The sequence below is a fragment of the Acanthopagrus latus genome, chromosome 23 (genome assembly GCF_904848185.1).
Source record: "Acanthopagrus latus isolate v.2019 chromosome 23, fAcaLat1.1, whole genome shotgun sequence".
Lineage (NCBI taxonomy): Eukaryota > Metazoa > Chordata > Actinopteri > Spariformes > Sparidae > Acanthopagrus > Acanthopagrus latus.
Window position 1 is genome coordinate 5,042,907 of NC_051061.1, and position 140,586 is coordinate 5,183,492.

Sequence of the window (140,586 nt, forward strand, 5' to 3'; positions counted from 1 at the left end):
TAAATACATTTTTTTTCTATTAACACTAATTTTCTTGTGACTATGACTGTTGTCCAAAATTCCTCTGATGTTTTCCTCAGTCCAAAATGAAGCTAAAGGCATGTAATCAAAAAATATGTATTTGTTATAGGCCAATATTCGTCAATAAACTCAAACAACTGATGTTTGATATACATGTATATATAAATGTGATTTTTGTCTGGCGTTCCTCTGAGTCGGCCCTGAACGGGTTAACGGGTGCAGGCAAGCCCCCACTGGGTGTTGAACGGGCTTCTGGTGCTGAATTAGATTCTTTAGCCACACATCCTACGCTGCCATGGCAACCGCTGAAAAGCTGTGTGTCGCCCAGCTGAGGAGGAGTTTGTGGTAAGTTTCAGGAGTTTTTCAGGGCAGAACCAGACAGCGCCGGTATGAAGTTTCTATGAGGCGGCTGTGAGCTGGATCAGAGGAGGGAGAGAAAGGCAGGAGAACAAGCTGTTTACTCTGGTAGGTGAAAGTTAATCCTGGGCCGTAAAAATACGATCAGTTGTTCTGTTCTGATTGCCAAGAAGTAGACTTGAGAGATGTGGAAATGCTATTTTATTTAGCTTACTTTGAATGTGCAACTACTGATCAAAAGATTTTGATATGATGTGTTTAATTTAATGGCCTCCTTTCTATCAAAACACAAAGCTCTCCCTGTTACATGTCTAGTTGAAGGTCTTAAATAGAAAAAAAATATTATGTATGTTACATTGAAAAGTCAGCGCTTAAAGTTTGGACATTTTCATCCTTAAGTATTATTTATTAAGAGTTTAACACTCAAAAACTTGGCTAATCTTTTCCCTCATGCTGTTTGATGTGATTACATTTGACTGACGACAAAAGCAAACCCCAGCCCCATCACATTTTGATTCAAATGTCACCGAGTCACACATGCGGAAAACTCTCAGGTAGTTTTCATGTATCCGGACAGGAGGTTGTGTGACTCAGTCTGTCATCTCTACACACTTCCACACACTTTACAGATATCATTTGTATCAGACATTCTGTCAGTGTTACTTGTAAACTGTTATTTGTTGTTCTTTTTTGTACACACGCTCTATTGCATGTCTGTCCAACCTGGGATAGGGATCCCTCCTCTGTAGCTCTTCCTGAGGTTTCTTCCATCTTTTCTTTACCCAATTAAAAGGGTCTTTTTTTCTCCATCATTTCCTCACTCAAATTACAAGTAAAATAAAGCCCATCAAGGCAATGTGATTGAGATATGGAGCTGTATAAATACAATTGATTTAATTTGATGTAGGACCAAAACGTTCGTACTAAGAAATTGATTTGAAAGTGATATGTTTTAGGGGACTTTAAGACAGGATCTCTGCTGGATACTTCTTATTTTATGATCTGATCAGGGTGTGACTGATCTGCTACTTAATATTAAGATCTGGTCATTGTAATATTTATGATGGCAGAAACTGGTGGCCCTAATACTATAGATGCTCATATTTATGTTGGTGTGTTGATTTTTCAGTCGAGTCACAGATAAAAGACATTTTAACACATTAAACTCAACTTTGCAAATCGCTACATCAGACAATGTGCATCGCCCAATAATTCAAAATTATTTTTACACTCATCCTTGTAAGGCCCAGAGGTCGCCATGTTTTCCCTGTCGGAGCTGGCACCTCTGAACCAGCATCAGAGCCGCTTTAAGCTGCTGAAGCCCTGGTGGGAGGTGTTCATGGACTACCTGGTGGTCCTCATGCTGATGACATCTGTCCTGGCTTGTACTGAGCAGCTGTCCAGGGACAGAGTGGTGTGCATTCCCTTGAATCCACTTGTCGCTGCAAATAGTAGTGAGCGGAATCCGTCATCTGGTGAGGACGCGGCACTGTCGCCGTCTTCAAAGCCCCCAACCCACGTGCCACCCAACATCCAGAACCTACATCCTACAGCCCGGGGCCGACGCACACATCTGGTCTACCAGCAGTATGTTTACATCAGCCAGGTAATCTATACCAGCCTGAGTTGTCTTTGCCACTGAAACGATACAAAAGAAAGGGTGAAACCAACTAAAACACTGAGTGTTAAGTCTCTTAAAGCAGCTATGATCTTTTTTTATATTAACAGTAGATCACATGACTGTTTGTAGAATAGTATCACCTGACTCTGCACTTCCCCTCAGCTTTATGGAGCATTAGAGCAACTTTTCATTTGGGTTTGCTTGCCTTCAACTTAACTGTTTTGGTTCACTCTTGCGGTACTCATTATGTTTTGTAGGCCACAAAAGGCAACTGCTTTCAGCAAAACAAAGGCTCTAAAAATCCACTGCATGCTTTCAACACTGAATGGCAGACAGCTAAAGTTAGCAGCATCTGTGTCTATGTGACAATCCGTCTGTCTAGGTGTGCTACCATGAGGCTTTGCCCTTGTGCTCCCGCTTCTTCCCCTATATGGCCTTGCTGCAGACTCTAGTGCTCGTAGCCAGTGGCTCCTTCTGGCTCCACTTCCCCCACACCTCCGCCCGCATAGAGCACTTCCTGGCCATCTTGGCTAAGTGTTGCGAGTCACCCTGGACATCTCAGGCTCTGTCACACGCTGCCCGGCAGGAGAGCATCCAAGACAAGGAGGTGATGGAGGAGAGACGACCGCCCCAACCTCAACCCTCTGTGAGGTCATATTCACCCCCAGAGACCCGTACGAGACAATCAAGCGTAGACTCGGGCGCAGACATCCCACTTTTGAAGTGGTCAGATAGTGGGTCCACCACTGCCCCTCCATCCCCGTGTCCCTCCACACTCTCCTGCAACTCCACTGTGTCGTCGATATCCCACGGCTCCCAGGATCACTTTCTGCATTCCAAGCCTGTAATGGTTGATAGTCCCAGGCAGGTCATCCGTCTGGATAAAAGTGACGGAGAACAGGCCAGGGCGCTGTTCGAAAGGGTCAGGAAATTTCGGTCCCACTGTGAAAGCTCAGATGTCATCTACAAGGTGAGAGACCCTCCTGTGAAGACGATGCGCATGTATCAATTACATTCCTTGTTGTCTTAATTGATTAAAACTTTAATTTTTATTCTTTCCTTGTTCAAACAAGTAAATGTGCGTAAACAGAGCACAGCAGGTTGTTTCATATCACAAGCTCTTGTCTGACTGAGCTTGATCAAACTATGTCTTTTTGCCCATTATACCCTTTTTTCCCCATCTATCCAGGTCTACTTGGCTCAAACAATATTCAAACTGCTGATGGTGACTCTGATCATGAGTTACACCATCCCCATTCTCAGCTCCTTCTCCTTCACCCACACCTGTCACCCTAAGGAGTGGGCCTTGGTGGGCTACACTACCTTCGAGTGTATCCATGTGCTCTCCTCCCTTATACGCAAGCTCCTGGTGGCTTACCTGACGCTACTGGGCCTGTACGGCCTGCTGAATGTTTACACCCTCAGCTGGATTTTACACAGGTTAGTGCATTTGTGCACGGTACATTAAGTTACAATTGTTTGCTACATAGTGAATAGTGAAAAACACAATTACCAGAGCAAATGATTAGTCTGTTGAGACTTCCGTAGACCACACAGGCTGTGATTGTTCCAAGAGTCAGAAAAATGCCATTGAGTTGGACCGTGCTAGAGGCATGATGATCCGATTAGATTAACTTTGGATTTGGCTTTGGCTTACAGCATGTTCTGCGTAACACATTTCTCATTCTGTTTTTCCGTCTGTGCCCCGCTTGCTGTAGCTCTCTGCGCCAGTATTCCTTCCACTCTCTGAAGGAGTTGTGCTCCCTGGCAGACGTTCCTGACCTGAGAAACGACTTGGCCTTTCTCTTACACATGTTGGACCAGTACGACCCTCTGCTGGCCCAGCGTCTGTCTGTTTTCTTGTCCCCTGTCAGTGAGAGCAGGCTGCTGGAGGAAAACCTGGAGCGGCGCTGGGGGGAGGAGAAGCTGCGGGCCATAATGAGTGTGGATGCAGAGGGCTGCTCCAGACTCCAGCTGGTGGCCCTGCCCCGCCTCCCTCCGGCCCTCTTCACCCTCAGCCAGCTTCAGGTCCTCAAACTGGAACTCATCACAGAGGCCAGGTTTACTGCGCAGGTTGCCAACATGACCTCACTCAGGTATCACGTCTCATGAGTTACACATTTTGACCAATGCCAATCAAATAAAAAAAACATGTGACACCTACCGCTAAAAAACTGAGATGTACACCTGCTTCTTGTTTTTTTTACACATTTGATTAAGTCTCTTATTGTGAATTCCTTCGACAGGGAGCTCCACCTCTATCACTGCACAGCAGCTGTGGATCCCGGTGCTCTCGGGGTCCTCCAGGAGCGTCTGGAGGTCCTCCACCTCACCTTTACTCAGGCATCAGAGATCCCCAGCTGGGTCTTCTCCCTCCGCAGCCTGCATGAGCTGCACCTCTCTGGCCGCCTGAGTAGTGACGGTGGAGTGGGCCGCAGCTGGGCATTGGGGAGCCTCCGCCACTTGCGTCACCTCCGGGTGCTGGTGATTCGAGGCATGTTGCAGCGGATCCCTGGGGAGCTGTGTGAGGTGGCTGGCAGCCTGGTGAGGCTGGAGATCTACAACGAGGGGACCAGGCTACTCGTCCTGACAGGCTTGAAGCGGATGGTGGACCTGACAGAGCTGCTGCTGCAGGACTGCCAGCTAGAGCGTCTGCCCTCTGCCCTGCTGGCCCTCACCAACCTGCGCACGCTCGACCTGCAGCACAACAATTTGAGAACCCTGGAAGAGCTGCTCAGCCTGGCTCATCTGCGACGCCTCTCTTGCCTCAGACTTGCCTTCAACCGTGTTCTGGCACTGCCGGCAAGTGTTGGTGTGCTGCGAGGCCTAGAGCTCCTAGATCTATCCAACAACCAGCTGCAGAGCCTTCCCCCAGCACTCTTCACTCTACGCCGCCTTCGTAGGCTCCTGCTGGCTGGTAACCTGCTGGAGGTGCTGCCTGCAGAGGTGAAGTCACTGCAGCTGCTAACAGAGCTGGACCTCAGTGGAAACAGGATAGAGCTCCTTCCCCCTGCGCTATGTAACAGCTGTCTGGAGCTGCGCATCCTTAATGTGGCCCACAACTCTCTCAGTTCACTACCGAGAGGCATTGCAGCTTTAAGTCAGTTGTGCAGGTTGGACTTGCGCAGCAACAGCCTGGAGGAACTGCCTGCTGAATTGGGGTGCTGCTCAGGGCTGTATGGAGGTGGCCTCCTGGTGGAGGACTGGCTGTTTCTTTCTTTGCCTCCCCACATCAGGGACTTCCTGAGCCGATCTTGCCCCACCTCTGGTACGTACTCAGAGGGTCATTCCAGGCCCGAGTCCGACAGTTTCCCTTACTTCTCTCCCACACAGTGGAGCTTCTCTTCTGCTCTGGAATCCCAGATATAAGACTGACCATCTTACTGCTAGCATTATCTAAACACTAATAGTATTCCCTCCTTTTTGTAAACTGTTTGTTATACTCTGTAAATGTGATTCTTATTTCGCAATGCTTTATCTACTACTTATAAAATGTAGATCCTGTTACCCCTTTTAAAGTGAAGCTTAAACAACTATTAAAATTGCATTTACGTTTTAGCCAACATAGTACACATTTACCGCACAGATTTTGTACGACATTGAAATAAATGAGTGTTCACTAAGTTCACGAGGGAACATTTTTTTTCTCAGATGTAGTATTTGTTGCAGGACTGTTTATATGTATATTTTTTAATTATATATACTGAAACTGCAAAAACCCATGTTGATACCTCAAAAGAATATTTCTAGTCAGTATTAATGTCTGTGTCATTCCCACTAAGGAACATGCAGTTTCTAGTTTCTAACTGTGACCACTTGAGAGCAATAAACCTCATTATTTCTTATCCATTTCTGTCTCAAATGTTTGTCTGGTCATTCCTGTTTGGTCACTCTCACCCAGTGAGAAGTAGATAGAGTTGAAGTAGATAGCTCAGCCAACCCACCCATTTTCCCAAAGAATGTGAATATCCAATACATGCGTAGAAATTTTGTATTTTACATTAAGCATTCTTTATAATCATTTACGTTTCATCTTTCCATGTAATGTGTACCCAGTCTAACTTGACGCTAGTATGACCTTTTCTAGCAGGTTACACTGGTCTCTGCACCAGAAAAATTAAACCAGCACTTCATTAATACAAATATTATATACTGGTGTTCTTGCTGCTGTTTGCAATGATTAGTGTTTAATGTTGTGCCGCAGTTCCTCATTGTTACCACTGAACAGTGAAGAAGATGATCCTGAATTCATTGATGTCAACAATCATACAAAGGAATGTGGTTGAATTATTTGTACTTTTTCATTTTTTACTTACATTTGCATGTATGTAACATGTATATATGAATTAACTGGATTTTTATATATCTCTTTGACATATTATTAAGGGAGAAGATGGAAATGAATGAATGAATGAATGAATGAATGAATGAATGAATGAATGAATGAATGAAAGTTTCCCTCATAACATCTGAAACTGTGGTTTCTACAGATCCAATATTTTTTTCCAGGCCAGGTCCTGGAAATTTGTGTTTGCCCATTCAGTCTCAGTACAGGCCTCAGACTTGATAATAATTTATATAATAATGTTTCACATTAGTATAACAATACAAAGACAAGATACATGTTGAAATACAAAGCTACATACAAAAAAACTACAATAACGTTTTTATTTAAACGTGCGCATTTATTTGACGTGATATTTCTATGTGGGCTTCCATACACCGAGTCCGTCACTGCCGTATCCCGCTTTTTTAAGCTGCGGTGGACTGCGGCACACTTTTCGTCCAATCGCTGGCTGCTCGTACCCGAATCCACCAATCACGTCAACGCGCTTCGGCGGAGGCGGAACATCCGGTTAGTCGTATACCCATTGAGGCCTCCCCATGCGGTGTTGATCTGCAGTTGGACGCATAGCTAACACCGAAACGGTAAGTACATAATATTGCTTTCATTTCAGCATCTAGAGAGTTTTCAATACTTCATCCAAGAGGTTGCTAATACGATTAGGTTTCTATAAGTCACAGATCGACACAGTTACTCTGAAATTAAATAGCTTCCTTCATTGTTTGCTTTGCGGTGATCCTGAGGTAGCTAGCTAGCTAGCGCGTTGAAGTAGATAGCTCAGCCAACCCACCCATTTTCCCAATGAATGTGAATATCAAATACATGCGTAGCAATTTTATATTTTACATTAAGCGTTCTTTGTAATCACCTACGTTTCATCCTTCCATGTAATGTGTATAGTTTAGTTTGGCGGTTAGCACAATAGTCGGTGCCATTTAGCAAGTTAGCTTGCCACGTTAGCAATGGTTATGCAACACAATAGCTTTCCAGTATTGCAAACGGCTCAGAAGATGGCTAACCGGTTGGTTAATCCAACGCTTTCGGCTAAACCTAAGGGTACGTTTAACCAGGTGTGTTAATGCTATTGGGTGCGTTTTTAGAGTACAATTTCGACTGAGAAGCACCACAAGAACTACAGTTTAGACCTTGTTTGATATATCCGTACTCGCTAATGTAGCAAAGCTAGCTAGCATTTCTCTCTAACCGGCCTCCCATTGTATAATGGGGTTGTGGCCAATGTTAACTGTCCGTCTTGGACAGATTGATTCAGTTATCACAAAAACAGTTTCGCCTTGTTGTGAAAATATGTAGATGTTAAACATGTTAAATAAATGTACTTTAAAGGCTTGGGGGAACCTGGCACAAAGAGTGGCACCAACAGGTGGGTGTAATTAACAAGCCCCCCTGTAAACCCACCAAGGGGTTAAGGTTTTAAAAATTGTTCTGGTGTTTTCCCCCTTTTAGACAGACACAATGGCTGAGAACGATGTTGACAATGAGCTGCTCGATTATGAAGAGGATGAGGAGCCTCAAGGAGCCCCAGAGAGTGCGGCCCCCGCAGGCAAGAAGGAGGTGAAGGGCTCCTACGTTTCCATCCACAGCTCTGGCTTCAGAGATTTTCTGCTTAAACCAGAGTTGCTTCGTGCCATCATCGACTGTGGTTTTGAGCATCCATCTGAAGGTAAGGTGCATTTGAGTAACCCCATTGTCTGCCTGCAAACATCCGCTTGTCCATCTGAGGTTATGTTGTTTTTAACACCACACTCCCGACTGTGCTTAAATTTCTAACTAGATTGGACACTACATATTGCTGCATCAGTCTAAAGATCTAGATGTGATTACTCTTGGAAAGTTGTTTTTTTTTTTTTACTAGTTGCATTTGTGCATTAACTGTGAAATCATCCGAAAAGGACATGTACGTTTCAGGTGCACAGACAAACAAAGGTGAAATCTTTGTAATCAAAGCTTTCCATCCACTATCACTGTAATCTTTAGCCAAGACCGCTGAAGTTGCTATCAAAAATGCTACGCTGGCCTGCTGCATTTCAGTGGTTTTGCAAAACTTCGACCTGTTTTCAACATACTAGGATGCTACATGTCAGGGTGTTTTGTTCAATAGCTTGAAATAATTCCGATACCAACCATCATATGAATGTACAAGTCTAAAGCCTTTTGGTGTGTTTTTATTCTGCAGTCCAGCATGAGTGCATCCCACAAGCTATCCTGGGTATGGACATCCTCTGTCAAGCCAAGTCTGGTATGGGCAAGACGGCTGTGTTTGTGCTGGCCACCCTGCAGCAGATTGAACCTGTTGATGGACAGGTCAGTGCACATGTTGAACACCTGAGTTTTATGTGTTGAAGTAAAGAGAGCATTGTTGAAGCTGGTCCTCAACAGAAGCATATTTTTTACGTCCTCAAATCTTGAGTTTGGGGATTGGTTAATTTAGATTTAATGGTCTCCTTCCAGCCTCAGCTAGAAGTTAGTAATTGAAGGCACTAATCAAAAGTTGGGCTTATGACTGGCATCAACCATATTTAAATGGTCAACCAGTGTAAAGTTCTGCGTATTAACCCTTTCTCTGTGCTGTGGATGACAAACATGTGTACGCAGACAATAATCACATCAGTATAGCTGCTAAAAATAGTGACACGTTAATACATAATTTTTAGGAGCATTACAAGAACTCTCTCTAGTCTACATGTCTGTAATCTGAATTGTGTATTTGCACTTTGATTCTAATAATTTCTCCTACATTCATAGCTCTTACATTCTTACTATACTAGTTGTGAAACATGTATTAGGTAGATACTAGATGTCTTGTTCCACTGGGGAAAGGATGTTGTAAAAGATGTTCTTGCTGCTTAAAAATGTGTTAGGAGGCTTTAAATTGTGAAAATGCAAAGTGTCTGAGTCTCTGTGTGTCTGCTCCTCAGGTGTCTGTATTAGTCATGTGCCACACACGAGAGCTGGCCTTCCAGATCAGCAAAGAGTACGAGCGTTTCTCCAAGTACATGCCCACGGTCAAGGCAGCAGTGTTCTTTGGTGGCTTGGCCATCAAGAAGGACGAGGAAGTCTTGAAGAAGAACTGCCCTCACATAGTTGTCGGAACACCAGGCCGCATCACCGCTCTCACCCGTAACAAGACCCTCAGTCTGAAAAACGTCAAGCATTTTGTCCTGGATGAGTGTGACAAAATGTTGGAGCAGCTAGGTATGTTCTTTCATGGAATTATTGGCTGACATTTGGTCTCACTGGTTCCTGAATATATCTGATGAGGTCACTCACATGTCCAGACATAATGTTTAATCAGAGCCATTATTCGTTTCTCTGTCTTTTTGTGTAACAGACATGAGGCGCGACGTGCAGGAAATCTTCAGGATCACACCCCATGAGAAGCAGGTCATGATGTTCAGCGCAACACTGAGCAAAGACATCCGGCCAGTCTGCCGCAAATTCATGCAGGATGTAAGTGGTTGAAGAATGGTGTTACTACAGAATTCCCTTGAAGACTGTTTTATCAGCAAGGAAATTGTTTATGCGTTGAAAGTGCTGCACATTTTACTTTCACATGCTGTTATTATAACTAGAAACTCAAAAACTGGCCCTCTGTTGTTTCCTCTACAGCCCATGGAAGTATTTGTGGATGACGAGACCAAACTTACACTCCACGGCCTGCAACAGTACTACTCCAAACTGAAGGACAGCGAGAAGAACCGCAAGCTCTTTGACCTGCTTGATGTCTTGGAGTTCAACCAGGTAAAGAAAATGTGTTTGTTAAATTATTTTTGGATAGCATGCTAAAAGAACTACAGGAATTGTTTGAGTTAAGTGTAAAATAAATAGATCTAAAGGATTTTGAGACATTGAAAATTACCTCATTCACTTTTTTGCCATGTGAAGAAGTTGATGCACATTATGAAGGGAACTGTATATAACCAGCATCCATGCCGGAGACTATGTAGACACATGGATGTAGCCCATATGCATATTTTTTAGTCTTGCCAAAAGATAATAGGATATTGGAATAAAATATGTCAAGTAAAATAATAGGATACGAGATACCAAGTCATGTGAGATACTTTGTTTGGGAAATTTGACACAAGTTATAATACAAAAGGAGGATGAGTATCTTGTTAAAGTTCTGCTATCAGTGAGTAAAAAAGCAATTACAAGGTTATTGTATAAAGCACAGGTGAGCACTGCAGAAGAAATATTGAGACACAATTTCAGGAAAAATGGGAAAAAATGGACAGATTATAGATCACAGCAAGAGGACACCACCATCACCATTGGACAATAAGGACACTGATATGTGAATAATTGCTTTATGGAGTGAGGAAAACCTGACACCGTAATTGTTGAAAGTAAATTTTCAATAAAAGTTAAGTTAAAAAAAAAGAGAGAGAAATATAATAAAGCTTGGGTACTGTGTCAAGCAAAACAGCATCTGTTAATTTACTTCTGACCATAGTCAGAGTATTTTCTTATCAACTGAATCTCATCTGTAAATGTGGCTTGGATGTAATTGGCTAAAATTGCAGTTTGTGTGTTTTTACCATCCAGACCTCCTAATATTATTCTGGCTACTGTCTGGACATAAAAAAAAACTGAATTTGAACTGGTATCACGCACAAAGTTGGTAATCGTATCACCCAAAATGCTAAACTGTTCCTTTAATGCTGGACAGTCACTGAGAAGCTCCACCCAATTTGTTACCTCCAGTTGAGGATCTGAATACCATCAGAAATCCATATGTGTTTAGGCTGCAGGCCTTAGCAGCTGTGTTTCACTGCCTTTCCTTTGCCTCTAGGTGGTGATCTTTGTTAAGTCAGTCCAGCGCTGCATCGCTCTGTCTCAGCTTCTGGTGGAACAAAATTTCCCTGCAATTTCCATCCACAGGGGAATGGCTCAGGAAGAGAGGTGAGACGCGTGCACACACACACACACACACACACACCTTCCTCTTACATACCAGCTCTCATAAACATATGCTCTATTGAGCTCTGAATGCTAAGTATGTTTATGGAGCATGAGGCCTCATCAGTTAACTCAACACATCATTGCCTTCAAAGGGGGATACAGTCCAGTAATGCCTACAGCAGCTGTGTTGATAATTCTCCCTCCTCCCTACTCCACAGGCTGTCTCGCTATCAGCAATTCAAGGACTTCCAAAGGCGGATCCTGGTTGCCACTAATCTCTTTGGCCGAGGGATGGATATCGAGCGGGTCAATATCGTCTTCAACTACGACATGCCAGAAGATTCTGACACCTATTTACACAGGGTGAGAACTGGTGGGAGAGAGAAATGCGCATTCCCCCTTTATATTTCTAGTGTTAAATTTCTCTGCAACATTCTGGGAATATGAAAAGAGGCCTGCCATAATGGCCATATGGTTCTGTGAGGTGCTTATTGTGTAACGTATTACCAGAGTTTCCCATAGTTACTTGTAGTGAAACTTTTTTTCCCCCACAGTTAAGTTTATAACATAGAAATGTGATGTAGGCCTTGGGGTACTGGACATGTTTGGTTTGGGTTGCTTAGATTTGACTCTTAAACATTATAATAACCGGTATCGGAGTTTGGGGTTTGTTTATGGAATGTAACTCACTCTGGCCTTCACTGTGCCCGTCAGGTTGCCCGTGCTGGTAGGTTTGGGACCAAAGGCCTGGCTATAACCTTTGTGTCTGATGAGACCGACGCCAAGACTCTGAACGATGTGCAGGACCGTTTTGAGGTCAACGTGGCAGAACTGCCAGATGAGATTGACATCTCCTCTTACAGTAAGTGTTTCCATTTCCTGCAGAATTGCCTGCAGTGGTGACTCGTTGGAATGATTGTAATTTGTAGATTAATGGGTTGAAAGCACTTTGATTTAAACAACCTATCACTATAATGTGTTGATGTTTCTGTGATTTGCTGGGTTGTTCTTAATCTGGTAAGATTTTGCCTATTGAACATTGCCCCGCGGATAATCGACTGGTGTTACAAACCTTTAGACATCTTGGCAACTGCAGACAGCAGTTGGTGCTGCCATGTAACTGTTGGAGCTCTCATCAAATGGAAACTGCCCTTACATGTTTAACCTGTTGGTGAAAAGTTGGTATGCTCAGCTGTTGCTCATTGCTCTGGTCTTTCACATGCTCGACTCATGTCTCTCCTCTTCTGTCCCTCTCTAGTCGAGCAGTCCAGATGAGTCCTCCAGCCAAGCAGAAGTCTCCTCTTCATGGATCTTGTGTCTTGTATTTGGAAGTAGATGTACTTCACTGTTGTCTTGAAAGCTCTGCTCTGTTCCGTGTTCACCAAACATTTATTTTTATTGTCAGATTTGGGGAAGGGGCGGTATGGTTGATTTTAATTTGTCTTTTACTATTTTTGCTTTGTTTTTCTTTAATGAAATTAAAACTTTTTATAAAATGCCATTTTTACTGTTGTGGTCTCTTGTAGGGCAATTATTGTCTCTGCGCAATTTTCATTGATTTCCATCTCAAGCAGAGCTTCACAGAGACGTATAGGAACGTAGTTCTAAGGAACATGTAAAAGTGATTTTTAGCCCCTTTTTAAATGTTTGAACTAGTTTGTATAGGAAGTTTTGTGTTTTGTTTTTTTTTCCCACTGCAAGAGTTACTCAATACAAATAAAATCAAGTAGACATGTAGTGACCATCAAGTAAAACAATTTTTGCTTATATGGCAGCTCTTTCTTGAATATCCAACTGAATGCCTCCAATAAAAGAAGTCACAAAGTGGAGTCCTAGTGGTGAATTTGCCCATTGTCATTTTAAGTGCATAGGCACACTGTATTGTGAAATATGTCTGTTGGTATGTTGATTTAATTTTTAAGAAAACATTTAACACAAAACTACAGTCACCTGTCAAATTGTTTGTTGTTCAACAGGCTTAAACCTTCAATGAATACTGATCCACAAGCAATCAGATTAACAGACAACATGCCTGTTTATGAACTTTTTGTTTAGTGCTAATTAGCAAATGTTGGCATACAAACATGCCATTATTGTAACTAATCTTGGTATTTGGCTCAGAGTGATGGCCCCCAAAGCTTTCGTCGAGAATAATTTGATGATCAACATGGATCATCTTATGACAGCTAATTATCATTTTGTTGAATGCTGAACACAAAATGTAGGAGTGAAAATGTCTTTATTGAAAAATGCAAAAACTATGAACCCATTCCAATTCTAACATCAAACGTGTGTTAGGCAGCCACTTTCCAAGAGAAGTAGGTTAGGAGAATTTACTGTTCACCTCTTTGTGAAGTTCTTTTTTTAAAAAATGTGTAATTCTATAAAGCATGACTCTATCATTACAGATGGTGATAATGTACACTAGTAGGCAAGTAGTCATCATGCCTCCAAATTTGCACTCAATGCTCGTAAAGGATATGAACCCTGCCTCGTTCAGTGCTAAACTATACATGGACTACTTCAGTATAACTTGGTAAAAGGATGGCCCTTATACAGCAGATAGAACTACACAGAAGGTAACAATGCATCTGTACATAGCTGCTCTATAATGTCCTTTAACAAAACTAGACATACATTACCAAAACCACAGCATCTACATAGGCAAATAGTAATGGCAACCTGGAGAACAATTACTACACACAATTTGTTTTAACCACCAATTAAAAAAACCCATTAAGGCAGCAGTCTCTTCACTAAATTAGTCTACTGGTGTAGAAAATGCAAATATCTTCCGGTTTCACAGAAAGCTGAAATCATGTCTAAGCTGCCATTATCTTATGGCACATAAAGAAAAAACAAATCTTTGAAATGATAAAATGGTGCTTCAAATAATTTAGAATCACCTGTTTTAAATTTGTATTCAGCAAAGATATCAAAATCTGTTTCAAACTGACCTTTTAAATTGCCTTTGCATGAGATAAAAGCTTGTAAATCAAGGCTGTTGTAAGGTGCGTGAACTTTAACCCAGGTCCAAGTCGACTAAGATGCCTGGGTCCTTCAGTCAGTCAGAGGATTTTGGCCACGAATACGGTAGAAGAACACAGAATTTCTCTCCCTCAAAATGTCCCTTAAAAATAGTTTTTAAATTGTCCTTTGCGCGGTCGTTGAGCTCTTCTCTGCCCCTGACGGTGCTGTTGACTGACAGCAGCTCTCACAAACAGGCACCACTAAGACGCAAAGAAGTATGAGTTATTGTTTCGTTTCAGTGAGCTGGCACGCTGCTCGATTACAGGCCAGATCGGGCACCAGAGCGGTTCCACCCGCCACACACAAATTATATGTTTACCTCAGCACCCACAGTTTTCAAATTGTATTTTTATAGCAAACGAGAGTGGCTGATTTTCTCTCACTGCCTGTCAGAGTCAGGATTGTAATTTGCACGGAATTAGGCGGTCGACTCCTTGGCGCCAGAATCCCAGGCTTGTTCTTCTGGTGCTTGCTAAATGTCTCAGTTTCTTGTGGAGGCAAGGCAGGGGATGAGTCCAGCTGTGTAAACAACCTTTGACATATTCCCTGTTAATGCGCATAAAGCCCATCAGGTTCAACTCTTGTCTTTTTCCAGTACATAACTCCTCTTCTCCTGCAGCCTTCATCATCCATCATTAGATATGGCTTTCTGACCGCCGTGACCTCCGATGCGACCCGGGGGTCGAGCCCCAGGTCTGTGGGAGTCGTCCTCCCCCTGTCATGGCTGACAGCTCTCAGCTGTTTTGTCCCTCTCAGATCCCTGTTCAGCCACGGCAATGCTCCAAACATAGCAGAACCGCCTTCCCTGGTGGCAGGCCACCGTGTCATCATGTCTGTCTCAACAATAAATACCAGTGAATAAATACCATAAAAAGACACAAGCCACACTCTTGTAAGAGCATCCGAATTGCTCCTCCATCTTCTTCAGAGTCTTTGCTGTCAGGTCTTCATTTGGTTTATCAATACTATGTAATTGGAGTGTACAGACATATGATTCCAGCTGATTTTGCACTTTGCTCCAACGTTGGACCAGCTTTCTATTGCCTAGTCTGACCTGTTGATGTGAATCCACAACATCAACAAAAGCATCATCAGCGTCCCCGACAAAAAGTCTCAGAGTTCAGGGGACGTTCGGTGCATGGCAGCAACATGGTGGCTGGTTCCATCCATGTTAAATAATTCGTCACAGTCTGTCGAAGTCTGGCCAGGCCAGAAACAACTTTTAACTACACTAAAGCAGGGGCTGGTCACTTCGCTCTTTCAAAGTTGGAGATTTGCCCATCGTGATTAATTCTTTTTCTCCCCATTCCTCCCCAAATAATCTTCCAGAAAAGATGTTGTTGACGTGTGCACCTCGCTTGCGTCTACTTACAGATACACTAAGGACAGCTATTCTATAATGGGGATCACTATGGGGGAGTTAATGTCTTTTTTTTTGTGAGGGAATGTAGGTTGGGGGGGATGGCGCCACTAGTCGATGAACTTGTGTGTGTCTCCGTAGAGCCATCGCTGCGGAGGCATGGCAGCCTCGTTGAGGTGGTTGCACTCGTCGCTGCACTTGCAGGACTGGATGAACATCACGGACCTGTTGAAGCGCTCGCCGTCAGGGCAGGAGAAGGTCACGCTGGCTGTGCGCGTGCGACGGGGTGAGCAGCAACGGCCATCCCTACACACGCCGCAGTAGTTAGGCCTGTACAGGCGGGTGCTCCTGCAGCCGGCGTAGGACAGGCGGTGCGGCTCAGGGGCCTTATGGGTACGAGAGCACTTCCTTCCTTTCTGTGGAGGGAGAAAGAGAAAAGAAGGGGTGATTTAATGTGACTCCACAGCCATGCTAGCAGCTCTGTGAGGCTGTAATTCAGCACAGCAGTGCTTAGAGATGAATGATGATGTTGATAACAACAAAAGTTAAGGAAAAGAAAGAGGATCATGTTAGAGGGATTCATCCTCTGGGGAACATGAACGTAGAAACAAAATTTCCAGCCCATGGTTCCAGAGATATTTCAGCCTGGGCCGAAATTATGGATCGACTGAGCAACCACCTCTGCCATCCCAAGGGCCACTACGATAGCAAGGCCACATTTTCTTTGCTTCAGCTGCAAAGAAATGTAGCTCAAACTTAACACTGCTGTCCAGTGAAAGCTTTGGAGGATCACATTGCCATTCTTTGGAATCAGAGCTGCCATACTGCTCAGCAACATAAAATAAGTCATTACTCAAGCTCTGAGACACGAATAACAGAGCTAATCCAGTTAAGTACATAGACAGGGAAAAAAACAAAATAAAGGTCAGAACAACAGATGAGTGCCAGAGAGAGGAGCGTGCCAACAATAGTCAAGGATTGACACTGATACACATTAACACCCACAGCAGCTCTACAAACACTGGGAGAGCGCAGAGAGACAGGTGCATAACAAGCCATCAGCCCCCTGAGTGGCTCACAGCGGGAGGCAGAATGTTTTCGATGAAATGTGAGGGAGCAATAGAGTGGGCGAATAGAGTACTCTTTAAATCACAAAGCAAAGAGCCAATGAGTGCAGCTGACAGCCAGAGTGTCGCAGGTCCAGTGTGGGAGGGAGGTGCCAACCCAAACCCACAGACGAACCCGAGAGTTTTTACTTTGTCAAGCCTCTGAAAAGTTTTATGTAAAACTAATACAACTATAAGTAACTATTGACTATTTAAAAGGAGACGTATTATTGTTTTTGTGTGCATCGTTTTATTTTGGGTTACTACTTGAATTAGTTGATTTAATTCAGAGCAGCTGCGCTAAATTCATTCTTCATGTACCGAACTAGCCGCTAAATTAGAAATAAATCAGGCAAATGTTTGACATGGTGACGTAGAGCGATGTCCTGAAGTCACAGAATAAAAGGCAGCACTACTGACAAGGCATTTCAGGAGCAGTGTTTTCGGTGGTGTGGACTTTGACCTTTTAAACTTAGAAGAACTTTTACAAGCACAAGAACCTATAAAACACAGACGGGATGGAAAAAAAAACAAAAAAGCATAATAGGTCTCCTTCAAGAGGAAACTTGGAAACAAAGTAGAGTGCGGTGTTTTTCGTTCTTCATATTTGTCGTCATATGTAATTGTGCTAAAAGTATGGTATGTGCTGCTCTACTTCTTTGCTCTGAGCAGTTGCCAGGCAGTGACGGAGAAGTCACTGCTCCCGGCCAAGAAATAGTGTGCTCCATAAACACACTGGTACAATGTCACGGACAAGATATAACAAGTTAATCAATGAGCTTAAGAGGTGATGCTAGGCAGATTTTTATTACTTTCTGCCATCCTAGCTGTTTCCCCTTGTCCAGTCTTTTTGCTTAGTAAACATTAGTTTCATATTTGTCCTTTTATTTGACTCTCTGTGACCTCCAAAATGTTGAACTAATGGTTTAAGCTTTGAACGTGGTCTGCATCAACTCTGTCGTCATCCTGCCAGGGATGTTCCCCACACAGCAACAGAACCATGAATAGACAGAATTTACCAGAAAGGGCTCCGGGAACAGAGAAATTCAGGGAGGGGGGCTGTATACATGCCATGATATTAATACCAATCTGAGCCCTTGAAAGCAATCCTTTCCTGAATCTATTTAGCACAGTAGCTGGACTGCACGGTTGAAGGACTGTAATGTATCCCCTTATGAGAATCTTAAAAGCACCAAAGACATTCCTCACCTTGACAGGGACAGACATGGAGCTACAGGGCCGAATGTTGCACAGGCGCGTCTCCTTGATCAGCTTACACCGGGCATTGTCATTGGTAACACGAGAGGAGACGCCCATCCCACAGCTCCGGGAACACTGGGACCAGGAAGTAGTCTGAACCACGCACTGATCTCCCACCTGCCTCCAGGCTAGGAGAGATTAAAGACAGGTGGTGTGAGGGACGACGACAATGCACGATGCAGAACACGGAGGGTCAGAGAAAGAGAAGCGAGATCCGCAAAAGTGGAGTTTTGGGGGGGGGGGGGGCCAGTGGGAGAGAGAGGGAGAAGGAAAGGACCAGAGATGCAAAGCACACTAGCCTCATTCACTGAACAGGCAACACTGACGCATAGAGAGGGTGATTACAGAGAGGGGAAAGCTGGGTGACAGAGGTATGTGCTGTGTGAGAGCAGTGTGTGTGTGTGTGTGTGTGTGAGCACACAGAGAGAGAGCACCTCTGGTGTGCAAGGAGCCAGTGGAAAACACGCCTCACGTAAATGCTGACACTCACACACACATAGGCAGATGCAGAGGGGAAAGGCTCACAGTGAGGCCGTTTGTGCGTCAGGAGGCTAAAATGGCTAAAACATAAACATGATGCTTTACTGCGCAGAGGAAACAGACGGCACTCTGAGTGAGGCGACGCGGCGGCAGCCTCCCTTACCCGCCAGGTGCTTGTTTCCACGCGGCTTGTCCCACTTGCGCCCCACGTCCACCAGCTCGTTGCCAAGGGTGTCCTTCTCCTTTTTGGGTTTGTAGGGGTACAGTTTCCGGTACGGTTTTGGATAAGGCTTCGGGTAAGGGTAGGACGGGTAGGGGATGAAGGGGTAGGGCGGGTAAGCTGGAGGTTGGGGTCGGCGGTGCACTGGGGGCACAACGGTGCTTCCCTTGTGACAGTCGATGCTGAGGCAGCACTGGCCTGGCACCTTGACCAGCTGCGGGGCAGGACAGGAAGGGGACGCCAGGGGCACGTGGCTGGGGCAGAGGGGGATGCATCCCACTGCTCCATCGATGCAGGTGCACTGGTGCTTGCAACCAGCGCGGAAATTCTCGCCGTTTTGATAGATCCGCCCGTTGTATTCGCACGAGCGGCCCTCTGCCTTCGCTGAGGGAAAGGAAGCAGACAGACAGGTTGAGGAACAAAACCTTAGGGTTCAGATATCAAATATTCTTCATCTGAAAAAGTGACAGGAAGTAAGGACAAACAGGAAGTGACTCTTATGTAAGCCTATCTTTGATATGCATGGAAGGCAGACAAGAAGAGCGAGGGACAGACACACTATCTCCAGATTTATGAAGCAAGCTCTATTCTTAGACCTGAGAGGAATTTTTGACTTGTTTACAATGTCGTTCCCCTTTGCTCCCTCTGAGGGACTCCCCACAGAACACCCCAGATACCCCCCTTTATATAGAAACACCCCCAAATAAACACACATATAAAAATACCACTGTGCGTGCGTGCGTGTGTGCATTTCATGGGACTGTTTGTGTACACACTGAACTACTTATATAAATCCCAGAGTTGGCCAGGTTTCAGTCGCAGCTCATGAAGGTGCTCTGTTTTTGAAACGTGGCACGGGCTTCAAACCTGAAGCCCCTATCAAAGAGAGACTCCAGCCGCTTGGCTCGGAAGCCAGAATCCCCACCCTGAAGTTACACATTCCCTCGCTCAACCCCAAACTCTGCCCAATCTAAACCCCAAAACTCCTCCTGCATCTGACCCTCCAGCCCTCCAGCCCTCCCCCTCCTCTCTCTCAGCCTCTCCACCACCACCTCCTCTGTGATACGCACCCCTGCAGATGCCATGGGTCCGGCCCACATCATTGCCATAGTTGCACTCCAGGCCTTTATGGTGGTCACAGGGCAGCCCTTCGTGGCAATCCTGGTTGAGCTGAGCGGCACACACCTTGCAGCATCCGCAGCCGTCCGGAACTGAGCTCACTCCTGGGGGACAGGATGGAGGCCCTGCCGGACAGTCACACACCACCGGACATCCAGCAGTCACCTACAGTGACGGACATAAGAGTGCACTTAAGTTAGTCTGAATGTTAGCAAAACAGCTTCATTCAGTTCATTTTCCATGCAAGGCACACTGAGCCCACCAGGACAATAGTGAGTCTCATATTACACAGATCACAGAAATTCCTCAAAGTGTGTGAGGCTTAAACATTAGCTGAATACCCAGCACTGTCCCAGGCCCCACAGGGATATCTGTAACCCTCTGTCGCCTTCCGCTTGGCATTCGCCAGGCAAAGCGGGGATGAAAGGTACGCTCTCTGACCGCCCCCCCACCACCCACCTCCCACTCACCTCCCTGCTCCTACATCTTTTGTTCCTCACACACCAGGGCCACGCCAACAACTCCCAGCAGGCATTGAGATCACAGAGAGCGGCTCATCTGACTGTCCACAGTCAGATCATCTGAAGGGAGCCCTTCCTGACCTTGCCAGTGTCTAAACCCGGGCCAGGTCCTCTGGTGTGTCACTTTCACCAGTCTATGTCACTGAAGTGGGTCTCAGAAATTTGGACGCTACACAAGGCAGTGACAATAGCTTCATCACTCAGTATGACCTGGTACTTGAAACATCCCCCAAATACAAGTCCCTTAATAATCCTGTAGGTATTTATAGTGTGCAATGGGTTCATATTGACCTTAACGTGTATTTTTGGCGTCATTTGTATAACTGTTGGATAATATTACTGTAGGGTAATTTTGGACCGTCACAGAGATAGAAGCGAGGGCACATGTAGTTTGTAAAAGGTGAAAGAAACCTTTCAAACATTTACAAATACCCCAGGCAACCACAAGTACAGAGGCCCTAAACGGTCATGGGCCAACAGTTTTCCAGAAATAATGATGACAATTTTATTTGTTTTCTCCAGATCAAGAGTTTTACGTGACATTATCATGGAATAACGAGTGTTTTCCAGAGCTAACAGGTTAATTTTCTCCATTATCACATGAAAATGATCTTTGTTATCTTGAGGTAACGTAATAATTTGAATATTATTAACCAGTGGCCGGTAAGAGCTTCCAGACATGCGTTTGCTCCATGTTTTATCAGCATATTCAAACTGCGTGTCTCTCAACTGTGGATAAGTATGTAGAAGTAGTGGTGAAAAGGGACTATACTAAATTTGTTAACTGGTACTTCAGTGTTATGCTATTCAATTGCATTTCAGAGGAAAATATTATTCGTCATTTAATGAACAGCTTTAGTTCTAAGTTACTTTGCTGTGTATGATTTTACGCACAAGGCACATTTGGCACTTATAACCAACTGTATTTGACAAAGGGACGAATTGGCTCCAGCAACAACTACTTACACATCAATGAATCAGTGATTCCATAATAAACTACAGTGTAACACACTTAGGGGCCACTGTGCACTCCTATCCTTAACCATCCGGATATCAATTCCTCGTGGACTTCTAGTGGTCCCCGAGCCACATGTTGGAAACCAGAAAATATTACCACAAGCTCTCCAAACATTGTCAAAAACGTTGAGTCATGTTGCAGGAGGGAGTAGGTGTATAGTTTCGACGTGATGATCCACTTGTGTGGAGATGAATAGTGGGTGAGATTTCATCAGACCGTTTACTTTGATATGCAATACGGCAGGGGCGCGGGCGGTAGATTAGGCTGTAAATGTAACCAGACGACTGCAGCTCAAATCCGCTCGAGCTGTTGTTACAGTAGAGTACAGGCACGTGAGTGTTATTCCTCAGTGTGTACATGGAGCAGCGACAGAGAGCAGACTTACCAAGCCGACTGTTATCACTTGCAAGACAGCAGCTATAAGCAGAATCCCCATGCTGTCAGCTGATTCACATCAAAGAGGAGAAAAGTTGTTTTTAAAAAAAAAATATATATATATATATATATATATATATATATAAAAAATAAAAATAAATCCTCCACCGGCTTAGAAACAATAGCTTTTGTCCACAGAGATTAAATCCGACTTGCGCACTGCTCCCCAAATGTCTCCCATCAGTTGTAAATTTTCCTCGATCAAAGTTTGAGCCTTGTTTTTATATCAGCCCCGTGCTTTTTATGGCAGCCACGCCCACCCCGGACCTCCTTCAACCAATTAGGAGGCAGGCGCGCGGCCAAGGTATCCCCGACAGGGAGGGGAGGAGAGGGCGGGGGTTTGGAGGAGGGGGGCGTGGCCAAGCATGAATGCAGTCATTCATAAAAATTCAGAATTACTACATTCCAAAGAGGACCTGGCTTCTGGGTGTTTATTTATTTATGTTTGAGCGAAAATAATATTTTTGATGCTTTTAAGTTCTTTTCACACGCATACCTCTGTCCGGCTGCTGCTTTGTGAAAGGTAAAATAAATATACTCAGCTGCTAGTCTGTGCTACATTAATACTGGGGGCAGCCATAGAAAACAGCAAGGAATTTCCTTCCCCCACTTTATAAAAATACTTTTAGACAAGAGCTGGACAGATAAAGTGCATGTACAAGGCGAGCAGAGTGTTCCGTTGAGCAGGGTACAGCTACGTGATTGAGTGATAGTGATGTTGAAAATGATTATGATAATCTCCCGTGCAATTCATCACTCTTTTTTCCTCCCCTCCATATCCTGTCTTTAGCCCCTACATCCCTTTTACCTACTCAGAGGTTCCCAGGCCTGCACACACACACACACACACACACACACACACACACACACACACACACACACACACACACACCATGTAAACAGACAAGAATTCAGTTCAATTGGTTTAAGGTTTTCATTGAGCGGAGGTGAGGACCGCCTGGATAATCTTCCTGTCACTCCCGCAGACACGCACACAGGAAACCAGCCATCTGCTCTACCTGAGCTGGTGGCTAACGTACACACTGATACTCTATGTGAGAGGCTTAAATACATATTCCACATTTATGGGCTCTCAAACACACCAGCGTTGCATCGAAGTGTTCACCACTGACACAGGCAGCCACAGTGGGCTGCTTGCGGAGATTCAGTGAGAGGGATTGTGGGTGGCTAAATTGTTGTTTTCCCTTGCAGTTTCCCTAAAATGTATCATTAAGCAGGGGGGTGTCTGCAGTCATTTGTGTTGACGAGGAAGATATCAACCCCCTCCCGTTCTCTATAAACCACCCCTGCACTTAACCAAATGGTCACTTATAGAGAGGTGCATTTAGTAACGTTGTGCATTGCATACACCTCTTGCAGGCATACTCATATTTGCATAACACCGGCTCACTCCAATAGCACTCAAAAGTACGAAAGCACGTACAGCTTCATTTTGTGCCTCTCACATGGTACCATTATGCTTGAGTCAGAGCTAAGCATATGAAAAATGAGCGCATAAAGTCACTTTAGAACTTTCAGCACTTTTCTGAAAGTCTTTCTAGTAACGTCAATGACTCCTCCAAACATCTGGATGAAAAAATATTCTGTCTGTTGCACAATGGAACAGATTTTTAAAAAACTTGTGTCCATTGAATTTGCAAACGAACTGAAATTTGCACAAGACTAAAACTCAACAGTCAGGCCAGCATCTCTGTGAGCTGAATGCTAACACTAGTGTCTGTGTTTAACAGCTACAATGTTTATCATGCACAATCATAGTTTAGCATGTGTTAGCATGATATGGCTTATTTTGCACTCATATGGTGCCAGAATAGCCAGAAAGAGATGTTTTCAACAGGGAACAGTTATGTGAACAACCCTTCAAGGCAGCTAAACAACCTTGACAGTCAGCCAAAATGTTTGGCGCACCACTTTCCCACCAAGTATTTTTTTCACAGCACTGTACCCATCAGACAGACAGAACATATAACAGACAGCGTGCATACAACAACGCAGCGTAAAAACACACAGTACCAAACAGTAATTACGAGCCACATTAGGGTCAGTTCGGTGAAGCCTTTTAAAATAGTATAACTTTGTAACTAAGCTGAAACCTCAGTGCTAGGAAATGAAGCCAATCTGAAAGGACCAAAACCTGCATTTCCTTGAGTAGCCACTCCAGGCTGGCAACAAAAGTGAGTCAATCCCCATTAGACTTCATGTTGAAATGCCCAACATCACAGCATGTTTAAATACAGTTCACAGCCTTGTACAAGAGTTGGTCTTATTCCCTAATTCATCCCTTCATGACCAGTGAACAGAGGTGAATATTTATTCAGCTCACTCGTTTGAATTATATGAAGGCTTCAGGTTACTAATAATTAGGCCCGTGGGCGCTTTGAGTGAGCTGCCTGCTTGGCTTCACTGACCTTCATCTCTCAGCTGTATTTGTAGTGCTGCTGCCTTCTGCAGAATTTTTTAATGTAGATATTAGACAAATAATATTGTTTTCTGTGCAGTTAATTGAACAAAAAGACCGGCGCAGAGGAACAGACATGTTGGGCTTAATTTAGGCTCTTCAGAAACCTATGACTGATGTCACAGTGGCTTTGTCCACTAGTTTACTCTATCCATGTCAAGTGCCCTAGAATAGAATAGTAATCTTCTTCATAGTGTCCATTTTGAAGTCGAAAGCCAGGAGAATAATTTCACAGCTTGTGGAATGGGAGCATCCAAGACGCAAATAAATGCATTATTAACACAAAGCGATTAAAGGTGCACTATGTTGTTTGAGGAAGAAATAAAAAGGTCTCTCACTGAATTTTATGCCTAAACAACAGGATAAACAAACCCGCTTTGTTTGCATGACATAATAAACGAATGACAAATGAACAAAGTGACCTTAAAGGACAACACAATTTTATACTGTTTTACTTTGTTTATATTTGGCTGCCACCTCTCTAACTTCAGACAGTGATCTTCTGGGGACCTTAGTTTCCTCTGAGAACAGCGTGTTTATTCAGTTACGGAGAACGTAATTATTTCTGAGGTTGGATTATAACCTTTTAAGTTTGAATTTCTTCTTCAAAACTACATAGTGCCCCTTTAATTCTAACAAATGGTTGTTGGGAAAATGTAACTCGAACCACAAATGTGAGCCTGATGGTTGATTGCACCACATGTAAAATCAGTGGCATACATCTCCTGGGAACCTTGAGTGTCTGCGCCAAATTAAGTAGCAACTGATTCAATAGTTGTTGAGATATTTCAGTCTGAACCAAAATGGTGGACCAGCTACTTAGATAGGACATACAGTCACAACCTGAGAAACTGATTACAACATTCTTAATTTTTTTTTCTTTTTCTGTGCAATAGAATGATCAGGACCCTCAGAATAGCTTTAAGTGTTGTTATAAATGACTACTTGGATTGCTTGGTGTGTTTTCATCAGAAAGAACAGCTGCTGTGACTTTCAGTGGTGATGCTTGAAGCACAACCTGCCTGTGGCCAGCGCACACCCTCATACGTACAGTGTGCTGCATACAAAATGTTCTCACACACACAGAAGGCCTACACAGAGAGCGAAATTATGTATTCACCAAACTTCCATCCTCTCCCCACACAATCCGTCTCTCTCTGTCAGGGCGCGGAGGTGATGTAACAGGGCCGTGTAAACAAACCCAACACGAAGGGAGAAAATGAAGGGAAAAATTCTCTGAAGCTTGTGTGTGTCTGCGTGTGTGTTTGCGCAGAAATATGTTGTTGTTGTATTCATATTTCAGTTCCATTGACTCATCAAAGAATGTGTCTCCTCCACTTTGGTCCCGGTGGCTTCCATCCCAGACATAATAAACAAACATGCAGAGTTTCCAACACACCAAAGTAGAGGCATTCATTAGCTCTCGGGGGTACTACACACTGCCACTGGGAAGTTGCCCCGCGCCGTGACCTTTACATTCTGAGCTGACAGTGGATGTCAACTCGTAATGGTTAAAGTGACACAAGTCTGCTTTAAGAGTTCACTGGAAAACCTCCCTGTCACTACTATTAAAAAGTCAAAGGAATGGTCAGAGTGGGGAGAGGGTGACGGGGGGAAGAAGAGGCGAGCAGCAGCAGGTGAGAAACAGATCAAACCTTCAAAAAAACAAGCCAGTGGAAATAAAAGACAGACAGTCAGACTGGGGGTAAGGGAGGGAGAGAGAGAGGGAGAGGTGTGAGGCACATGCACAGAGCCATGGAAATATTAGAAAGTAGATAGAACAGGATAGTAGAGTGAGGTCAGTGGAACAAAAGCAGCTCTGATTCTTTCGCCACAAAGAGCACAGCACCGCGAGTCAAGCAGAGAGGTGGTGGTTTTGAGGTGAGGAGAGCTTTGTGTGTGTGTGTGTGTGTGTGTGTTTGTACATGAGGAGGAATGGAAGTGGAGAGGAGGGGCAGAGGAAGACAGGTGTGGAGTGTTTGTTCAGGAGAGCCTCTACCACACCTGCTGCGACACTCCTCTCACTCTTCATACAGCACGGCCTGCAAACACACACATCAAAATAAGTGGACGTGGGCACACACATGCATTTACCTTTTCCAGTTCGGTCGGGCCAGACTAGGAATTAAGATCTTTATCGTGAGACTGACTTTACGCTATGTCAGGAAACTAAAGCCCCATATGGAATTCCAGCAAGTCATTGTTAGAATGTCTTTGGCCGCAAAGCTGCAGTGTGTCAAAGCCTGAAGCTCCCTCCTCTGTCCACTGTAGAAAATATCACTCCAGGCCAGTCACTCTCTTTTCTAATCAAACCCTTTGTACTGTCTCAGAGTGGGAAGTGGCACGCAAAAAAAGTGAGAGGATGTCATCATTGTTGACGACAAAAATGCCCTTATAACAATCTCTTAAAAATCTCAGACTTACTTGCATTGCACCATATGCAGAGGACAGAAGTTCTGTCTCGGTATCAGTGTTGTATCATTTTGTAGGTGGTGCACAAAACAAGCTCCATTTAAGGTGCAGTGTGAAGGATTTAGGGGCAATAATATAATATTCATAATTATGTTTGAATAATTGAATAATGCCATGTTGCCTCGCCACGTTTCTACACTGTCTGTAGGCCGGGCCCTTGCACAGCTGAAGCGGCTAGGAAGTAGAGGGCGAGGCGTGTTCACTTGGTTGCAATCTGCAACTTCATCGCTTGATGCCACAAAATCCTACACACATGGGACACATGAGATAAGATAAAATATGTATTATTTTGCCATGTTCCAGGAAATGTTTGTTTTTGCCTGCAAGGAGTATTCGAAGAAAACACTGATGACCCCTGGGAGGTGCATTTTTACTAAATAAAACCCATCCCAGAGGAGCAGTGGATAGCCATCGTAGGGCGCCAGGGACCAACTCCAGATCAAAGCCAGGGCCTTGCTCACCAGAAAAGTGACCTATTATGCACATTTTTAAGGTGGGGGAAAAACCGGAGTGCCTGAGGAAACCTACACACACACAGGGAGAAGATGCAAAATGCCCTGCCCCACTCAGGATTGGAACCCATGACTTCCATGCTGTACTACACACCCATTTGAGATTCTTGCATTATAAATCTATATTACTCCAGCCATGTTTCATTACTTTAACCCTTACACACCCATTAAATCTTAATGGGAAACCATGTGACTCATGTGGCCCAACGCTACAGGTGCAACTGCTTGAAAACACCTTAGAAAATTGCGTTTTAGCTAATAGGTCCTCAGCAAATGTTGGCATGCAAACATGTTGAACTAAGCTCGTGTATTTTTGCCACTATTGTTGTCATCATCGCGGATTGTATTCTCTTTTACTCTATTCGTCTTATTGTTCCCCATGCTTGTGTCTTGTGTCTGAAAATGTTTTTGCCCTGTTGTCACCTGTATCCAAGTACGCACGTAATAACCATCATGTTTTCTTCTGAATTTTCTGTGTACGTTCAAGTGTGTGTGTTTGCAGCATGGACAGACGAAAGCTGATTGAACGGGGGAAAAAAGAAAGACGCAGACTGCACAGCCTGTTCCAAAACAGAAGGGAACGGGGGAAAGAAAAACAAGCAACGGGAGAGGTTAGGAGAGTGCCAGTAAGAAAGGATGAGAAGGGGGGTGGGGGGGGATGAGGAATTTAAGTCCTAAAGTTATTTTTAAACCAAGAACAGGAACTCTGCTGTTGACTTCCCAAACACTGAAACATAGATCGGCATATGAGTCGAGCTGGGGAAAAGGAGACAGGGTGGGAACGCACGTTCGTACAGCTGTCAGGTGTGTCATCCCATACACGTGTCCACATCCAAACACGTTCCATATTACAGGCTCACAAATTCACTCTCCCACCAGGACGCGCTGATGGAAACGTAAACACATCGCACGGCCCGGCGTTTTACGATCTTCACATCCGCAGCCCATTGAGGACACATGTGACAGGCTTTCATCTGAACTTCTATTTGTGCAATTCCTGCTTTCCCCCACATATGTACAGTACAGTGTATATATGTGCTGCATTTGGCTTGAGCGACTATAATCAGGACGTGGTGCGCATAAGGAACTGACGGTCACAACATCCCAATTACAGGCCAGTGGTGAGCGCAGACAGAAAGAGAGGAGTCATTTTAAAAGAAGATGGCGACAAAAGGGGGGGACATGTGAGGAGAGTAAAAAAATCATGGTGGATACAGTTTCACACTAATTGAAATAAATACAAGGCCATTTACTGTAATCATCCTCTTGGCACAATCTCCTCAACGGGCTTCACGCCGTGTGCTTTTCCACCGGGTATGCCACCAAACTGTTATTATCAAATGAAGACGTCTGGATTCACGGGGAGTGAGCTGGGACAAAACTCGCACACAAAGGTGGGAGGGGGTGGTGGTGGTGTTCTGTGTACGCAAAGAGCACACGCCCTGCCATTCATGCGAGCTTTGTCAGTGGCTGTTACGAAACCCCGGCCTCATCCACGGCTGTTGTATTCGCAACTCATGCAGACGAGGACGGGAGTGGACGTAAACAGCCTCGAGAGGAGGTCGATCAGGTGCAGCGATCCCAGGAAGTCGTTATCTGCCAGGAGGCACGCGGTACAGGTCGCCCCTGCGTCACAGAGTATCGTTTCTTCCTGACCTTTAGCCTGGGTCAGCCCCTTCCGTGAAGAGGGAGGTCAGCCTTAGCACGCACTCCAGGCCCCGGTGCTCCCGACGGGGTCAAAAGAAACTGGGTCACCTGTACCTGTTTGTCAGTGTGTATATGCATCTCACTGATGCTGCCCACCCCATCAACCACCCAAGGCAAGGTCACGCCTTCCCCTCTGGATCCCCCCCTTCTTCTGCGTCTTCGCCCTCCCCTCACCTCCAAGGTGTCACAGAGAGCACCCTTGTTCTATCCCTCGCCTCCTTTCCACCGGGACCTCTCAAAAATCCCAGATATCCCTGCAATTTCCGGTGCAATGTTTATTTGGCGGAAAGTGGGCTGGGGGGCGAGCTGCGCTGAAAAAAGAGCCCCACTCACAAACAGTTTGGGCTGCGTTTGAGGGTAAACATGTGCAGGAGGGGTACGTGAGGCGAGCGGTAAGAAAGACTGAGGCTCGTGTGTTCTGGTCCTGACACACAGATCCCACCTCAGCAGGGACACAGAGTACGGCTCTGTTCAGGCCCCAACCGCCACAGTCTAATAAACATCCACCCCGCCACCTCCTGTCTGTTCCATGGACAGCGCCCTCTGGTGGAGAGCTGAAGGTAAGGCGAAGAAAAACAGATCACACAGCGCCTGAAGTAAACATCTGTCTCAACTCTGTAATAACTTTGGTTATTATATGCACCATAGTCGACAAACAGGATGGATGCAATACCATAAACATTTCTACAAAAGTGGTTCCTAACCTTTGTCGTCTGTTACTCCACCCATTCATCAGCACCACCCATCACCTTCTGAATGTGTTCATTTACGCTGATTTTTTATTTATTTATTATTTATCGTTATTAAACCTAGTCAGTCTGTCATTTTAAAATGGTTATTGTTACACTTCTGTTTCCATACAGATGAACCGTCAGTGTTGAGGCTTGTTTAGTTACCTTAGAATTAGAAGCTAACGTTAGGCCTGCGAGTCCAGCTAACACAACTTTGCAGAATGAGATGTTTTAACCATATAGTCTACTTTTAGCTAACTTTTTAAAACTGTTTATGTTTAGTTATCTCAATAATTTAATCATAATTGATAGCCTTTTCACAAATAACCATTAGCTACCTTTAAGCTAGCTACTTCAAACATGAAATCATTACTTTTAGCTACATTTACAATTTATCTGTTACTTTTAGCTATCTAAAGGTTTAGCATTGATGTTATCTCTTTTATTTATTAGTTATTTGTTACTTTAAACTGTCTAACTGAACTAATCATTCATAACTTTTACTTTTTCCAAATAATATCATACGTATACAGATGCATGTGCCCATTAATTTGTGATATCTAGCCTATTGCAGTTTAATTATTTATTCGAAGTGTTTAGCTATATGGCTAGGCTCGGAATCACTGCTAAATAACATATTGCAAAGTGTTGCAATTTTATTTGCTCCCCTGTAAGTCTATGAAAAATGATGTGACATGACATAATAATGCAAAGTGTTCGTGTTTTTGTGTCCACCTGTTGATTAATCTCATCAAAAACGAGATTAAATGAATGTACAAGAGAACAATCAAACATCAACAATGATGAAATTTAGAAAAACATACACACAGATCCTTGATCCATAATGTTTTTAATATGCTCAAAGAAATCACACAAGAGCCAGTGAGAACATCACAAGACAGAAATCAGTGCACAACCACAGTCTGCAGCCCTGAGGAAGTCAGCGCGCTCCCTTCTTTGGCTGACCGACAGCACCAGACTTTGTTCTCGATGAGAACGGCCGCAGCAGCGGTATAGGTAGCGAAAGGCTGGGGGCGTCTGGGTGGGAGCAGGGTGAGGGTGGGGGGGAGTTTTCAGGCAGCAGGAGGGGCACATGCAGGAGGGAGGTCGACTGACAGATGGGAGGGAGAAAATGAGGCCGCCTGTCTCTCCTGTGGCTTGCCGCTGTCTCCCGCTGCCCCGTTAACCCCCTGCATCTGGATACAAACAGCCGCTGCTGGTTGTTTGTGGTGATGGAGCTTTTCTCACAGCTGTCTGCGATACCCAGACTTTGTAACCACTCACAGAGCTTGGCATCCTCTCTCTCAGTGAGTGACGGCAGTGGCACTACATATTTCTGTTGCCCTGCACAGTCCACCCTATAACTCCGCTTTCTCCTCTTCTGCCGCTGCTTTTCTTTGATCGCTGCTGGATCCTCTGATGTCTGAAGTGGAGTCACCAGTCTGCCCTGTCTGCCTCTGTTTCTCCCACTGGACCGTGCAGATGGACAGATGTGAGAAAACAGCTGTCTGCCCTGCTGACCATATTGCACCTGAAGGCTTTCTTGCGCTGTGCCTGCAAACAAACCTGACCTAAACACAGCTCTCCCCTGCAGATCTGAGTCCACTCCATGCTGAAGTTCATTCAGTACTGTGATATCCTCTGAGAGTGCATCAGTGAACCCCAGTGGGCACATAATCCTACGAGCATGGCTGTCAGTCTGTATATTCGTGAAAATGCGTGTATCTGAAAGCTCAGTGGGGTGTGTGTCTGCCGGCAGCACAGCTCTGGACCTGCAGAATAAAGAGCGTAGTCGTCGGTGTGGGGGCAGGCCAGCAGACGACCCAGGCGGTCCGATGCTGCGAAACAGAGGAGGAGGTCGAAGACTGGACGGGGAGGGTCTGCCAGTTCCAACTTTACTCTCAATGCTTTTATGCATCCTGTTCAAAAGCGTTCAGATACTCCCTGTGCGCACATCCACAACAGTCCAAAGTGAGGTTGCAATCTGCTTCAGAGCTCCACCTCTACAAGGACTGAGAAGAAAAAAAACACAAAATTGTGCATGTGGAGGTAGTTTAACATTAGCAGATGTGTGACATCAACCATACATACGCCTCTTCATCTACACAGGAGCATGTTTGTGGTGGTCATGATGATGCCTCTCAGCAGAAATTACCACAAGAACGTCCTCCACATGGCTTCATCTTCTGGACCTGATTTACAAAAACGACTTATCTAGTAATCCAGTCTCTTCATATCATCCCCGTCTGACAAGTCGTCTGCAGTCCTCTGTGTCCACCATGTTGTTCAGTCTTCTTTGAGTCTGACTTTTTGCATCGAGCCTTGGCTGACACCCATCTGTAGTCCAAACAACCCACCCACCTTTTCTCTCCCTTTCATCCTGTTGCACTCCTGGACATGAAAGGCACAAGTCCATCAACCATTCCCTCTCAATAATTTATGATTAAACCTGAGCAGAAAGGAGGGTGATGTCATTCGTTTACAAAAAAAAAAGAAAAAAAATCCACTCATCACTTATCATGTGTTTACCGTTTACATTGTTTATAACACAAATGAAAATGTGAAAACCTGAGTGCCTCTTCTGGTCATGTTATCACCGATATTGGCAGGCTGTCTTACAACAACAAAGTCAGCTGTCCTTAAGTACTGTTATTGGCTTTTCACGATTCAGTTGAGAAGACTGATAGCCTACCACTTGCGTTAAAGCATTGTGGTGGGTTTAGCTAACCCTGTGTCTGTTGCACATTTAGCAATCCCTTCCCTCCTCTCTTACTCCCAACCAAAAACTCTTCAACAGTGAGCACTGTTGGAATAAAAAGCATGGTGATACTTATTTTAATTTAAAAAAAAAATAAAAAAAAAAGACTTACAGCAGTTCTAATGTCTGTTATGGAGCATGCAGCAGGAGACAATTATGTTTTGGTTGTAAAGGTATCATACAAACAACATACAACTTTTTTTTTATCGTTATCTAATATAGGTTTAGAGTTAGAGTCAGCAGCTGGCATGGTTAGCTTAGCTTAGTGTGAAGACTGCTAACCTAGCTCTGTCCAAATGTTATATCCACCAGCACCTCCTCAGCTCACTACATTACATATTGAATATTGTGTGTTACATCTAATCAAATTCAAATTGCACTGTAAAAAACACAAGTTTTGATTTAATATAGGACTGTAGGCTTCTATACTATCTCATTTGAAAGGATCAAACAAAATAAATGTAACGTGTTTTATAAAAATGTGTGAGGGGATTCAAGGGGAGGGGAGATATTTATAAGGTATCTAGTGACAAGGTAATGAGCTACTGGTATAATTTGTTGTACTTCATAAATTCTGTATCTGTAAAGTAGTACCTCAATCTATCAGATAAATGTAGTGGAGTAAAGACAAAAGTAGGACTGCATGTTATACAGTAGTTGATTAAATGTAGTTAGTTGCTATTCACCACTGACGATAAATACTTCAGAAATAATACATGTATTCCTTGTTTTCAAAGATCAATCTCTCCCTTGTGCATGGCTTGTGGTAAGCAGGCCACCCTGTGCTTCCCAACCTGGCCAGGCGATGGCGCTACTCACGTCACTGCGGCCGCGAGAAGTCTTCATGTTGTCCGTCTGCGGCACCAAAGCGGAAGCACTTCACTGGTGCGCGAGGCCAAGATCAACGCTAGCTAAACAGCAAGGTAAACACAGAAAATACGTTTTTGTCAAGTTTGTGCTTTGTGTGACACGTCGGGACTGTGATGCGGAACTGTCCGGTTTGAGTGTTCGTGTGTTTCACAACGAGAAAAAAGGCGACGGCGGGGAAGGTTAGGAGGAGGAGGAGGACGAAGAGAGGGCAAAGTCATACGTAACGGAGGTTAATGGAGGAAACGAGCCGCCGGTAGAAACGCAGCGAACATATGGGGCAGTGGTGTTACCTCCGACCGAGTTGGTGCGGAGTGGATAAGGGGTTAACAAGGACATGAAGACAAACGTGAGCGTTTTCAAGCTTGTTAGTTTATTTATCTGTGTTGCGTGGGAGTGTTTCAACCGCAGACATGGCTGTGGAAAGAGAAAGACAGTCTTAATGATGCTGACCTCGATTACTTAAAACTCCTAAAGACTGACAGGACACAGGTCCAACAGAGATTTTGTTGAATTGCTGCCGAAGTGTTTGAGGAGTCAACTAGCTAACTAACTCACCAGACACAGAAAGGTCCGAAAAATACTAACAAATTATGCTTTAGAGTGCAAGTGAACAAGCTGTTTGCAACTGAAACTAATGTATATGGATAACTTCACATTTAAAGTGTAATGGTGTGGGGGGTTTTTTTGTCCTCGCCTTTTTTCAGCCAGCTTCAGGAGATGAGCTACTGATCCAATTTAATGGTCCCCAGGGCTGCAGAACTATTTAAATTGCCAAGCAGTATGACTGAGTTTCTCAGTCAGAGCTGCAACAAGAAGTGATTTGACACAGTTGCTCAATTGTGTTTTGATACAATTATTGAATTATCTTCCTTTCTACTATATCTGATGAGCTGCAACCAGTGGATTTCTTGCAATTTGCTGAAAAAAAAAACCTAAACTAAACGTGGAAGCTGTTGTGAAAACTGTTTACTGCACATTAATGTTCTGTCTAATCCTAGTCCAGCATTTAACTGGTGCCAGCTGGATTCAAGATTTTACATTAAATCAGATAAGACCTGCTTTTCATAGATTTAGTTAGGTCTGGCTGTGCTCATCCAATTCAAGCTACAATGTCATAACTTTCATGCAAGGATCTAGTTGAACCTTGATTGTACTTCAGCAAAACATACTCTCCTTACATAAGTGTACTCTTTTGTGGTACAGTAAAAACACTGAGCAGTCTCTCAGCTTTTACCTCAACTAGTGTCAAATTGACCTGAAATTACAATGAAATCTGTTAATCCACACTCTTATTCTGTCCTTTTATTTTATGTCTTTGACACAGATGGCTCACAGGCTGCTGGTGCGCAGAATTTGGACGCTCTCGGCGAAAGATATCCGCTGCCTCCGAACATCCACCGCCGCCACAGCCTCCTCTTCATTTTCCAACTCCCTGCAGTCCACCACACCTCGGGTATCCTTCCTTTCTCCCTCACGCACTCTGCCTCGCTCCCTTCCCCACACCTCCCGTCGTGAAGTTTCCTTCAACGTTCAGGACCACGAGGACTTCACGGAGCGGGTCATCAACAGCGAGCTGCCTGTACTAATTGATTTTCATGCACAGTGAGTACCCCAGGGTGACTTATTTTTGTGATTCCAAATTATTTTATTTTATAAATATGATCAAATTAAGAATTTGAGCACAACAAACAATATCATTTTGCATTTTACTTGAATTACTCACCAATAACAATTAGAATCTACACATTTCCTATTGATTGAACAACAGGGTGACTGATTAACTGATGTTGTTGTTTTCTGATCTCAGAAGTTCTCATGCTGCCTATGTGTCTTGGCTGTAGATTTATATTCATTCATTCATTCATTCATTCATTCATTTATTTATTTATTCTTTTATTTATCTGTATTGAAAATGTTATGTGACTTTTGTTTGGAGATTTATGTGCTGACCTTGGGAAAGATCTCTTTTCACAGCTGCCCCGTCTCTTTAAATGGCTGTAGGTGTTGAATGTGTGTGTGTCTTGCTGTTAAAAATAAATGCACATGTACAAAACTGGCCGTGGGGATTCCTCTCGCATGTCATGTGAGGCTGCACAACAGCTACTGAAAGACAGGCACTGTAAATACTGTGTCCTATAGAGAGGTCTTCATCTCCCAAGACTTTCAAGGATATGACACAAGTTCTGACGTGAGTGTGTCTAACTGCAGTACATCTAATGTGCGTCTATGCTACATGCATCCCATAATAGGCAGGTGTTGCGCATCAAAATAAAAAAATCTAAGGCACTTTAAATTTAATCTGGTCACCATTACTTCCTATCTAGTGCTCTCCAAGAACTTTGTGAGAAATTTAGAATTTATAGGTAAGAACAGTTACAATTTCAGTCACACACTGTTTCAGTTTTAGAGTAGTGTTTCAAAATTGAACCAAAAGGTGGAAAAAGTAGCTAATTGCTGTGACCCACTTTACCTTTTTTTGTTTGTTCTTTTGTTTGAGAAGAAGTGTGTTTGTGTGTCTGTGTGTATACAAAATGTTGTTTTGACATGTCATGACAAGACAGGCTATCCTCGCACAATCCGGCGTCGTTTTGATGAGACAGCAATTACTCATGATACACGGCATGTTAATTGTGCAATTATGTGAAGACACAGTGTTGTAACCTGACGACTGTTGCTATAATCTGTCATCATTATGATATCAACAGTGAATTAGACTGGTACAAATAACAACAATAGACAATTAGATTTAGTTTTTATTACTGGAAGAACAAAAATATAATTAAAGTGAGCAAAAACACTCTGAAGAAATTCTTCATTTAGTTTAGGAGGCAGTGCAGGTACAGTCATGTAAAGTCAGGCTCAGGATGGTGTTCAGCTGAGTACAGTTTGGGTTGCTTTCCTTGATTGAGCCAAGATGCATTGGAAAACAAATTAAGAAAATAATAAGAACAAAGTTAAGCTTTTAGGGTGATGAAGAAAAAGTAGAAAATAGAATGAATGGAAAGCTTTGGAATTGTGCGTGCTGGCTCACTGACATGGCAGACTGGGACCCTTGAATCAAACAAAGTCATTATTAGCTTTATTAGTAAGACCTGTGCCGAATGTTTTTACCTATCGGTATTACTTTTTTTTTTTTGTTTCACACTTTGTAAACTTCATCAAAAAAGTCCTGTTCCTTTCCAAACACATATCATAACTTCATGCTTTTATTCTTTGTTATTCTGCTTTATTAACGATTAATTCAATTGCGACATGCATTCAAAGTGATTTGCTCTGTGTTTGAACATCTTCAGGAGCATATGCTCACATACTCCTCATACTTGGGTACTTCTGTCTTTTCAAGAACACACTGACGTTGGTTGTGTTTGCCTTTTTAGTTGGTGTGGTCCCTGTAAGATCCTCGGGCCAAGGTTGGAGAAGGCGGTTGCAAAACAGAAAGGCCGTGTTGCGATGGCAAAAGTTGACATTGACGATCACACAGACCTGGCAATTGAATATGGGGTGAGACGCACTGCATTTGGTTTGCCATCTAAACTTTGAGTTTTGTTGTTTGTGTATGATGAAGTTTGCAGTGACAGCTCTTGAGGTATTGCATGTTTTATAGTCATGATATTACATCTTACAAGTTGCAACTTGGTCTCTCTCCAGGTGTCTGCTGTTCCGACAGTGATCGCCATGCGAGGAGGTGACGTCGTCGACCATTTTGTGGGGATCAAAGATGATGATGAGCTGGACTCATTTGTCAGCAAAGTCATTGGACAATAAATCAGCTGTCCCCACCCTGCCGTTAACCACCATTATGGTGCTGTTTTCTATGATTCTGGCACGGTAGGCAGCCCTTAGCCGCCAAAGCCTGTTTAGCAACAGCTAACCGATAAACAACAATGCCACAGTTCCAGCTGGCAAACTCCCAAATGCTCACACCCATCCCAAGACACACCGCTTCAGCTTTGCATCATTGCATTTGTCTCTCTGTCTCCTGCTGTTTCTTTTGTCTAGTGATGGGTGTGTGCCTCCATTTACCATTTTAGTTCATGCTGAGCTCCATTTTACAGAACTTCAGTTTCTCATTTATAACATGACGGCTCCATTGGGGGGGCCATGGTGTAACAGTTTGCTGTAAACGTTTGTAGAAAGGAAAATACACCGCTGTACTGCACTTATACTGTATAACATGAGGGATGAACATGTTTAGCTTTAGTGCTGAAGAGGATTTAACTTTAAACCTGACGATATTGAATGAGGTTTGTGACAGTGTTACCTGTAGTTCCTGCTTCTGTCCACATGATGGTGGCATTTCTTTAACAGCACAAAGCCACTCATGGTCATTTTACACCATTATGCCTAATAATGTGAGAAAGGAAGGTGTGTGTGTTCGTGCATGTGTTTCTGTCTGTTCATTGTGTGACTGGTTTCTGACTGTGAAACTGAAGTCAAGTGGGAATTGCAAAATTCAGTTTGATTTAGTTTATTACTCAAATGAACTCTATGTACCCGAAAATATGACCAAGTGAAGTAATAAAGGAGTCAAAAGATGTTCTGGGTTTGAGTTGTGTTTTTGCCTGTGGTTAAATAGAAGACAACAGTCGCAGCTTTATTGCCCCTAATGACACTGATGTAATGCTTAAGTTATGTGCTTCTCCCCGGGTTGTTGATTTGCCTGCACGGTGAGGATGCAGATATGAGCCACTGGTGTGAGTTTTAAGTCTACGCCGTGAGGTTTCTCTCACCAGGAAAATAAGAAAATTATAAACTAGAAGTGGCTTTCAATTATTCCCATTTTTATATACATCTACAGTGTTCTTTGTGCCCCATTTCTTTGCCTTCTGTCTGAACATGTAGGTGTTACTCATGCTGTCACAACCCTCTCATCAACGTGACTGAAACACCCACACACCACCCTCCACTTACTGCTTACAGTGTCTGCCTTCTTTCTCTGTAATCTTGACTTAATAATGTTTTCAATCTCGCACCTGAACAAAAATCCTTCACCAAAACCACCTCTCTCCCCTCCATTTCAAGTTGATGTCAACATAATGTTACAGTCAGAGGGACTTTGACCCTACAGCATGCAGTGGACTGCACCCTTCACCGTCACGTTTTCAGTTTTACCTGCCTGTCTCCAACCAATCTAAATGTGTGGAATTCCAGCCCTGAAACACACCGACACAGTCTGGACCCAGAGTAAAAGCAAAAGTGATAATATGATGTGTTATCAGTGGACCCGTTAAATCATTAACATTGGAATAGTAGGGCAAGGTGTGTTTGTTCTGAAATTATCCACAGAATACAAAGAAATAACAGCTGGACACTGAGCCAAAGACACCTGGGTACAGTGTTCCTGCAATATCTTGCTACTAAAGCTGACATGCTAACCAACAAAGACCTAGCACATCCTGCATTAGAAAGACCATACAGCCAGCAGTCATTTTAGTTACTCAACTTAAACATTGGAGAGCTGGTCTCTTATATTAGATTGGTCACGGTACTGATGAACTACCTTTTCACCTAACTGCAGTTGTTTATATGAAGTTATATTGTTGGCAACATATGTTAAGCAAAGCGATGTATTTCATTGAGTGGTTTCACACAAAACTTCATGATATTTTACTAACCCCTCTACAAGTATTGTGAGTATTTGTGACTGTTTTACTCATAATGTGCAACAACCCTTTCCTATAAACTTAAGGCGTGCGTGTGTCTGTGTAAGATAAAGGCATTTCTGTGTGATCACCCGTGAGAAGCACTCATGTTTATGCGGTCAGGTGAGGCTGAAGGAGACAGGAGAGCAGTCAGAGAGGCCCTCCAGTCATCATTTCATCATCCCCTCCTCTCTCACGACTCGCTAACTGGAAAACATTCCCACCCCTGCCTGCCTTCCCAACCTGGCATGTCATTAGAGAGCCCACAGCTGACAGAATCATGCCGAGGGCTTCCAGACTGCTTATTACATGCACATCATTTGACAAGCTCCATCTGCACATTTTGTGGTCCTGCCTTGGACTAGATCATCTCAGATGAAGCCCGGGGATGTGTTCATGCGGAGCTGCTCGGTAGCAACCGGTGGTTTTTGTTGAATATGGGGGAATTCCTCTGGCATTACGTAAGCAGGTGTGAGCGAACCAAGCGATCCAGATGTACGCACCAATTGTTGCATGCAGGATGAAAGACATTCCTGCATAGTTTTGAGACGTCTGGTACCGCATGACAGCACCTTCAGATAATGATCTGCCATTTTAAACCACTTTCTGCCTGTTCCTAGACAATCAGTGACTGGTCTGTGGGCCTCAGGATTCACACTCATGAATCAGCCCCCCCCCCCCCTTCACACACACACACACACACACCCACACACCCTCCCCAGTGTTGTCTGCTCATCCTCTTTGTCTGCCTTAAGACAGAGGAAAGGGGTGACCGAATAGATGACGACTAGTTTGAAAGGGTTCAAGAGCAGCACGTAACCCTACACCTCTTCCGCCAAAAACAATAGACCACACCTCCATCCTCGCTCCGGCTGTCTCTCTCTCTTACTCAACCACTCTTGTGACCATATAAGGCAAAAAAAGACAGGGGAAGCCAGCGTCTGCTGCTGCTGCTGCTGTTGCTGCTGAGCAAACGGGTTGCAGATTTCTTCTAGTGACTCTGTCCCAATTTGCCCGCCTCTCTCAGAGCCTGAAACTGTTAATGTTTGCTGTGTGTTTGTTTGATATTAGATCGCTTGACATGGATCCAAATGTTTCTGCAATGTGTGTGTTGAAATGTGTGTGTGTGTGTGTGTGGGAGAGCGAGCAACTATGTGACAACATCCGTGTTTTGGCACGGCCTTAGAGTGTTCTGTGTTTGTAGTAAATACATAGCTGTATTTATATATGAAACACATGCCGCCCCTCCACCTTGTTGGAAGTCCATTCTGTCCCAGACAAACACCAGCCCAGGACAGACAATGCAAGCACTGTTGCTGTTTATATCCCTCCACCTTCTTCCAGTGCAACACACACACATCCTACAATACCGTTAGCAATGTTGTCAAATCAGTGCAGATGATAAATGGGCAAAGATGCATCATGACAAAATGGGAAAGCTATGCGTATTATCCCTTTACTCCACATTCCTGAGTTTTGTGAGTGAACATGTGTCTTATCACTCCTTCCTGTGTGCTAATTACCAAGGAAAGGAGGAGGAAACTTGGCAGACTAAAAGACAGAAGGCAGAATAAACAACCAGTCCCTGTGCCATAATCTCATTATTGTTTTATCTTAAAACCCATAGTTGCTCTCAATTATTCTTTGTGGTTCGGGCCTTTTTTTTTTCGGCACACTCAAACAAACACTTTGCTTTATAATGTCAGGAGGCTTTGTGAACCGAGGCAAGTTGCGTAAATAGTCTTGGCGGGGGGGCTCGCCCATGACTGGGGAAGGATGTAAGGAAACACAAGGGCTGGCCGCTGGAATGAAGGGAGATGCCTCACACTCGAGCCCGTTGTTGCGACTTCCCTCTCGATGTATGTCAGGTAAGATAATCTGGGTCGGACACCTCTTTACTGTGAAAAATGGACCCAGATCTGAACTGCTAGAGGCACACATGTATGTGCCTCTCATGCATGAGGGCACAGAGGCACACATTCTCACCAAGACACTCAAGCGTGAACGCCCGCACACATGAACTCACACAAGTAATTACACAGCGAGAGTGGTCAGTGAGTTAAACATGCCACCCTTTTTACATGCTGTCACTGAATGGGTCCCTTTCTCTCTCACTGGATGATATAATGGCCTCACACACCCTGAATTACAGACACACCCTTACGGCCAGCCGAAGGAAAAAGAGAGAGAGAGAGAGAGAGAGAGAGAGAGAGAGACTAGGTCACAGTGAAAAGGAGAGCAGGAGGCAGGGAGAGGGAGGGAGATAGTGAGGTCAGAAGTGTCCATATTTGGTAATTTGTGCCTGTGTTTTAATCCCACAATTCTGCCAGTGCCCAGGTCTGTTTGTTTTGTCTCATGCCATTGTTGTGTGAATCATGTAGTCTTTTCACACAAGGTTTTTGTTACACGGGAACTTTTTGTCAAGCAGAGACATGCTTTCTATTAAAAATGTGCCTATTTTAGTATTTTTTGTCATACTCAAGAAGTCCCTTTGTTTTTTTCATTTTCCCATCATTCTCCTCTTCTAGGCCTCTTCTCTCTACCGGCATCTGGTCCTGCTCAAGTACAGAGTGACAGGGCGACCTTTGACCTCTCAGCTGAAATCTTCGGATATTTCCCATCCATCCAGAGAGAGAGAGAGAGAGAGAGAGAGAGAGAGAGAGAGAGAGAGAGATACTGTAGGGTTTATTGATTTTTCCAGGCAGGCACGCTGAATGTTCTGTGTTTTGCTCTACATGCATGTGATGCCCAGCTGCTAAAACTATAGGAAAACACACAGACACATTCCTGTCATAATGACACATAGCGGACGTAAATCACACGTTCAACAGAAAAATGTGCTTTTTTCCTGTTTTTCAGGGGATGCCAGGCATGCCTGCCGTCCTGTTATGTTGTTACTTCTCGGGGTAAATTGACTGAAGAGTTGCCTTTTTGGGGTGTGTTTAACCATGTAGCTGTGAATTCAGATCACGATGTGCGTTCATGTCACTTATAGAGGCAGTATTTGTATCAGATCTTGGTGAAAGGTTGTTTATCCCTGGACCTCAGACCAGCAACATCTGTTTCGTGTTCCCTCAGTCTGGTATCACTCCCTAAGAGCAGGAGAGAAGATAAAACATAAAAAGGTTGATCTTTGGCTTGTATGAGTAGAATTACCTTTATTGTTCCTCTAAACTGAGGTTAAGCTGTTTTTTTGTTTTTTTTCAGACATGTCCCCACAGCCCTGCCAGATTCAAATTGAAGTACCAGGACCACAAAGTTAAACAGCTTATCTGTTAACTATCTTAACCATTTATCCATTACTTTTAGCTAACTACTTCAACCGTTCAACCATTAGCTATCTTTTGCAAACTATTTAAAGGTGCTGTATGCCACATTCAGCTACATGTAGCAATATCAACCACTGCCACGCACGATAGCTAGTTAGCTATGGTGCTTGACCAGCCGACCTTCAGCTACACCGAAATTGCTAGATGTAGCTGAATGTCGCACACAACACCTTAAGATAGTTAGCCAAAGAAAGGCCACAGATAAAATCAAATTACCTACACACTGAAGAGAAAAAAAGCCAACTCTCAGTCACGTTGGAGCGATTTTGACAATTTAGTCGTAGCTCGTAGCTCTCACACGTGTTTATCCAGCACGGGCTTTCAAAACAAAGAACATAAAGGGAGTGTGACACTATATCTTTACATAGCAAATCATTTTTGATAATAATAATTTAAAATAAATAAATAAATAATTAAAGAATAAAATTGATAATAATAGTAATAATAATAACGATGATAATAATCTCAAATAAAGAACCTTGAAACAGTTCAACTGGTAGCTGTTTTGGCAATTTATCCATTACTTTTACCCAACTATTCAAACTGTTTGTAGGTTATTTCAGCCAACACTTTAACCATTCACCCCTTTGGCTTGATCTGTTTATTAAAAGCCCAATTTTAAGGTATAGAGTATCTATTTCAACCATCTATTCATTACTTTCATACGACTATTTAGACCTCTCCATGTGCAACCCATGTTGTCCAAATGTCACAATTGACTCTTTTTTACTCTATTTTTTGTTACTGATCAAAGCTGCAGTTGTGCAATCCATACTTCACACTGACAAAGTGAAAAATATTTATTTTCCATTGCTAATGTCTCCCTGCTGGTTGTGGCATGTGCATTGGCTGTGTGCCTTCAGTTCCACTCAGCAAACTGGGCTCAAATCACCCAGTCTGAATCCCAGGAGAGTGTCTGAAGTAAACAGGTTCACTTTGTGCTGTTCCATTCTTCTGTGTAGACATTGGCAACGGCACGGCAAGAACTTTCATCTCAACATTCATCATTTCACTCATCTCTTTGTTGCTCACTTTTCTTGCACTGTCTCGCCAGCCCCTACTCTTACTCGTCTCCTCTTATTCCTTATTTATTAGATCAAATTACACACACATTCCGGAGGCCTGTTGCTTTTTATTTGACTTCAGATTAAGTACATAAACCTGTTCTCTGTATCTACCTCGCTGTCATCTTTAATGCTTACGCTTCTGAACAAAAAAGTTGGGCCTTTTTAAAAAGAGCCTGGGAAAACAAATGTCAAAAGTGATTTAAAGGCTGAACAAGTGTTTCCTTCAAATCAGTTAGATCATCACCTGCAAAGGTTCCCATGTAGTATCGACGACATGTCTGGTCATGAATCTAGGCTTACCTGTTTGAGCGATGGGAAGCTGTGAAAGTAAACTGCGTGCCTGCGCTGCACTTTATATCTTGTTGGGTCTCTCAGTCTTCATCTGAGAGATGCACTGGTGCATTTAAAATAGTGCAGAAGGTAACACAAATCAGTTTGTTTTAGAAGTAATTGTTTATATGAAGTGGTTTAACAGTGACATGATCCCTGAGTGTTCTATATAGTTCAAACAAGGGAAGTTCAAGGCCAGATTGGTCAATAGCCACCATGTCAGCATGTACTTGGGCCAGACACTAAATCCTTATGAGCTCTATTGGCCCTGTTTTGCTGGTGACCTTCTTCTGGAGGGGAGAATGCCACTTACATGGCTAAATAATGTACAGCAATATAATAATAATAATAATAATAATAATAATAATAATAATAATAATAATGATAATAGTATAGTATATAGTATAGTATATAGTATTTAATGTGACACAACACATGAGTGTTAGGAGTAGCAGCAAATAGAATAGTGTGAATGTGTGAGTGGGATTTATCTGATAGCTGGCAGTCTTTAAAGCAGAAATGGTATCAAAAACAGTTGGGACATTATACTTCTTATTGTTTTCAAAGCAGACAGTGTTCAGACTAGACCCTGCTGACACATGGGGAGACCCGGGATGATGCAGTCCATCCTGAGAGTGGCTAGTACTTATATGGTCATAAAAATCCTTAGTATGCACATACCTTTCTCATTAAACACAGCTTTATCTACACCCCCCTCCCTCACCCCTACCTCCCTCCCAACTCTTTCAAGTTCAGTTTTTTTCTGCGCGTTTCGCCCTGCCCAGTGGCCGTCACCCCTCCAGTTAGGCACATCTTTAGGAGAACGCGATTGGTCCAAAGTGTGCAGATTATCAAAAGCGCGGCTGTCATTGGTTTAGAGAGGCGGTACAGACAGACTAGACCCGCCTCGTCCTGGACCGCACCCCGGCTCCTGCTGGCTACGCACTGACTGAAATTACGCGAACCAGTGAGCAGCCAGTGGAGGAGGGAGGGCAGAAGGAAGAAGGGGGGAGAGAGAGAAAAAAAGATAGAAAGAGTGACTGAACTAGAGAAAGAGAGGGAGGAAACGAGCGCTGTAGTTTAGACCGAAGTCTTTGCGAAGCTGCTGTCGACAGGAAAAGAAGTTTGACTCACGGCGACGCTGACTGAGCCACCCGGTTGTTGTTAGCCACCCTCTGAAAGGCGTACTGCACCCAAAAAGCAGGTAATATTCCCTACTTGTACATTTTTTTGTCCGCCATGCTTTCCCTATGTGCTCCTTTCATAACTCATTCAATCCGCCCGTCACTCCAGCAAGTGCACTGAACCAGGAAGCACGGCCGCTAGTTCACGGCTGCAACTTCAGCAGCAGCGCTGGGTGGAGTGAGAGCTAATTAACAGATTTAAACCGGGGATTGTTTAACTTCACAGCACCCTAGTGCGTATATGTACTGCTCTTAAACTTAAATACGAGTTCGTGTGTGTGATGTGTGGGACAGTGGCCGTCTAATACAGCATCAGCATTGTGGCAGTCGGCGAGAAGCTAAAAGCCATAACGGTAGAGGCAGGAAGTGATTCGCTTGAATGAGTTGCAGGAAAGGCCGGTGAAGAGTTTCAGCTCAAGTGCGATGGAAATGTAATAAAAGTGACTTCCGACTGCATGTACCCCGGCTCCGTCCGGGGCACCAGGAAATGTATTATTAATGCGTGGTTTGGTAGAACTTTTCGGTTTGTGGCCGTCCGAAACAGACGCTGTGTGTGGCCAGTCATGTCTGGCTGGCGGCATGACGTCAGTGGTTCACCGGTGGACAGAGAGGAAAAAAAACGGCTCTGTGCTTTTCCGCCGCGCGACCAGCTCAGCCTCACTGAACCATGTCATCTCCATGTGCACTCTTTCTGGGTGACTTTATAGTCGTGCTGCTGGCACACCGGGGCCCTTGAAGGGGTTTCAAGGGGGGCCCCGGCAAACAAGGAATACGTTTGACTGTGATTTAGTTCACTGGAGGACATGGTCGATTATCTTCGCTATAGCTTACCCTCGACCTGCTGTAGATGAGCGTACTTTGGAATTGAATGGGTGGGACAAAATCATGAGCTTGAGTCATATGGATGTTAGAAGTTCAGTACATCAGTATTTAATTACCAGTAATTATAATATGGGATATTATCCTGTATTTGTTAACACGGGCCTAACTTAAGTCACCATCAAATAACTTAAGATTAATCTCCTTTTTTAAAAGAGACCTGGTTACAGTTATTGTATAGCATTAAATCAGTCAAGGAATAGAATATTTTATGTATCACATTTTCTGGAAGTTGAAAAAACGAGAGTCATGAGGTTCATCACTGTGATTGTAATTTATAATGATCCTAGTATGATCTGAGGCAAGTACTTAAGTCCGATTCTTCTGAAACTGGGCTTCTGTGGTCTAATATGCATCCATTGTGAGGATCATTGATGTGTAAAGTTTGAGAACCCCTGGAATAGTTGAGAGTCACAAAATGTTTAATATTCAGGACACAGGACTTGAGAAGAATAAAGGAAGGGGCAAGACCATTTCAAACATGTGTATTCTTTACAAAACACATTGACAATTTGGCACTTGAATGCCTCAAGTTTGGCTTGCAATTTACATGCATTTGGGCTGGGTACAGAAAAGCAGTTTTGACAGATTCTGATAACAGAATGAGGAGAGAGTTTAAAGAGGTAAATAGGCATTGGTTGTTATATCAATTAGCTCCATTTAAGCCGGAATGATTCCTGAAATACACAAGAGCGCAAGCTGAAAATGACCAGGTTTGTCTTCTAATTACAGTGCTGTACTGTGATGAATATCAGCGAGGCTACAAGAGAGTTTTCCATGGCGTTTTTATGGGATATATCAATATCAAGCCAAGTTGAGAACATTTTATTTATACAGTCCAAAGTAATACCTGTGGCTCACTGGGCTTCAAACTATAAAACATAAAAACCCTTGAAACTTAGCCACTTTATTCCACAAAAACCTCCAACAGAGTAAAGAAGCAGAAGCCTCATGGAAGATCTGCAGAGGAGGATCTCTCTTCCAGGATGGACAGGCTTAAACTAATGCTGTATATGCATGTAACCACTGCAAAATTGCAATATGAAGGAACATGATGACAGTTTCATTAAATAAAGTGAGTAACTGTTTAATAAGTTGAGTTGAATTAGGAGATGTAGTGAACATATAGGTTAAGAAAGACTTCAAGTAATCTCTACGTAGATTAATGTTTTCTGATCATTGTAAATGTTACTCCAGATTGCTTAGCCCCTCTGAAATTTTGGGTAGTTTGCATCCAGTGTATGAACGCTCACAGGTAACCAACTTTCATGTATGTAGCCGAATACAAAAGCTTATGTTATAGCATCACACTTGATATTTTAATTTAAAATGTTTTGATTTAACAATCTCAGACTGTCTTTTAGATGTCTGACTGTCTCATTCTCATTAGGCCTGTCTGTGGTGTCATTGTGCATGTACACTAGTGTTGTGCTCTGTCTGTAAAATTTGTGTTTGCTCTGTTAGATGGCACATCATTGTGTTTGCACTATGGGAAGCAAACACACTCTGGTATGCTTGCACGCACTACTGATTTTTAGTATGGCAAGTTGGCTGAGTATCTGCAAAGAAATTGTGCATGAAACTAACCTCAAGTCTGAATGGGCATTGAAGCCCTCTAAAAATCTGACGTTCTTTCACCAAAACCTGCTTCTTATTGTTCAAAGTGTTAGTGGACTCAGAGAGAGAGAGAGAGGGAGAGTGAGAGCGGCACCTCGTTGCTCTCATTTGCAGTAATCAGGACCATATTTTGCATCAGCTGTTTCCTGCCAAAAAGCTATTAAACCACAGTGTGAGTTAACCACATTAATAATGTTTTGATACTCAGGCATAGAAATGATTGTGCAACTCATGAAGAAATTGTAATCACAGTTGTTGCATGTAATGTACAAACAGGTGTGTGCATGTAGTCCTATTTAGCTTGATTCAAAGCCATCTTGCTTGCTGATGTTTCCAAAGAAGACACACCTACTCTTTCACAGACCAGTCCCAGGGATTTTATTCTGCAGCTTGTGAAAGATGTAACACATAGCCTTAAAGGGGCATATCGTATGACATGTTCAGTGTGTCACTTTCTCTTATTTTATTTGACTCATGATTTCTGGCAATGCATTGTGCAACAGTTTCTCTAGAGGCCCGTTTTTTTCTCACTTATTGCCAGTTTCTGTGTTGTTATAGAGGCCCCCCCCGCAGAGGTCGTTACATTCCATCATTCTGTGTCAGCAATGTCCATGTTCGTGGCCCCCTGGGAGAGTTATGTACTGTAGGGTAGACAAAATTACACACAGACATCTTAGAACGTGAACAGGCAGCTTGTGTGCACAAATCTTCTCAAAATGATACAGTCTGAGTGAACATGCCTGTGGATGTTTGGATTTCATTGAAGGACGGTTATCGTGGCTGAGACAGATTACTTGCAGCTCCCCCCAGTTGCAAATTACATTGTAGTGTGGGGAGGGCAGTGTGACACAGTTTGGCACACTGCAACCCAAAGTTATCTCACGGTTCTTTTAACAGATAAAGATATAGATTTCTAATCTATATCTGTTGTGTCTGTGACCTGAACTGCATCCACAGGCTCAATTATTTCCTTAAACTCAGATTTTCAGGCTAAGATAAGGCAAACGCAGGACACAACAGGCTGGAAAAGCTCCAAAAAGCTGCTTTATATGAGCTAGAGCTGAAACAACAATGCACCGAAAGAAAATTATTCAGCAGCTGATTTGATAGTCTATTAATTGTTGGACATTTAGATAAAGATAAAGATTAAATTCGAGTTTTTCACAATTTGTGTGTGGTAACAATAAAAGATTTGTTGAAACCACAGTCTAAGCAAACTCCTTCAATAATTTACAATATGTTAACATGTCCTAAAAGCTGAAAATGAGGTTGTGAGCTGGACTTAACCAGTTCTTGTTTATTAGTACATTACTCATGTATTTTCTAGTAATACTTCAACAATAGATTTAGTTGATGATCAGTAGGGCACTAAAGTCTCATGCATATCCTTACTTTCCTACACAGTCAGCTGATATTCATTCATGCAGGCAAAACATTCCAGTCAGAGCGGAGACTGTTCAGATTCTCCATTAACCATGGCAGAGCTGATCATGCTATTTCTCAGTATGTTGTTATATGGTTCCCTATAGCCATCACTGCTAGAAAGTCACTTGAATTTTCATAAAGCAGACATTATAAAACTCAACAGACTTCAGCTTGCACATAAACTATTTTCTGTCTGTACATTGTGCCATATATCATTAATTCTGGCCTTTAATTCAGTTTGCTCTTTTTTTTTCCTTGTCTGTCTAGTCTATTTCTGTTCCAACCAAACATATTCCTTCTGGTTGACATGAACGGCATAATTAAGTTGCCTCAGTCAGAATAGTTGAACTGACTGGGCACAAGGATATATCTGCACTGCAGTAGTGTCTGCTGTGGGTTTCCTTTCACTGCTGTTTTGTTCTCTTATATTCCCTCGTTGTGTCAGTCTTCTCATCAGACCTTTCTTGGTGATCTCTCTGCCCTGTCTGTTTGCCTTCATTTCACCTCCCCTACCCCCTTTCCTCTGCTTGTGTTGTTTGCCACTACCCTGTTCTTTCCTCTTCCTCCCCCTCACAGCACGCACCTGTAAGGTTTCAATAGAGTCAAACAATACCAGGAAATGGTTGTGCTCTGACTTGGACTATTGCTTGTGACTCAGTACATAATACTGCATTCTGTTTTATGGCATAAATGATGAGGTAATGCTGGATCAGAGATTACCGACCTACTCCAGCCCACTCTAGAGTGCCAGTTTAATGATTAGGTGATACTCAGCACTTGGCTGTCCATTTCCCTGTGCAATCTCCTTGTAGAAAATAGTTTTTGTGAGGTTATTTTAGTTGCCAGTCTTTGTAGTGATGTTCTTAAAATTAATTGCAATGCATTTGACCCAACAGGTTAGGGAAATGTCAAGTTAAGCTATGTACTTATGAAGTTGTATTATTGTACATGTCAACAAATAGACCATCCATGGCTGGGTGTGTGTGTGAGCTGCACACCTGGTGTGTCTGCCTCCATAGAGAAGTGATTAGTGCTTTAGACAGAGTGCAACACTTTAAACTTTGGAAAAGGAACCATCTTCTGTCTTCCATTGGACATTTGTTACTCATGTCAGTCTAGATTTATTTTGCACACCAGTTTTACACATTGTCAAACTTGCCTGTGGCTCTGAATCTGTAAATGCATTGTTTGACAAGATGATTGCTTAAATAAGATAGCTTTGTGTTGTCTGCGAGGGACTCAAAGGGAGTGCCCTACCAGAGATAACAAGTGATAGAGTTGAAACAAGCCACACAATAATCATAAAGGTTAATGTTGGGAAGGCCGTCAGGTGGTTGGATGAAAATTAAGAGCAAAAGTGAAGTAGTTATAGCAGATTTTCTTCACTGGGTCTGTCTGAAATAAAAGACCTGGCTGTGCCAGTGCAGCATTCCACAGAATAAAGTATTACTGACGAACTGAAATGTGTATCTTAACTCCCCTCTGCATTCTTTCACCGCCAGTTAAAAGGCTTACGTAACCAGCTATCTATTTATCTAATGGTCAATACTGCCTGGGTGTTTTCGTAAAAGGGCAAACTGGTGCAGCAACTGCTCTGTTTTTTCAGAGAACCAGTCAATTGTGCACTCACTGCTGTAATCCGATAGCTGTTTGAATGATAGATGTGGAATTTGTTCTATGACCCTGAAATGATGTGCTTATCAGACCAACGCCCTATTCCTACTTATTTGTCCTCCCTGTCATTTAAGTCAATTGTTCAGTGGGTCTAACTTCTTGACCCCAATTGGACAAATAGTTGAATTACAGTAGACAGACCTAAACGGTCATTGTAAGGATTGTTATAAATGGAACTAAACACTTGATACCTGCACTTTCACGGTTTAGTATCAGTGGAAGCAGTTATGTCAGCCAGAGATCCCCAAACAAGGGTACTGTACACCCAAGTGGGTATGTGGAATGGCTGTAGAGTAGCCACTTTGTATTCTAGTATACAAGTAAAATACTAAACATGCCATATCTGTGTTCTGTCACTTTAATCGACAAGAGCTGCGCCTTCTTTACTTGCAACCGATTTCTTTATAGACGGGCATTCATCTGACGTCAGTGCTTTGTTAATTTGAATAGGTAAATTGGTGAAAAGATTTGATTTGTTGCAACTGTGATATTATGGCATTACTGTCAGCAAGACCATCTCTAAGTACAAATCTCGAGAGTGGTTTGCATTCTGCTGCTGTTGTTTTTCCTAATACCAGTGCTGAGGATAATTTGCCATTACTTCCTGTAATTGGTTTGAAAGTTGGAACCCTAACCCTCAAAAAAATGTATTCATAGAAACAAACAGGGCTATGATTCTCTTTTATCTGGGCTTGGACCTCCTCTTTTTGATGAATGAAGGTCTGGCTCCAGTCTAGAGGAAGTTTTGTACCTGTAATATTGGTTTGGACGAAACTAGAAAGTCCAAAGATCTGGATACAACTAGTGGGGTATAAAAGTGGTCCGTTGACAGTTCATTTGTGTAAAACTATTAAAACTTATCTGATTGACTTTTACATAATTGATATGTTTTTTTTGGCCTTTTCTGGCTTTATTGAGAGGATAGCTGAAGAGTGTGACAGGAAACAGGGCAAGAGAGAGGGAGTGACACGCAGCAAGGGCCCCCGGGCCGGGAGTTGAACCCGGGTCCGCTGCAGAGCCTTGGCACATGGGTCGCGCGCGCTACCAACCGAGCTAGGCAGCACCCCTACTTTTACATAATTAATTAATAGTAAAATATCCAGTTTGAGTACATTTAATGTGTACACATTTGATACTTGAGTGGTAGTGTTAATGAAGAGGTACTTTAGGTTACTTATGGGGCTGTGGGAGCACATCAGACTTAAAAGTTGGTGAACCACTGGTTTAGGTGATTGCTGAGGGCTTTAGTAAGACCTAGTAGGGGCCTCGAGTTGAAAATGGTAGATGGCATTGGCCAGTTTACTGTTGAAAGTGCAACTGGATCGTGGTTGTGGCAGGAATGTGAAAAGTAATGTGGAAAGTGATGTAGATCTGTCATGCAGTGCAGTTATTTTCCAGCAAGGGCTTAATTTACTTCTTGGTCCACCGAGCCACTCAGCATGTGCTCAAGAACACCACCTTCCCTCCTCCTTGAAAGACTCGCACTCAACAAGTTCCACAAATGGCAAAATAGTTTTCTCAGTTTGTCATTTCCTCTTTCCTCCCCTCTCATGTCCTTGCCCCACCCTTCCCACTTTCAGAGACAGAGGGTGACAGGGGGAGAGAGCTGATGTGTGAGCACATAAGGAATTTTAACTGACTCTGTACCTCTATAGTCTTGGTTTGGCACCTACTCTCACTTTTGTGAGAGAGCAACCTCGCAGTCAGTAGATGACTGGACTGTGAGGGGGATCAAAGTGGTAAAGCCAAGACCCAGGAGGGACTGACGCTAGAAATAGACATTGGAGTATTTGTTGGAAAGGGAAATATAAACAGTTGAAGCCAAGCAGACAACAGTCACAAAAGTGTGAAAGAATATCCACAGCATGAACAGGACAGCCGAGGAAGAAGAGATTTGGCTGGGTCTAGGCTAACTAGGATGCAGTTGGAGGGAGCACAGGTTTATTGGCTTGGCTGTCGTTATTATAATTTTCCTGTCAATGTGTCGGTCAACACTGCACAGCTGGTTTATAAGTTCGCTTTAGCTGGAGCAGGAGGAGGGTTTGATTGCACATGTTCTTGTCATGCTGTGGTAGAGGTTGTCACGACTCCTGGTTTTTACAGTAACTCCGGGAGAGTCAGTGAGGTGGAAAGGAATGAGAGAAAGTCTGAAGGATGGATGGATGGATGGATGGATGGATGGATGGATGGATGGATGGCCTGCATCAGTTTTATAGACTAAGGTTGACCTGCTTTCTAAACGGGACAAGAGGGCTGAAAAGTACGCTCTGTAGCTCTTCCCTTTTCCTGTCTTCTCCTCGTTCCTCCTCCACCTCTTTCTCATAGTGGTAGCTGCTGCCTTACTTCCTTTTTGTCACCACATTCTGGTCTCTGTGATGAGGCCGGTTTCCAAAACAGGCCTCTGTTCTCTTCCTTGTGTTATTTATTTATGGTTCCTCTTTCAAGTAGGCTGCTTGTTAGGACACTGCTAACTCTGATTTAATTTGGGAATTTTAGAATATAATCCTGTAATGGTATCTCAGTCGGGCTTCATTAAGGGATTTTTTCCAAGGGTTGGTTTCAAGTTAAATGTGTGTTCTTTTGACTGTCATGTATTCAATTAATGAGTAATCCTTGTTGTGAATATCTCAACCAGCTAATCTCATTGTGAATGGGTCTCAACAGAATTGATGGTGAATGCTTTCACAGCTGAGTGATGTTGCAAAGTGACATGGAGTCAGGGAAGCCTTGATTCTTACCGGATTACAAAGGACTTGGCAGGGAAGTAGCAGAAACCATGAGCCAAGTTAGGGGATGGGATGAGTGTTAATGCACACTGTTTTATCTCAAAGTCAAGTCAACATCCATATCTTACTATAACAGTCTCCACAAGAGAAGGCCTACATCTAAAATTGTCAGATGGGAGTTCTTTTTCCTTCTTTTTTTTCTACTTTCTATATAGAACAGCTCTTGTCAAACTAGAATAGCTGTTGGAGTAATTTTAGTCCTCATGTCACTCTGGAGAGGCAGTTTGAAGTGTGTCACAGAGTTATCTGTGGCAAGCATGTGAGGGGGGCTGAGGAAAACATCAACAGCCTTGATAATTCTGTCCAAATTGGAGCTGAACTGCTTTGTTGCTCCTTGCAAAATTAATGGGTAACTATTCTGATTATCACGTAGTTCATTCTTTAAGCAGAAATGCCAAACTCTTACTAGTTTTGGCTTTTACTGCTTTGAACTGAAATAGTAAATTGACTTTCTTTGTGTATTCGCTTGTTGGTCAGACAAAAAATATATTTTAAAATCATAGTGAGGGTGGCTATTTGGCCATTTTTTATTGTTTTCTGACATTTTATAGACTAAACAATGACTCTAGAAAATAATTGTCTGATCAATTGATAATGAAGATAATTAGTTTGCTAGTCCAACTGAGTCAGCAGCTCACAGAAATATGTTATCAGGCTGTGTCTATACTGCAACATGTGATCTGCAGTCACTTGGAAATGGTTTGTTTACAATTACTGATTACTACTTGAGCTGACTTTTTAAAGCAATACATGCTCAAGTCATTTTATTACAGCCACAGATGGTTATGTATTATTTGTTAAAAGTGTATGAGATGCCGTATTCATGGTGGCCATTATGTCTCCCTGCATCTTGAGTATAATGGTACAACATGGTAAGTTAAAGCAACAGCAAAGTGTTGGGTGTGTTTAGCCTGTTCTGTTTCACTTCTTGTTTTTGCCAAATAACAAAGCAACAGGGATTATAATCAGTCATGGCTCATATTCAGCCCTGTGTGGGGCCAGCTGATCCAATGTGCTGCAGTGAGTAATGGTCAAGTGAGATTTAAGGGAGCATGGGAACATACTGACACGTCCACAAAGGGACTGAGGGTGCTCAGGTCTGTTCGTATTATGCAGCTATGGGTCTGTTTCCAGCGCGAGTTGATGCTGATGTCCCCTGAGTGATGGAACCCCTGAAGGAACATGTGACCTGCCAGTGTGATGGGAATAAGGGGAGGGCAAAAACAGGAAAGAAAGCCATAGAATAGGTCTGAGAGAGATGTAAGGGGGGCATAGAGGACTGAGGACAGAAATTTGTGGAATGCTTTTGCTCGCTGTCTCTCCCTGATAAAGGGTGAGTATGGGAGGAATGCGACCCTGAAAAGACTGGATAAACATAAGGGGAGGGGAGGGAGCTGTTAGGACTCTGGAGAGGGAGAGGAGGGTATCTAAAGGCAGAGGAGGAAGCTTGGAGCCAGCTGAGAGGTGTAGCGTGACTAATTAGTCCCACATTCTGTTACAGGATGGGGTCGACTCAGTGCACAAGAGATGAGTCTGGTGGTGGGTTGAGCAGTGATGGACATCAGCTGTAGGACAGCCTGACAGAGCGTTGATAGAGGATGGAGGGAGGCAGGGGTCATGAGAAGAATGGCTCTCCCTCTGCTTTCTCTCTCTTGGATCAGGGTTAATGTGCTGGAACGGAGAGGGCCGACATAACCCCGTTAAACTTTTCTGTTTTCTAAAAACTCTCAAGGGCCTGTAACCTTTTCAAGGGTAGTTGAGGACTGATGTGCAGTTAATTTGCATTTTTCAAGTAAGTGTCCGATGATTCCTTTATATACAGTCATCGAAAGTAGAGCTAGGCCAGGTCTGTATTGACCAGTATAAACAGTTTCTAGGTAGATTTGATATAGATATGTATAGTATGGCAAGTAACTTCCTGGTACCCAATACAGCCTAGGTTTTCAAAATGCCTATACCACAATACTATATTTTTGATCTTGGTCATGCATTCCATTAGTACAAAAATAAAAGTAGTACAAAATCATTGAAATATATTTAGGAGGGAAGATGTTCTAGCCTAGCTTCTGGATTATACAAGTTCCTATTTTTAAAACTAGTATTCCTGCATTGAATAAGCAAGGATTTTTTGCAGGATTGTGTATGAGCCGTGTTTTATAATTTTGAGCGTGAGAACTTGGCACCAGACCCTCATCCCATTGGATAAAATTCCAATATAAAACTCCCTGGACTAATAAAACACTTCCAGCTAATATTATAATTTGGACATGATAAACATTGGACCCAGCTGGAGTTGTCCTCTACTGTGATTTCCCTAGTGTTTGCATATGAGCAACAAAGCATTTGCAGACGAGCCTCCATAGGGCAGCTCTGTTTTCTGGTGGATGTATGGGAGCATTGAGAGAAGCTAACTGCCCTGGTGGTGCTGGGAAAACGGTGTGGTGGTCCTGCTGTGCTGGAATGATAATTGAGATGGTAAAGTCTGGTGCCCTTGTATCAGTGAAAGTACATCATGTTCAGTTAAGTGCCAAGAATCTCTCTGCTCTCGCCTTCACTGGGCGGGTTGACTATTCTGGATACTGGTAATACTTGTCTAGTCACTTTCTATATGGGTTAAACCACAGCACTCCTTGTCAAGTAGATGTTACTTGCAAGCTTTCAGAGGTGTAGTAAAGCAAGAGCAGCTTGTGTAGAGCTTTTTGTCTATATGCCTTCACATGATCATGTTGGATATTAAACTTCTGCTTCCAGGACTTCTTCTCAAAGATTTGTTTCTGATTACTGCACTTTTGAGGGGAAGCTAAATCTAGTTTGACAGTTGACATTCTGGTCATCACTCCTTGCAACAAAACATTGAGAAACACATTGTTTGAAGACAGTACTCAAAGTTCATAATCTCTGGAGTCGTTACTTAAATTGTTTTAAGTGCCTTGCATGTTGACTTTCTTAACTGTTACTAACTTATATTTTATTGGTCTACAAACGATGTAGATTATTTATTGCTTTTTTTCCAAGACATGCAGATGCCAAGATGAATTGCCAAGAAACATTAGACATATCCAAGGGAAACTCCCCTTCACCTCCTTAACAGATTCTCACTCCAAGCACTAGGAAAGATGACAAGGACACGCTCCCTCACAGGCTTCCCACTAGCAGACAGACAGTTGTTTGTAGGACCCCTATAGCCAATCTGGAGGCACCTCTGCTGGGAGATCAGCTTAAATCTCTGTGATGTTAGGCACAAGTTTCCCCCCTGTCACCTAGATGGTATTATGGATGGAGTATTCACAGCAGTTCGCCAGGAGACATGGTCATGTTTTATGTCGAGCCGACCTAACTTGAGCTGACTCTTCCTGTTGTACATCCCATCAATGGTGACCTTTGCATTCCTCAGAGATTGCATGTGAGGAAAGAAGGGTAGCAAAGGTCTGGTCCCATAAAGGAAGCTTTTTTTCATGCAACCCCCTGCCTTTCTGCCAGATAATATATAGATGTAATTCTAATTAACCACCTAATTATTATGATTGATTTCAGTGGGATTAATGTGTATATGTTTTGTCTTTGCTGTGATGTTTGGGTTACTGAACTCAATAGTTTTCTCAGTTCCACATCACTAACCACAAACAATCTTCTATCCTTTAAACAGCCACCATGTCCGCCGCAGACAAGTTCCTGTACGTGGACCGCAATCTGGTCAACAACCCACTGGCACAGGCTGACTGGGCTACCAAGAAGCTGGTATGGGTACCCTCAGAGCGCCTGGGCTTTGAGGCCGGCTCCGTGAAGGAGGAGCGTGGCGATGAGTGTGTGGTTGAGCTTGCAGACTCTGGGAAGAAGATCCGGGTGAACAAGGATGACATCCAGAAGATGAACCCGCCCAAGTTCAGCAAGGTTGAGGACATGGCTGAGCTCACCTGCCTGAACGAGGCCTCTGTGCTGCACAACCTGAAGGAGAGATACTACTCTGGTCTCATATATGTAAGTATGATGCAGTCACAGATGTAACATGCCTTTCATCATGCTGAAATGGAACGGGCCTAATTTTAGTTTCATTCACAGTTATTGTTTCAGTTAGAGATGTTTATTGAATTCTTTGTCAAAGTCTTAAATGTAAAACAGAAAACATGGTCCAGTTGGCAAGGTTAGAGCATTTTCCTCATCAATTGTTTTAAAATCCCCACTGGCTTATAGAAAACAATCTGCCATGGCCATTCTCCAAACCATTGTATCTCCCTTTCATCATGTAATTATCTTAAGCCCCATTGTTTTAGTTTTTGTGCAAATTGTCACTGCAGAGAAAGTGAACTTAGTCCCAAACTAGTGCTCATGGTATGCAAGCTGTCTTTCTCTACACTCTCTTCCCCTCGTTCTCTCTAGTATTGTTTGCTCTCTGTTCTCTCTGTGTTTGGAGTTATCTTGTAAACAGGACGCTCCAGGGAACAATGCAGTCCAGAGCATGAGAGATGTGAAGAAAGGGGGTTGGGAGAGAGGGGGTCCAGTTTTTTGCACAGATGGACATGGAATGTAAATCGTGCTGTAACTGCTATTACTGTGGCCATAATTAATGTTATTTATCCTCATGTGCTGGGCTGGGAGTGATTTGGTGTCTTTGACTCTGCGGTGTGACCGGGTCACATCAACACAGTCAAACTGCTCCCTCCAGGGATCTAGGCTACGGTTGGTTAGATTGCCCTCCTGGCTCTGTAGTCATTATGTTGACCCTGTCTCAAGGGAGAGCTGGTGTACAACAGAGGGAGATATGCCCGGTACAGAAATGTTGGAGGGCAGCACAGGAATGCAATACAGAGAAGTCAGAAGTTATGGTTGAAGGAGAGCTGAGTCCAGATACACCAAGTGATTTAGTAGAGCTTATAGAAAAGAATGCAGAAGGATTTTAATTTTGGCTTCAAAGCAGACAAGATAATTCTCCCATGTAGAGCTGAGTCATATGAGTCTAAGTTGTCAAGTAGCTGTAGTTTTACATTGCCAAGGTCAATCATCAGTTAAAACTTGCAACAGGGTGGGGTTCAGATTATGTAATATAGGAGGGTAACAAATCAGAGTTCCTGAGAAAACTTTCAGCTCAGTGTTGCTGGGGGATGGGTAAGCCTTAATCAAATGAATTTGTGCCGAGTACAACTATTTTAAGAGGAAGCTACTGCACATTAGTATATGAAATTACCAGCATCCAAGTCCCTGGTCCTAATTCTGCTCTGCACATTGAATGGAGACAAACAAATCTCCTTTTGTTCTCAGGCAAATTGTGGACAGAATTATATCATCGGGTATTTAACTTCATCTTACTTCTGTTTCCAAACTTAACATAACTTCATTAACTAGCAGATCGGCACTGCAGGAAATAACCAGCATGTAGCCAACTAGATTGCTATGCTGATATGACAAATTACTTTATATGGCTCTTCCTTGAGTGACATATTGTAAATTACAAAATGTGAGTTATAGCCAGTAACACAGCAATTCATGGATTATATTTTATACACAGGTTGAGACCAGTAATAATTGTTATGTTTTTGTCTGATTGTCCACCACCTATGTCCAATCTTTGGGATTTGTCATAAAATCATTTAATCTATCCCTTTTTAACACCAAAACACACCTCCTCGACTGGTACCTTCACTACTTCTTGTTCCATGTTCAAATTCACTTGTGTTAAATACCACCTATCTGTCCTGCAGACATACTCTGGCCTCTTCTGTGTCGTCATAAACCCCTACAAGAACCTGCCCATCTACTCAGAGGAGATTGTTGACATGTACAAGGGGAAGAAGAGGCATGAAATGCCGCCTCACATCTATGCCATCACTGACACATCGTACAGAAGCATGATGCAAGGTAATTAGCTCACTCTGCTGTAAAAATGCATGCGAACATCAGAAGGAAATAAGAAAGTGAAATCCACTGTCTGCTGGCCCACATGAAGTTTTAAGTGAAATGTTATTGTGGAGGGTTATTTTGGCATTCTGAAGCTTGTAAGATCCCTTTAAGAATGTATTGTCAATGAAGCTACTGTGCTCCAGTGGTGTCACACAGGGCTATAAAGTATAAGGCTCCTAAGAGCCTAGGTTGTACTCATACATACAGTAATGCTGGAAGTTTATTTGTATCATTACACTCTTAAAAAATGTAAATGAGGTGCATGAGAGACGCTTGTATAAAGAGTTTGGACCTTCAGGTAGAGCACAGTTGGGACCAATTGCTGCAGAATAATAGTTTTGATGCCAGCATAGCATTTCATATAATTTACTTTCCCCACTGGTCTCAGAAAATACCAGATGCTCTTAACTCTAACTTTTTTTTGTTTGTTTTATATGGGGCTTGTATGTCTTATACAATTGTATGTGTCAAATTCTTTGTAAAGATATTCAGGGCATGTGTAGAACAGTCCGCAATTGACATTTAATTTGTCAAACTCAAATGTCTTGATTGTTCTTGAGACTGATGCAGCTCAATTATTTTTTGTAATTATGTCAGAAAACATCCTTTTAAGGGCTTTACTTCCTTTGCTAATGCAGATTTCCTGTGTTTGGCATGCATCATCTTGCCTTTTTTCAGGCTTTTACCCTTGCCTCATACATAAATATGCAGCATTTTGTGAACATTATGAGCACCTACTTGGTATTTCCTGCTTGGCTATTGTATTGTAATGTGTTTCTTTAGCCCACCCCCTGTATGTTCTTTTGGGCTGGAAATCCAGCCCATTTTTTTCCTCATGAGACGAGCTGTGTTGTCTGTCATCCACACCACTCAAACAACTCCCCCTGTCCTATTGGTGCTCTTTTTCTCCATGTTTGGCAATAGTTGTTCACACAACATTTAGGCAGGCGATGGGTGATTAGCCAGTTAGTCAGCAACCTACAGCAGCACCTCTTTCCAGTCACAGGAAGCCGGGTATTGGCTTCCTGTCTGTGGCCAGTGTTCTTCCTGTATGCACTATGATGATAACATATGCTCATTTAGAATATGCAGCATTATTGTTCTGCAGAGGTACTGTAACATTTGCATATCTTCTCTGCAGATCGTGAAGACCAGTCCATTCTTTGCACGTGAGTCACAAATCCACATAGACATCCCGACATCACACTAGACTAGCAATTAATATTCATTGGATTATTTTTTATTTTGTCTCACTCTGTATTTAGACTCTAAAGACTCCCTTGATATTTTTCTGTTTGTCTCAGAGGAGAGTCTGGTGCTGGTAAGACGGAGAACACCAAGAAAGTGATTCAGTATCTGGCTCATGTGGCCTCCTCTCACAAGACCAAGAAAGATCAGGTCAGTCCTGCCTCCTATCCACGCAGTTCATCCTTCAAACTTTTCTCCCATTAGTCTTCTACATCCTCCAAGTCATTCCTTGTATCTTTCAACTTCATACCTTAATCTCTTACTTCAACTCCTGCTGTTAATTCATTTTCAAGTGAGCCACAATCCATTCATTCCTCCAGTGCTTTTATTTTACAGGAGCAACACATCCCTTCACTTCTATGCACACTAGATCAGCTACTTTTTTTTTTTCAATTTTGTTTTTATTGCGACTGTGACCATATTCATGACCATTAATCATCATCACATTATTGTATTCAAGCTGCTTTTTTCTGCAGTAGACAAGTCCTCTGTGGTACAGCTACCACACAAAAGAACTGTCATCAAAGGAAAAGGGGCGGCAGTCAAGATAACAGCCCTGCAGGCACAGAAACACAGTAGTATACATTTGAAGGATTCTGGCGCTGACATCTTATATAGACCAGAGTCCTTACTTCATGTGTGATGTATTTAGATCTGCTGATTTTACTGCATGTCCTCATGAGAAATAAAACTCTATCATCTAGCAGTCAAGCATTACGTCAGACTCTGCTGGAAAACCTGTACTACTGTTATCTGGTCCGCCAGCTCTATGATAGATGTGACGGTGGGGTTTGATGAAAACCACATCTATCATCCCTTTTTGAGGTTGTTGTATTTCTCTCTTCCCATCAACAGAACAGCTCGATCCTGTCACATGTGAGTTAACTCCCTCCCTCCATGCACTCTTCCTCCCCCACCTGCTTCTGTCATCAGCTTCCTCGTCCACCCTCACCCCCTCATCCTCCCTCCCTTTCCCCTCGCTGGAGCGCACTGTTGCGGGAGTCACTTTGTATTAAGGGCAGAGGTGACATGTCTTGCCAGCCAATAGGAAGTGTGGAGGAAGTTTCTTTGCAGATCAGTGGCAGTCGTATGTGTTCCTGTGAAAAATTCAGCCAGACAATAGTAGGATAAGAGGGAGGGGTTTTTGCTGGGAAAAAACACAGCACTGTTTGGTCTGATAGATCTATTTATATATTTGTCTGGTTGAATTTTTCATAATTTGTATTGCTACTTTGTGCGTGCACCCGAGTCTTGAGTTTCTGCTTTTTTTTTTTCCATTAAAATTTTGCTTTGCCAGTCAATATGTAACTGCAGACATAGTTCAATGCACTCCAGACAGACACATTAAAATCTCTTGTACAGTAAATATCATGATTTTTTTCTTAACAGTATTTTATTAAGAGGGTTCTGTAAAATAACAGTGGTCTAGTCAGCGAGCCTGCACTGTTGCTCAGAAATCTGCTCATAGGCTTGTATCAAACATTTGTACAATAGAATGTCATTGATGGAATTCTCTGCCCGCTCCAACATGTAATGTCTGCTATATATATATTAATCAGCAGAGCGGTAGCTTTTGGATTTCAGCTGACATCACCCTATTTTTTTTTTCCTGATGGATATGAATGATTGTCAGCCAAATGGGTAAAAGAATAGGCCACGTGGTGTGTACTGTGTAAATGCAGAAACTTCACTAATGGCCAGAACAGGCTGAAATTTAGAGTCCTACCTGAAGCGGCGATGACTGTTTGTTCTGTGCTCTGGATTCCCTGTATTATTCTTCTCTGGGTAACAGGTGATGGGTTACTGATGAGGGTCACAGGGTCTCTGGGTGTTTGCATATTTGGGCACTAACATTATGTAATGTGTGGGGGAAAAGCTTGATTTGTGTGTACTGCTGTGTGTTTATGGGATCCCTCCTATTTTTAATTGCTTTTTGTTTCAATGTTTTGTACACTACGTGTTCTCCTTTTCTCAGGTGTAAGTATACCATGGGTAAAATAGAACTGATGAATCACTGTCAGCATATTCATTAGAAAGGAAGCTAACAAATATGTTTCTTACAATGAAGTCAATGAATAGCAGAACATAAGATATTTTCATGATCCAGCAGTTTGTTTTGTTAGATCTGAATCCATGGCTGAGAGCTGTCCAGATTTAATGGAAAGTGTACTTGATATGTCGCCTTGCTGCTCTGTTCATTTTCTCCAGGGGGAGCTGGAGAAGCAACTGCTGCAAGCTAACCCCATCCTGGAAGCCTTTGGAAATGCCAAGACAGTCAAAAATGACAACTCTTCCAGATTTGTAAGACTTCGTGCAACATCTTCTGATTCAGATGTGTTATTGACAGCCTGTTTTTCAAATGGACTGTGGCACATACCAATTCTTAAAAACTGTTTATTTCCCCCTTTAGGGAAAATTCATCCGGATCAACTTTGACGTCAATGGTTATATCGTTGGTGCCAATATCGAAACTTGTATCCTTCAAACTGTGCTCTGATCAGGAATGTTTTGGCTCTGGAAGCAGTTAGGGCTGATACAATCATGTTTTTTCACTTTGTCATCTGTAGTTGTTATAAGGGACTTAGTAAAATCATCATTAAAAGATCATCGTTAAGAAAATGAATAATTATATTTAAGTTATATTGACTGAATGAAATGGGAGACAGAATTTAGGAAAAATTCTAGTTGTGCACTGAGGTCTTTGTGCCATGAAACCACTACTCCACCCCCTGGTCACTGCTTGTATCTGGTTAGCTGAGTTCAGTTTGTGGGTGAAAGTACTTAGAGTTTGGCGTTACAGACACTAGTAAGAATTTATTTTGTGTGACTTGTGTTGTCACATTTAACTGCAGTTGAGTATAACTCCTCATGATCCCCTGAACAGAAACTTTGTTATACATTACATTGTCCCCTCACTCGGGATGACAGAAAGTGTAAACAGTCAATCTCAAATGATATATTGAACCAACTACTTCTGACTACCCTGATTTATAGCAAAGCATGTTTTGTCACGCTGTTACCGTTGTGATCTCTCTCCCCAGTACTGTCAGCAGTAGTCATACACTGGCTGACCTGTCAGCTCGAGTCCTTATGTTGTGAGACTGAGATCGGCACATTAATTCCCTCTGTCACAAAGAGCCTACTGACAGGGTCCTCATGAATATATTGCACTGGTTAAATGCGCGTGTGCGCATCCTGTCTCGTGTGTTTAGCTGATCAGGTTCTATAGAGAGCACTGATTAAAACTTTTAACAATGCATATCTGCCGATAACGACTGACGCTTGATCATTCATAGTGCCCTTAATTTGAAGACATGTCAAGGAATGTGAAAGTATTTCACTAAGAGTGTATATCTTCAGGATAGTATCAGAAAACTTGTCCTTGACAGATTGATGACTAGACCTGTTGGAGAAATCCCGTGCCATTCGGCAGGCCAAAGATGAGAGGACCTTTCACATCTTCTACTACATGCTCACAGGGGCTGGGGATAAACTGCGCAGTAAGCAACATATTACATAGCTTTGTTTTTCAGCACAGATTGATGAGTAGTACTGATCATTTTGTATTTTATAAAAAGTTAAGTATTACAGAGGTGGTAATTCCTGATTTCTATTTATCTCACTCTGATTAACCCTTTTCTCTCAGATGAACTCCTCCTTGAAAATTACAACAACTACCGCTTCCTTTCCAATGGAAACGTCACAATTCCTGGGCAACAGGACAAGGACCTCTTTACAGAGACCATGGAGGCCTTTAAGATCATGAGTATCCCAGAGGATGAGCAGATTGGTAAGACAGCAAATTACTTAAACATCCTTGCCTTTGCTTACTTTCTAGTGCCAGTGCCACATTAACCATGTTTATGTTCCTGTTTGTTTTTTGTGCAGGCATGTTGAAGGTGGTGTCATCTGTGCTACAGCTAGGAAACATGAACTTCAAGAAGGAGCGCCATACAGACCAGGCCTCCATGCCCGACAACACCGGTAAGTCAGACCCTTCACAAGTTGTTGATGATCCTGCACTTATATCTGAAGTATCATTGATATCCTTCTCCACTCTGGTGAATAGCTTGACAAATTCCTGTGCTGCTTACTTACTCTGTTCTTTCTCCTTTGCAACAGCTGCCCAGAAGGTATGCCACCTTATGGGCATGAATGTCACAGAGTTCACCAGGGCCATCCTTTCGCCCAGGATCAAAGTGGGCAGAGACTACGTCCAGAAAGCCCAGACCCAGGAGCAGGCAGAGTTTGCTGTGGAGGCCCTGGCAAAGGCCACATATGAAAGGATGTTCCGTTGGCTCGTCATGAGGATCAACAAAGCTCTGGACAAGACCAAGAGACAGGGAGCCTCTTTCATCGGCATCCTAGATATCGCTGGTTTTGAGATCTTTGAGGTAAATGAGATAAGAAAAGTAGTATGTACATGTAAATATGTATCAAAAAGCATTCAAAATCTCTTCCATGTTTGATCAGCAGTGTTCTTAACCATTTTTTTTCTTGTATGTCCCAGCTGAACTCATTTGAGCAGCTGTGTATCAATTACACCAATGAGAAGCTGCAGCAGCTCTTCAACCACACCATGTTCATCCTGGAGCAGGAAGAGTACCAGAGGGAGGGCATTGAGTGGAGCTTCATTGATTTCGGCCTCGACCTGCAGCCCTGCATTGAACTCATTGAGAAACCTGTTAGTTTGAAATCTTATTCACCTTTTTAATTTCTCACATTACGTCTTATTTTTGGACTTGAACCTGTTCTTCCACTACTGCAGAGCCGTAGTTTGTAATGCACTGAGACTTGTGCTCTCCCTTCTGTGTGCAGGCCAGTCCCCCTGGTATCCTGGCTCTGTTGGATGAAGAGTGTTGGTTCCCCAAAGCAACAGACAAGAGCTTTGTGGAGAAGGTGCTCCAGGAGCAGGGCACTCACCCAAAGTTCTTCAAGCCTAAAAAACTGAAGGATGAAGCAGACTTCTGTATCATCCATTATGCTGGCAAGGTAAAAATACTGAGTTTATTATGATGCAATGTCATTAAAGCATTTCTGATGCCTATTTATGACTTGTTTTAGTTCTTCTGTCATGGATTTGTCCAGCTCTCCCCCTTCTTAATAATTTCCCACAGGTAAGAGTCTAAGAAAGTTACCTAAAGCTGCCTGTCTCATGTCCCTTCTCAGGTGGACTACAAGGCCGACGAGTGGCTGATGAAGAACATGGACCCCTTGAATGATAACGTAGCAACACTGCTCAACCTGTCCACTGACAAGTTTGTCTCTGAGCTGTGGAAGGATGGTGAGTTGTGGCAGATGGTAACCTTGTTGTGTTAACCCAAGAGTCACTGATGCTTCTCCAGTGGTTCTACTTGATGTCGGAATATATTTAATGTTGGCTTTCCTGTTCTTGTTTTACATTTCATAGTTCTTTCTTTCTCTTTTCCTGTCTGGTTTGTGAACCTTTGTTTTTACCTTCTCAAAACCAACTTGTTTCCATCCATTTCTTCCTCTGTATGGACCCATTTTGTCTGTCTTTTTTTTCTATCACTGGGTCTCAGAGGTACAGAATTGTCAAAGAGCCTATTTTTATCAGCGTTTTCCTATTCTTCACTCAGACTCAGGTGAACAGGTTTCTTCTTTCATTGAGTCTTTCCCTCTCACACCTACCATATATCCACATGTTATTTTCACCATGAAACCTCTTTGCTGTCCATCCATTTCTCCTAATGTTCCAACTTGTGTTTAAACTTTCCAAAGATTCAGATTTTGTCACTTGTATTTATGTCTTTAAGCAGCTGTTTGTGCAGTAACAACATCTCCTGGGTGTCTTACCACTTGATGCTCTGTCATTGAACTCTCCTTTCTTTCCCTCTGTGTAATAGTGTTGTTTGGGGACTCCTGGTGTTGGTCATGGGTACTGCAGCAATGGGTATATACTGCATGGGTTTGGTTTGGTTTTTTTATCACCACAGAAATACATGCCCACTGCAACTGCCAAAGTTTGTCACCTTCCTGACACACACATTTAATTGAACCTTCACACATAGTCCACTCAGAACGACAGACTGGCAGTGCCAGTTGCCTCTACTCACTGCATAGATTTTTTTTTTTATTCTTCATAATGGTGTATAATCTCTCCACGCTTCACTGGCTTTTTGTGACTCCACTCCGTCATCATTCTCCCGACTCCTGTTTCCCTCCTCATTCACTCGGTGTTTGTGTGGTGTTTCACTGGTCCTGGTTGTTTGAATTGCCTCTACTCTCTCCTGGTGTGTATTTACCACGAGGAAGTGGAGAGACAATAGTCATTCATTACTCCTTGTGACATGCATTTGGATTGAGTTTACCTGGTTGAAAATTCAAATTCTAAAATTAAAACCTACTGGCTTCTTAGCTAATGTTTCTTTTCTCATTTTCTTTTTATCACATCTTTCAGTGGACCGCATTGTGGGTCTGGACAAGGTTTCTGGCATGTCTGAGATGCCCGGTGCCTTTAAGACCCGCAAGGGCATGTTCCGCACCGTGGGCCAGCTGTACAAGGAGCAGCTGTCCAAGCTCATGGCCACTCTGAGGAACACAAACCCTAACTTTGTTCGTTGCATCATCCCCAACCATGAGAAAAAGGTATTGGAGAAATTACCCATCATTCTTTCTACCACAGGAATTTTCTCACATGACAAAAAACCTTTTTGAGGACCCAGATCTCTGTGTTTGGAATAAAGGTAGTTGGGACAAATTTTAGTTTCTTTTGGATAGTTTGGGGCATTAAATGTTTACTTCTGCCCATCGTTGTCTGCATTTCTACCAGTTTAAAGACTTACCAAGATTAGGTATATCAGTCTGCTGATGTAGGAAAAATTGACTGTTTTTTACAAGTAATTTTTTGCATGACTGTACATTTAATGTTTTTGTCAAAAAGTACCTAAATTTAAGAGATGTTTTTTCATTTTGCCACGATGATCAATGCATGTTCCCCTTTTAGGCTGGTAAACTTGACCCCCACCTAGTTCTTGATCAGCTGAGGTGCAATGGTGTCTTGGAGGGGATCCGTATCTGCAGACAGGGCTTCCCTAATCGCATCGTCTTCCAGGAGTTCAGACAGAGGTAACAGAATAACACTTTTCACACTAAGTCTTGCTCTCATTCTAGTGTTCAAGAAAAATGAAATTTGATCAAACATCTTTCCACAAGGTATGAAATCCTCACTCCCAACGCCATCCCCAAAGGCTTCATGGATGGAAAGCAGGCCTGTGTGCTCATGGTAAGCTTGTCTTCAGAATTCTAGCCAGGATCAACAATATCCAGCCGCTCTGGAGTGCAATTGATCAGTGCGTTTCCTTTGTTGTCAGATCAAAAGCCTGGAGCTGGATCCTAATCTGTACCGGATCGGTCAGAGTAAAGTGTTCTTCAGAGCAGGAGTCCTCGCTCACCTTGAGGAGGAGAGGGACATGAAGATCACAGACATCATCATCAGTTTCCAGGCCTGGTGCAGAGGATATGTGGCTCGCAAGTAAGAAGAGATGATCTCTGCTTCATGTGACTCCACTGTTATTAGGATCCTGTTGAGGTGTTCCTGAAAAAATATGAGAGTGTAGTTTGAAATAAAACTTTGACGTGAACGAGACTTTTCTTGCATGTCAACCTTTATTGCCTAGTGCCACTGTAAGAAATCGACTCAGGTTAATTGTGAAGCTTAGCAAAATATCGCAATAACTTCACTGATGTCTAACATAAGTTTATTACTTCAGTTTATCTTTGTTTCATGTTAATCTGAAATACAGTTGGCTGAGTCTGTCTATTCTTGCTTTGAAGGGCTTTTGCCAAGAGACAGCAGCAGCTGACTGCAATGAAGGTGATCCAGAGGAACTGTGCTGCTTATCTTAAACTCAGGAACTGGCAGTGGTGGAGGCTATTCACCAAGGTGAACTTCTAAATTATCTTAACAGTAACAGTTTGGTTACTTAAATCTCAGAACCATATATTTTCTAATTCCCATTATTTCTACCATTTTATCCTCAGGTAAAACCTTTGCTGCAAGTCAGCAGGCAGGAGGAAGAGATGCTTGCCAAGGATGAAGAGCTACATAAGGTGAAGGAGAAGCAATTGTATGCTGAGCAGCAGCTGCAGGAAATGGAGGAAAAACAGCAGCAGGTAAACTTTTATAAACCAGTCTCAGTTAAGTTAATTATCTGTTGTGGCACCCTGTCCTTCATGTCAATTTAATTGATGGATGAAGGAGGACGCTTGCTCATATTTTATTAAGATATTAAAAATCACCTTTTTGTATCTTCTGCTTGCAGCTGTCTGCTGAGAAGATGGCCCTGCAGGAGCAGCTTCAGGCAGAAACAGAACTGTGTGCTGAGGCAGAGGAGATGAGAGCCCGTCTGGCTGCCAAGAAGCAGGAGCTGGAGGAGTTTCTCCATGACCTGGAGGGCCGTGTGGAGGAGGAGGAAGAGCGTGCTGCTCAACTCTTGGCAGAGAAAAAGAAGATGCAGCAAAATATTGGAGTAAGTAGTAGGAAAGGTTCAATCATAATACAATGCATACATATTTAAATCCTTGGGTGTATAAACGCTATACGGACAACACACTGATTTGACTTACCAAGCCTGATTTCTTCTGTCTTGTAAACAGGACTTGGAGCAGCAGCTGGATGAAGAAGAGGCAGCCAGACAGAAGCTTCAGCTAGAGAAGGTCACCATGGAGGCCAAGATGAAGAAGATAGAAGAGGATGTTATGGTTCTAGATGACCAGAACAATAAACTGAATAAGGTTAGGATGAAAACCACTCTAATCACCAGGACTGACATGACGATTGATCAAAATAGCAGTGTTTGCCCTTTCTTTTTTTCTTTTGATGTATCAAGAAGTAATTCAGATGGTGACGACTACTACTGTGCTTAATTTAACTCTTTTAATTTACACAGGAGAAGAAGTTGCTGGAAGAGAGGATCTCTGAGTTCACCACCAACCTGGCAGAGGAGGAGGAGAAATCCAAGAGCCTGCAGAAACTTAAGACCAAACACGAGGCCATGATCACAGACCTGGAGGGTAGGAGAACAATGATGATGATTGCAATGACACCTTGTCCTGTTAAGGACCACTGGGATTGCATTTTTTTTTTTCCCCTCTCTACAATCTTGTAATTTGTTTGTTTGTTTTTTTCTCTACTGTCAGACCGCCTGCGCAGGGAGGAGAAGGGGCGTCAGGAGCTGGAAAAGAACCGACGCAAGCTTGAGGGCGACTTCACTGAGATACATGACCAGATTGCTGAGCTGCAAGCCCAGATTGCTGAGCTCCGTGCTCAGCTAGCTAAGAAGGAGGAAGAACTCCAGGCAGCCTTGGCCAGGTCTGTATGAGTAATTGTCATTGTTACCCCTCTACTCCTATAGTCCATCAGGCAATAGGTTATTGTAATCAAACAGATGATGATGATAGGTTGAGATTATATTCCACACCTCCTGCTCCATGTACTCATTCTTGCTGACTCCCTGAAGGATCGAGGAGGAGGCTGCTCATAAGAACATGGCCCAGAAAAAGATCCGTGAGCTGGAGGCTCAGCTCTCTGAACTGCAGGAGGATTTGGAGCTGGAGAGGCAAGCTCGAGCCAAGGCAGAGAAACACCGCAGGGATCTGGGAGAAGAGCTGGAGGCCCTCAAGACAGAGCTGGAGGACACTCTGGACTCTACCGCTGCTCAGCAAGAACTAAGGTAGTGATGTTGGTCTAGGATCGGGTAAAACCACCACCCGTTACTTTACATGGCATTATTTTGAATCACAACACAAGCCGATTAACCTCTGCAATCCCTGTTCAGGTCCAAGCGAGAGACGGAGGTGGCACAACTGAAAAAGACTCTGGATGAAGAAGCAAGGATTCATGAGCAGCAGCTGGGTGAGATGAGACAGAAACACAGTCAGGCCTTCGACGAGCTCAATGAGCAGCTGGAGCAGGCCAAGAGGGTAATCCAGATAATTTTTTAATTTTAAAGATACAATTTGTTTATGATCCTTTTAACCAATTAATACTTATGATCTCCATAAAGCACAAATATTCTGTTATAACAAATATAGTTGGTATTTGCCCTTCCCTGCAGAACAAAGTGTCCATGGAGAAGGCCAAGCAGGCTCTGGAGTCCGAGAGGAATGAGCTCTCCATCGAATTGCAGTCGCTGTTGCAGGGTAAGGGGGAGTCTGAGCATCGCAGGAAGAAGGCTGAAGCCCAGGTCCAGGAGCTGCAGCTCAAACACACAGAGAGTGAGCGCCAGAGAATAGAGCTGGCTGAGAAACTAGCGAAAACACAGGTACAGTTCTTTGAAACACTCTGACAATTTTATTGTTGTTTTTGTCTGTGTTGTTAGCACCAAGAACTAGTACATCCATGATTACTGCTGTTAACATTTATGTGATAACAATGCTAATTCTGAGTATTAGTTCACCAAAGTGAACCCCAAGCAGATGATGTGGTGTTTCTGTTCAGTGGTTCAGATGTTGTCCTCTTGTCCACAGTCTGAACTGGAAAATGTAAACTGCATTCTGAATGATGTGGAAAGCAAGTCCATCAAGGCAACAAAAGACTGTTCTGCAGTGGAGTCACAGCTACAGGATGTTCAGGTATGCATGTTTACAAGCCATATCTACCTACCTGTATGTGCAGAGATTGGACTACCATGTTCTAAAACTAAATTTAACTGGAGCTGTTGGGGATTAATCAATTAGTTGAATTGATTAAGAATATGATATGTCAAATGTTTCAACTTTGGTATCTCTGGCTTCAGTTATCCATTGTGTCCAAAACTGAAAAAGAAGGGAATATGATAAATAATCAAAATCCTTGAGTGTTTTCAGTAACCACATTTCTGGACATGACCTGCTATACCCTACTATCATCAGAACAGCTGAATTCCTTTCTTTTTTTCTATAAAAGGGCTGTAGTTTTGCCCACAGCATGTCCTCCTAAAATGCTTTTTAGCTGGTTTAATCTTGTAAATACCTACTTGGCCAGTTTTGGTGAATTGGAAATAGGTGCTCTCACAACGAAAAATAGTTTTATGTTGTAAACCAGATTATTTGTATCTAACATTTTTCCACTAAAAGTTTCAATAACCTAATCAATAATAAAATTATGTATACTCCTCCTTCCTCATTGAAAGCTCTTTTAATGTGGGAATATTTCTCATTCAAAAAGTTGAACAATTGGAAAATGGAGTTCCCTTAACTGTAAAGTCTGTTCTCAGTGTACATGAATTAAAAAATTCCACATCACACTTTTTAAGTTGTAAATGAAACCATGATTGACTTCCAAACTAGATGGGATGTTATGAAATCCTGCTCATATGTTCACTTTTTAAACTAATATTTAAGTCAATCACAAAGAGTAACCTAAACTCAACTTAATTATTTAAAAACTATGCATAATGATTTGCATACTTGCTACTCTTTTTAGATATTAATATTGTTGTCCATACCCAAGTGTTGTGCTACATATAATTCAGCTTTACATATTGTTGTGTACAACAGGAGCTACTCCAGGAGGAGACACGTCAAAAACTGGCACAGAGCACACGTCTGCGGCAGCTGGAGGACGAACACAACAGCCTGAGAGAACAACTGGAGGAAGAAGAAGAAGCCAAGAGAAATGTAGAGAAGCAGCTTCAGATGGTGCAGGCTCAGGTAAGAACAAATGCATTGTGTCAGAGTATGTTGTTTCACCTTTATAAAGCACATATCGATCTTGCAGCAGTGAATGTTTGAATGACACTACCTCTTTCCTCACAGCTCACTGAGATGAAGAAGAAGGTTGAGCAGGATGCAGGTTGTTTGGAGACCGCTGAGGAGGGGAAGAAGAGGCTTCAGAGGGACCTGGAGGGAACAAACCAGCGCCTGGAGGAGAAATGTGCTGCCTATGAGAAGTTGGACAAAACAAAGACTCGTCTGCAGCAAGAGTTGGACGACCTGCTGGTAGACCAGGACCACCTCCGACAGATCGTCTCCAACCTGGAGAAGAAGCAGAAGAAGTTTGACCAGGTGAGAGAATGTTTTTATAGCATGTGTGAAATAGATATACTTCAGAGATGGAAGCTATTAATGCCCTTTTGATTTAACAAAGAAAAAAAAAGTGAATTCTTCGTGATAGTCTTGTTATGTGATTTGACACGGTCATCATGACTTTCTCTAGATGCTCGCTGAGGAGAAGAACATATCTGCCCGCTACGCAGAGGAGCGTGACCGAGCTGAAGCTGAGGCCCGTGAGAAGGAGACCCGGGCACTGGCTTTGACCCGTGAGCTGGACTCTCTGATGGAAATCAAGGAGGACTTGGACCGCAACAACAAACTGCTGCGGGCTGAAATGGAGGACCTGGTATCCTCCAAGGATGATGTTGGCAAGAGTGTAAGTCTGGAAAATGTGTCGTCAATGGTGTTGTTCTCACCCTATACATATCCCCATCCTCATCACACATCCTCTTCCCTGTTACCGCAGGTCCATGAGCTGGAGAAGGGTAAACGTGCGATGGAGCAGCAGCTGGAGGAGATGAGGACTCAGCTGGAGGAGCTTGAGGACGAGCTGCAGGCCACAGAGGACGCCAAGCTGCGCCTGGAGGTCAACATGCAGGCCCTGAAGGCCCAGTACGAGAGAGACCTGGCAGGACGTGACGAGATGGGCGAGGAGAAGAAGAGGGCACTGGTCAAACAGGTACCAACGGGATATAGACTGAATTGTTCTTAAACACAAGTTAAGTGTTTTCTGCTGGCCAACTAGTGTTAAACTGGCAGTGAATCTGTATAGTGTCTTACCATCAGCTAGCTATCCTACACCGGTGTTGTAGGTGTTCTAGGTGGCACAAGTCAGCTCCTGTTGGTCCACCTTGACAATCCTCTGAAAATGAGCACGAAATAAAAATGTATGGGCAGCTACCATATTGAGAAATGAATTGGGGAATGTGTTCCACAGTGGTGCTTTCTAATAGCTGAAACAAATGATGACTGATCAAATTAGACCACATTAAATGGAAATTAGATTACACAGATTTTGAAGGGTTGGGGTTAAATCAAATGTGCATCTGTCAGGTGCGAGAGATGGAGATGGAGTTGGAGGATGAGAGGAAGCAGCGTTCAGGAGCTGTGGCCGCACGCAAGAAGCTGGAGCTAGACCTGAAGGAGCTGGAGGCTGGTATCGACATGGCCAACAAGAACCGTGACGAGGCACTGAAACAGCTCAAGAAACTCCAAGTGAGTCAGTTGTTTAGATATCTTCGATACAACAAATATGCTGTTATATGTTGAAATACTAACCATGTGGTTTGTTCCCACAGGCCCAGATGAAGGAGATGTACCGGGAGCTGGAGGATACTCGCATGTCCAGAGAGGAGATCCTCGCTCAGAGCAAGGAGTCGGAGAAGAAGCTGAAAGCCATGGAGGCTGACATGCTCCAGATGCAGGAGGTCTGCAAGCTCACATCGTCAACTTTCTATTCTACTCCCCTGCCTTGTTTTATACTTAAACTTACTTCTCTTTTCATTCATCCCTGCCAGGAGTTGGCAGCTGCAGAACGAGTAAAGAGACAAGCCCAGCTGGAGAGAGACGAACTGCAGGATGAGATGAACAACCAGGCCGCCAAGAAGTAAGACAGCTATCAAACCACAGCAAAACTGAACACTATTCTGTATCCTCCCTATCATCTCTAATCTCCTTCTCACCTGTCTTCATCTCTCAGTGCTCAGATTGCAGAGGAGAGAAGACGGCTGGAGGCTCGTATTGCTCAGCTGGAGGAAGAGCTTGAGGAGGAACAGTGCAACACTGAGCTGACTAATGACAGGCTGAAGAAAGCAATGCTGCAGGTTTGTGAGCGACTGGTCACTGTAGTCAGTATAGTTTACCGAATAGGTTAATTCCAGAAGAGATAGTGAAGACCCTTTTTTCTTTTTTTCTTTTCCCTAGACTGACCAGATGAATGTGGAGCTGACAGCTGAGCGCAGCACCTCTCAGCGTGTGGAAGGTGCTCGTGCCCAGCTGGAGCGCCAGAACAAGGAGCTGAAACTGAAGCTGCAGGAGCTGGAAGGAACAGTCAAGTCCAAGTACAAGGCTAATATGGCTGCCCTAGAGGCGAAGATCGCTCAGCTGGAGGAACAGCTGGACATGGAGACCAGGTGAAGACCTACTTTTATATATTTCAGATGTATACGCTGCATGGAATCTGATCCCTTACTTTTTAAGATTTTACCAAGGAAATGTGTAATATACAGTGCACTGTAATATGTTGATGCAACTGATGCTACTTCCTTGTGAATGCATCAGTAATAATAACCTAGTATAACTGGCCCTGAAAGCAGGCATTCCAGGGTCCACAAGGGAAACTTGCTTAGGCCATTTTTCTACATTATGAATACATCATGACAAACTTTTGTCCTTTAGGTGAAACCAACAGACAGTATTTGGCGCTGTGTTTTTTTTGTGTCTGACTGATGTTGTGCTCTTGACTCAGGGAGAGGCAGGGTGCCACCAAGCTTGTGAGACGCACAGAGAAGAAACTGAAGGAAGTCATCCTGCAGGTGGAAGATGAGAGACGCAACACAGAGCAGCACAAGGACCAGGTCTGTGGGTCTCACCCACCATTGTCAAACTAATAACGATGTCTGATCTATGATATTGGTGACAATAAAATAGAAGGCATCTCCTCTGTATTATATCAGATGTATTATGAAGATCAGCATGTCTAACTTCACCTGTGTGGAATTACAGGTCGACAAGTTGAACTCCCGCATGAAGCAGCTGAAGCGTCAACTGGAGGAGGCTGAGGAAGAGGCTCAGAGAGCCAATGCCAACCGAAGGAAACTGCAGAGGGAGCTGGAGGACGCCACGGAGTCCGCAGACGCCATGAACCGTGAAGTCACCACCCTCAAGAACAAGCTCAGGTAGGAACATGGACTGCAGATTCCCAGAAGCTTTCATTTTTATCCAGATTTCTACAGACAAATAGTGTGAGCATTCTTGAATTATCACTAGGTCGTGCTGCGTATAATATAGTGGAAACGATTGTGAATCAGTGTCTTATTTATTAATTTTCTGTTTTAGGCGTGGCGACCTCCCCTTCCTTGGGCGCCGCACTGTTCCCCGCACTGGCATAGAAAGCGACGAGGAGAGCGAGCCCAAGAGTGAGACCTCTGAGCCCAAGCCTGAATGAACAGCCACAGTGCCACTGCATCATAAACAGACAGACCCAAAATTCACATATGAGCACACATTACTGTACCTACTGAACAGAGGAACACATCATGTTGAAACTAGAGACAGGGATCCAGTCTGCCTTCTTCAAGTTTAGTCCTGTGACAGTCTGATCTCTTCAACACTGACAATCTATGCATTCTTAACACACATACAGAAGCCAGTAAACTGGGACAATCACCATGCTGACACATACACACGTTATTTTTGGGCCAAATTGTTTTGTTCTGCTTCATTTTTGATTCTCTGGGAAAAATAAAATATTTTTATAAGGAAACATTCCAATTATAATAGGCCTGATTGAGGATCTATTTTTCTAATTGAAGAAAGAGAAAACAAAGAAAGAAGTATACATAAATGAAGACAGATTACTGGAAGGGGACCAAAGTAATATCTCAATCTATAGAATTGTATTTTATGCAGAAGTTTTTATAATGGTTAAGAATGGAAGTTCTTCATGTTTATTATGCTCGCGCTCTCGCCTCCGTTTATAATGAAGGTTTATATGCTGAAATGTATTCTATCAATCTAGCTGCAGTTAGTAGTTGTGACTACGCTTTTGAGCTTAATAATTTGATATACACACACTTCATGTGGAAATGAAAAATTAGAGGCAGATTTGAAGTAAAACAATTGGAGACTCATTGACACATAATGAAGGCATTTGATTGTGACTGTGCTGAAATTCCTTATTTTTGCACTGAGATGACAAAAAAAACACTTAAGCCTTGATATTATAAACCACTGCATTTGTGTGTTTCATTGACGGAGAAGCTCGGAAGTTTTGGAAAAAACGTGTGCACATGCTCATTTAGTGAGTGCACAGACTGCCAACACACACTAAGGCCTTAAATACAGCTGCGTTCTACTGGGCAGGGTGGTTGGCTTTTTCTCTGGACATGCATTGACTTTTACATTTCTCACTATCAGTGTTTGTGTTAATGTTCAAGGTAAAGTTTAAAGGGGGTGGTGGGGTAGCTGATTACTCACAGTACACACTGTATTCTCAGAGCACAGCCTGGTGAGGGAGGAGAAGCTGAGGCAGAATCGGGAGGCAGGGACAAACTTCATCTCTTTAGCCTACTGTACTTACACTATACCGTGGCTGACAGGGCTTAAAGTAAACACGGGGAGTTGATATGTAGCCAGGTATAGAGTAGATGTATGAGATACAAGCTCTCTGTGTCAGGATGATGTCGACCCCTCGCAGGCTGTGCTCAGGGCGGCTTTTGGCTCACACTGCTGGGAAGTGAGAGGGATGTGTTGTTACTTAAAAATAACAGCTCACAGCGCACTTAAAAAAAAAAAAACGAAACGAAGAAAATCCAAAAAAGAGATGGAGGGGAAAAATGCTCCTCCAACAATTGTTCTGTAATGTTTGTCTGTCTGCACCTCTGGAGTGGAAATCATATTGTGAAATGTTGGTATTATTGCAATTAAAGATGCTTTCTAAACTGCTACATGTTGACCGTGTGTTGTTTTTTGTTTTTTAAATCTGCATACCAAGGTTTGTTTTTGAGGGGTTTTAGGTCAATGATTTGAGACAACAGGGAGAAGGAAGGGTTTGTTCCACTCCTCAGACCTCCAGTTGTTTATGAAGTGATGTGTTGTAGCCAGCAGGGGGCAGTCAGGGGTCTGTAAGTGAGCAGAGCACAAGCAAGTCAGAACCGGTTTCAACACAGTAAATTATAGTAAACAAGAAGGAAGTTGGGTAAGAAAATTTTGCAAGTAGTTTTTCTTTATGCATGTTTCTGTTTATAAAACGGCCTGTAAGACGTTCATTCATGACACGACTTAAGAGTTTTTATTGTCTCTAAAATATTTTTTATTGGTAATTAGTTTGCCTCGAGTATTTACTTTCGAGTATTATTTCTATATCGTTATACATGTACTTCTGTTTAATTCAGCGGGGTGAATATTGCTTTTACTTTACTACATATATTCTCTACATAATTGCAAGTTAAATGGCAATATTTAAAATTATACCAGAAATACACCAAGCATCTGTACTTGTGTCAACACCGTATAGCGATAGAAGTCCTCTCTGGATTACGAGTACCTTTTACTCTGTTGCTTATATTGATTATAACGCTTCCATTGTTTTAATAGTAAAATGTTAACTAGTGCATGACGTCGCTCCAAAGTGCAGTTGTAAGTGCATGGTATTTTTTCTAAGGGGATCATATATAAAATCCTCTGACAATAACTGTGTCTGCACTTTGTGGGTGTACGTTTACATTCATACATTGCTCTTAAAAACTTTAGTTTTTAAAATGTAGACAAGTTGCTGAATCAAAATCTCTTTATTTCACTCGAATCCTCAATGAATTGGTTAGTAATTAGGCCACGGCCCGCTTCTTACCCAATCAAGGGCCGGGAACTCACACATGGGCGGGGCTTTCTCACAGTGACGAGCCTGTGTCGTCGTCAAACAGGAACCGGCCGGTTAACTTTATGAATGAGGCGGCCAGACATCAGGTTTAATGTTGCGCGGTCAGAGTTAGGATTAGCTCATGAGGAGGCGGCGGTCCAGTTGTGTCTGTGCTCCCGTTATTACAGTCAGTCACGAGGATTCACGCAGACATTTCATTTCGCTGGTGTCATTATTCGGGCTGTCGGAAATATTGCCTGCGACAGAATAGTTGCCTGAAGGTGGTTAGCTAACCGCTGCTGCCCTTTCAGAGGAGGACGAAGAAGACCTTTTTTTTTTTATTATTTAACTCACAAAAGGTCTTTCAGACAGGCCTTTTGTGTTTTATTCACGTGTCCTTTAGCTGTTTATTGAACTATGCTAGTGGCTAACTACTGGCTTCAGACGTGTACTACCAGTCTGTGAAACAGCCTCCTCATACTGCGGAAGAGTTGAGCAGACAGACGTTGTAACAGGGTAAGTTACACCTGAAGTTTTTCATGCTCTGTATTTGATATAAAATGATCATTCTGGCACCACATGAAGAGATCCTGTCAGAAACACCATAAGAACATTAATGTTCATATTGTGATGAGTTGAGATTTTACAATGCACCTGATGTGTCTGGTTCCTGTCTGTATCACAGGTTCAGCTGCACGTTGTGCATGTTAAATGATGTGTTATTAGGTTGGTAGGTAATTAACTTTGTCTGCTTCAATTTCCTTTAATATGCCTTGCTGTTTTGGTTTAATCAGAATACAGGCATTGTCACTGTGTGTCTACATGGGTCATAGTAATTTTATCACCAAAGCTTTAACCCCCCCAAAACTATATTTAGAGACAAAAGGCCAAGACACTTTAGACCCCCCGCGCTACACAAAGCTTACCCAGATAACTCCAGTGCACCGTGCCTTTACACACAAATTGCCCCAGATCACATTCACATGTCAAAATCGTGCAGCCTGGAGATCCATCCTAATATGCAGCGCAGTGATCTTTGTTTGGTTAATGAACGGCTGTGTGTCCTCTGGTCACAAATAGGAAACATGGTGTCAGTCTGGTGATCTGTGTATTATATAGTCTGCGGCGTGCAGCCTGGCACAGACACAGACAGCAGGACTGTGCACATGCTCCAGCATCATCTGGAAGAGATGCTCCATAGGCTGACTGTGTTGTTTAAAGACTGATCCCATTACTGAAAGGCCACTTCTGATTTTTTGTCTTTCTTTTTTAAGGTGTGCAAACGTTTCACTGTGAATTATCGACAAGAGGACCAAAAAGATAAGATTCATCACCCTGAAGAACTATGGAACTGTCCCTGGTAAGTTTTCCAGCCAGAACAATTAATACACATCTTTGTTTATCTGAAAAGTGATGAGGTAAGATTTTTATTGTCCCACCTTTATTCATAAGGCTGTAGCACTGCAGTACTTCATTATAATGCTGTTTTGTCACTTATTTTGCATCAATCAAAATCCTCTGGGATTTGGATCATGCACTTGACCGTATTGGGATGTTGATTGTTTGTGCAAGTGACCACCTCGAGGTCAGGGCATCCTGTCTGACATTTATAACCCGTCTGACATAATCTTGACATATTTTACCTCTGGATGTTGTGACATTAACGGCTGAATAATCAAAAAGGGTGGACATGGCAGAGTTCAGTCTTCAGTGTCGAGCCCGTCCTTAACAAACTGCGATGATAATGAAACTGATCTGACCCGATTCACTGACACTCACAATACCAGATTATCCTTTTGGATATAAGAAAGAAATGTATATCATTGATGAAACAATTAGTTAACACCTGCAAAGAATCAATTATTTGAGGAATTCACTCTATTTTGACACAATATTAAACTGATTCAGCATCTAATTGTACTGTGATTTATGTCGCTTACATAACTCCTATAAAGTGATAAAGTATAGAATGTCTTCTTGCTTATCAACAGCTTTGGGGCACTGGTTGTCAAGATAATTATTACAATAATTTGTACAGACTTTGGTCTTGGAGGAGCAATTCTGATGCTGTAGCTGCCTTGTGTTCATTTTTCATCGTATCCTCCCTCACGCTCTTCTCTCATTTCTTCACCTCCTCTTTTTTTTCTGCCTCCCTTCCAGGCTCACCCAGCTATCAAAGCCTTCATGTGTGGCTCCTTCAGTGGGACCTGCTCCACGCTGCTTTTCCAGCCCCTCGACCTCATCAAGACGCGCCTGCAGACGTTGCAGTGTGGCATGAAGCCTGGGTGAGTGTTTACATGCATGTACACACGCACGCGCACACACACATGTGAGTATCAGTAATACTAGCTTACATCACATGCTTTCTTGCCTTATGACCTCCAAAACTGTTTTATTGACCAGTTGAACAAAACAAGCTGGACCTCAGCTAAACCCTGACTCACAGTCACATGAAAGCAGTATTCATTATTTAGCATTGATCACCTTTCTGTTAGCTTATCTTGATGTTTCTCTTCCAGCTCGAACAGAGTGGGGATGGTGACTGTGCTCTTGAGCGTGGTGCGGACAGAGAAGTTGCTTGGACTGTGGAAAGGAGTTTCACCGGTTAGAAACATCTCTCCACTTTCTCCATTCTAAAAGTCTTCTGTGTGGATGGAAAAGTGTTGACAAATGCACCAGCCTCAGATTCTTCCATTTCCTGACTCTTCTCTCTCATCCGTCTGCTCCTCCAGTCCTTTGCTCGCACCATCCCAGGAGTGGGGCTCTACTTCAGCACCTACTACTCTCTGAAGCAGCACTTCTTCCAGGACAGGACCCCAATGGCCTTTGAGGCCGCGCTGCTGGGAGGTGGGGCGCGGACCGTGGCGGGGATCCTCATGCTGCCGGTCACAGTCATCAAGACACGCTTTGAAGTAAGCACAGGCAGACGTGTATGTGTTTTTGAAGCAGCCCAGTCAGGTGAAGAACCCCACCATCAATAACGGTCATGTTTGAAATATATATATATATGAATTGGTTTTAAGTTAGATTAATTAAATGTTAAATGTTATTTAACACCATAGATTATATAAAAGTTGATGTTGTTTTGTCTTGTTTTATTCAGTTGAATTGTCAAAGTTTAGGATCGTTTGGTCAAAGTTTGCATTTCAACCAATTATTTTAACCATTTATCAGTTACTTATGGCTAATTTACTTAGAGAGAATCATTTATTAAAGAAAATGTACTCATGTCTTATTTATTCATTACTTTAATTTGCATATCCATTACATTTAAATCAACATTATGTAGAAACTGGCATGTTGTACGATGTAGAGCTCCCCACAGTTTCTGAGTGCGACATCAAAATGATTTTATAACTGTTAGTAAAAAAAAAAAAAAAAAAGTAGGATTATGTTGCTTAAACACAGAAATATCCCCTAGGGTAAAAGTACCCTTGGATGAGAATAATTGACTTAACCTAGTAATTGACTTAACCCAGTCTTGTTTGTTATACTGGCACCATTCTCTGCCAGTGGATGGGTGTACAACGTGTGGGTTTGTACCTGCTAGTGTGGTTCAAGGCAAAAATTGACCACAGAGCTGATCGATTGTACTCTTATTAAAAAGAAAAAGTTCCACATTTTAACTACATTATAAATACAGTATTTATATTTCACAACACTATAATGCCTTTTGTTCCAACAGTCCAGTTTAGCTTGAATACTACATGTCCACTAGATCCTTAATTGTTATATGGGCTCACTCTTATTTCTTTATGAAATGATATGTTATTATAAATGCAGTTTTATAGATACTTAAATTTCTATCTTAATATAGATGGCAATCTATTACTGAAGAAGCTTTAAGGAGTATTTACTTTCTGCAGAGCTACAACAGACATGTTTTCATGAACGGACATGTGAAAGGCTTCTATTAGTTTGCTTGAAAATGACGTTTTCCACTGTACAAATTAGCAATTAAACATCAAAATGTAACATTAACGAGTAGTACAATGTGTTTTCAGCTATGTTATTGGATAACTGTGCTATGTGCATACTAAACTTAACATGTGTTTTCAACTTTCAGTGTGGAAAATACAGTTATGTGAGCGTGACTGGGGCTCTGCGCAGTGTGTGTCGGACTGAAGGTCCTGCAGCTCTGTTCTCCGGCCTGATGGCGACTCTCCTCAGAGATGTTCCCTTCTCTGGTATCTACGTCATGTTCTACAGCCAGACCAAGGCCTCACTGCCAAAAGGTAAGTGTTCTGGAGTCATTATGTATTAACCAGCAGCATGTCATTATGTCAAAGAAAGTCATGATTGAAGCACACAAAAACAGTTACTGTTGGTCTTGTCTAGACTCATTCAGTGTTATTTTATTTTTTTAATTCTAGAATTAAACAGGTGATTGTTTTTAATGTCCACTTGAATGAAATACCTGCTGTCTGTCTTTCCTTAAGAAATCAGCACGTCTCCTTCCGCCCCCCTGGCTAACTTCAGCTGTGGGATCCTGGCAGGTATAGTGGCCTCCCTGATCACGCAGCCTGCTGATGTGGTCAAAACACAAGTCCAAGTCACTCCACAGCTGAGGACAGCAGAGGCTGTCAGATACATCTACTTGGTAAGCATCTCACTTTTCTTTTACTCAGACTGTCAGGTCACAACCAGTCTGTCTGTAAACAGATTAAGCTTTAACTGTATATCCATCGCAGCACAATACTATTAATGATCATATCTGACACCTGTCTTTGTCCTTCCTCCCCATCAGGAACACGGACTCCAGGGCTTCTTCAGAGGGGCAGTCCCACGGGCACTGAGGAGGACCATGATGGCCGCCATGGCATGGACAGTGTATGAGCAGATGATGGCTCGTGTGGGACTGAAGTCCTGAGGTGGAGATTTGATGAGACGCCTTTGAGAGAAAGAGAGGGCTAAAGTCGAGACAGAGATGAGTGGACAGGACGGAACTGTGAAAATGCAGACGGGTGTGACGATGTGTCGCTGATATGAGTGTCAAAGACTATATTATATTTCACTGGAGGTGCAGAGTGGACACTTGTTGCCTAAATTACTAACACAGACTTCAAGAGGGATGTGGTACATTGGTTTGCTGAAATTCAGAAGCCCGATTTTTTTTGTTTTTGGGGCCTGGGGGACTTAACTTTGTATTTTTGAATGATATGGGAATCCTATGATGTTCTGTATTGCACTACAAGTTGTCAAATTTTGTAAAACTTAATGAGTAGCTTGAGTGAAATTTTCCATGTTTTAGAAATGCCTCAGTGGGAATTCCTGTGTCTGGTTTCTCCACAGTTGTGGAACATGTACAAACCATCATTACTCAACACAGCTTCCCAGATAGCTCAGACTTCAATAATGCACTTTAACCCATAGCGTTTCTCTCGCGGCACAGTTTGCCTGTTGAATGCCTTTCGCTTAACACTGTGTATATTTATATTCTGATATGTGCTCGTACTACTTTCATCTGCCTTCAAATGTCCTGATTTTTGTTTTGATATTTTTATTTTCATGCAAAGATGTGGTTGAAGTGTTCTTTCCTTTTTTTTTTTTTTTAAAGATGCGCAAGAAAATAAAACACTACAGTATTTCTATGGAACCTTCATTTCTTCTGTGTGAATGATTCAACAGAAAGTGACAGCCTCAGGTTAGTGTCTGAGGGCGGGCTGACCTCTGAAATGCTGTAGTGAAGGTACGCCAGCTGTATCTCACGGGACACTGTTACACAGCAGACTTAACCGAGCGTTTCATCTCAGCTTTTCTTGTATGGAGAGATGAGCAGCAGCAGCATGCATACTTTTGATACTTCAGGTTATCTTTATTTAGTGGGTCAGATAGCACTGATGGAAACTGAATTAAATCCTAATTAAATCACAAAATTGAAAGGAGCCAGAACCACTTACTTAAAAATAAAACCTCTCTTCTACTAATTTAAGTTTCAAGCACCAGCAGTGTGCGATCTGTACTTTCCTCTCATTAACTGGACCAGAGATAAAACAATGGCTGAGACTGCCAGTCGCAATAACTGGTTCAGCCCTGGTGTAAAACTATCACAGGCACTTCCAAGAGATTAGAAAAAGGCATATCACTCAGCATATTGCAGCAGACTGCTAGAACATGAGGGCCAAAGACTGTTCTTGGTCCTGCCAGACAGAGATAACAGCAGCGGGGAGGAAAACTGTGACATAACATCAAGCTGGAAATAGGCACAAGGAGTGTTGGACTGTCAGGAGAAAGTAAGACAGTAAGCTATTGAGGGTTAATGTCTGCTGAGACAAAGTTATTCATTAGAGATCAGAGAGGAAGAGAGAATTTAACTTCATAAAGACTTGTTCCTTTTTATTTTAATGTGATTTGTCTCTAAATAAGTGTTGGCTGTTCATCACGGCAAGGTTCGGAGCAGTAATCTCTCTTTTTTAACTACAAGAGGCAGTCGGCCTCTCATTTGTGCCACATTTCAACACGTTGTTTCACACTAGTCATTTCTTTAATTTATTACAGGTTTGATTAGTGGCCAGCTCCATAATGTGAAAGGCTGATCACAAAATGTCTGAGTGAGCATCATAAATCATTTATGAGGCACTTCATGGTGACTGAACAAACTGGCTCCTTGTGTTTACAGCCTAGAATATTCCCAGAAAAAAAAAGAACTCCAAAACATGTTATTCCACCATGTGACAGGTCACCCCACTCCTCCTTGGCCTTATTTGTAAGACCCATCTGCTCAGTGTCCTTGACATTCATCCAAACCCAGTTTTTAGATTGACACCATTGCCAATGGACCAACTGATCTACCTGTGAGTCTGCTCACTTTCCCAACACAACTGCCTCCGTTAAAGAGTACTTCCAGTGCTTTCATACACAACCATCTGCACATAAGACACTTTTCATCTGAAATTATTTCTCAACTCACTGTGTCATTATGTACATATCATGTCCCCTTTTCCCTGGGACTCGTTATCTCCTGCAAACATAGTTGCAACAAAGGTCAGTCTTTCACCGAGAAGTCAGCGTCTCAGCATTATCTTAATATGGTCTTTCCATCCCCATTGTCTTAATATGGGATACCCATCCGACCCGCGCTCCGGCCTCTAGTTACCTCCGCTCCGACCATGACGGCACATGGGCCGAGGCTCCACCTGGTGGCCAACTCGCTGAACTAATAGCCCGCCCCATTCAAGTTAACCGGCCAATCACACGCTTGGAAATTTGGTATATAATATACGTCATTTCCTCCCAGCGTCCTCTTTTCACCGTGTGGTCAGACTTCCATACGGCGTTGTTTCGTGGTGAGTTTTTTTGACGGTCATATTTTGGTAATATGCCTTTAAAAGAGGCCCAGAAATCGATGATATGATATTTTGAATGTTAAACACGCTTTCAGGGCTGGAAAAACCGTATCTTCAGCGTCCTAACCGTCCTAAATTGTCCTAAAGTATATAATGCTAATACGATAGCTAACTTGCTAGCATCTGACACGCGCTCATCCATCAATGTGCCGCTCACCAAGGGAATAATTACAGTTTACACTTAGCATTACATATAGCATCACCTGGAATGTGTACATATCTGCCATGAGAGATGTAACAATGAGTTAAACAAACGTAAACTAGCTTTATAGCTAGGTTTTACGCTTTTAATGCCTGTTTGTAACCCGGATGCTTTAAGCTAACGCTGCTTAGCCGGCTGGAGTCCGCTTATAGCAACACCGTGAAGCCTCATCATTAAGGTCTTCTAGTAATCAACCATCATGACTACTCTGTAGAAGAAATCTTGAGTCTTAAATTTTGTCCGAGCCTAATATTCTAGGATTTGGTGTGGTATCCTTGCGCACATTAACAATGTCACATAAACGTGGCATGATCTAACCAGAACTGTTCATTTCCCAGCTCTCCCATAACTCGTAACGCAGGGAAAGTGGTCACGATGTCCGGAGGTCTGGATGTCCTTCAAATGAAGGAGGAGGATGTGCTGAAGTTCCTCGCTGCAGGAACCCACCTGGGAGGCACCAACTTGGACTTCCAGATGGATCAGTATGTCTACAAGAGAAAAAGTGACGGTGAGTGGTGGAAGATGGTACAGGATATAATATGATCTGTGATTATGGCATGAGATTAAGCAATATAGTTTTCAGGGCTCTCCACCACGGTGATACTAAATCTCTGACTTTCTTTCAATCACTAGGTGTGTACATCATTAACCTGAAGAAGACCTGGGAGAAGCTGCTCCTGGCAGCCAGGGCTATTGTTGCCATTGAAAACCCAGCTGATGTGTGTGTCATCTCCTCCAGGAACACTGGCCAGGTAACACTTAATGTGACATCTGAATCATCAGATTTGTCTGCTGCCTGCCTTTTTAGACACTGGAATGTTGGCACATTAATTGTTATGCACTCTATTAAAGCCGGGCACTGATGTCAGTGTTCAGGTGTCGGAAGTGTGCAAGAGTGATCTGGCTGGGTTTTCGCTGACACCACGAGGACTGCAGTCCCATGACTGGCGTTTGATAGCAACTTGAGCCACAGTTGAATTGTGCTGGTTATTTAGACTTCAGAAAATGTAACAAGATCCTGATTGCAACTTTTTCATTCTGCCCACTCTAGAGAGCAGTGCTGAAGTTTGCCTCTGCCACCGGTGCCACCACCTTCCATGGTCGCTTCACCCCTGGTACCTTCACCAATCAGATCCAGGCAGCTTTCAGAGAGCCTCGCCTCCTGATTGTGACAGACCCCCGTGCTGACCATCAGCCACTGACTGAGGCTTCCTATGTAAACATCCCCACCATTGCCCTGTGCAACACAGACTCTCCATTGAGATACGTGGACATTGCCATCCCCTGTAACAACAAGGTGAGACAAACTGAATACAAGAAACAATCAGTGAAACGTTCTGTTTATCAGTAAATCCTTGCACACAGCTAGAGCCCGGCGCTGTCCTGTCTGTGCTGTGCAGGGTGTAGGATGTGTGCTAAATGAAAAAGCCTGACTTCTAACTTGCCCTCTCTGAACCACTCTGAGATGGGTGTAGATGTCTGCCACAAAAAGCTGTAGATGATGAAATGTAAAACAGCAGATCAGTATTGTGTACCGTTTATCATTGTCTAATCTAATTGTGCTGCAGGGTCACCACTCTGTGGGTCTGATGTGGTGGATGCTGGCCAGGGAGGTGCTCAGAATGAGGGGAACCATCTCCAGGGAGCACCCATGGGAGGTCATGCCTGATCTGTACTTCTACAGGGACCCTGAAGAGGTAAGGCACATTCCATGCACCTTTGGGAGATGTACCCTTTCGTTTTGTTGTAGCACTCAATAATGCATGTGCATGTTTTTAAACACAGATTGAGAAGGAGGAGCAGGCTGCAGCTGAGAAGGCTGTTGGAAAGGAGGAGTTCCAGGGTGAATGGAGTGCACCTGCAGCTGAGTTCACCCAGCCTGAGGTGGCTGACTGGTCTGAGGGTGTTGCTGTGCCCTCAGTGCCCATCCAGCAGTTCCCTGCAGGTACGCCTGCTCGTGAGTAACTTTTAATGCTTCATCTTAATTCAAAAATTGCAATGAGATGGTTGTACCCAATTTGTCACTAAACTTGTGCTTTTACTTTTTTACAGCCGCTCCAGCTGTCAAGACAGGTGAGGTTTTGTTTTTGTCAGTTGGTAATGAATCTGAATTAATACATGATTGCAATATTTAATTTTATATATTTTTTTTTCCCCTTTGCAGAGGACTGGAGCACTCAGCCTGCCACAGAGGATTGGTCCACTGCCCCCACTGCTCAGGCATCTGACTGGGGTGGTGCCACTTCTGACTGGTCTTAAATCATCAACTCTGGCATCAATAAAAGTGTTTACACTTAAACTTTTGTTCTGTTAATTAATTTGAAATGTACTGAAGGTCACTAAAACTCCAATGTTTCAATATCAAATGCAGTTGCAGGCTAATTGATAAAGCCAGGGGAGGCAGCAACACTTGAATTAATGCATTTCATCATGGTACAAACCTGGATCTGTCCATTAAAACATGTAAAGCCAAATGCTGTGATGTTTTGGATGAGGTGTAATACAATGAAGTGATAAGAGATGCAACTACATTTCTAAGTCAAATAGATTAGCTGACAAAGTGTCAACCTCAAAGGCAAGGCAGCTTCTGTGCTTTCTTTTTGAGCACTAATTTGAATGCAAAGCTGTTTAAATAGCTGACATGAATTAAAATGCCTAAACCCAAATGTTAGAGAAGCCCTTGAAAGTGTTTGAGCACTGACTTTAATGGTTAGGTTCCTCCCACACTCCAGAATCCAGGATAACAAGCTATCTAACTTGAATCATATTCACGGAGTGTTGACCCTTTGAGATAAAGATAATAAAACAGTGATACAGCCTCTGGTCTCTGCACAATAGTATTTATATAGCAAGTCAAGTCTTCATTGATAGTGACTGTAATGGATCAAGATATGGCTAGAGTGTTTTGTAGACTGGTGGAAATGATAAAGTTGGTGTGTGATTTACAATAACTGATTTGTTTTTCACACATGAAGTTGTAGCCAAAACTTTAACATCTTTAGAAAACACAAAGGGGTTAGTTATCGTAGGGTTTTAGCCTTTCCCTCCAGGATCCTGAAAAGTACTGGATCTCATTTATTTTTGTTAAAAATTAATTTTGGTATGAAGTTCCTATTTCTTTTCATAAAGTCACATAATAGAAACTTGGAACCTTTATTTAGGGGGTCATTAGGGGTTAGTTTTTACAGGGCCACAAGCCAAGAAGGTTGGGAACCACTGGACACACTGCATTTGTGCTTGTACTTAAGCCATGGTGACATTGAATTTGTGTATCTAATGTTATTTTTGTGAAATCACAGTTTGAGGAGAGTTTCACTGAACTTTGTGTTATTATAACAATGCATCTGCAGCAGCTTTCTGTGTGTTGTCTGTGATATTTTATATTCTCTGGCATATCCAATCTTCAGTTTCATTAGAAAGATGACTTTACAAAAAGAATGACTGAGAAAAGGTTAAAGAAGACAAACCAATGATCAAATTACCTCATATTGTGTAATTACCTCCAGTGATTTGGTGAGATGATTTTATTATTATTCTCTAGTGTAAAGAGCATCAGCGATTTTAGACATTTAAATGTGCATTATGCAGTTTAGGGGAAACTATTTTAATTGATAGATGTGAGGAAAGCTTTTTTATTCAGTTTTAGAAAAAATAAAAACTTTGCTGTGTTTGTATTATTGCCTTATTAATATTGACTGAGTACTTCTGAGTTCGTGTTTTTTTCCGCCTGAAACTTCACAGTTCCCCTTTAAGTGTACGATAAATACTTTTGATTCTGACTGTGGTCTCTGTGTCTGTGTTGCACACATTGAAATGATACCAAATAATGATGGGAACTCATGATACTTTTTTTTTTTTTTTTTTTTTTAGCTTGAAGTGGACCTCCTCAGAAATGTTCTTTTCTCTGCTTTCATGAGCAACCAGGACGGACAGCCCGTCCAACACAATCAACAATATAATTTCTACTTGTAGTAAACAGTCGTGAGGCGTTCAGGGTCCGCTCGTCCCGCCTGTTCAGAACAATCATCTCCTGCACGTTCGCGCTAGTCTGTCAGGTGGGCGTGTTTCGGCTCTGTCATTGGACGACCGCTCTTCCCTTTCCTCCCCAGCTTCCGCTTTCTTTTCATACGCACGCCCAGCCACTGAATAATGATAATAATGATCAAGATGGCTACTACAGAATCCTCCTTGCGGTAGCTAACAACCAGTTTCATGGAAGCAATCAAAACTGCGATTTCCCTCAGTTTAAGTCCCTCGTAGGTGACGGGGTCGGTGCCAGGGATACTACTATATGGATTAATACGGGCTGAGAGGAGATAAAAGTAATTGTGTTGCCTGCAGCACTCATTCTGAGGAAGCTAGCTAGCAGAGCAACTAGCTAGCTCTACTTGTCGACCGTCTCCAGGTTTAGCTTTCCAGCCAGCGGCGGCTCAGAGGAGCGCGGCGCTCCCCGTTTTGCGTGCCCGGTCGTCGGACTTGGAGCGTCAAATGGCAGAGCCGAGGAAAGTGCCGTTCGTCACCATCTCGTCCTTCAACACCTCGCCGCCGACCCCGGAGTCCAGCAAGAAACGCCGCCGCGAAGATGAGGCCGTCGACATCACTTTTGGGAAAGATGGAGGTGGAAGTGCCGCGGCGGTCGGGTCAGGAGGTGGCGGAGACCCGTTCGGCAACACGAAAGGAGGCGATGCCGAGACCCGGGAGGCGAAACCTACCGTCCGCCTCAACCTCCCTCTGACCGAGCCGAACGAACGAGCGTCCGCGGAGTTCAACTACGGCGAGCTGGTCAACTCAACTCTCACTCAGGTTAGGACGGAGGGGACACACAGGAGGCACCATGGTGTGCACAGGAGGGGCCTAACCTGGCACCAGTGTCAGGAGGGCTGCGCTGCTGAGTGTGCGAGGCTGAGATGACACTCGGAGACATGTTGTTGTTTACTCAAGAGTGTACATGTGGAGTTAATATTGCACTCAACAGTTACTGTTAATATGCTCAGTATTTATTTAGTATGCCATTACGACAAAAGGTCTGGATAGAGAGTAAGACAGGAGAGGAGTCAGTTTAGAGTGAAAAGTTGCACGTTAAAGGGGCAATGCAGCAATTTGGGCTTTTGTGTTTCCAAAACATTGGGTGTTTAAGTTGAGAGAGACATAAAAATTAGTAAGGCAGATGCTTATATATTGCATTTTAGTCCCATGTAGAAACTCCAGAAACATGATATATATGAAGTGTTATATCTTGGTTTGGTACAAGTGTCTTTTCTGGTTTTAAAAGGCTGCATTACAGTAAAGTGATGTCAGTTTCTAAACTCACTAGACTGCTCTGCTTGTTCTTACACCTGCCTTTACCCATTTCATCATTATATTCCCATTATTTGTGATTAATGATCAGAAATGTCATTGTGTTAAAATTTTGTGAAAGTACAAACACACACCCATATGATATAGTTACAATAACAATAATGATATTGATACAATAACAATGATGAAATAGTGCCTCTTGGGTCAAGAATATTGTATTATTTGATTTTGTCATCCAGTCCTAACATATGTTTAATGTATATGTTATGATATGGCCTAGAAATATTGTGATATTATTTTAAATGTACTTGTTAGGAATAATTGCAATCATTTTCAACAGAAAGATCTTCATTGGCTGATTTTTTTTTCATATGCCCAAACAAACTAAATAAACAAACTTTATTTATTTATTTATTTATTTATTTATTTATTTACAAACTGACCTAAAAGGACAACACAATTTCACACTGTTTTACTTTGTTTATATTTGGCAGACTCTACCACTGCTCTAGTTTTAAACAGTGTTCGGGGTTACCTTATTTCCCAGTTTGCTTATTCAGTTATGTGTGTTTGTGTCATTACCTCATCAATATAAAGTTTGAAAAAAAGCAAAACCTACGTAGTGCCCCTTTAAGGCCCTACCATCCAGACCTAACATGCTCCTCATTTGTCAGACTCTTGCTGCCACGTTAATGCTGCGTTCATGTCATGTGGGGTGGTTTGTAGAGATGGGGTAAAGATTGTTTTACGCCTTGCAAGCAGTCAGTTGTGTGATTAGAGATGGTCGAGTGACTGTTACAACAGCTGTGCTGCTGCTACTGCTTAACATATCAGCCGATACAGAGTACTGGTCCAATACTGGGGCATTTGAAAGAAATATAACATACATTTGATTGTTATTTTTTTATGAGCTGTATTCCACCCCTGTATGTTTGTCGATAGCTATTCATTGATAGTAAGTACTTGTGCAGAAAATAGTTAATTTCAATAATAAGATTTCATGGTATTGGATCAGTGCATTGACTTTTGTGCTCGCCAATACACATTCCAGTATTTTAGGCAGTATTGGAGGCATTTCACCTTCAGTATTGGAGCAACCCTGTGTAACACTATAATAAGCATTACATTTACTTAGGCTGATGTGAGGTGTCCATATCCAGCTACATATTCAGGCACTTCTGTGTAATGTTGAAATCAGAACTTCTATGTTGAAGTGAACTCTATCTACAAGTCACAATCCTGCAATCACAAACAGAACTTGTACAGCTATTTTCAAATGCTCTTTCGTGAAGCTGATTTTGATGTGTGAAATTAGTAGAGTGCCCCTTTACTGATAATTTGATGCTGTCCATGTTTTCTGCAGGTAAAGCTTCCAGGTTCAACAGTCCCCAAAGGACTCGCTCCTCCCCTGGACCCCACCGACCCCTTCGCTGACGATGACAGGGAGAGACGGGAGGTAGAGGAGCTGGCCAGGAAATTTGAGAGCAAATATGTGAGTGTTGCTGTCCCTAGATATGTGTATATGTTATCACAGCTGTAACTGTGTGGACGTTGAATGTTTATTTTTTACATGTTTGTGGTCCGTGTGTTTCCCCTCTGTTTGCAGGGTGCCGCCCCAAAGAAGAAGAAAAAGGACAGGATGCAGGATCTCATCGACATCGGCTACGGCTACGATGAGACCGACCCTTTCATAGACAATTCAGAGGCTGTAAGCACAAATATCTTTTCACTCTGTATTACTCATACTGTATCTTGCCAGTTCTCAAAGTGAAAATGAATCAAATCCAAAGCCTCTACAATACTTGTAGTTACAATTTAATCTATATGGTTAAACATTGTCCATGTATATTACACCTTAGACCCAACTGTTAACCAGTGTTGGTAAAATTATTAACAGTTGCTTGTTTTTTTTTATAAACATTTGATTATAAGGAAATGACATTTCAGTGCAGATTACATCAGATATGCTACGCATTTAAAACTCCTCAACCGACTGGTATTTCTGGTGCTGACGAATGAGGATAGCAACGTTTAACTGAGTAGTTGGATATTCATGCACGTATTGAGTATTTCACTCTGCAAAAGTAATAAAATTAAGAGTACTCCAGTGAACAATACTGAGTTGTCAGTTTTGCTTGATTTATTTGTTCATTATTTTTTTGCATGTGTTATGGTAAATAAGAGACCTACTGTTGGGAACAAAATTTAATTAAAAAGATCAAACAGAAGAGATCAGACTTCCTTAACAAGATTTCAGGAAACAGCATTTTCAGTCTTGTGTTGCTTTTTGTTACGGTTAATTGCAGCATTGGTTTTACCAAGTTGCATGAGTATCATTTTTCTCTTTGTACAAATCTTGTTTACTAACTACAAAAACAGCATTCGGCAAAGATGAATATAAAGTACATACAGTTAATTATGATGTAGACTAAATTTGGGATAATAACTGTGTAATTGTTGTTGTACTTCTAAGCACTGGCTACAGGCATGCAGCAGTAGAGTAAAACTAACAGTAATTATACTTCTCTCCCGGCCTCAGTACGACGAGCTGGTACCGGCTTCACTCACCACAAAACACGGAGGCTTCTACATCAACACGGGCACGCTGCAGTTCAGAGCAGCATCGGACTCTGAAGGAGAAAATGCAGGCGCCGAGGATAATCACTTCAAGGTAAGAACACATAGTGAGATACACACTGGCGGACTGTATGCATAAAATAATTAAATAAGGCTGAAGCTCTTGTTGTACCATATTTATAAACCAAATGTTTTGTTCCCATGTGTAGAAGATGAAAGACGGTGAGGAGCGGGTGATAAAGAAACGTCGCAAAAAGCAAGAGGGTGGAATTCTTGAGGAGAAGAAACCCAGAAAGAATAAAGTACCAAAGCCCGGGTGAGCTTTTAAGTTTTCTTCAGTGTTTCATCTGAAGTTTGTTGTTTCGCCAATATTTTCCATGTATAGAATATTTCCTCAGGGCATCCCATCAGTACCCGCCCAACAAGTTAATCACGACAGATTAATTCCTAAAGTCACTGCCTGTTCTCCGCTAGTCAGTTGAATGTCTTTCTTCTATTTGTCTCTCTTGTCCTGGCAGAGTTTCTGCTCTGAATGTTCATCGGCCTGAAAAGAAAAAGAGGAAGAAGCTGATGAAGGATTCCATCCACCTGGCCAACATGCTGCGTCGCTTCACCAGGGAGAAAGAGGAGATGCGCAAAAAGAACATAGTTGCAGCTGGTCTGCCACGAGCCACCACCAAAGTGCCCAACGCCAACAGTGCACTCCTCAACGCCCACCCCAAGGCTGCCAGCGGCAACGACTGCAACATAGCCGACCTTTCCGCCGACCCGGCCGTGATGTCGCTGCTGGGCTCGGCCAATAACGACATACTGCAGGACATGATGGGCGACCTGGACTTCGGGATGCTGGACTCTCCTCAGCCCTCCAGTCCGGTGCAGGGCGAGAACGGCTCGTTCGGGATGGGACATAAAGCGGGCGCCGGCAGAGTGTTGCAGGGTAGCGCGTTGACCCCTCCTCCTCTGCCCAGTGGACTCCCAGGCCCACTCGCAAAACGCATTGAAGACCTGAGAGCGGTATGAACTTAAGTGTTCCACTGGATCACATCTTTTAGATCAGGACTGCAACCAAAATTACCAAGGATCTATGATTTATTATTTATATGCCCATGACAAGCAAAAATGTACTTTAAAAATGCAATTGTGAAACCGGAGCATGCTTACTGTAGGTCACTTGGGACAAAAGCATCAGCTAAATGCCCTAAATGTAAATGTAATGTGTTAAACAATGGCTAAACAATCATCATAGGAGCATATAGGAGGTACATTTTATGTGTTTTGCCTGATAATCAGCCCAAAGACATTACTTCAGTCTGTTTAACACTCGTCTCTTGTCACAGGCATCCCGTCTATTCGATGAAGAGGGCAGGAAGAAATTCTTCACGTTGGACATGAACAACATCCTGCTGGAGTGAGTACCTTGTGTAGATTTTCATTATATTTGCATAAAAACAAATGTAACTGTGGGGATATCTCTGACATTGGCCTCTGATTGTGTGTGTGTTTGTGTTTATTTCAGTATCGAGCTGCAGGTTCAGGAGCAGCCTGCAGAGGTGCGTTCAGCCGTCTACTCTCACCTGGAGGCCTTTGTGCCCTGCAATAAAGAAGCTCTGCTCAAACGCCTTAAGAAGCTCAGCCTCAACATTCAGGTGTGTGGGAGGGGTATTATTCTAAGACGAAAAATGTTGCTGCGTCAAGCTGGAACACAGTATAGTCTGCTCGTTATGTCTCGCTTTGGAAGGAGACATGAACAGCACTGTGCATGATTTCACTGGCTTGATGTGTAATGCAGGAGATTCGTCACATGAACCTGTAGTAACATGAGGGCTTATGTTGCACAGTATTTCACAGGATATAAACATTAGTGAGTGTGTGAGCTGGCAGGTGCGTCTAAATGTAACTGTGTGAAAGCAAAGTCATTGTTTTTGTCAGTGCTGGGTTCGCTGGCTTCCTGCCCATTATCCAATTCTATATTTAGCACGAGTGTTGTGCCGCCCAGCATATGTGAGTGTGATTTCTGACTGTGCTCATTCCCGTCGCCCAGGACGACCGCCTTCGAACGCCTCTGCTGAAGCTGAAACTGGCAGTGTGCAGTGTGATGCCGGAGCAGATTGCTCGATACAACATGGACTGCATCGCTAAAGTGGCAAAGTAAGGACACGACTCGAGGCCCCTGAATCTTCAGTTGTCACACACTGTATCTATACTATGATCATTTGTCTGTTCACAGACAACAGTCTGAGGAGGGAGAGAAGAATGGCTCAGAGGATGATGACGAGGAGAAACCAGGGAAGAGGGTGATGGGCCCTCGAAAGAAGTTTCTCTGGGACGACAAACTCAGGTCAGATTCACAGAGAAAGGGACAAACACTTTTCACACAGGTGGCCATAAAAGTACATAACGTGTAGCGATGGAGGCCTGACTGTAGATGTTTGATTTCCAGGGCGTTGCTGTGTAACCTGGTGCGGGTGAAGCTGGGCTGCTATGAGCTGGAGGGCAAGAACTCGCTGTCTCTAGAAGACTACCTCAAAGCCTTCATGGAGACTGAAGTGAAACCTCTCTGGCCTAAAGGCTGGATGCAGGCCAGGTGCGTGTCTGCGGTATTACTTCAGCAATCGCCCACCCGATGTGAACTTGCTGGCTGAGAAGTGAAATCCCTCCACATGAATATTTGCTGTATTGATATTTCCAACATGTTTATTTCTGTCGGCAGGATGCTGTTCAAAGAGAGCACCATGGCTCACGGTCACCTCACAGGCTACACGTGAGTCATGTGAATTATTATGAAGTGATTACTTCATAATTGATTGAATTGTCCAGCTTTTCTCACTCACTTGTGTTGTTGTTTTTTTGCTACAGAGCAAAGAAAAAGATGGTCCCTACTCCCAAGGCAAAGCCAAAGGTTAGACTTCTGACTTTAAGCTCAATCTTAAACATTTTTTGAAAATATGGTGGTTTGTATTTACTTCCCAATATTCTGTATTTGTAAGTGTGAATGCAGCATTCAAAGTAAATAAAGCAGGGGGGAATGATTAGATCATTAGGAAGTCTTTAAATGTAGAGATTAGGGTCACCCTGCAAATATTTTTAGGCTTTAATGTGATATATACTCTAACACTGTGACCTGTATTTTTAACATGTCTATGAAATATGTGGTAAGGTTATGATATAATTTGTGTAAATGTAATTTTTTTGTGTAATCTTACCCTACAGGAGGCTGTGTGGGTTCAAAGGGCCACACCCTCCCCTGCAGGCCAGGTTGCCAAGCGACCGCCCCAGTCACCGGCTGAGCCCATATGTCTCGATTCCCTCGACGAGGACCTGACGGCTCCCTCCTTGGACTCCATCTCCCAGGCCCTGGCAATCCTCGGCAACGCAGCCAAGGGCCTGGCCCACGGGGACAGCCCCCCATCCCCGGATGGACCCAAGCCCACCACCAACCCCCCCACTCTCCACCCCTCGTCAATCATCCAGCAACAGAAAAAGAACTCTGTCAACACTCCCAGCTCCAGCGCACCTCACTACATCTCTACCTCTTCGTCTTCCTCCACCTCTCTGTCTCGGCCTCCATCCATCGTGTCCTCCCCTCTGCCCTCAGCGAGGGTGGATGGGATGGGGGTGATTAAGGGTACAGTGCAGGCGCACAGACACTCGGTATTGAACACTCAGAGAACTTTGGGTGTGGGCGTGGCTAAAGCCAACATGCCTGCCTCAGCGTCGCCACCTAAACCACGTCCACCACCCACTGCGTCCCCGCTCGTGGCCCCCGGATCAAAGTTGGGCCTCTCCACTCCCCACTCTAGCCTCCTCAAAGGCAGCAATAATAACAAAGTCAATAGTGGTGACACACTCATCATCACATCGCCTCAGTCTCGTCCACACACCCTCACATCCCCCTCACACATGACCCCCAAAACCTTCCAGACGCCTCGCCTTCCCCTGACCCCGCAGAGTAAATCCTCCCCCTCCACCACCCTCTCTCAGACGCTCCCTGGAGTTCAGCCCCAGCCCCGGCCTCAGTCCAACTTCATCACCCCTATGCACGCGACTCTCACCAAGTCCACCCACAGCAGCGTCCCGCCCATCATCAAGCTCACCCCCCGCACCCCCAGTCCTGCTGTGACCACTACCACCTCAGTCTCCCCCTCCATCTCCATAACCCCCAGGTCTCAGGCAACCCCCACCATACACCAGTACACTCCCAAAAGCCCAGCAGGGTTCCGCCCGCCGTTCTCAGGTGCCCAAGGAGGAGCAACCAAGCCGGGGCAAGGCAGCTACACTTCTCCAGGCAGCCAGAAGACCCCCAACAACAACAACAGCACCACCAACACCAGCCTTATTAACACCATATCCATAAGCAAGCATTCAGGATCCAGTGCCTCCCCCACAGTGGCCTCTGCCAGCCCAGGGCAGCGTCCGAGGCCCGGGGGTGGGACACCTCAGGGGGCCAAGTCAGTCGTGTCTGTCCCATCGTCATCGGTCTCTTCTCAGTTGCCACAGGTTTGTTCCGCCAGCAAGTCCACACTAGTAACTGTTAGTGTCTACTCCCTGTTGTTAAAATGCCTTGATATTCAGCACATTTGATAATACAGGGAAAAAAGCATTAGTTGAAAAGGGAAACATGATCTCCAGTGAGCGTCATCAGACTTGAGCTACCAACACATAGCGTCAATATTTGATGACCTGTGGATGAGATTTAACGGTCAAATATCTTTCTCCAGAAAAGTTACAAATTGTTGCTGTAAGTCTTCAATCCACCCAAATCAGTAACATTTTCAATTTACCCCGATTGGATTGTAGATATGTAGTTTCATTAGCTGAAGTGTTGAGATGTTCACTTATGTCTGCTTTAAGATATATTGGTGGAGGCAGAAGACTCAAACCTCAGAAAACAGCACAAAGTACCTGCTTGATTACATATTAGGGTACACTAATAATGACAGTTATTTATAATGATTTATAATTGCAGATGTGAAATAGTTGGCATTTAGTTAGATGATCTGCTGCAAATTAATCTGAGGCTAATTTAAATGAACATTTTCCACTTCCCACCTTTTTAATTTAATAATTTAAATGCCACCTAAAATCACCTTTTTCATGAAGATCCATGCATTGTTCCTTGAGAAATTAATGAAAATGTCGCAATTTTAAATGGAGAAGAAATTCCTGGATCCATCCTTTAATCACTAAAAGTCCATGGGGTCTATTCATCCAACCATTGTGGAATCCGTTCAGTAACTTTTGTGTAATGCTGCTGACAAACCAACTAGCCGACAAACTAATGCAGTGAAAACATAAACTGTTAGAAGGTAATAGTGAACTGGTAGAGGTAATAGTTACATAATGGAATATCCTGGTGTATATGGTACTGCACACATGCCTAAGCAGAGGATAGCAGAGCTTTAAGAGACCATTTGACAGCAAATAACTGTTGGTAGCAGTTAATATTAAGAACAATGAATGGATCTGAGCATTGATTCTGGGTAGGAAAATATTCCTTTGTAATTTGGGTGAACTTTAAGTCACATGGAAAAGAGGTTGAGAAGAAGTAAGCTTAACCTTGTGTCTCTTACATGTAGAATTAGCAGTTTTAAAGTATTAAACTTATAAGATTATCAACGGCCTGTTTCTGTTCAGGTCTCCACGGCGGGCAGCGGAGGTCTGCTCAGCTCAGCTACGTCTCTTCCCCTGGGCTTTGGGATGCTGGGGGGCCTGGTGCCCGTGTCCCTGCCTTTCCAGTTCCCTCCGCTGCTCAACCTGCCTCCGCTGGGGGCAGCAGGCTCCAGTGCAGCATCCAGCGGCTCCGCAGCCAGTAGCAATGCATCGTTCTCCACCCTGACCCAGAGTGAGTGATGCACACAGGCCCCAAACAAGGATTTTCTTTTCTGAAATTTAACTTATGCAGCACACATACATCTTAAATTGGTGGCAGGTGCTAAATATAATGTGACGAGGAAAGTTTCTGACGTGATGGAATATGTAAGTTCAGACCGGCACTGTTTAGGTTGCTCTGCTGATGTTTGTTTAGTTGTTCCTGCATAGGCCTTGTTTTGTGTTGTGTGTTACAGCATCATTTGTTTATCACCATATTGTGTGTCAGATTGTGATTTTTCTCTCCTGTTTGACATTGTTCCATTTTGTTTGCTTCATTTCCCCAAATTTCTCCTTTCCCCCCTTTTCTGCGCTCCTATCAAAATTATGCCAATCCCATGTTGGTTATGGTTCCCACCTCTCCCTCTCTTACTGTCTCACACTTCCTCTATCTTTACTCCCTCCTCTGTTTGGCTGTTATCACCTGTCTTTTTCCTCGACGCCATGTTGCTCCTCCTCCACTTTTTTCTCCCTCGCCATTTTATTGGAATCTGTCCCTCCCTTCTTGTACCCCTGTCCTGTCTCCTCAGATCTGTATAAGAGTCTCCAGTCAGGGTCTCAGGTTGCTCTGCCTCCTCACTTGCAGCTCGCTTTCTCAGGTAAAATCTGACCCTCCCGCCACCCTCAAAGCCTGCTCCATTTACTCCCTCCCCTGCCCTCCTTTTCTCTTTTCAAATGTCTGGTGTGCTTTGTCTCTGGTTGTCTTTTTCCGTCTGGTCCCCGCTCCATATTCTGCTTGTCTGTTCGTGACCGCATGCCTTTTTATGTACTCATTTTTATCTGTCGTCCAACTTCTGTAATATGCGTGGCTCAATGCTCTTTGCTAACTTATCAAGAACTGTATTATTCCTGTCCAGATGTCAGTCAGACCCAGGGAGGAGATGCTAAGAGGAAAACTCTATGATACAGCTGGAATTCAAGGCCCAGCGCATGCTGTCTATGAAGTGTTGGGACAAATCAGGATGGAATGAGACAGATGGACTGACCACTCATGTAGGGGTCTGAGATGAGGACCTGGTTACACGTCAGATACTTGATCTGAGAAGATCGGCTCAACTTTTCATGAATACCACAGTTAAATATAACTTTTTAAACAATTTGATAACTTTTAAATACTATTCTTCATAGAATTGTTAAATCAAATGACAAATCCAGTTTGTCAATGTTTACAAGATAGACCTATATCACTGTGGACAGGGAGAAAGGATGAATGGGATTTTTAAGAGTGCAAGCTGAGTGCCTGTGTACGTGTGTGTATGTGTGAGGGTTTGAATGAGCTTGGTTGGTGAGCCTGAAAGTTGAAAGTGTGCCTTTGTATGTCTCCCTCTCTGATGCATGGTCAGTTTGTCTATTTGGTGCTGTTTTTATCATAATGTAATTATCACTGATACCTGTAAGAAATGTAAACTGCAAATTGAATTTGAGCTTTTTTTTTTCAATGAGAGCTGTACACTTTTTTCATTGTACTTGAATTCCTAATGGAATTCATTTCTGTATGGAACTCAAACCTACTTTTAATTAAAATCCTTCCCTTCACAATGGCCTAATTTATGTAAACTTGAAACACTGACAACCATGTTTCTTCTGCACTCCGTACAACACGCATGTCTTACAGTGAGAACCTAACAAAACTGAGGCACAACACCACACATTAAAAGGGCAGTGTAAATTTAATTGACACCTTGATTTGACTATTAAATCAAATTTTAATCAACCCTAACTTAACCCAGACATGACAAATCAAAAATATTTAACAATAAGGACTGTTTCAAACAACTTTTGACACCAGATCAAAGTCCAACAAATGACAAACAAGACAAAAACAATACAAAAAGAGAAAAGGTCTAAGCAGTTTGTAAAAGACTTAACGTGAAGGGTAACATGAACTGGCAGTATGCGAAGGTCAGCAATCCCCTCAAAACATTGTCGCTTCATGTCCGCGTTTTGGAACCTACTTGACCAGAGGCCTGGTCTTATCGTCGTCGCCACACTGGTGGGCTTTGTACTTTTTGACCTCAGCCATGTACTTTGTCCAAGCATCGCTCTTGCCTGGCTCGACCTGCAGGAGAGGAGGCACAAGGTGATCACCAGTGGGAAAGTACACTGCTTCTGCCCCCCCACACACACACACCAAACCCCACTTACGTCTGTGTCGTTTTTCTGCTTCTTCGCAACCATGCCGGTCTTTAGGAACACTCCTCCTCTGCGCTTCCCCACCTGGGTTAGGGGATAGAAGACTGAAACCGTTATAGGAGCCCTTGCAGATGGACTGCCAATGAAGGAGACTACACCAGAGCAGAAGGTCTACATTTAGTTTCTTGCCGCACCACCAGGGAAACCTTGATCAGTGAGGAGCATCCCTAATCTTCACTGATCTACAAATGTTACATATATATTTATAGATAACACAAGCGCAGGCATGTGTGTGGAATGCTAAATGTTGGCCATTACAACTTCAATTCCAGCTAGAGTAAGACTGTCAGTCATGGTGCATCAATTTGGACGTGTTGAACTACTGCTATCTCATCTTACAACCAAACCCCTTACAAAGCTCGTCACGGGAGGCGGCCTCTTTTCCACAGATGCCTGTCCTTGTTCGGTGGCTCTCGTCTCTCCACCCGTTTCCTGCATCTCCTTTTTCCTCTTCTCCTCCTCCATCTTCTTCTTGAACATCTCCATGAAGCTGCCGTCGTTGGCGAACGCGTTTCCCCCGGGCACCGGGGCTTTGCCAGCCGTGGGCGCGGGGCTGCCCGAGGGGGACGCGGGGCTCGAGTCGCCGCTGCTGCTGCCGCCGCCGCTTGCCTGAGGTTTGCCGTGTGCCCGCTTTGAATCCATGTTCACGAACAGGCAGAGTCCAGCGGCTCGGAGCGAGTATGTGTCCCTGTAGTGAGGAGTGCGGCTGTCTTGCGAAGTTCGCCTTTAAAGAACAGCGATGTCAACACGTTGCAAGACGGGCTGGACCCCACCCGCGATTCAGAGTAAAAAAAAAAGCCCCGGAAATCAAGTAGGCGGATGCACAGTCCGGTACAGGACACATGCAAATATCAAAGAAAAAGTTCAAATAAAAAAAGGATAAAAATACTTTAGTGTCAGCCTTCTATCGCAGACACGCGACAAAAACAAAAGCAGACGCTGGTCCTGCTGCTAGCGTGGCTAATACTGCGGGCTAATGCCCGGGTTTGTGAGGCTTTTCCGGTCGAACAAACTCAACCTAATCCTCCCGTTCATATGCGGGAAGTGTCCCAGTATATTAATACAGTAACAATGCACAACAAAGTTCAAATACTTGCGGCACAGACAACGAGTTTAGCTGATTTCACCAACCCGTATCGCTAACTTTCGCTGTCCATCACTTGCTGTCGGCCATTTCTAATTTCCACTGATGACGTCACGCCGCGGCTGTGGCGCCCCCTGCTGTGCCGGAAGTGAAACTGATATACAAGAATAAAACAAAGCTCTTTCTGGCCAGACTTGCCCCTGTTGCTGTACTGCTCTGCTTGGGTTAAAAGCACGAATGTATTCTTTATTTTCACAAAGTATTATCGTGTTAAATCTTCCACACCCACAGTAAAATACAAACACCGTGTACCTGTGTACTGTACTTGTACTTAACCTTTGTCCTTCACTACAATGTGTTACATCATAAATCTGTATTGCTCTAGCTGGTTTCTGTCAAACACGACCTGTTGCTGTTTCTTGGGAATCATAATTATTTGTCTCAAGATTTGTTGTCATTATAAGTTCTAGAGAGAAATAAGTAAGGAAGGCTTGTAGAGAGAGGGGCATAATATTCATCAGAGAGGATTTCAAGTAATTGAAAGTGAAACTGAACTTTTGTCAGCTCCATCTTACATTTAATTATAGGAGACATCTCCCTGAGAAAGACTGAACAACTTCAGTTTGTAAAATCAGTCTCCAGTCGCCATTTGGAACGAACATGCTGTTTACTTGATTTTGTTTCGTGATTATTTGTTGACCAGCAAGATTTAGACAGTTAACAAGACATGCTTGTAGAAAGTGGTGTGATAGATAAACAATGCTTTCACCATTTTACTGGACTGGTCAGGCTGTTGAAGGATGTGCGAAGTCTGACTAATCAGTTTGGCCTTTAGATCATGACAGAATTAAAGTGTGCCCACAAGAACGACCAAGGTGACAAAACCTGGGTCAGTCTTCTCACTCAGATCCTTCTGTTTAAGTTTCCATACACAGTTGAGCAGCTCGGGTGAATGGTTCTTCAGTTTACTTTAAATGTGTTGTTAAGGACACACGAGACAACCATCATTTATCTTAAGATCCCATTTATTTGTAGTGCAAAAGTAGAACAGACAGGACTACAAATATTTAACTTGCCTCTGATCCCTGTGTGATGTTCGCTATGCTAGAATCTACTAGACCAGTAGTATGATACAAACACTGTAAAACCTAAATTAACCCCTTCACGCCATGCAAATGTGTAACTAACATAAACATAAACTCAAATCACGAAACTCAAACGGTAGAAAAATGTGTGCACACACACACACACACACACAACAGCAGGATCCTGGTCCGTGTAGACAATAGCACAAACATTCACAGAGACAAAGTACAGGTCACAAAACAGCAGCTCTGCTATGGGATGGACAAAAATGTTCTCTCTGTTCAAGAGGAAAACTAACCAGTAGATAACAAAGGCGGACGTAGTGTTGATAAATGTGTTGTCTATTACAGGCTCAACCTTTCTACCCGCCTCCGACTTCCTGTCAACAGGCAGAATTCCAGCTAAACAACGAATCCTTCCAATTTAGTTGAACTGTAAATGCGTTCAAGCAGCAGCAAACAGCCATTAGCTGAGTCATTATTTTTAGTGTTCTTATCATTGTGGACTCTACTGTGTATTAGTTTTCCAGTTTCCAGTCTATATTCACATCAGTTTGGAGTCTAAAGTGGTTGGAGTGCAATTAGGTCCTACCCACAACCAACACCCTGTTTAATCTTTGGGAAGAAGAAGAAGAAGAAAAATAATTGTAAAGTGATAAGCAAATTCACAGGCAACAAATGAGAACATGTCAAGAAAAATTATACGCAGAAGTCACATGATCATGAGCCTGCAGTGTGTCTTTAAGTAAAATCTATTTGTGTCAAATGAGACAGAGAGAAGGGGTCGACACTGAACATGTCAAACTTCAGTGTCATTAATAGAGGGAGTATTTCTAGTATTCTGTGAGGCACCAAACAAACCCACCCTTCTACGAAAGTGCTTTGGTGTGTCTTATACAGCAATTTTGTAATTTTAGAGAAAATGATTCAAGTGACATAGGGGGAAACCCATTCAAGCTGTTAGCACAACTTCATGGTCTCTACATATTTTTGAATAAAAATTAGAGAGTCAAACTTACCTAAAAAACACATGGTTCAACAGGACAAAAAAAGGAAAAAAATGCAACATTCAAAACAAATGAACAAAATCAAGGATATATGCTAACAGCTCAGTGTGAAAGTCTGTTTCCTGTATAGCTTTAGGGCTTCATTAGCACCTCTGTAGCAGTTGTATACCCCTCATGACTCCTCTAACTGTAACTTGACAAATCTACTCCACATTCTATCCTACTGTATAAGATAAAAGATTTTTAAAAAGAAGCTACAAAACAGACCTTAAACAAACAGGACAGAGTCCAAGAGGCTACAGAGGAATTAAAAGTCACCTTAAAAGGTGAAACAGCCTCTCTTCAGGCCTTACAGCTCCTTCTACTCTTATCGTTTCTGTTTTTCATGGGTTGACTCTGAATCAGCAGCAGAGTTTAACACAGTCAAATCTCTCCTCTGGGGCTCCACAGGGAAAAGAAACATTCTCGTACCATTAAGAGCCAGCAGGGGGCAGTAGCAGCATGAGGAATACTCTGAGGTGCAGCGATCCAGTACAGAAGGCATAAAGGCAAAAAAGGTGCAGGGAGTTCGGATGAAGAAGTCTACTGTAGATCGCCTCATCGTCTCTGTGCTTCCTTTCATGTTTGTTCGACTGGCTGGAGGTTTTATCTCGGGTGGTGTCGTGTTAGGCCTCTCTTGGCGTTGGTGGACTGCCTCTGCTGGGCCAGGAAGGACATGGCCTGGTTGGAGGGACCTACCCGCTCGCCAGAAACCTTCTGATGTAACGCCATCCCCTGAGAGAGAGACAGACAGACAAAGCATGAGGATGGATCAGGTGTGGGCATAGAAGAGCATGTACAGAATACAGAATAAGAATGTTTGTCTTGTTTAATAAGGATCCTCGTTTGGACTTAAAAGAACTCAGTTGAACTTCAGAGAATCATTTAGTTTACTGACATGAAATCACTCATGAAAACACTGAAGTTCCTTCCTAAACATGTCTACACTCACTTACCATGTTGTACCATGCAGAGATGATGAGTTTCTCCTCCTGGTCATGTCTGGCTCTGCTCTTCTCGTAGTCATGCTGCGCAGCAGGAACAGATCATCACGCATTAGTGAGATTCAAAGAGCCACAATGACCTGAATTTTTTATCATCGAGGCAAAACGGTGATACCTCCAGGTGCTGGATTTTTCTCTCCTTTTCTGTCAGCTGATTCTTCAGCGCCTGAATTTCAGGACTCGCCGTTACTGGCTGCTTGGGATCGAGGGTTTTGATCACCTGCACACAAAAAGGACATTTTCTTACTTTGCTGATTTAGCATTGCACTCCCTTAAACAGTGTTAGACTCACAATGGACAGTTTAAAACATTATCTTCATTATTCCACAAATTCTTCTTCCTTGTCAAAACCAGACACCTACATTGACAGAAATGTTGGTGGCTGTGATGCATTATGGGCAGGGATGTAGGTGTGATATGCCAGTAGCAGCTAATGTATATGTTGAGCTTATCAATGCGAGGCAGGCCACAAATGTTTGGTAACTTCACTTTTTTCTGACTCCACACCTCCAGATTTTTCATTGTCAAACTTAAACTCCTCAGACCCAAACGACATCACTTGAGCGGTTAATGAGGTGAATGAACTCACAACTCTGACACAATTTCTTTCACATATGCAGTAGTACTCCCAACACATGAAGGCAGAATGATGTATAAAATTGGTGGAGTTCCCCTTTAACCAGTGAAAAAATAACCTTCACACTTTTATTTTAGAGCTGTATGACGAGGACAACACGTTCAGTTCGGTTGGACTGACCGTTCTTGCCTTCTCCACGTAGCGTTTGTACCGCTCCTCCATCTGCTTCATGTCCTCATCCTTCTTGCGCAGGATCTCCTGGAGTTCATCGATCTTCTTCGCCACTGAGGGGTAGAAAAACAAAATAAGTGTTGAGTGAGAAGAGAAGATGGAGAGGTGGGCGCTCAAAGAGGCAGCAGAGATCGACTTACTGTTGCTGTCCACTTTGGGCTCGAGGTCATCAATGACCTCTCTTTTCTTTTGGAGATCTGAGTGAGCTTCATGGAGCTTCTCCCTACAACATACCAAGAGTGTGTGTGTCCACTTTTGCTTTGATCTCACGTGTTTAAATTAAATGTAAGAAGCAGCAGAATACTTACAAATGCTCCTCAAGCTTTTTCTTCAATAAGGAGGACTTTAAAGAGGAAAAAAAAAACACAAAAAAATAATTATACTCAAAACTATCACACAAGGCTTTCTAAATGGCACAACCACACACACACACACACACACACACACACATATATAAGCTGTGAAAGTCAAGCAGTCAAAGAGTTAAATCATGGGCCAGCTGGGCAGAGGGTGGGCCGTACTTACGATGGCCTGATTTTGGCAGGGTTGATCGATGGGGGCAGGCAGAGAGAGACAGACAGAGAGGGGCAGGCGTTAACAGTGAATCACCACAAACATGGGTTAAATTCCCACACAGCGTGTATCAACGTAGAACAAACACTGCAGTCCTCAGTCCTCCAGTCACAGGGTTCAATATAGTCGGTGTGCCATGCAAAAACACTTTGTTGTTACACATGGGGACATTATTGACTCAATTCTAGAACATGTATTGAACTTTGTTTTTTGTTTCTAGGAACAACCTCCAAGTTTTCAAATCTACAGAAAACTTAAGAGAATGTTAAATTGAACATAATAATAATTTGACTGTGATTTAAAAACAATACGGGCTGATTTCTTGATTTCACCTTGTTGATCAGTTTAAAGCAACAAAATGTAACATGGTGTCAGGCCTGAGCTACCAAACCAAAGTGTCAGTATTTGATGTTCTGGGGAGGAGACTCGACAATCAACCAACTACCTCCAGCAGAGTTACATTTTGTTGCTTTAATTCACACATTACTCTGTCAACTCCATTTGTAGAGAACTGGTTGGTGATGCGAGGAGTTATACAAAAAGTGGCAGAAGTGGGCAGAGGAGGAGGAAGAAGTTCTCTCCACTCACATCCTCCGTCTTGCTGTCTTGCTCCTGGAGTGCTTTCTGTAGCTCCTCCACCTGAGAACGCAGCTCTGAGATCTGCTGCTGGTTCAACCTTGGAAAGAGATAAGGACGGGGGACAAATGGAAAGGTTAGGAACAAAATGAGCAAGAAATGACACAAGAAACGGAGAGAAAATGAAAAGGGTTTACGGAACACTGTGGGAGAGAGTAACAAAGAGAAGGAAGGCAGATGGTGAAGATGAAACACAAGGTTATTAAGTTGATACTGTGGGTGGAAGATGTTGGATCTGTGTACATCTGCTGCAGGGAGTGTTCATCCATTCCACCCAGTGTGCTGCCTGCCTGCCTGGCCATTCACTGCTTCGCTCTCACTGGGCATGCTCACTCCACTCCTCTCCTCCTGTTACTGTTGCTGAGGATGCTTCCCACACCCTGGGCCTGGTGTTGCATGAACACACACACACACACACACACACACACACACACACACACACACACACACACACACACACACACACACACACACACACACACACACACACACACAGTCCACCCACATGTCCACATGCCCACAGGCATGTAAACACACACATACACACACAGTCAAGGGACAATCTGGCTTTCTGCTGTCTGTCCTCCAGTCCAGCCCACACAGCTCAGTTGAGCACACAGTCCAGAGGGTGCGTTGACATTTAGGCAGATATCACTCCCACCATCGGCCAAACAAACAGCTTAATGGCCAGGAACACACAATATGGTGGCCTAGAAGGGGACCGATTACCTAAAACCTGACATACAGTCCAGCTTCTTGTTCAGACACATATCACTCTACCTGTTCTGAGTTTCCAGGGCGTTTTTGCTGCGCTGCGCATCCTCCAGCTCCGCCTGTACCTCCACCACCTTCTGCCTGTAGGTCTCCTCCTGGACACACAACATCTTGTTTTCACTCTGTAGACGCACCACCGTCTCCCTGTGGAAGGAGACAAACAATGAGAAGAGTGGAGGGAAACAGGAGGAGGAGAGGAGAACCGATGAAGCAGGTCAGAGAGCAACAGAGTCATAAAAGGCCTGCCGAGTCGACCCGTCTGACAACGCCCCGGCCAAATGTGCGGCTCTGGCATGCATGTGTTGCTATTTCAGGCTCCGATTCTGCCTCTTACTATAGAAGACCAATATAGAGCACAAGTGGGCTTTCTGATAGTGACACCAATGCATGTGTGTTACAAGTTCAGGCAGAAAATCTCATCGGTTACGCTTATATTTGGTTACTTGTTAACCACCACATCCCGGCTTATACAAAACAGATACAACGCAAAAGACATACTTGAGCTCAGTAGGCATGATCTCTGCAGCCAGGTTTCCCACTGTGGCATCATTGTCACACAAGCCTCCTGCAGAGAGAGAGAGAGGAGATTAAGTGTCAGCTGCTAACATTATTATAAAGCCCAATTTGCTTATTTTTGTTTTAATCTGGAGGGGAAAAACCGAATCAGATTGACAGAATGTATTTATATGTATAGACACCGATCAGCCATAACATTGAAACCACCTGATTTAAAGTGAGCAGGTTCCCTTTGTGTCCCAAAAACACAGTGAGGCAGAGACACAAGACCTCTGAGGGTGTCCTGTGGTGTCTCACATTGGGACATTGGCAATGGACCCCTCAAGTACTGTGGGTTTGGCCCTGGAGGAATTTAGGGATCGGGTCAACACCTTGGGCTCTCTGTCACATTTGGGTCATTCCTGACCAGTTTTTTCAGTGTGGCAGGGCACACTGTCCTACTGTGGGGGCAGTGCCACTGTCAGGAGGTTGTTAACGTGGTCTACATCTGTGTTTTGGTGGGCAGTGCTTGTCAGGTGCGATCCTTACAAATTCCAGACCCAAGACCCAAACACTGCATTGTAATGAGATGATGAATGCTATTCACTTCACCAGTCAGTGGTTTTAATGTTGCAGTTGATGGGTGTTTCTGTGTGAGGTTAATCAATGGTGAGACATTGGTGGTTCATTAACATGCTCCCGTGCAGCAGTAAACCTTAAACAGAGAATGCGTAACAGAGAATGGAATCTTGCTTTTGTTTATTTTACATTCTTGCCATTTAGTTATTTGTTTCTGGTTTGAGAACAATCACAACTCACCTGCTCCACTGAGACACCTCTGTTGGACTTGTGCACACCTCAGCTCGTCGTTTGTCTCCCGAAGCGTGTCTCTTTCAGAGATCAGACGCTACAGAAGAAAGCACAATACAACACAGGCTTCAGCTTCAGTTCAGAATGCTTAATGTGCGGAAAGAAACATTTCCTGTGTTTATTTTCATGTAAAGGCTAAAATGCTAAAAGATTGCTCAGAACAAATGCTTAAGTAGGTTTCCTTAGACCCGCTCTGCAAATGGAAATGGACTTGACTCTCAAACCACACTAGGGAAGCAATGATTATAGCGTTATAGTCTAAGGAAAAATCCTGCTTACACAATAATAATGCATTAATTTATTGTAAATAATATTGTATGTAAAATGTAAAATCAAGTGAGCATTCTATTTACAAGTTTGGTTGTACTTCACTCACACAACATTTCTTTGTTGGCTTTTTTTAAAACAGCTGCTGCTTAAAAAAAGAAAAAAATAATAGAGTAACTAAATAATACAGTACTATAATTTGTAACATTAACATCTGTTATGCAGGTGCTATGGTGGGAGCTACATGCCATTTTGGGAGTGTTGATGCAATGCTCCCTTTTCTGCTTTGTTGTCATTGGTGTACATTGCACTGAAACTCTAAATCCACTGCTACTTAATCTTAAAGAAATGTACATTGTGGTACATTATATTGCTGAGAACAGACACACTCAGCATGAGCCTCAACTGTGACACTTTAAACCACATCGCTTCATCCCTAAACCCGACAAGTTTCTTATACATTGACCCACACACAACGTACGAGTAGCACGAACTAAATGTAAACTTCATGTCAGTACAGCATGTAAATTCTTAATCACTCCCACAAGTAACGGAGGACATTAATCACTCCTGTCAGATTGCAGGAGGTGCTAGAATTGACACACGATGTGGGAGTCCACTGATGAATAGTACGATATTTTCTTGGCAACAATTCCTCCTTCAGGGAGGTAATAATCACAACAAATGCTGATCCATACAGGATGGCCTTCACTGGAATGAAAACGACATAACTGCATCCTGTATAGTTATATTAAAAGGGCTTCAGTGTGTGACTATTATACTTGACAGAGCCACTATAAGCAGATGCGCGGCACTGATAAACAGCTCATTCTTTGCCCACCACAATCAAACTTTTATTGCCCAACTATGTTCACCAACTCACTTCTTTTTCCTTCAGCAGTGCGTCATACTTGTCGTGAAGGTTCTTGTACTCAAACTGCCATTTCTCAGCTTTCATGGCCTCTGCCGAGTGCTTGGTGTGAAGCTCATGAGCCTGCAAGTCAGAGAGCATAGCAACAGAGCTCTCAATAAAAACTGCAAGCTTTTCCAAACACGTGCATGAGCCAGACTGTGTTTAGCATCACTTGGACGTCAACACAGGAACAAGTAACACCCTCCCTCTCTCCTTCCAACCCACAGCTTGCCTGTCTCTTGTAGGTGTCCAGCTGACTGCGGACAGCGTTGGCCCTACGGAGCTCCTCTTCCAGCTCGCAGGTGCGCTGCATGTACACCGTGTTGCGCTCCTCCAGGAGGCGCACCTGTCTGCGCAGGTCGCCCAGATCCTCCAGCTTCCTCTTGTATGTCTCCACCAGAGCTTCAAGCTGGTTCACCCGGTCAGACGAGTGCCTGAGGGGGAGGAGAGCACAGTGTGGGAGGCGTTGAGTACCAGAACAGGAATATGACTTTTACACAATACATCCGTGTGGATGTGTACTTAACTACTGAAAACCAACAACTCTGACGCAAGCCAGTGTCAATGCATGAAATTCACAGATGTCGGGGAGAGGAGCTGAATGGACGTCTGTGTGTGGGCAGTGTGGGAGTTGTTTCTGTGAGTGTAAATTGATAATAGATGAACTCCAGCTTAAAGGAAAATGCTGGTGATATTCTACATTATTGAGATTGTCAGTAAATCGCTTGAAAAGATCAAAATCCACAATGTGTTCATTTTTCTCTCGATACTTTCCAACATTCCTGTCTGTGTCTCTCAGCTCCACAACCATATACCTCTGCTGAAGATGCCAGTCTTTAAAAATGTGTTCGCTCATACCTAGTTTTACATCTGAATCTGGCTCTGTAGTTTTAGCAAAATTTACTCAAACAGGAGGTTATAGTGTATTTGTTGGGGACCTTTTTTAATTAGGGCTGAACAATACGCACATTGCGATAAATCATAATTATAATAGGAATAGTATTTGTTTCTCATTTTCACAGAAAATTCTGTAAAAATTAAACGTATGTAATGTGTTGTTGTGACACATTTTACCTTTAGCAAAAAACTTACATTTGGGATGTGAATGTTGTACCTGGCCATATTGGGATTTTAAGTAATTATATATATATATATATATATATATATATATATATATATATATATATATATATATATATATATATATATATATATATATATATATATATATATATATATATATATATATATATATATATATATATATATATATATATAATTTTGATTAATTGTTTAGTCCCATTTTCAACCAGAAAAATATGTAGTAGTGAGTATTGACAACCTGTAAACAATGTTTGTGCAAATAACTCAAAATAAACTATCATGGTTATGAGGGAACATATGTAGTATCTGTTTTTAAGGAAGCCTTTAATGTCCTGGGTCCTCCCTGTTGTGACACTGCACAAACTATAATGCTCTGTTGGAAAGCCTCAGAGGCAGAGAACACAAAACCCTCAGTGTCATGTGATTTAAGGCAAACCAAGCGTGACGTTTCTGCAGTTTGGCTGAGTACAAACATTAGTCCCTTTAACAGAAATGGTCCTGCATGAGGTCATGTGTGAATTAGAGCAGGGATTGAAATTGGTTCTCTCCGATCTCCAGACACTTTATGGACAATGTTGGTATGGCTGTATTGTGAACCCAGCAACATTTCAGGGGCAAGCATGTGAAAGGTTAAATCCATTTCTCAAAGATACTTTCCCATGGAGTACTTGTCATGACAAATTTGATTTGAATGCGTGTTTCTGATTTAATAAGCTGTCTCGGAAACTTGTTGTACATTAAATACACTGGCACTGGACAAGAAACGTCCTCTGACGCCTTGTGAGGAGGCCTGCAATGTTTTGCCTTCAGCATTAAGTTCAGTGTCTCACCTGAGAATGTCCATCTCGTCTTTGAGAGCCTGGGCCTCCTGCGCCAGGCTGGTCAGCTCCTCATTACGTAGCTGCAGCTCGGTCACCTCACGCTCCAGTATCTCTCCCCGCACACGCATGTCATCTCTGCTGTTCTCCAGTCTGAGATATACATGATAGCAGAGCAGTGGTTTGTGTAGCTGAGTAAACTAAATGGACTCATTGTGAGACATTAAATAGAGCAAAATCAACCCTGATCTGTAAGTCTACATGATGTTAACACAACTAATGAATGTTAAAAGACAGGCATATTATGTAAATCTCAAAATGTCTTTCCCCAGCAACTGTGACTCCTACCTGTAGTTCTCCTCCTGTAGCTGCTCCATCTGACTTTGAAGCAGCAGCAGCTTCTTGCCGGTGATGGCAGTGGTGGAGGCGTCTTGAAAGTCGAAGCGGCTCAGCTTCTCCTTCAGGGAGCGAGTCTCTGCCTGTAAGGAGGACTTCTCCTCCAGAGCCACCGACAGCTGTGAGGAAAGAGAAAGGAACAGATGACAAACACTGTAGAAAGAGGGGAAAAGACCGGGAGCTGGTAAAACACTGCTGAGAGAGAAGTGGTGAAGATGCACAAAGGGAAAAGGGAAAGAGGAAGAGGTAGTAGAGGTGCCAGAAAAGTCCTGATTTAAAGAATGACATATCAAGATCGCCGACTTGAACGATTGACATCCTGACAGTACACGACAACAGAAGTAAGACACAGATACACAGCGACAAACTCACCACTTTCCATGCTTACAGGACCTCAAAACACATGCTTTGCTCTCATTTCACATGCTCAGTTGTCAAAAGCTAGTTAGTCAGCTGATGTGTAATGGTCTCAGGCAGATGGGACTCTCAATAGTGAAGTTGTTAGGATTTCCCTCAGGGTCAAATCTAGATCTTCATGATATAAGCAAAAGAATGTGCACAGCTCATTGAGGACCTTTAACACTGTTGGTCACATGGTCATAGCACAAGGGGAGAAATGTATTTAACAGGCCAGAGTTGCAATAAAAAGCTCCCAAGCTGTTTGTATTTGAGTCAAGTTATAGTTAGACAAGCTGGACGCATTCCAACATTTAAAAATTGGGGTGTATACTTACCTGCTGGACATCTTTGCGGTTTGAATACAGCAAAACCCTACACTGAACTTTAGGGACAGATTGCATGCTTTAGCACAGGACCAGTAACAGTAAATAGCTTTCAAAACAACACAAATGACTAATCCCTAGTGCGTGGGCTAAGTAAGTAAACAAACAGGTGGGCAGAGAGCAGTACAAATTATTGTTGGCTACTGCTCCATCCCAAGGCAATGTGTCAGTTTTATCTTGATGTTATGCAACTATTGACAAGAAAAAATACTAAATTAGTCCCCTCTCAGTCAGTGGTGCAAAAACAAGCCATGAGAACACAAACAAAGTCTCAGGCGGGCTAATCAATAAGGGCCAGAGCACAAAAAGGAGAAGGCACACACATTCACCAACATGCTGCAACCAAAGTATAGCTAAACTGGGCATCCAAGTATCTGAGAATCTGGTTCATAACAGTTGGAATGGATTTATGTTGCTCCAAAACCACAAAATAGTTTGCCCTTTGAGACAATTCCAACAGCTGTAAGACAAATGGAAGACAAACAAACCCAAGCCCCAAGTATGCCATGTTAAAGTTAGAATCCTGACGATTTTCATGTTATCAAACTCTTCTTTTGATACCATTTATGTACAGCAGTTTTTTAAAAATAGCCATTCAGTGCATTTATTTTCACTAGCTTCCTCCACACAGTATTTTTCATTTTCAGTGGCAAGGTCTGCCATCCCTACACTGGATTTAAATTATCTACCTGCAGTCAAGGGTTCCTCAGGAAAAAATACAGCATATATTCCTGCCTTACTGTTTGCAGGTATATCTTAATGATAGCAGCCTTACTGTTCACTCTACATACACTGTATAAGAGTATTTCAAAATAATAGTATTAGTATTTCACCCTGCACAAAAAATACATTAACACCTATAAACATCTGGCTCTTGAAGGCGGTAGTCACTGGTGTTAATGGCTTAAGCTCTGATCAGCTATGATAGAGACAAAACACCTTGCAATGCTTTCCATGTTTTAAGTTAAGATAGTTGGCATGTACATATTTTTCAATCTATTGCCGTTCGACCAGCACTCATACTTTGTTATGATTACACTTTTTACCGTCCACCATGTCAGTACCGGATCCCTGCCAGCTGCCCGACTGCTACTGCACATGTTCAACTCTTAAGAGATGGGAGATATGTGAGATGTCTCACTTCTCACTGTTTTCTGGATGTAGACTGATGAAGTATATGATCTGCTGCCTTTATATTTTCCCTGTTCTCTGGTGTCAAACATCAGACACCAGAAAAAAAACAGAGAACAAGAAAAACAAACTCGACCATCTGCAATTGAAAAGAAGCCTGCTTTTACCAAGTTTACCTGCGTTTAAACATCCTGCATATACATGCTAACTTCGATGTCAAATGGCTTGTGCTGCACTGTAACAGTTAGTCCAGTATTTTTGTGAAAAGGAGTATTTGATGCCCCTTGAACTTTGGTTCCTGTTGTATTAAAATGTACTTGATGTTACGCCAGTGACCAAAAGTGTCATCAAATCAACCAGGATCACATCTAAAGGATTCTTACTTTAAGGTCTCGGCAAATGTTTGCAAAGCAAGTTGTAGACGTCATTTGGTGTACTAACCTGATGTTCCAGGTCTCGGCAGCGCTGGCTCAGGTCCTCTTTCTCGCCTGCTTCCTCACTGAGAAAATAATACTTCCTGGACTGCAAACACAGAGGAGACAGAGGAGATGTCATACAAGTCTCAGTAGGAGGGATTTTACATGAATGAAAGCGTGAAAACACAAAAGGAGGATGTAACAGATCTGTTGAGCAAGGAACAAGAACAATATACAGAAGGAGAATGAAAGTGCTGCGGGATTCACCTGGTAATCAAAGTCCCCATAGGTCTCTGGGCTTCCCGGTTCAGATGAAGGCTCCTTTGATAAGAGCTGAAACAGTCATGAGAAAGTCAGTAAAAAGCTGACATTATGGGAGAATACAAGAACCTGTTCCCAAAAGCAAGTTTATAGGAGTCTCTACATATCTTTATTTGGTATGTTATTTACTGTGTTTTTTCCCAGTCCTTTGGGTGCCAATGACACAAAAAAACATATTCTTGAAATATCTCAGAGTAAGGTTTCTGGGACTCCGATCAGTCTTATGCTTATCCGGATTTCTTTGATTGTGAATTAACCATGACTAAGAGCTGGGATTAATGCAAAGTAGCGAGAAACCAGGGGATAAGCAAGAGGCTCACTCACCTCCTGAATGGCTGTCATCACGACGTGCTGGACAGATTCCTCAAGTGTCATTATCTGCCGGATTTGCTCTGTGTTTAGGAGACGACAACACAGAGCAGTGAAGGTGCAGCCAAAAAACAGATTAACACAAATACTCTCTAAAAACCAAACCAGCAATGCATCTACCGGTATTTTCAGAGAGCCTGTGACCATACAGCCATGTTTAAATACATTTTTTTCCCCAAATTTTCCTTATTTTCTTTCTTTCTTCCTTCTTTAGCGTAGAGAAAAATAACGTGGTAAGTTTATCAATTTAGGATGATCAAAGCAAGAATCATGTGATTAGACTTCATGTTAATCCTGTGTGTTATTTTTATGGATGACTGCATCTACATGGTTTTCCTTCTCTTTCCCCCCCCCCATTTTACAGCACACAGTTTACCTTGTTTCTTCTCACAACTGACAGCACAACCCAACACGAGCTGTACCAGCTTCCCCAGCTCAGTGACATCTCCCAACTCTCCTATAAGGTTCACATCTGGCAAGTGCTCATCTGACACCTGGTGACCGAGTACCTGTTCATTAAGAATACGGTGAGATCGGGGTTGAGCTTTGAGCAAATTTAAAAGTGGAATAGAAGTGACAAAGTCAATAGAAATAACAGAAATCTTACATCGTGATAATATTCCAGCATGCTCTTGAGAATCTTTTTCAAGTTGCTGACCTGAAAGAACAAAACTAATCAGAGGAAAGAAGTGGGAACAAAAATGTTACCTTAGGGTATACTGTCATATCCTGCTGTTTCACAAATTACCTTGAGGCGCCAGTTGGCCCCGCTCTCCTCCTTGATCCTGCCTAGCCATGTCTCATTAAACCAAGAGGGGTCTCTGTTAATGAGAGCACAAGAAAACTCTGGTGACGACAAGGACGACACATCTCCGGACATCAAGATTCACAGAGGCCACGGGGCAATGAAGCCCTGTGCTTCTGTTCTGCTAAGGCACAATGACATCAGTACAACAGTTCATTAAAGTCACATGTCACATTTGGGAACAATGCTCTCCTTATGAAATAACTCAAGAAGCACATGAGCATCTGGTTCAAGGTTAAAGTGACCTTACAATGAAAAAGGAACATTTGCTTTGATTCAATGATAGCTATGACATCTGCTTACCTGTCAGGAGCTCCAGGGTGCAACAAATTTGGTTACACTTGACAAAAAACATCCATCAAGTGCAACAAAACATGTCACTGGTCAGACTGGTGTAAAATAGGCCTGATTTAAAAAAACAAAACAAAAAAAACACAAAGCCTAGAAAAATATGTTTTAAAAAAACACTAACACCAAGTGGGTGTGCAGATAGTTGCCTTTGAATAATCATTAGCCTCTGAACATGTTTTCAGTAGATTATTTTTTCAGAATATAGCGGGATCTTATATACATCTCGCACATTCATTGTGGATGTTGTGTGTGTGAGCCTGTGCCTTGCTCCTTCCTTCCTTGCAACATACAAGAATAGTTCAATAGTCCAATTCATAATAGTTCTCTTCATTGTGAATTGTACTATTGTTCATTTTTTGATTAAAGGTGCATTATATAGTTTTGAAAAAGCAATTTAATCACATTTTCATACCTAAACAAACTCTCTTCCTTTTCATGACTGAATAAAGTGAATAAACAAACTGACCTTAAAAGGACAACACAATTTCATAACATTTCCTTTGTTTTTATTTGGCAGACCCTGCTACTTTTGTAGATTAAAAACAGTTTTGCAGAACTAATTTTCCTGAGAGCAGCTTGTTTATTCAGTTATGGAAAATATAAATATGTATGTGTTTCCTAATCTACCTCATTAATATTGTAAATATTGAAATTCTGAGTTTGAACTTCTTCTCCAAAATGACATAGTGCCCCTTTGAGTCCCCAGACCAGATCTGTAAACTGCTGGGTGTCTGATCACAATCATCCCACAGAAAAGACAACTGTCTTTAAAAAAGCTGACTTCCCAAATCCAGACTCTATTCTTTCAGTGGTTTCAGTTTTGAATAGATAATAGCCATGTGCAATCCAAAGGGCAATTTACTGCAAATCACACAGATAAGCAAATCTCAGTGCATAGGTTCTGAATTATTTCACTCAGACTTTTCATGACTTCATGCCTTACATCCATGTGATCAAAACAACAAACACTTGTGCATGTGGGTGCCCTTACATTCTGTGTAGAACATGTGCAATGGCCAGTCCGCTTGTTAGGTCGTGCTTGCTGTTGCATGATGGCACCTGGAATGTCTGCAACTAGGAATGAAGACATTAAAAATTAGCCAATAAAACAGTAACCTGAAAACGAGTAGATATTCGATGCACAGATGCATTTTATTAAACTGAACCAGACGGTAATATGTTGATGAATGTGTTACTCATGGGTGTTAATGTGTGTAAAAGCCCATAATAATAAACAGCTTTAATGTCGCTAATTATAGTACTGATACAAAACCACTGCAGGTAAGTAAAAAAAAAACGTCAAATTTTGGAAAACAAATTCAATATTGTAAACACTACTTAAATAACAGATACTAGGCAGTTATGAGGGATTACAGTCCCACTTCACATGCTATTATTAGCTTGTTGGTTTCTTAGTTTAGTCCTACACTTGCCTCTGTGTGGAAAAGTGCCAAACAGGTGGATTTTCCATGGGTTCGAGAAGTCATTAGTTTGGACAGCCTAACATTACATCATAAATCTGCTTACACTAAGCTATTTGGGTTTGTTTTTCTGGCAGTCAGCTTTCGCTGACACCGCAGTCAGTCTGCTTCAGATAACGAGGTAAGAAAGACCACCGAGCGCAAACTTCCACTGTGTTTACCTAGCTAGTTAGCTTGGCTAGCTAGCGATAATTGGATTCAAAAACACAAAACTTTCACACCTGCGCACACATTAATGCACTCGTTCAACAAAGTAGCTATTACTCGTTTATGTGAGGCCGCCACTTACAAGAGCGACGTTATTTTTCTGACTTTGCCACCACCTGCTGTCACCTGTTAGCCTCCGGTTAGCCTTGCTAGGAAACCTCGCTAATACCAAACTTACCCAGGTTAACAGGGAGTCACACAGCTTTGCTTTATCCAGACTCATTGTGCAGCGTCCAGTGAAACCGACAGCAGCGTACAGAGAAGAGATTGACTTTGCACTCCAGACTTTTTTGCTCCCGAAGTTTTTCTTTACTCACTCCTGACACTTTCCACGTCAGTCATTGTCCAGCCATGGCCGCCCTCCTGCTGCTCCTTCCCCCTTTGCGTTTCAGCTCCTGTTATCCAAGCGAGCTTCCGTATTAAGAGCGTTTCCATGGAAACGGATTAAGCTGCGGGTCAGCTTGTCTGTCATGGTGAATAATGATAACACAGTAATGATGATCATCATAATAGCCCGCTGTCTTTCTAAGCTCCCGGAATCATGTTCGCCTAAATGCTGGCGAATTAAGCCTTACAAAGAATTCATAATTGCATTCATTTAGGATATTTAGACAGAAAAAACCTAATTGAGATGACAAATATTCTCAAGTTATGCAGCAATAGAACATATTGATAGACACATAATTAGTGACACATATAATCCCAAAAACAGAATTGAAGAGAAATGTGACAATAACATAAGAAATAGTCTTATATTTATTAGAACAGTGATAATAACAATAACAATAATACAAGATTTCCTCCTAAATGATACCTTCAAACAAACCAAGATTATCCAAAACCATTAAAAAACTGAAGACCAATCCAAAACAATGTATGCATCATAAATGCCCCAAAAACACCAACAGTGAGCAGGCAGGGTATCAATTTCTTCTGAAATCAAGACTAATGGGAAATATCAGTCGAAAGTCAAAGTGTCTCTTGTTATATGCATGGTTAAAAACAAGTTTTCCTGTACAATCAAATTCTTCTGTAACACTTCCTAATAAACATATAAATAAATGTTGCATTTCTATTTGATTAAACTTTAGTAAAATAGTTATATCCCTGTTAACAATCAATTAAATGCTTATAAACCATTTAAAAAGCAGTTGTAAAGATGCAGGAACATCATTTGCAACTTTTAAATGACTAAATTATGTTTATCGAGGATCTACAGAGTATATATTAACCATTTACACACTAATATAAATATCATCTGCATCTTCAGGGTAAACTGCTGGATAAATGGTTTATAAAGTAATGCATTGTTTTTTCAAAGTGACACAACCGTCAAGTTTGAATTAACTATAAATGTATCATTATTAATGATGTTATTATAAAATGTTACCAATTCTCACTTTGCATTCTGCCATTTTGCAGCATAACACATGGTATAGGTTAAAGACTAAAACAATTTAAGTACACAAGATATTAATGATGAGATAAAAAGTAATCAGATGAAAAAGTATAGGCCTACAGAAGAAGATGAGCAATGTAATATATGCAAATTTAAGAAGATATACAGTATCATACAAAAATACAGTTTAGGTACAAATGTACAATATCACTGCAGTATACATACTTAGTGCGATATGCAGATGATGATCGATGCACGTTCATTAGTGCATTAGGGCTGTCACGATGCTATGATTATGAAGAACTAATTCACGGTGATGATATTATTGAGATATCTATAGGAAAGTAAATATACAGTGTCAGTCAAATTCATCTTTTTACTTTGTTAGCTGTGTTTTTGAGAGTGTCTGTAACCAAATCTGTACAAAAGTGTACAAAAAACAAAAAACAAAAACAAAACAAAACAGTTACAAGGAGTGGTGAGAAAGCAACCAGATGAGCTGATAAACAAATGATCCTCAAGACCATACATCTGCACTGGAATATTTACTCTATATTATCACATGTGTATTATTAACGCAGTATCAATATTTCATTTTTATAATATCATTATCATTAATACTAGTATATTGCGACACCCCTGAAACACACACAGAGAGTCTTTGAAAGTGTGCAGTATTGTTTGTATATGTGTTTCTCCGTGTGGCTGTGGATGATGGTGGGGGTGGCAAGAGTGAAGCTTCCTGTATGGTGGGGTAGGTTTGGGTGATGGCAGGGGCAGATCCGTTCTGCTGGTCAGTCTGCTGACCTGTACGTTCCAGAATTAATGGAAAACAAACCTGGAAATCCTACTTCTTAAAGAGTAGAATGTTTTTTGATTAAATATCTGTGACTGTTTCTTAGAAAAATCTGTCACTTTCTCACCTAAGCAGAAAGAAAGAAAAGTAGTTGTGTGCTGCTTTTCAGTTCTCATTGTGGTATTTTTAATCAAGGAAGAAAATCCCAGTAACAAACGGTGGCCAATAGAATCAGGGAAGGCCCTGCTGTTTCCTTTTTGTTTTTACTCAAAGTTCCTTAAAGCACCACTGGATGGCTCTAGTTAACAAACAGATTGATGCACAACTGGCTGCCCCAGTGTGAGCTCCGGAGCCTGTGACAGGTGTTTTGTCCAGACTTTCTAATAAGACTCTGAGTGGCCACAGTGTGAGTTTACAATAGTTTACATTTGGCACTTTGTAGTTTAATGTGTGACCCTCTGTGATATAATACTCAAAAGTTAGTCTTTTTTTCTCCTAATAAGGACTACCTGTCTTTAGTATGGTCAAAAAGCCTCAACAGTGGAGACGTGGTGACCAGTTCACACTGCTTTGGGAGAAGCTTTCACAGGTTTCTGTCAGAAGCCTCTCTCTCATATCATTAACATGCTGTCACACACGTACACCCGCTCCTCAGAAATCTGCATATCTCCCTGTCCTCACGTCTCCTTCCTGCATTCTTTGTCACTCTCACAAATCAAACTGCGGCGGCCAATCACAAAACACTGCCCACTGCTTCCTGTTTGCTTTGGCGAGCCCAGCCAGCGGCTGTGTAGCACAGTCCACCGTCCCGGTTGAACACCTGCATTAGGTGGCACATTTGTTATTCTTCCGGTCCTTCCCATTCAAAACCAGTTTGGTCACAACACCTCCTTACATCTGGCTTCACCATATTTGTCTGGTCAGAGTTCCTGTTTTTCTAGATGGTTTCCTAGCCAGAGGAATGCACATGTTTACCAATTCCCCTCTACTGGCTGTTATTACAACCCTGACCCCTGACGAACATAAACTCCTGTTATCTCTCAGTTGTTTATAGTCAAACTTCATGTATTTTTTTGTTATCATCCATTCAGAGTGTTTGCACATGGCTGACTTGCTCAGTTAAGGGCCACAGCATACAAGCGGAAACACTGTTTTTAAATGAGTTGAATAAAGCTAAGGCTGAACTGGGGGTCTCAAGTTGAGTAACCCCCACACTGGATGAAGACACCTGGGAGGAAGTGAGGTTCATGATTGGGGCGGGGGGGCAGAGAAGTTAGTCACCCACTGAGGGATCGGTCAGGGCTGACTAATGCTTGAGTGGAAGGAGGTGTGGTGTAGGGGCTCTGGCGAGGCAGGGCTTGAGAGGAGGCAGACTATTTTTGGCCAGCTCCTCTTCCTCCACGCTAATTCCTCTTTTCACCCGTTCGCTCTTTCCTTATTCCCCAGATGTGTTTCCTTCCTGAAAGTCAAAAGACTTTACTTCTCCTCTTTTCCAACCCCACACTGACGCACTTGCATCCCTCTGGGGGGAACCAGAAGGGTGGAGGTGGGAGGGCCAGCAGCTAAGATTGAGTAATTATTCCCTTTTTTGAAGCTTGTGGTTTTCTTGTTTGGAAAAAAAAAGGGGATAGTTCCTTTTTTTAAAAACTCTTTTGGTGCAAAGTGCAAACTATCTAGTGTTTTGCACTCTACAAGGCCACATAGTATTGTGAAAGTCTTCTGAATAGTAGAAAACTGCATGTTTCACATGTTTACTTTGATTTATTAAAGTCCCAGTTCACTAAAACGTGCATTTTGTTTATTGTTACCTCACCTAGATGATTGTGCTTGACTCTGCAGAGTGACGTATGTGCAGTTTAACACGAAAAGACTTCTCATATTTATCTGCCAGAGGGGGAATGTTTCTCTGCGCTCACATTAAACCACAGTTTAATATGTGCATGTATCAGCAGGGCTTTATGACATCAATACGAGTTTGGAAGCCAATCACTGCTCTAATAAGCAGCATAATTGAGGGTGATGTCGAAACCCAGAGCGTCATGTGCACATATCCGAGAATGGGAGTGTAAAAGACAACCTGTTAAAACGTAAACAATGAAAAATATCTGCATGTTCACACATTTTTCAATATGGGAGAAGCAGATGTCATTTCAGAGCCTCTGAAAATCAGTACATTTACTATATTAATGTATAATTTTGAGGTAATTGTACTTTACGTTAATGTTTTCATTTTCTGCAACCTTATACGCTTTCACAATTTTGAGGCAAATATTATACTTTTTTAATCCACCAAACTAATTTCATAAATTTAGTCATGTGTTTCTTTGCAGGTTGTCTGCTGCATCAGACCAAAAATAGTATGTTATTAAAGGTGCAATACGTAAGAAATGGCCATCTGTTAAATTCATACCCAAAGTAAATCAGGAGCAGGATATCACCGCTAACCGCTGCTAACTGTTGCGGCTAGTTAGCTAAGTTAGCTGTGCAGCTAAAATTTCGGACTGGGAGTTTGAGGGAGTACTGAGCCAGGGCTAGCTGGTTAGCATGCTAACTTCAAAAAGATATCTCTGCACTACCATATATAAACATTGTAATGTTAAAAATCCTATTTCTCCGCACTCTGTTGATCATTTTATTTTCAGTTGAACATTTTTTAACTGTACAATTCCTACATATTGTCTCTTTATGTTGATTTGTTTCATTGGCAGTTGGATAAAAAGACACTGATTCTGGTAATCATGTAAATACATATATCTATTTACTTTTACTTGCACTTTTGATACTCATGCGGATGACCTTCACTTTTACCTCAGTAATATTTAGTATAGCTTTTGGGCACGGCACTGCTGAAAATGTTGCTTCTAACATTAGTATTTCTTCACAACATTAATATTCACGACCAAAGAAGACACAAATCATGATGCTTATCATTGACCATTATTTTATAAGATTTTAAAATAAAAACATGGTTTGATTGGATATGATTTTTGATAACAAATTAAAATGTTGAATTAAAATCCTGATTGGAGCACAGGACACTGTGACCTTTTTCCAGCAGCGAGGAGAGCACAGAGAAAAAAAAAAATACAATAATTTTCCCGTGTGAAAGAGCTGAAACTGTTCTGGTGTTGGCAGAAAGTAGTGCGTTCATGTCAAATACCATCACTTATAGTGAGATCTGATTGAGGAAAATAAGTTTCTAGGACCTGTGCGAATTTTAAATTGTGGAAAAATCATATCTGAAACAAATTATTCTACCAAGCAGATTGCCTTTTTTTTTTAATCTTAAAACATATCTGGAGGAGGAAGTACTTCTGTGCCCTATACCCTCATTTTCAGGTGATATTTCAGCCATATAATTCACCAACAGTGTGTGAAAACATAATTCCTAAATATTTCCATCCATGCCTGCATATAAATGAATGATGTGGTGTGGGAAGACAAAGGACGGCTGCACCTTTAAATGAAAGAATGCCAACAATGTGCGGCTGTGCCCAGGCATTTGGAGCTGGAATGTGTTGGGAAGCTGGCAGAAGCTGAGTTTTTTTTTTTTTCCCCCTCGACAGCTTTCCCAGGTGTTACAGGGAAGGGAAAACAACCAAACCACAGAGCAGAGACGGACAGGCCAAAAATAAAAAAAGAAGGCGTGTGGCTGTAGGTGACAAACACCAGGAGTCTGATCAGAAAGCCCCTTTCTAGACATGAGGTCACCCATACACATAGCTACGTGCTGTCAAGACATGTAAACCAGAGGCGAGGGGAAAAAAAAAGTGAGATTCATGACTTTGTCTCCTCCCTCGCTCTCAAACCGTGGATTTATGTCTTTTGTAAGGGCAAGCAGTCAATAACCTCGCCTGATACCTTTCAGGGAGTGACCATTTTTCAATTCTTGCGAACATGTGAAGGCGCACAGCATGTTGACCCACAGAAAGGGTGTTTGCCTTTCCAAAAACTAGTTCTCTCATAATCCCTGTAGAGTTATAGCACATGTTGAACAGCCAGCGGAATATACAGCCGGTGAGTTGGGCTCCTCACTAGTGACTCAGTGATTGTTGTGTCTGTGGCACTCAGGAGCAGCAAAGTTTCACTCGTGTTACGTAACACGCCCGATAAGACCCTCGTACTTATCGATCGAAATCTAAACATGAGTCATGGCAGCACTCAACCGACCGCCCTGGTCTTTTCAGGCTCGACCGACTGTAACATCACACCAGGGGCCCGGGACGAGGAGGAGGGACAAGGAAGAGGAGGAGGAGGAGGAGGAGGAGGGATCAGCTGTGATGTGGGAGCAGGCACCCCCAACACAATCCATCATTGTTAAAAGTATCAAAACAGGTGTGTTCTGCTTGCTTTTACTCTTACTCTTTTACTTGTTTGTGTTTTTGATAAGTCTCTCTCTCTCTCTCTCTCGGTTTCTGTTTCGATGCCTCACCCTCTCTCTCTCTCTCTCTCTCTCTCTCATTCTCTCTCTCTCCCTCTCTCCCTCTCTCTCCCTCTCACAAACACACAAACAGGCAGCACATGGTCAGCGCGAGTGAGTCACAGTTGTCTGGCAACAAGTGGCTCTTCTCAGGGAGAGTCCCTCCATGCGTCCGTGTGATTAGGGCCAATCCCCTCGAGTGTATCAGGTGCACTGCTCCTCTGGGCAACGTGAGACTCCCTCCATTGTCTCCAGGTTCACAGTAAATATTAGCTCAGGCCCGATGACACAATCTCCTTCACAGATTAGAGCTCTTCAGTCATTTTAAACTTTATGAAAATCGACAGACAGCAGATGTTGTTCACTTTTTTTGTTGTTTCAATGTGACACTTGTGCGTCTAAAAATAGGGATATTGAAGTGTATTCTATACAGACGGAGGATGCATTCACTTGGATATTTCAGCGGCCAAAGCAGGGAGGATCAGCCTATCCAGAAGCAATGAGTGCGTTGCCTGGTATACACAATATAATATGAAGACATACTAATAATTCCAGGACAAACTTAATGCATCAAACACACTTTATTGGTTGTAGCTATTTCACAACAAGACAAATGGTGTGTTCACACTTTCAGTGAGAAAGCAACAGGCTATAAGTCATTTTCAGTGGAAGCTTGAAACCAACACCTGAAGCTTGCCTGTATGTGACAGATGCACCACAGATCAGAGTTGAGCTGGTCCCAACTTTCAGCAGTGTGACAACCATGTAACACGCTGGCTGTTTTGTACCTTTGTCTCTCATACTGTGAAAATACAAGACTACAGCCATGCTAGCAGTTCTTTCAGGCCTAGGCTACTTAGGCAAAGGGGATTATTTTTTGCTAAATGCTGACATTAGGATGCTAACATGATAAAGTTGAACAGAGTGCTGCAGAGACATTAGTAGGCTAACCTAAAAGTTAGCATCGCCCTGGTTCCCTCAACAAAAAGCCTATGGGATTTTTCAATATGACTTTGGATTATTAAAACAATAAGCTCTGTGGAAAATGAAAGTTTATGATATTTACACCAGTTTCATGATTTTTGATACGTGAATGCAATCACCAAAAGTATAATTCTAACGTTCGGCTATTAACAAACTACACTGCGTTTGCATGACTTGAACATCTTCACATCTTTCATGACTTCAAATCTGGGGTATTTACTGCCATATCTAATGTTATTGTATAAAATAGAAAAGCATGTTTTAGCTGATTAGCTGAGGGGAATGTGATTCGTTTTGCAGGTACCTTGTCATAAACCAAAATACTGGACAAGTTAAAATGTTGTTGTATGATTACAGTGATTGCAATTTACTCTGCAGAATGCATGGATGTCTGTATCACATTGTATGCTCATCCATCAAATGGTTGCTGAGACATTTCACTTGAAATTACAGATAAGAAACTTACGGTGATGCTCAAAGAAATGAGGGGATGACCAAAGTCATTAGACTTCATCCTCCAGGAACCATGAATCTTTGTACCAACTACTGTGACAGTCGTAAAAGTCTTCAAGATCTTTCACTTTAGTTAAAAATGTCAACCTACTGCTTGCACTACAGGTAAGGTAAAGGATCTCCGAAGTCAGTGGGATTCATCATCTGGGGACCATGATTGTCCATGCAAAATGCCAATCCAACAGTTTGAAATAACTATCCACAGGTCTAGCATGGCTAGAAATAAATATTATGACGTTGTTATTTACAGTGTCACATAATCTAATGAAACATTCTTTGTGCATATTGAATTAAAAAAATGAACACCTCAGGAACTGCTGTTTTACACACTCTTACACACCAGGTGTTTATATTGTACAAGCATGTTAATGCCTGCTGATATGTGTCGGTTTATTATGCTGCAAGATAATGGAAGCAGTTCATATCGCTGTCATCAGTGGAGAGTACTATATACTAACCACAAATATCACCTCTTTAAGTGTGACTTAAAGGTGTTTGAATATGCTATTATTTAGTGGTCATGAATACAATAATTACCGTGCTGAACTAATAACAGGTTTGTGGCACGGTGCTTAAGCCTGCTCCTCCCAGCGCATGTTCACAAACCAGCAAACACACCTCATACACCCACGATCAACTGTAACAATCGCGGAACGTGCAGTGAACTCCACCTCTCGGACACAAACCAGGTGTGTCTTTCCTCCACCCTGCCATTTCAGATAACTCCACACACCCTACGCCAGAACGCTACGACCTATATGCAACAGGACATGGTGGCGTGGCCATGCCAGTGGTGGCTGGCTGGATTGATGCTGACAGGGTGTGTGGTAAACAAGACTGAGCCTGCCGCAAGGCCTGTTATCCCAGTAAAGTAAGCCATTTACACTGATGTAAATACTGCAGAGAATAAGGAAAGTTATTGCAAAGGTAGTGGTGAGATTTCTCTGCCTGTGTGTTTGTGTATGTGTCGGTTGATGTGAGGTCAGAATTCAACGAAAAAGGTTCACATATCTTCAAATTACGTCTAAAAACAGAACTTACATCCCTAGAAACGCACTGAAAGAGTCATTGGTAGCCGGGAAGAAGTATTCAGACCCTTTACTTAGGAACATACTTCACCACAATTAAAAGATCTGCATTAACAACCTTACTTAAACTGGAAACGTTGGTGCTTTCATTTGGTACTAATGTTGGTGCAGCTGTTGCAACCGGATCACTTTATGTGTTCCTCAGAGTTGCGACTACCAACAACAAAAGAAAAAAATTAATTTGCTTATTCTGTCAATAATGGATACATGAATGCAGATAGAAATTGTGCCAGGCTGCCAGCTTGACTAGATTGCCAGCCATGCTGCCAGCCTGGAAACCCTGCATTTTATGCAGTAAAATGCTCCCTGTTGTTGTTTTACTATTACAGACAATGTTTCTGGATTCATATTACTGCCACATTATTGTGTATGTTGCATTTTACTGCTGTAGAGCTTTAAGCTTGAGCTGCTTCTAATTATTTCTTTAAAAATACAATTATTTATATTAAGAGGAGGATAATTTTCTCAACCCATAAAGGAACATCCTAAAACACTTCATCCATCATCACAAGCCAAAATCTATTTCACCAAATTAGGAGATACATGATTTTCACTGGACAGGAAGGGTACAACAACCTGCATCTGAAAAGTAACTCAGCCAGATGTCGTTGGCTGACAACCAAATGAACAGTATTGGCCTCTGAGATGTGTGTAGAGATATAAAGTTGCATAAAATGTAAAAGTACCTCAAATCTGTACTGAAGTACAGAACTTTAGAAAATGATTTTAGTTACAATCCACCACTGACAGCAGCCACCAGTAACCCCTTAAATGCACGTATTTGCAGGTGAGTATTATCTTTAAGAAAAAACATGAAAAAATGAGAACTGATTCTTTAATATCCACCCATAGCAGTGACCTCAGACTAACCACTCTTGACCGTTGGCTGGGTGTGAAACCAGATTCTAATGAATCGTCAACACATGCCAGAAAAAATCAACCACACCTTCAGCCTTGCACAACTTCCCTATTCTTTTCGGTCCTCGCACTCTCGAACACACCCAAACAATCTTCAGCCTTCAATCCCTCGCTCAGTCTCCTGCAGCCAGCCTGGCTTAATTGATGCCCTTCCCTAACAGCCTAAATTACACAGCCCGGCTTTGAGGGCAGAGAACGGGTTGTCAACAAGTGTGGCCTGAGTGAAGCCGCGGCCCTTCACCCAGAGTGACACTCCACCTGACTCAGCAGCACGCAGGCACTGTTTACTGGACCTGTCCACCGCAATCAACACGGCTGCATCTGGCCTGACTGTAACTCCACCGTTAACCTCATCACTGCCGGGAGAGGGCAGACCAGGGGGTGAGCGGAGGGGGGGGGGCCGATCTCCCTCCCTCCCTCTTTTGTCCTTCCTCATTCTCATCAGAGTGCGTCCACGCAGGGGGAACAGATTAGGCTCACACGCACAGTGGAAACACTTCATCCTCGCAAACACACAGATCTGCAGAGCTGCATGAGCTATCCCGCGGGGGGAATGTTATGTTGAATTGCATTTCATTTTTACTGGCTGCACACAATGCACAAGCAAACCAAATTAAAATTCAGTATTCCAATTACAGACAAAGCTGAAATAAAAAATGGAAAGTGTTTTTTACTGTACTGAAAAGCTTAAAGCCTGCAGAAAAATACAAGTGCATGCTCATTTGCATTTATGTATTTTTATACTGTGTTCACACGATTTTGGACAAAAATGTAAATCATATATCAATGCAAAAGTTAGTATACCTCACATAGGCCTACGTTGTATTGTCTGTGTGCACATACACAGTGCACACTTGTTGATCGCCCACCTGTCTTTTGCACTGTCAGCACAAAGCGAGCGTGGACTGGCCAACCGAGGCTGATCCACTCGGACAGCCACCGATAGTGACTGATGTGGACACAGGTGAACTAACTGTCCCCTCAGCTCACACACGCAAGTGATGGAAGGGCTGCTCCGCTGACTGACGTGCCATGAGACACGGCCGGCTGATGAAACCGAGAGAGTGAAAGCTGCTGACCCCGCACGTTGTCTCATTTCTTAAGAATCCGTCATCTAGTGTAAACACGCGCCAAGCTTGTCAGGCCTCTGATCTGTGCGCAGTGGTGACTGAGGAGCTGAGCTGGACTCCGAGCACCAATTCAAAGCCTCTTTGAAGCGCCGATGGCTATCTCAAGGTCAACACACATTAAAAGCTATACACTTGTCACATACTGCTACTACAAAGAGATGTATACACAAAGAAGCAGTGATAGCACCTGCGGTCTGGGAGATAATTACAGGAGAGCAGATAAAGGTTCAGTTTGAAAGGTGTTGGGAAAGGGAGTTGTCATGGGGGATTAGAGCCTTGTTGAAGCAATAACTCCCATGACCTTTCAACTCGCGCTGCGGGGTCAGCGCTGAATTCCCCCCAGCACAGCACCCGCACCACTGCTCTCCTTAACCACAGAGAGCCGGCTGATCTCACTCCCACTCCCAGTTACGCCACAGTTACTGTTATTTGTGATAACAGGCCTGTAATCGTACCGGATTTCTTCTGTGTTCACGGATGAAAAATTAATTTGCCATGAGACGTGCGAAATCCAGATAAGTTCAAAAGTTCAATGTAAGATATATTACACCTTTTAACCATTTGAATACTATTAGTGACTTTTAAAAAAAATATATATATATATGTTTTACATGGAGAGCCAAATGTCCAGTATTAAAAAATAACACAGTAAATGATTAATCATCATCACTTGATGTTATTTGGCATGCTAATAACACCGGTTTTCATTTTAAAATTGCAAGTTTTTCCCTTGACCCCCCCCCAAAGTGCAAACGTGGTTATACATGGTCATTAAGTATTGAGTTGAGTTGTGAGCTTGGATTATCAGCATCAAAGTGCTGATATTAGCAATGACAGCTGGCTCCTGTTGGCTAGAACAACGGCAGGGAAAGTCCGTCTGTCTTTTTGTTGTTGACTTCTTATCTTTCTTTGAGGAACACATTGAGATTCAAAACACTGCTGAGAAGACACAAATTAACCAGCTAATGATACTGCCTGCCACTGACAGTTGTTGAGCTTGCTAGGGACATGTGATTGGCTAAAGGGTGAAAGGGCGATGACACTGTCATGAAAAGTTACATTCAGTTCAATTCAAAATACTTTATTTGTCCCTGGGGGGCAATAAAAGGTGGTCAATGTGACATCAAAATAAAAAGTGATATGAAATGAAGGTGCGATCGATGAAGAAATCCATAATCAAATAACTACAGATACAGACCACAAACCACTGAACACCTTAATCTCCACTGGCTCGCCTTAAGACGGGACCCACCCTTCCCCAGGTAGACTGAACATGTGTATGACATCATTATGGCATCACGTGGAACAGCTGTGGGAAACAAAACATCAGTGAAACAGCAAGGAGGCTGGACAGGAGACTAAATGAACACCAGACGGGGGTCAAATATCATCAGGAGTCAGCGGGCAGTCAGAGGAGGGTCAAGAAAGCCATCTCCATCTGACTTCAGAGAACGTCTTTATGCAACCACGGCTTCATTTCCTTATCAAGACCATCAGATGAGGTTCAAAGCTCTGAAAAAAACTGAAACGCAGACCTTGAGTTGAATCATTTGTCACACACTATATGAGAAAACAGGTTGGACACAGATCTTTTATAAATGAGGTGTGTCTTTCCTTGAGCCCTGCATTTGAATGCAACATACACACTGGTTGCATGTAGGTTAAATGCCTTAAAGTCACAATTTGACTACTTTGTAAGTGGCATGTTTGTGCCTTGAGGGCTCATGGGACGTCTTTGCATATCATGAAATAACAAAGAAACCAGCTCATGATATTGTTCAAGTGGCTTAAAACAATGTGGTCTATTAAGATCTCTTTAGGAAACGTACAACTAAGCAGCTCATTTGAATTGATCCTCTAATCCCTTTTAAATCAGCAGTGAATTAATTTGGCAGTTAGAAAATCCCAGCCTCACCAGTGTAAACCACTGGTATAAAAGGCCTGGTTATGATGCAGAACAAAGGCTTATCTGTTTCACAAGTGAGCGCTCCATCCGTCCGTGCCCTCCCCCATGCTGCGAACAAACTTTCAAATGTCCGCCTCACATAATTAAACCCGTTCTCCGGATTGGCCCCCACAGAGAGGGATGAAACAATCCCACAGACAAACATTAACCCAGGGCCCGACCCTGCAGCCTGTCAAGAAGATGAACGTCTGAGACTGGAGGGAAAAAAAAAAAACAGCATTCCACTTCCCGTAAGCCAGTAAGGGGGAGGGAGGGGGTTTTTGGGAAGTTTGGTGAGTCATCACTTTTCTTTTCTACCGGCGCTCCCCCATTTGGCATCGCAACGCCAAGCTTGAATACCTCCACGGTAGATTGCCCCGTCATGCTTTCAAAAGGCCCTCTTCAGCCTTGACAAGTGTCTCACATCGAGCGCCGCTGCCAGAGTCGCAGCTGTCTGCGCGGCTGTCAGCGTCATGAGCTCTCTTTGTTGGCGCACACTTTGAAACCTGAGGAGATAACAAGTCAAGACTTACAGCATGAATAAAAAATAAGCATGCAGTGACTTGAAGCGCTGCTGGCTCCGAGCCTTGGTTTGTCACTCAGGTTTGTTCTTGTGAGTGTGCATGTGTTAAACAGTTTTTTTTTTTTTTTTTGCGATCAGGTCAAATACAGTGGGTGAGATGACTCACTGGATATCTGCTACCAATGCTGAGAATTTATTACTTGCTAACTTCATCTTGTGTGACAATAACATGCTGACGAATGCTTGTAAAATGATGACGGGGCTCAAATATAGGAGCTTTTACAGCAGTTTTAGGAGCTGCCCATAATGGAAAGTGCTTAAAAATCTCATGGAGAAAACCGCAGATTTTATTGCTGTACTTTCTTCTCCTATTTTTATGTCAGCTCTTTTGTGTGACCACTCATTCATCCCGAAGCACTCTGTTCCTACTAACTGATGATTGACATCATTTTGTGGTTAGGGACTCTCCCCAGAGGGCCCCCTGCACGCCGCACAATAACACCCTCGAACCGTCTTATTAGGGCCCGTGTAGCTCCAGGGGTCGAGCCTCTCTGTCCACTGTCCGCTGCCACACACACGCACACACACACACACACACACAGGGGGTATTTATCACTCCTTAATGACAGGGTCTACAAAGGGTGATGTCACAGGCCGCAACACAACAACGTACAACAAAAGGGCGTCCGTCCCACTCTCCTCTCAGTCCGACCGCGGTGACCTCACTTTGATTGATAGACCTCAGTCTTACTGGGCTCTTTGTGCCAGTGCAGCCGTTGTGGTATGTGGCACATGAAGCCTTGATGCTGCTGCTGCTGCTGCTGCTGCTGCTGCTGCTGCTGCTGCTGCTGCTGCTACTGCAGATGACTAAGAGTGAGTAATCAAAACAGTCGCAGAAACAGGCCTGCCTCACAAAGATGGCTGTTGCCATTAAAATGTCATCGAGCACTTGATATAAGGCAGTGTTTGCTCTTGCGGACAAGCGTCTCTCGCTTTTGTCAGCTGCGGTAGACGGTCAGGCTGTTTGTGTTGTGTCTGCGCACAGTTAGTTAAAAGCGGTACATGCACACAGTCAAAATACAGGGTTCGAAATGTGCGTGCCTGCGTGTGTGCGTGTGTGCTCCGCGCTGGCTGCTTCGGATGTGACATATAGGCCTTATTGGTTTTGCGTCACCTGTCAGGCTCCATTTGTAGACGTGCCAGTTGTTGTCGGGAGCCGTTTGTCCATCATCAGTCATAAACACACATTGTATTCATAACAACAGCTTGCATGGTGCCCCTGCTTGCTTACCTCCCCCTACAATGTGTGTGTGTGCCTCATTGGTTTTATGATAAACAGACATATAGAAAGAAAAAAAAAAAATCCCCATTTAAGATTAATCGAATCTAAAATGCATCAGTTTTTTGAGCACTGAAAGTGAAAAATGAGATCTTTTAAATTTCAGTGGAAAATTCTTAAAATAACTTTCTTTCCGCTCCCTGAGTGTGTCAGCCAGTCCACAGGCCTCTTCACACGCTCACATTAATAAGCCTGTATTAAGTTAAAAGCCTGAATCCCGTCCCACAGCAATTACACACAGGCTTCTTTCAGTTTCCAGTAAAGGTAAATAACTTCCACAGCATTTCTCTGAATGTCTTCCCCCTGTGCATAAACACACATATTTAACTAATGCACTCATCAAAGGCCTTCCGTTTGAAATATAAAAAAACCCCAACAACCTCCACCGTGATTTATGAAAAACAAAATCCATTACTTCTCCAAACCCCTGCCTGTGGTTTTCCTTCAAACGGGTGCTTTGCTAGCTGACTCACTGGCTGAAGTACAGCGGATTTCCACTTCCACTTTGGCCTGTTCATCTGAAACGCAAGAGAAAAACAGCAAGACGGGAAAGGGGAACGGAGGGAGGAAGAGATGGAGATCTGGAAGCCATTAGAAGCTGGCAGCTGCTGCCTGGAGTGGCTGATTCAGAGGAGGAGAGAGAGGAAGAAAGGGAGAGGGAGGATACGACACATGATTGCCATAATGAATTTAATATCTGTGCATGTGTAGGTCATTAATGCGGAGCCTTGTGATTTAGCAGCAGGGAACGTGAAGATTGTAAAAAAAGTCAGTCGAAAAAGCCGTCGTTCCTCTTTACAGCTCCGACTCGCTGCCCGCATTTCCCTCCAGAGAGTAATAAAGACTTATCAGGCTGTTTATCCATCCTGTCGAATCTGTTATCTGTTTGTTTCATGCTTCCTTCCTGTCTTAGTGACTGCGCTTATACCACACATACACACACACACACACACACACACACACACACACACACACACTCACCATGTCTGTGCTGTGACTTACTTATAAGATGACTCTAATGAGAGATATTCAGCCAGGTTCACACACCGGACCAAACAGCAATCGTCCAATCATAGCTTTGCAATCGCACAGCAGGTCTGTCCAGCTTTCTCTCTCGTCTGTGCGTGGTGCTTTTTTTTTAAGACTGGTCCTCAGCTTTTAAAAAAGTTGGAGAGCATGTAAAAGGAATGGATAAACAATGTATGGATAATTACAATGATGTTAAGTAGGCTACAAATGTTAGCAAGTGTGTCTAAGTGGCTTGTTGCCAACAGTAGTCACAGAGGCAAGGGACTTCCCATTTGGTAACTTAAATAGGCCAATCTTACTTTATCATGTGGGGTTAGAGGTGAAGACAAATACCCGTTCAGGACTGGAACTTTGGCTGCTGGGAGGTGCTAGTACATCTCCAGCCACAGTTGATCCCCATCCTCAAAATCCTTATCTCTTGTCAAAGTGAAGATATATACAGATAAATAGAAAATGCAAATGAACAATAGTGTAGAACGCCTGGTCTCAACCTGGGGAACAAGTACCACTGATGCTACGCCAGCTCCCTATGCATACTGGCTCTGCCCTCCAATACATGACCAATACTGCGACTTTATTTCCACGTCTTCTGATTGGATCTTCAGCTTGAGGTTATGCAAAATTTCACTTTGGATGTAGCTTTTAGTCTCTAGCACAGTATCAGTTAAGACAAATCACTGCGTACTTCAGTCTCTGTACATATTGCTCATTTTAACACAAAAAAGTCGGTGGATGACAAAATTCTAACAGGGTTTTAGCATCAGCATTAGCTTAGCTCACAAAATCCCCTGTTACATTGACATCTTTTGTTTTCAGTCACTTATGTTCTAGTGGGAGACTGGTCTACAGCCCAGTAGCAACTCTAGCTTCTGGTGCATCCATGTGAGTCAAGTTTCAGGTTGAGGTCAGGCAGAGGAAGTGAGACTGGATTGCCATAAACAGAAAGAAGTCAGATTCCACAGAAGTGATTCCAGCTCTCCTATATCCTGTTCAGAATGTCCATGGAGAGGCCTCTCACATGAGACGTGGACTACAGTGGGCCTCTGGGTTTTCACCCGTGACTCATCCACTGGGTTCACAAAAATACACGTCGCGCGACTCATCCAAGGCTCAAACACATACTCTGACATATGCAAATAGTGTGTACTGATGCATTTAATAGCCAGATATACACATATAAACACAGAAAATATAGATGTCAATGCTAATAGGCAGCATTTGGAAGCCAGGGCAGTCTGGTTCAGTGATTTCCAAACCATGTGAGGGAGAAATCATCACTACCACTGACGCTTCATAGGAGATTTCTCTCTGAGGCTATAACAGTGATCATTAAGAAGCAGATATATCAATCACACTCTGTAACCCTTCCCTCAGACTCCTCTTTTCCATGCTGAAACTTTGTTTATTTAAAGTCTGTGATTAACAGTGGAGCCATTTCGGTGCCAATACAACTTTTATATAATCACACTGGCAGAATGCCAACATTTTTTTTTTCATTTAAGCATTAGGTTTCAATGACAAATTTAATTATTAATGTCAACATGTAAAGTTGGAGGGGAAAGTTGTCAGCTATTCCACGGAGCGTAAAGGAACAGTTATGTCATAATGTCAAAGACCCCGGTCAGCTTACAGGACCACTTCTACTTGGTGTAGCTTGGTTAAAACCACTCCGTCTTTACGGTGAACATGAGCAGAGTGTATGTAGAGAATGTGAATAATTATCATTCTAAATGAAACATGATCTGCGATCAGAAGAGGAATAAGGAACCTGATAGAATCTCAACTGCTTTGTGGTTAAGGGGTTAAAGTGAGCAGCATTGTTCAGTGAAGTACAACATGAAAAGTTGGGTCCGTCCCCGTGCCAGCATCTAGATTTCATGTGCTCACTCCAAAACTGCACTTTCCGCCTGGCCGATTTTCAGTAACTTGTGCCAAGCGCTGCTCCCTCCTCACCTCTTTGCTCTTCTTCTAACCTCTTTTTCTTCATGTTTCTTCTTCTCCTCCTTCCCTCTCACATCCGCGGTGGTCCGGCTTCATCACTGCGGTGGTCTGACACCCGTGTGGTCCCCCAGGTCAACAGGGGGAAGGCAGACATTAAGCGGGTCAAAGAACACACAGAAAGAGAAAGAGAAGGAGAAGGAGAAAGGGGTTTTCACCTGGTGTGAGTCACTTAGATGGTAGAGAAGAATGGTCCTGCTTAAAAGACCCCTGCAGATTGAAAACAGTGATAATTTAAAGGGGTATGGTGGTAGTATAGATGCAAGTACTTGTGTGTACTCAATGTTACTTCACAGAAAAAAAAAAGGGGGGGGGAGTGCGTGACAGTGATCACATGTCACAGCTGAACTTGACGTTTTAGCTCAAAACAGAAAATTATCACTTCCTTTCAGCGTTATTTTTAGGCTTAGTTTTGAAATTTAACTAAAAATAACTTAGTTATGTCAGATCCACCCATGATCCATGCGTGTTGAAGAGGTGTAACATGCAGTGTGTGTGTTAAACAGAGGCGGTGAGCTGTGGTGAGTGATGTATCATCATTCCGTGTCATCACTGTTTGTTATTAAAGAGAAATCATGATCGGTTTGAGATTAAATGGACGAATGAATGAATGAATGTATTAACAAATCAATGATGAAGAAATCACGACGCAGTATGTGGGAACATAAAAGCTCAAACAAACTGGAGTCATTTCTTCGTAGCACTGAATGGATGAATTCAGTATGCAGGTTTTTAGGTCAGTCACTTGAGGAGTGTCTGGTCAAGAACTGGGCAACTTCATGTTCTCAACACCACCTTCTTCCAATGGAAAAAAAGACATCAGTGACTCATGACTCACATTAGGAGGCTATTCTTATTCATCTATTTCTACATGGAAAACTGTTATGTTCTCCTCTAACAGCCCTACTCCGGTGCAGATTTGCAGTAAGTTCAGTGCTGGTGAGATCACAGCTTCCTTGATTTGTGGTTTCTTAGATGGTTGAGCAACACCGCTCATTGACGTACACAACTCAAACTTGATGACTCGACTTCTGAAAACTCCTGGTGATACGTGTTGTCTTGGTAAGGACATTTACTCCAGATAATCGCAACACTGCCGTAGCCTCTGCAGTGTCAGATAAACACCTCTCACAGATAAATTCTCAGCAAATGGAATGAAGAAAGGGCAGAAGAGATAATGTGATCTCCCTCACGGTATGACGATCTGCAATAACTCGTGCCTCTGAGAGGGTTATAAGCCATGTGAGACAGGGTCAGAGAGGTGATGGTAGCTCTAACACTGGAGCATATTGGAGCATATGGAGCACAAACACGTTGGCCAACGTCAAGCTCAGGGTGGGATGCTCAAATGCTGCGAACACCGTCTGGTGCTGTGTTCCAGTTTTCAAGCCTTATAAACGCAGGGATTATTGATACAAATTGTTATTTCACTACTTCCTGTTACCCCACGCTAATACGGTTTATGTTGATGGCATTCGGCCAGTCGGTCCGCCCCTTTTCTTCAAGACGGAAATAACTCAACAGCTGTCCGATACATTTCTGTGAAATTTTGTCAAGACGTTCCACGTTCCCCAGGGGAGGAATCGTCGCCTAACCCTGATATTATTACCCTAACCCTAACTAGTCATAAACCCTCATGCTTAAATGTGACCAAGCCAACCAACAAAGTCAAATTAAAGTCAATCAGAAGAAGAGTGGGGCAGGTAATGCCTTCACCTTCGATTTGTAATTACCTCCTCAGTTACATTTTGACAATGAGGAGGAGCAGCACCCTTTAAGTGTGGAGATTAGGGATCACATTTTCAGTAAGTCTGTCCCCCTGGAAGACGTTATAGTGTTCCAAAAGCAAATAGAGAAGCTCAAACCTAGCTTTCCTGCTCAGCTGGCCAGTCATGGAAATGTACAGAAATGGTTGGATACAGCCTCCTCAATCCAACATTGGAAGGGTGTGGGATGAGTGGGTTTCTGGAGCTGTTTGACCATCTGACAAGCACTAATATACGGTATACACTGTACTGGCAGCTTCCTTCATTAATTCTGCCCAACCCCAGCACATCAGAGCTGCTTGTGCCGCGGAACACACTCCAACTACCTTTGCTGAAGGCGCAGAGAAAGTGTATCGGACTCGGCTTCCTGCCACAAGAGCAGCTGCTTGCAGGGCCTTTCTCATAAATCCATTGTGAGAGCTTTGGGGCGCAGAGCAAAAGTGAGAGTATGGACGGCTGCAGTTTCGGGGAAACATGGAAAAATACAGAGACAGGATAAGGCTGTTTGCCAACAAGGGGGAAAATCCCGGAACTGAGGTCCAGTTTTAGTTGGAAATGCTGCATCGTGTTCGCCTCCTGAGGGCAAGAAAACAAATGAATCGTTGGTCTTTCATGTAACAATATTTCATGAAGTTAATGGCGAATTGTTAAACATGACATGGCGATGCGAAGATCATATTAAAATCTCTGCATTGTCTTTGGCATTTCAGTCTGTGCTATCGGATTCCACGCATCTACCGTTTGTTCTCCTGGAATGTGTGCGTGCACGTGTGTGTGTTTTTGCCCACTTTAAAGTCTCCCGAGAGATTCATTTTGTTTCCACAGCACAAGATCAAAGTCTGGTGGCCTTAAAATTAGCTTGCAGGGATTTTCATTGTATGTCACCGCTGAGTTAAGACCTGGAGGAGCGAGCCAGGTTCTTTAATGTTGATCCAAAAACCAGACTATCCACTTCGTAACACCATTTCACAGGTGAGAACCGTGTCAGCCTCCGTGAAACTAATTCCCACAGCGAGCCTTCGCAGCATAGCAGGGTGAACACTGAGGTAATGATTCTGGGTCCAAACCGGCTAATTTATAAGTGATCCAAAGAGGCAGAGCTATTCTCAGTGACAGAATCGGATTATGTGACGATCCATATGCAATCACTTTTTATGCCAAGGGAGAAGACAGACGTGGAGAAGAGATGGCAGAGAGGAGACAGAGGGATTAGAGATGAGGAGGAGGTGTGGGGGTGTGAGGAGGAGGAGGAGGGGGGAGATAGCGAGGGAGGGGAGGGCGATGGAAGAGAGAAATAGCCGGGTTGCCAGGACTCCAAAGCTTGTCTGTCATTCCGTGCGTCAGTCAGCCTATTCCCAGGCTCACACGCAGGTACAGTATTTGCGCAAATGAGAGTATATATACACTCTCACACACACACACACACACGCACGCTCAAACACACACACATGCACAAAACACACATTTTTCTCACTCCATCAACGCAAGCTGGATGCTGGAAATATCCCTATTTATCCCCTGT

The 140,586-nt window shown here is 42.9% G+C and overlaps 10 protein-coding genes, 1 long non-coding RNA gene and 1 other non-coding gene across 17 annotated transcripts in view; 8 read left to right on the forward strand and 4 right to left on the reverse strand.

Moving 5' to 3' along the window:
• The first annotated feature begins 332 nt into the window (after positions 1–332).
• si:ch211-106h11.1 (volume-regulated anion channel subunit LRRC8D) lies at positions 333–5,844 on the forward strand. The gene is made up of 6 exons (XM_037087603.1): positions 333–486; positions 1,623–1,984; positions 2,382–2,969; positions 3,189–3,439; positions 3,718–4,095; positions 4,246–5,844. Exons 2-6 carry the CDS (start codon positions 1,637–1,639, stop codon positions 5,366–5,368), a joined length of 2,688 nt encoding a protein of 895 aa, XP_036943498.1. The 5' UTR covers positions 333–486; positions 1,623–1,636; the 3' UTR covers positions 5,369–5,844.
• A 926-nt stretch (positions 5,845–6,770) lies between these two features.
• On the forward strand, positions 6,771–13,096 carry ddx39ab (DEAD (Asp-Glu-Ala-Asp) box polypeptide 39Ab). 2 transcript variants are annotated; one of them, XM_037089930.1, is made up of 10 exons: positions 6,771–6,928; positions 7,809–8,025; positions 8,539–8,666; positions 9,281–9,557; positions 9,694–9,812; positions 9,972–10,103; positions 11,158–11,267; positions 11,486–11,630; positions 11,982–12,129; positions 12,526–13,096. In XM_037089930.1, exons 2-10 carry the CDS (start codon positions 7,818–7,820, stop codon positions 12,540–12,542), a joined length of 1,284 nt encoding a protein of 427 aa, XP_036945825.1. In that variant the 5' UTR covers positions 6,771–6,928; positions 7,809–7,817; the 3' UTR covers positions 12,543–13,096. The 2 variants fall into 2 exon arrangements, with proteins under 2 accessions (XP_036945825.1, XP_036945826.1); XM_037089931.1 differs by lacking the exon at positions 6,771–6,928 and adding an exon at positions 7,701–7,725.
• Positions 13,097–13,489: 393 nt separating this feature from the next.
• si:ch211-106h11.3 (CCN family member 1) lies at positions 13,490–21,982 on the reverse strand. The gene is made up of 5 exons (XM_037090158.1): positions 21,767–21,982; positions 19,794–20,007; positions 18,667–19,107; positions 17,973–18,151; positions 13,490–16,073 (listed from the first exon to the last, which is right to left on the reverse strand). The coding sequence occupies exons 1-5, from the start codon at positions 21,815–21,817 to the stop codon at positions 15,768–15,770; spliced, it is 1,191 nt and encodes a 396-aa protein (XP_036946053.1). The 5' UTR covers positions 21,818–21,982; the 3' UTR covers positions 13,490–15,767.
• An 11,444-nt stretch (positions 21,983–33,426) lies between these two features.
• Positions 33,427–37,882, forward strand: txn2 (thioredoxin 2). Its single transcript, XM_037090049.1, is given in 5 exon segments — positions 33,427–33,691; positions 34,670–34,947; positions 36,723–36,846; positions 36,994–37,053; positions 37,055–37,882. Coding segments are annotated over 5 exon segments (597 nt in total). The 5' UTR covers positions 33,427–33,679; the 3' UTR covers positions 37,178–37,882.
• A 6,793-nt stretch (positions 37,883–44,675) lies between these two features.
• Positions 44,676–77,085, forward strand: LOC119013677 (myosin-9-like). Of its 2 annotated transcripts, XM_037088431.1 has the most exons (41): positions 44,676–44,917; positions 56,925–57,256; positions 58,975–59,131; positions 60,315–60,342; positions 60,478–60,571; positions 61,277–61,297; positions 62,630–62,722; positions 62,832–62,895; positions 63,823–63,921; positions 64,068–64,211; positions 64,310–64,405; positions 64,544–64,815; positions 64,932–65,105; positions 65,240–65,413; positions 65,591–65,705; positions 66,843–67,030; positions 67,389–67,510; positions 67,598–67,667; positions 67,756–67,916; positions 68,219–68,327; positions 68,426–68,557; positions 68,707–68,913; positions 69,041–69,178; positions 69,334–69,457; positions 69,584–69,755; positions 69,904–70,116; positions 70,222–70,366; positions 70,501–70,707; positions 70,913–71,017; positions 71,924–72,076; positions 72,182–72,430; positions 72,582–72,794; positions 72,885–73,097; positions 73,472–73,633; positions 73,717–73,845; positions 73,936–74,024; positions 74,118–74,241; positions 74,342–74,550; positions 74,886–74,994; positions 75,143–75,315; positions 75,476–77,085. In XM_037088431.1, exons 2-41 carry the CDS (start codon positions 56,930–56,932, stop codon positions 75,582–75,584), a joined length of 5,883 nt encoding a protein of 1,960 aa, XP_036944326.1. In that variant the 5' UTR covers positions 44,676–44,917; positions 56,925–56,929; the 3' UTR covers positions 75,585–77,085. The 2 variants fall into 2 exon arrangements, with proteins under 2 accessions (XP_036944326.1, XP_036944327.1); XM_037088432.1 differs by lacking the exon at positions 61,277–61,297.
• Positions 77,086–78,024: 939 nt separating this feature from the next.
• LOC119013680 (mitochondrial glycine transporter B-like) lies at positions 78,025–83,592 on the forward strand. Its single transcript, XM_037088437.1, has 8 exons — positions 78,025–78,512; positions 79,271–79,356; positions 80,157–80,281; positions 80,516–80,600; positions 80,729–80,908; positions 82,063–82,231; positions 82,436–82,596; positions 82,744–83,592. The coding sequence occupies exons 2-8, from the start codon at positions 79,342–79,344 to the stop codon at positions 82,864–82,866; spliced, it is 858 nt and encodes a 285-aa protein (XP_036944332.1). The 5' UTR covers positions 78,025–78,512; positions 79,271–79,341; the 3' UTR covers positions 82,867–83,592.
• Positions 83,593–85,129: 1,537 nt separating this feature from the next.
• Positions 85,130–87,843, forward strand: rpsa (ribosomal protein SA). Of its 2 annotated transcripts, none has more exons than XM_037088435.1 (8): positions 85,130–85,282; positions 85,883–86,052; positions 86,178–86,296; positions 86,596–86,841; positions 87,113–87,241; positions 87,330–87,501; positions 87,597–87,617; positions 87,709–87,843. In XM_037088435.1, exons 2-8 carry the CDS (start codon positions 85,920–85,922, stop codon positions 87,801–87,803), a joined length of 915 nt encoding a protein of 304 aa, XP_036944330.1. In that variant the 5' UTR covers positions 85,130–85,282; positions 85,883–85,919; the 3' UTR covers positions 87,804–87,843. The 2 variants fall into 2 exon arrangements, with proteins under 2 accessions (XP_036944330.1, XP_036944331.1); XM_037088436.1 differs by having other exon boundaries at positions 87,330–87,489.
• LOC119014860 lies at positions 86,380–86,519 on the forward strand. The gene has a single exon (XR_005073099.1). It is a non-coding gene; the product is annotated as a small nucleolar RNA SNORA62/SNORA6 family (small nucleolar RNA).
• A 1,585-nt stretch (positions 87,844–89,428) lies between the features above and the next one.
• Positions 89,429–100,826, forward strand: ubn2b (ubinuclein 2b). Of its 2 annotated transcripts, XM_037088433.1 has the most exons (17): positions 89,430–90,347; positions 92,206–92,334; positions 92,449–92,550; positions 93,382–93,513; positions 93,629–93,735; positions 93,938–94,433; positions 94,757–94,827; positions 94,936–95,065; positions 95,461–95,567; positions 95,647–95,757; positions 95,860–96,003; positions 96,130–96,180; positions 96,276–96,318; positions 96,630–97,916; positions 99,054–99,261; positions 99,818–99,886; positions 100,145–100,826. In XM_037088433.1, the coding sequence occupies exons 1-17, from the start codon at positions 90,033–90,035 to the stop codon at positions 100,189–100,191; spliced, it is 3,549 nt and encodes a 1,182-aa protein (XP_036944328.1). In that variant the 5' UTR covers positions 89,430–90,032; the 3' UTR covers positions 100,192–100,826. The 2 variants fall into 2 exon arrangements, with proteins under 2 accessions (XP_036944329.1, XP_036944328.1); XM_037088434.1 differs by lacking the exon at positions 99,818–99,886 and having other exon boundaries at positions 89,429–90,347; positions 100,145–100,823.
• A 112-nt stretch (positions 100,827–100,938) lies between these two features.
• trir (telomerase RNA component interacting RNase) lies at positions 100,939–102,682 on the reverse strand. Its single transcript, XM_037088438.1, has 3 exons — positions 101,835–102,682; positions 101,433–101,504; positions 100,939–101,346 (listed from the first exon to the last, which is right to left on the reverse strand). Exons 1-3 carry the CDS (start codon positions 102,120–102,122, stop codon positions 101,239–101,241), a joined length of 468 nt encoding a protein of 155 aa, XP_036944333.1. The 5' UTR covers positions 102,123–102,682; the 3' UTR covers positions 100,939–101,238.
• An 889-nt stretch (positions 102,683–103,571) lies between these two features.
• On the reverse strand, positions 103,572–119,641 carry LOC119014107 (protein Hook homolog 2-like). 2 transcript variants are annotated; one of them, XM_037089021.1, is made up of 23 exons: positions 119,395–119,639; positions 118,520–118,602; positions 117,121–117,193; positions 116,980–117,030; positions 116,749–116,881; positions 116,328–116,395; positions 115,950–116,015; positions 115,708–115,788; positions 113,306–113,472; positions 112,970–113,110; positions 111,268–111,469; positions 111,006–111,116; positions 109,805–109,892; positions 108,989–109,055; positions 108,497–108,634; positions 107,669–107,756; positions 107,033–107,038; positions 106,816–106,850; positions 106,648–106,730; positions 106,457–106,560; positions 105,815–105,919; positions 105,652–105,723; positions 103,572–105,430 (listed from the first exon to the last, which is right to left on the reverse strand). In XM_037089021.1, the coding sequence occupies exons 1-23, from the start codon at positions 119,437–119,439 to the stop codon at positions 105,302–105,304; spliced, it is 2,136 nt and encodes a 711-aa protein (XP_036944916.1). In that variant the 5' UTR covers positions 119,440–119,639; the 3' UTR covers positions 103,572–105,301. The 2 variants fall into 2 exon arrangements, with proteins under 2 accessions (XP_036944916.1, XP_036944917.1); XM_037089022.1 differs by lacking the exon at positions 107,033–107,038 and having other exon boundaries at positions 119,395–119,641.
• Positions 119,642–136,437: 16,796 nt separating this feature from the next.
• Positions 136,438–140,586, reverse strand: part of LOC119014445 — a 4,777-nt gene continuing 628 nt past the window's right edge. Inside the window, exon 2 of the long non-coding RNA XR_005072971.1 lies at positions 136,438–137,349. This is a non-coding gene — a long non-coding RNA (uncharacterized LOC119014445). The remainder of the gene's footprint in view (positions 137,350–140,586) is intronic.

Excerpts from the sequence above, each read along its gene's own strand:
- si:ch211-106h11.1 (XM_037087603.1), top strand. The coding sequence starts at position 1,637 with ATGTTTTCCCTGTCGGAGCTGGCACCTCTGAACCAGCATCAGAGCCGC. Across the intron at positions 2,970-3,188 it reads GCTCAGATGTCATCTACAAG|GTCTACTTGGCTCAAACAAT; the intron begins GTGAGAGACCCT and ends CCATCTATCCAG. Across the intron at positions 4,096-4,245 it reads GCCAACATGACCTCACTCAG|GGAGCTCCACCTCTATCACT; the intron begins GTATCACGTCTC and ends TTCCTTCGACAG.
- ddx39ab (XM_037089930.1), top strand. The coding sequence starts at position 7,818 with ATGGCTGAGAACGATGTTGACAATGAGCTGCTCGATTATGAAGAGGAT. Across the intron at positions 8,026-8,538 it reads TTTTGAGCATCCATCTGAAG|TCCAGCATGAGTGCATCCCA; the intron begins GTAAGGTGCATT and ends TTTATTCTGCAG. Across the intron at positions 8,667-9,280 it reads TTGAACCTGTTGATGGACAG|GTGTCTGTATTAGTCATGTG; the intron begins GTCAGTGCACAT and ends TCTGCTCCTCAG.
- ubn2b (XM_037088433.1), top strand. The coding sequence starts at position 90,033 with ATGGCAGAGCCGAGGAAAGTGCCGTTCGTCACCATCTCGTCCTTCAAC. Across the intron at positions 90,348-92,205 it reads TCAACTCAACTCTCACTCAG|GTAAAGCTTCCAGGTTCAAC; the intron begins GTTAGGACGGAG and ends TGTTTTCTGCAG. Across the intron at positions 95,066-95,460 it reads AGCTCAGCCTCAACATTCAG|GACGACCGCCTTCGAACGCC; the intron begins GTGTGTGGGAGG and ends CCCGTCGCCCAG.
- trir (XM_037088438.1), bottom strand. The coding sequence starts at position 102,122 with ATGGATTCAAAGCGGGCACACGGCAAACCTCAGGCAAGCGGCGGCGGC. Across the intron at positions 101,505-101,834 it reads CGCCTCCCGTGACGAGCTTT|GTGGGGAAGCGCAGAGGAGG; the intron begins GTAAGGGGTTTG and ends CCCCTAACCCAG. Across the intron at positions 101,347-101,432 it reads AGCAGAAAAACGACACAGAC|GTCGAGCCAGGCAAGAGCGA; the intron begins GTAAGTGGGGTT and ends CCTCTCCTGCAG.
- LOC119013677 (XM_037088431.1), top strand. The coding sequence starts at position 56,930 with ATGTCCGCCGCAGACAAGTTCCTGTACGTGGACCGCAATCTGGTCAAC. Across the intron at positions 65,414-65,590 it reads TCATCCATTATGCTGGCAAG|GTGGACTACAAGGCCGACGA; the intron begins GTAAAAATACTG and ends GTCCCTTCTCAG. Across the intron at positions 74,242-74,341 it reads TGAAGAAAGCAATGCTGCAG|ACTGACCAGATGAATGTGGA; the intron begins GTTTGTGAGCGA and ends TCTTTTCCCTAG.
- LOC119013680 (XM_037088437.1), top strand. Across the intron at positions 80,909-82,062 it reads TCATCAAGACACGCTTTGAA|TGTGGAAAATACAGTTATGT; the intron begins GTAAGCACAGGC and ends TTCAACTTTCAG. Across the intron at positions 82,232-82,435 it reads CAAGGCCTCACTGCCAAAAG|AAATCAGCACGTCTCCTTCC; the intron begins GTAAGTGTTCTG and ends TCTTTCCTTAAG.
- LOC119014107 (XM_037089021.1), bottom strand. The coding sequence starts at position 119,439 with ATGAGTCTGGATAAAGCAAAGCTGTGTGACTCCCTGTTAACCTGG. Across the intron at positions 109,893-111,005 it reads CACTGCTGAAGGAAAAAGAA|CGTCTGATCTCTGAAAGAGA; the intron begins GTGAGTTGGTGA and ends TTTCTTCTGTAG. Across the intron at positions 106,561-106,647 it reads GCCCAAAGTGGACAGCAACA|TGGCGAAGAAGATCGATGAA; the intron begins GTAAGTCGATCT and ends TCTACCCCTCAG.
- si:ch211-106h11.3 (XM_037090158.1), bottom strand. The coding sequence starts at position 21,817 with ATGGGGATTCTGCTTATAGCTGCTGTCTTGCAAGTGATAACAGTCGGC. Across the intron at positions 19,108-19,793 it reads GACCCATGGCATCTGCAGGG|CGAAGGCAGAGGGCCGCTCG; the intron begins GTGCGTATCACA and ends CCTTTCCCTCAG. Across the intron at positions 18,152-18,666 it reads TGGAAACAAGCACCTGGCGG|CCTGGAGGCAGGTGGGAGAT; the intron begins GTAAGGGAGGCT and ends AATCTCTCCTAG.
- rpsa (XM_037088435.1), top strand. The coding sequence starts at position 85,920 with ATGTCCGGAGGTCTGGATGTCCTTCAAATGAAGGAGGAGGATGTGCTG. Across the intron at positions 86,842-87,112 it reads CCATCCCCTGTAACAACAAG|GGTCACCACTCTGTGGGTCT; the intron begins GTGAGACAAACT and ends ATTGTGCTGCAG. Across the intron at positions 87,618-87,708 it reads CGCTCCAGCTGTCAAGACAG|AGGACTGGAGCACTCAGCCT; the intron begins GTGAGGTTTTGT and ends TCCCCTTTGCAG.